General features: G+C 34.9%; 1 protein-coding gene across 2 annotated transcripts; it reads right to left on the minus strand.

Moving 5' to 3' along the window:
* Positions 1 to 49,342: 49,342 nt before the first annotated feature.
* On the minus strand, positions 49,343 to 112,610 carry LOC149567578 (BRAP2 RING ZnF UBP domain-containing protein 2-like). 2 transcript variants are annotated; one of them, XM_089820818.1, is made up of 13 exons: positions 112,399 to 112,610; positions 111,703 to 112,044; positions 60,884 to 60,999; positions 60,644 to 60,752; positions 60,314 to 60,428; positions 53,501 to 53,598; positions 53,173 to 53,279; positions 52,846 to 53,095; positions 52,550 to 52,603; positions 52,182 to 52,325; positions 51,983 to 52,047; positions 49,961 to 50,015; positions 49,343 to 49,877 (listed from the first exon to the last, which is right to left on the minus strand). In XM_089820818.1, the coding sequence occupies exons 2-13, from the start codon at positions 111,964 to 111,966 to the stop codon at positions 49,722 to 49,724; spliced, it is 1,533 nt and encodes a 510-aa protein (XP_089676944.1). In that variant the 5' UTR covers positions 111,967 to 112,044; positions 112,399 to 112,610; the 3' UTR covers positions 49,343 to 49,721. The 2 variants fall into 2 exon arrangements, with proteins under 2 accessions (XP_089676944.1, XP_089676943.1); XM_089820817.1 differs by having other exon boundaries at positions 112,305 to 112,440.
* Between the last annotated feature and the right edge of the window lie 31,569 nt (positions 112,611 to 144,179).

A 144,179-nucleotide genomic window follows, 5' to 3' on the forward strand; every position in this document is an offset into this window, starting at 1 on the left:
GAAATCCTTAGGTGGATCTACATTAGGAAGTGCTTTGAATGCACAAAGCAATGGTAGAACGACTGAGAGAGGAAGTAACTTTGGAAATCATGGGAAATCAAGAGGAAAGTAAAAGGGGAGGAGGTCTCAATCGAGAGGACCAAATGATTGTTGGTATTATGGGAAACTAGGGCACAAAAAGAAAGATTGTTGGAATTGAAAGAAAAATGAAGGAGATAAATTAGATGAAGACAAGGAGGCAAATGCGGTAAGTAAAAAATCTGAAGAGGATGCTTTGCTTCTGTCTTTAGAAAGTGTAGATGATTCATGGGTTTTAGATTTTGGTGCTTCATTTCATGCTACACATCATAGAGGTTATTTCATTGATAATGTCCAAGGGGATTTTGGGCTTGTTTATTTGAGGGATAATGAACCCTGTCAAATTGTTGGAAAGAAAAAAATTAAAATTAAGTTGCAGAATGGGAATCGTTGGCTACTACATGAGGTAAGACATGTTCCAAGGCTGAGTAGGAATTTAATTTTAGTAGGGAAACTCGGAGATGAGGCTTGTGTAGTTACTTTTAATGATAAAAATTGGAAGGTTTCAAAAGGTGTGAAAGTAGGCACCTTATATCTTTGTACAAGTCATATTGTTCCTTCTACTTTGATTGTTTTAGAGAAAAATGAATGTTCAGGAACAATTGTTGCAGTTGAGCAGGGAGAACAAATAGCTGTTGTAGATTTTGATACAACACTATGGCACAATAAACTTGGGCACATGAGTGAGAAAGGTATGAAATTACTTCATTCAAAGAAAGTTTTACCAAATCTAAAATGTGTTAATATGGATTTTTGTGAAAGTTGTGTGTATGGAAAATAAAAGAGAGTGAGTTTTGTAAAGACTAGGAAGGAAAACAAAAAGAAGAAATTAGAGCTTGTGCATACAGATGTATGGGGACTAGCTCATGTACCTTCCCTTCGTGGCTCTCATTATTATGTTACATTTATTGATGATGTAACTAGAAAAGTATGGGTTTATTTCCTTAGACAAAAATCTGATGTATTTCAAACTTTTAAGAAATGGAAATGCTTGGTTGAAAATGAGACTGGTAAGAAATAAAAATGTCTTAGATTTGATAATGATGGTGAGTATTGCAGTCATGAATTTGAAGATTATTGCTCCTCTAATGGTATTCATATACAGAAAACTATTCCAAGGACTCCACAGGAAAATGGAGTGGTTGAACACATGAATAGGACTATAATGAAGTGCGCAAGGGGCATGCGGTTGCATGCTAGGTTGCCCTTACACATGTTGGTGGAGGTTGTCAATACTGCAGTATATTTGATTAATAGAGGTCCCTCTACTCCTTTGGGTTGTGGTATTCTAGAGGAGGCATGGACTGGTAAGAAGGTGAGTTATTCTTTTCTCAAGACCTTCAATTGTGAAGCTTTTGCTCATATAGACTCTAAAAATAGAACCAAACTAGAAGCTAAATCAAAGAAATGTGTCTTTGTTGGATATGGCATTAATGAATTTGGTTATAGGCTTTGGGATTTTGAAAATCATAAAAATTTTAGAATTCGGGATGTCATATTCAATGAGAAAGTGTTGTACAAAGATCTATTGCAGCAACATGAGAAGAAAGAAGATGATTATGTAGTACTAGATGATATTCCAAAAGTTGTTGTTCTAGCCATTCCTCATGTTAGACAGTGAATGTTAGACAGTCAATAAGGCAAATTAGACCTCCACAAATATTTTCTCCCTCTTTGTATTCTATTTTACTTACTGATGCTAGTGAATTTGAAAGTTATGATGAAGTTGTGCAGGTGGATACTAAGATTCAGTGGGAGTCTGCAATGAAAGATGAAATGGACTCTTTGCTGAAGAATATGACATGGGATTTGTGCAAGTTGCCTGTAGGTAAAAAGGCTTTATAGAATAAGTGGGTTTACAAGTTGAAAGAAGAGGAAGGAGGTAAGAAAAGATTTAAGGCTAGGTTAGTTGTAAAAGGATTTGCACAGAAAAAGGGAATTGACTTTGATGAGATATTTTCTCCTGTTGTTAAAATGACTTCTATCTATACTATTTTAAGTCTTGTGGCTACTGAAGATTTTCATTTAGAGCAGCTAGATGTTAAAATAGCCTTCCTTCATGGTGATTTGGATGAAGAAATATATATGGCTCAGCTACAGGGATTTGAGGTCAAAGGTAAGGAGAACTTAGCATGCAAATTGAAGAAAAGTTTATATGGCTTGAAGCAAGCACCTCAGCAATGGTATCTGAAATTTGACAGGTTTATGCATGAGCATGGCTATAACAGGTGTCATTCAAATTATTGTGTTTATTTTAAGAGGTTGGATGATGATAGCTACATTATTTTATGTTTATATGTTGATGATATGCTTGTAGCTGGGTCTAACATGGATCATATTAAGGGGTTGAAATGCCAGTTAGCACTTGCATTTGCTATGAAGGATTTGGGAACAGCAAAATAAATCCTTGGTATGAAGATTTGTAGAGATAGGAAGAATAGAACATTGATGCTATCTTAGGTTGATTATGTTGAGAAGGTGTTGCAACATTTCTCTATGGAGAATGTTAAAGCTATCAGCACACCTTTACCTAGTCATTTGAAATTGACTAAGGAGATGTGTCCTAAGACACAGGAAGAGGAGGATAAGATGTCCAAGGTACCCTATGCTTCAGCTATAGGAAGCTTGATGTATGCTATGGTATGACTAGGCCCGATATTGCTCATGCAATGGGAGTCATTAGCAGGTATATGAGTCATCCAGGATTTGAGCATTGGAATGTTGTCAAGTGGATTCTCAGATATTTGAGAGGAACATCCAATAAGTGTTTACACTTTGGGGGCTCTACTACTAATTTACAGGGCTATGTTGACTCAAATTTGGCAGGGGATATTGATACCAGGCAGAGTACTACAGGTTATATCTTTATTGTTGGTGGGGTAGTTGTGAGTTGGGTTTCTAGGTTAGAAAAGATTAATCCTCTATCCACTACAAAGGCAGAGTATGTTGCTGCTACAGAGGTAGCCAAGGAGATGATATCACTTCAGTTCTTCTTGAAAGAATTGGGACATCCTCAGAAGGATAATTATTTTTTCACAGATAGTCAGAGTGTCATTCATCTTGCAAAGAATTCAGCTCTGCATTCTAAGACCAAACACATACAGTTGTGGTACCATTTCATTCGGTCAGTTTTGGAGGATGGATAGTTAAAGCTGGAGAAGATACATACCAATGAAAATCTAGCAGATATGTTGACAAAGGTTGTAACATAGGAGAAGTTGAACTCCTCTTCAGCTTCAATTGGTCTTTTAGACTGAACATGAATAAAAGAACAGTAGAGTCTAGGGTGGTTTGATCCAGTGGGAGCCCCATGTGCTAGTGGTATTGCTACAGGATCAGTCTCCAAGTGGGAGATTGTTCTTTAGTGTAGAGCTTGATCAGTCCCCAAGTGAGAGATTATTAGATTGTGGTGACTGATCAGGAAAGTACTTTACATACTTCATAATTAGTGGTACTATTTGCCATTCATAGAAATTTTTTGGTACTATTCACCATTCGTAGATTTGCCACTAAATTTATGGCTAATTATGGTCGACATGTTATAACCCTAAAGCGTTTAATACTTGTATAAAAGGGTTTAGGGTTGGGTATTTTTTTTTTAATGTTGTGATGTGAAATTGGTTCTTGTGGTGGTATTGAGCTGTAAGGGATTACGGATTGTAATTAGGTTGTAATCACTGGATTGTAATAAGATCAGACTTGTTGTTTGGTGGACGTAGCCCAGGGATTGGGTGAACCACGTTAAATCTTGGTGCCTTGTGTTCATTTCTATGTGATCTATTATTTTCTGTTATTGATTATATTTGCATGTAGTTTTTATTTTTGTCTGTGGTTTATCCTAACACCTATAGGAAAATTAGGGCTTGCATCCTCAAAAGGCAACTCAACTTCTTCAATTTCTTTGTTCAAATTAACACTCTCGTGGAAGAAAACTACCATATTCATCTCATTGTCTTCTTCTTTGATGCATGTAATTGAATTGGTGACTTGTTAATCAAGCCCACAACTTTGTGGTTTTTAGCTAACAAACTAATCTAAAAATAAAGGACTCATGAAGGTTCCTAGTTTGACAACATCCCTGGCAATGATGCTAAAAAATGTACGGTTTCATAATAGATGAAGATAATCACACCATTGTCTCTCAAAGATACTATATCTATTCCGAATACTACCTATTCCATCATGAAATACACTTGAATTGTCAACCTAGGGACGTAGGACTTGAAATGGGTCAGGACTATATGTGAACTAAGTTCTTTTAAGAGTCTTAACACCTATGCTATAGGAAAGTAAAATGCATGAAAAGAATCTATACTATTGTTACAAAATAGTAAACACACTTGGGCTAATAATAGATAACTGTAAAAAGATTTGGAAAATGAACCTAAACTAGTTAACAACTCAAAACATCTACCATGATCATTTTTGCAAGTGTTGCAAAAACTTTTACAGTAATAATGCCACAGGACTATTAAAATAAATCTATCTTGAAAATAGGTAATTGAAATGAATAAATCTACTCTACCTAAATCAATTCCACCTCCCAAGTGGGTCCCCTTGGTTGGTTTCAAATAACTATGAACACAAAAAGTATTCCAAAATCACTTTTTCATTAAAATCCTTCTTTGATTACATCAACTGAATAATTCATGAAGAACAAAAAAAGAGTAACTTCTGAATCTTAAACTAGCATTTCCTATTTTCTCCTCAGCTTACTAAGACAATTCAAATCCATTATATAGAGGATTGAATACTTATTAAAACATGACCTAAATTTTTTGAACAAACATCTCCAAAAAAAATGCGAAAGATTGACCATGGCATAGTACATTTATTACTAAGCAACAGAATAACAACTTGCTGGAAATATAGCAAGTTGTCACCTAGATTTTTTGGAATAGTAATTCCTCTACAGGCATAACTTATCCATAGGAATTGAACTACGCTTTCCTTGCCATGATCGGTCTCCATCATCCTCTTCCTTTAATGCAGTAATCACCACCCTTTGTGTTGCTCTTCATTTTCTTGAAAGTTAGAAACATTTGGAATATATATGTAAGATAACATTCCTACTCTTATTCAAATATTAGAACATAGCTTAAGATATTTATATGAAATATTGCATTCTATGTATAATATTAAGCAAAGTATGTCATACACACTACCCATAGGTTTAGTAAGTCCTAGCTATCTCTAGCATAAGTTCACAAAATATTTACACAAATGTTTTGGAAATGTTTTTGACAAAGCACAAAGAGTACGTCCAAACTATGAAAACTATATCAAAAATAAGACATTAATATGCCTCATCACTCATCTTGGCTTGAAGTGATGTAATATTCTTCTTTTTTCCATGTCTTGTTCATCTATATCTTCACCTTCTCATTACCAACCTTTTCTTTACCTTTTATGAATTCATTGCTTGGTGCAGGTGACCAAGTTGAACCATTTCTGCTCACATGATCGGTCTTAAGACAACTAAATCATACAACCTCATTTAACCATCTATTGTAATTACCTTTGAAATGTGTCCTTATGCAATTTTCAGGAACATAACCATATTCACCATAATAATGACAATTTTACCTTGTATTGTAATCCCAACCATAAGTGTTCCCATGATGATATACCTTGGTTTGCTTATTTTACCACTTAGGTTTAGATTTGCATTCATATCCCTTGTGTCCATGCTTCTGACAGTTGTAACAATATCTATCAAATCTCTGGGTGTTGATGGTCCTGGTCTTGCATTCATGTGATTGATGTCCTTCCTTTTTGCATTTATGGCAATGTCCCTTGAATTTCTACTTTGGATTTTGATTTCTCGTGTTGCTCCTATAGACATTTGTTGTTTGACCCAATTTTCCATAGTGATGACAAGTGAGCTTGATGTTCTTACCTTTGTAGTTCCTTTGTTCACCACTTCTAGCTAATTCTCCTTTCTTAGTAGTAGAATAGCCCAAACTAGCAATGTCATTGTTTGACCTTGGTGCTTCCATCATTTTTTCAAAATATTTTATGGCTTCACTAGGCTTGTTATCTTTATTAGTCTTTAATTAATTTTGTAGTAGAGAATTATATGTTCCAAAGTTGTAATCTTATTATCTTTCCTATTCAGTTCTTGATTTGTAATCATCAATTGATTCATTAGATCCAATTGAATGCTTGATAACTTTTGTACATCTAATGACTTCTCCTCAAGTCTATTAACGAGTAGTATTTTTTCTTCTTCAACCATGACTCTATCTTCTTCACCTTTATTTTTCAATTCAGTTGTCTCACATAAAAATATTGGCTGAGTTTCTTGTTCCCTCTTCAGATTCTTAACTTCTTTATTTAGGGAATTATTCTTTTCCATCAAATTTGCAATAGTTGCATCAAAATCTTCTGAGTTCCTATCCTCAAATAATCTAGTAGTATCTTCTTCTTGATATTGAGTGTCATTTTTTTGAATGGCCAATTCCATTCTTCTTTTTAATGAATGTTGCAATTCATCTATTTCCTCCTTGAGTTGATGTAGGGAAAATTGTATTTCAATCTTCTTGTTCTCAATAGTCTTTCCCAATTTGTAGACTTCCATCTTCAAGATCTTACCTCCAAAGCTGCCAAACTTTCCTTTCTAGAGAACTTGGCTCTAATACCAATTGTTGGAAATAATTATGGGAAATTAATTTATGAGAGGGGGGGTGAATCAACACTTAAAATTTTTTCCTCTAAAGCATATCACCTTCATCCATATCATAACTTAACATGTAAACTAAAATTAATAAGAATGCATCACATCAATAGCATAAATTAAATAACACATAACACAATACATTGATTACCTATAATCCCTCTAAGAAGAAGGTAAAACTAGGGTGGGGATGACACCCATAAATCTTTACTACTACAGTTGTAAAGTATGGCCTATTATGGAGTATGATCTACCCTATGAGAGGTCTACCCTATTAAAGGCTTACAAAAGACTACTAGGTCTCACCTTGCTAGAGGATTTAAACTCACAATAAAGTAAACACTCGGTTAAGAGATTTACAAAATCCTGTTAAGACTACTCTATTAAGAGATTTACTCTGTATCACCTATTAGAATTATCCCAAGACCTAATCCTTCAGTTAGCATCTTACTACTTGATGTCAAATCTCCTCTTTACTGGTTATCTCTTGATCATCTTGATCAAATATATCTTCTCTAAGCTTGTCTCTATTCCTCTCAGACTGATTCTTTATTGTAAAAATATGTCTTAGCCATCTTCTCCATGCTTCTTTCACATCAAATACTCTCCTTAGTTATCCTCATTCACAAAATTAGGTTACCCTTAGGGTTTCCTTCTTTTATAAATATCATGGAGACAAAATTAGGTTAGAATTAACAACTATGGTTAATCCATATTGCCACCTAATGCTTCCCTTAATTTATTTGGTTACATGCATTGCATAGGGATGCATAATATGACTCCCTCCTTATTCTTTATAATAAAAAATTCATGTTTATGTCTGCCAAAAATGGTTGACATAGAAGTTTGTTCCATTACAACCATTTATGACAAAAAAATGTTCACCCAACATCAATAGGCTCTGATTCCAGACGTTCATTGTGCTCTATTTACTAATACTTAGCTTCTGAATAGCTCAACACACTCTATTTTCTTGGAACCTAAATCACTCAGCACACTCTGACTACTTGACACCTAAGTGACTCAACACACTCTGTCTTCTCGACACATATTAGTTCTTGACACTACTTGTTATATTAATTAACATGTATTGTCTAGATACTTATTCTCAGCATGCTCTATTCACTCAGCTCACACTGCTTACTTGGCTTGCTCTTTTCACTTGACATGCACTATGTCTTCAACTTGTATTGTTTTTTTTGAATAATGACCAAGTGTTTTTTCATTGCCTTGTCAAAACCAAAATGAGATTAACAATCTATGCCAAATGTCTTCAATATCTTTTTTATGTACTTAGATTGAGTCACATATATACCACCTTGTGTTTGATAAACTTGTAAACTGATAAATTTTTTGATCCCACATAACATAGACATCTACAAAAAATTGCATTTGATCAACAAATGATTTGCACAATAAATCATTACCACCAAATATTATGTCATCAAAAAATATTTTAGCTATTAGGACCATTTTTAAAGCTTCACTTCTATAGTACAAGTTACTAGTTTCACTAATTCTAATAAATCCAATCTTGATCATATATGAATGTGACCTTTTATAACATGCTCTCGGTGCGTTCTTTAATCCATACAATGCTTTGTTTATTTTTCATATTAGGTGTTTCTAAGTTGGCTCTACAAATCTTTCAAATTGTTCAATGTATACCTCTTCTTCTAGTATTCCATGTAGAAATGTAGACTTAACATCCATTTGATAGACTTTAAATATTTTATAAATTGCATAAGCCAATAATGTTCTTACTCCTTCTAGTCTATCTATAGGTGTAAAGGTCTCACCATAATCATTTCCTTCTTCTTGGGTATAAACTTAACAAACAAGTATATCTTTATTCCTCACACCTTCTCATTTCTTATTCAATTTTTTCCTTAAGTATCCACTTTGTTCCTATTACACTCTTGTCTTTGGGTCTCAGTATAAGTATCCATGTATTTTTCTTCTTAGTTTGATCTATCTCCTCACTCATAGTATTGATACAATAATTATTATTAAGTGCAACTTTCATAGTTCTTGGTTCAAATTCAACAATCAAACATGTATTGTCCTCCACCATACTTCTTGTCAGAATTCCAAAACCCTTGTCTCCAATTATTTGATCTTGTGAATGATTCCTTCTAAAATAATTTGTTAAATTAGGTTCATCTCCATTATTTCCAACATTATATTCACTCAACTAGGGCTCAACATTTTTCTCAAGTTGTTCTTTCTCTGGCTCAGGTAATGTAGGCTATTTCTCGGTAGCTCTCTATTGTTTCTTGATGTACCATTGTAATGACTTAGTTTGGTGCTCGGGTATAGTAAGATATATTCCATCTTATATATACACAAAATTATTGTAATCCTTAGGTTCCTTACTACTATCTTCATCATTCTTATCTACAAACTCATCAATTCTAGTATTTACACTTTCAATCATTGTGTTAGTCACTTTGTTTAAACATTTGTAAGTGTTGCTCCTAGTAGAGTAACCTAGGAATATACCTTCATTACCTTTGGAATCAAACTTCCCATCCCTTGCATCTTTATGATTATAACACCTACTTCCAAATATTTTGAAATAACTTACATTTAGTGTATGTCCATACCAAAGTTCATATGGTTTCTTGTTTGTTCCTTTCTTCAACTAAAATTGATTGAGGATGTAAAAAATAGTGCTTGCAACCTCTCTTCAAAATATTTATAAAACTCCTTTTTTCAATTAGTAATGTACTTCTTCCATAATAAAAAATGGAGCAATTTATTCTGTCTGCAATCTCATTCTATTGTGGTCTCCTCGATGTAGATATTTATCTCTTAATTGCATGCTCAACACAAAATTTAGTGAATTCATCAAATATAAACTCACCGCCTCTATGAGATCTAAAACATTTCAATTTTTACTACTTTCTTTTTCAACTCTTTCCTTATAACACTTGAACATTTGAAAAGCATCAAATTTGACATTAAAAACATAACTATCATCATTCTAGAATAATCATTAACAAACGGTATGAAATACCTATCTCCAGAGTGATTCTCAGCCTTCATAGGACCACACAAATTAGTATGTCACAACTCTAGAATGTCATTAGATGAACATGTATTACTTGAAAAACTAGACTTAGTCACCTTACTGAGTTGACATTGCTTACACATAACATTTTCAGGTTTATGTAGGTGTAGTAAGCCTCTCATTTTCTTATTTTTGCTCACTTTGACCATATTCTCTAATTTACATGACACGATCTCTTATGCCACAATAATACATCTTCAACTTTAGTAAATAGGCATGTACTAATAGTAGGGTCTAGGTAAAAAAGGTTACATTTGGTTTTGTCTCCAGTAAAAATCATATTTCTATCATCATCATAGATATTTACCTTCCTACTATGAAATTCAAATTTTTGACAATTATTATTCCATTTTGCAAGTCTCAAAATTTTTTATTTTAGTCCTTGAACCCAATAAGCATCATCACATATGATTTTATCATCTATCATCAATGATCCTTTAACTTTGAGAGGATATGGAACACCATTTCCAAGTTTAAGAGTACCACCTTCACATTCTTCGAACTTATCATAATTAGTAATATCACCATTCATGTGATGGGAACATTAACTATCAATAATTAATGTATAACTTTTACTAACATGAGAGATAATAGATTTTACATCCTCACACATTTCTTCTTTTGGGTCTTCTTTAAAAACAATATATACTACTTCCTCACCTTCACTATCATCATCAAAATCTAACTTAGTGTGCTCTTCCTCAACAATATATAATGGATTCTTCCCTTTGTCCTTATAGTCCTTGTAATACTTTTTCTTTCTATATTTTTTATCCTTATATTTCTTATCACTCATGTTCTTTTAGGGCATGTAGCAGCAATATAACCAACTTCATTGCATTTAAAACATGTTAGAGCAAGTTTACCTTTGAATCTTCCTTTGCCAATGGTGCTTCAATCTCATCCATTTTGTTATCATCTTAATATAAATCATGATCATCCTTTCTACTCTTCTCCTTCTTTTAAATTCCAATGGTTATTGATGTCTTCAAATAATTTTGAATATTAGGCACTACTCGGGGGTAAAATGAAAGCACTCTAATGAGGCATTGAGCCATTTAAATATGTATGTGTGAGGGAAAGATAGAAATTTCCACATATGATTCCACTTCTAACCAAAATAAGATTAGATAGGACCTAAAGAAGAAGGCTATTAATACTAAATCTAGATTATAAAGAGGGATATAATATAAGGAAATGTACTCTCTTAGCCACTTGATAGGATAATGCAAATGTGATATTGAACTAATAATGTAAATATAGATGCTATGTGAGTATAATTATCCCAATTAAGATGTAAATCTAGGGTAAATATATGAAATGAAATAAAATATAAAGAAATCACCTCAAAATGCATAGAGGGAAATTCATTTTTTCTCCAAAACTTGTAGATATGAAATATACCTGAATATCTATTCGTGAATCTCAAAATGAAATGACAAAAGTAAAAAACAAAACCATAAATCTACCTAGAAGTTGAGATTGAAGGACTAGGTTGACTTGGAAAGAAGTCCTCAACCAAGTTAATGTATGCCAATGATCTACAAATGATGACTTTAGAAAGCTCACAAACTATAGGTTCTAGATCTACAATCCTTTTTGTTTCCACCCTACAAATCAAAATTGAAAGGAAATGTTTTATGGTTGGAGTTTTATGAGGTTTGCCTTGGTAAGGCCCTAGGTTAAGGAACTAATCATAATAGAGAAATGTAAATATAAATGACTATAAAATAAGATAAATGTTAGGATTCACCTTTCTTGAAACCCTTATTTGTAAGGATTTCATATCTAAATATATTGTAGATCTTGAATTAGGAATGTAAGGCATATCCACTCTTTGTAATAGATCTACCATATTTCCATCATGGTTCCATGGATATAAAAGTGCATCAATGAAGAATATAAATGCTTCAATGTAGATATTCTCCCTTGATGACCAAAAATAAGCTAGATCTTGAGGGTAAATGCTCACAAAGGATCCTTCAACAGAAATCTCCTTGCTTGAATGCTTGAAAGTATTGAATACTTGAACTCCTTGAATGCAATAGGAATAAGTATTCATTGGAGAGAAAGATCTTGAATTACTTGAGTGTGTTATTGAGATGAGATGTAAAAATGAAGCCTCCAAGTCACCTTATATATATTTTTTTGGGAAAAAAAATAATACAAGGCTGACTGGGTAACGTTAAGAAAATAAAAATAGATCAAAGATTCTCGCTCGATGGCCCCCGCTCCTCCTGTTCAAATTTATGGATCTCCTGTGCATGTTTCTCTCGCTCCTTCTAGAAATGATGCAGTCTCAGCTCCTGCCTGTCATCTGGGTGGAGGTGCTGATATTGGTGGATGTGATGCAGGTGTGGGTAGTGTGTCTGCCTCACATTTGGTTGCATCTGTAGGTGGGGGTAGGGATTCATCTACCCCTCGTGTAGTCTCTATGTCTCCTGCTCCTCGTCTTGGGTCTCTTGGTTTTGGATGTAGGTCTTTTGCAGAAGTGGCTGCCTTTGAAGCTAGTTTGCATGATGCTTCCATATCTGGTCCCTCTCACATTTTGCATGTAAGTGCTTTAAAGCCTATTAGAGTCTCTTTAGACCCAGAATCATTTGAAGACATTTTCCATATGGTAGAAGACCTTTCTTCTCTTGCTACCATTTTTTGCTTCCATGGCTATTGGCCCTCTCTTACCAATCTACATGGCTGGATCTCCAAGAACTGGATGCCACTTATAGATAATAAAGCCCACATATTCCCATGTGCTAAAGTTTTCTTTATAGTTAAGTTTCAAAGTTCCAATGACAGAAAGATTATTCTGTGTCAAAATAATTTTTCTTGGCAGGGCAGATTTCCACTCATGGCCAAACCGTGGCACATGGATTTTGATTCTCTCTCAAAATCCTTTAATAAGTTCCTTATCTGGGTCCAGCTCCCTAATCTTCTGTTACATCTTTGGCATGACTTAGTTTTTGAAACTATTGGGAATGCTATTGGGGATTTCTTATATGTGGATGCTGACACTTCAGATATTCTCCACTTGAAACGTGCTCGCTTTCTCGTAGGCTTGGATGTTTCTAAGGGCCTTCCTAAGGTGATTTTCTTGGATTCCCCGAGGGGTTCTTGGACACAATTGTTGGATTATGTGGGTATCCCTTTTCATTGCAGGAAATGTCACTTGACAAGTCATATTGATGCTCATTGTGCTACTGGAAAATCCAAATCTAGGCGACCACCTTCTTGGTGGTCAAAGGCCTCCTCTAAGCACTACATGGTGAAACTTCCCTTGGTTTCTCCTAAGGATTCTGAGGCTAAGGCTAGCTCCGAGCCAGTGACTGAGGAGGATGCTTTGGTGAAACCTTCCTTGGATGTGTCTAAGGATTTTGTGGCTGAGGTTTTCTTTCAATCTGAGCTGGTGGTGGAGGTGGATGCTTTGATCTCTACGCCTAGTTCGAATGTCCCTCCTAGGGGTCAAATGTCGTTTGATTCTCTCTCGAAGGTTTTTGTGACTTTTGCATCCCCTAGGTTCCTCGGGTCTTTGTCTTCTGAGGCTTGGGTCATTGAGGCTGCGAATATTGAGGATGCTTGGATCACAGTTAAATGAAAGAAGTCTAATTCTTCTAGCCTCCCTTTAGATAGGGTCCTTCGTTCGGGTAAGGGAAAATTCATATCTAAAGGAAATTCTTTTGTTTCCTTATGATGACCAATTTTTTGTGTTGGTGAACTGGTTGCTTTACTGGTTTTTTGGATACTGGTTTGGGAGGTTTTTCAAGTTGTTGTTCCAGTATATTGACCTTCCAAGGTCTAGTATTGTTTTGGTTGATTTTTCTGGTCACATATGTTGGTCTAAGGTCCCTGTATAACCTGATTTAGTTGTTTAGCTAGTTTCTGGTCTTTGTACCTGGTTGTGCTTAATGGTTTATCTTTCTCTTAGATGTTAAGGCTTTCAGGGCCCCTTCAAAGCCTACTTTTACCTTAATCTAAAATGTTAAGAAAAAAAGAAAAAAAAATTGTGAGGCCTTTTTGACCCTGATCTCCAAAATAACCAGGGACTAGGGCAACCTAGTCCTAGACATTAGGTCCCAGGTGCCACAAAAAGAAGGGGGTAGATACTAGAGAGCTAGGGTGGAAAGATGAAAGAGAAAAAGAGGAAATTAGGTCAAGCACATGCATATACATGGTCCAAAGAGGGAATTTATGGAGAGAGAGCTCAATAATCTTAAAATGAAAGAGCATCACTTTTTAGATGGTACATTAAGGTCCCACTTTAGTAAGAATATGAGTTTCCTCAAAATCATGATAAAGTAGATAAAGTGAAAATGAAAAATCTTATTAAGATTTAGGAGGAAAAGGAAGCATCAAGCCCTTAACAAACTTGAGTCTTTATCACATCCATAGATCACAATAGGAGAGATAAGCAGTACAAACAAAGGAGTGTAGTTACTTTCCCAATAAGGTTTGTGTGTCTTATTGTGAACCAAAAAAGAAAATAAAAAGAAAGAAGGAAAGGTCTCCACAAAAGGGGATAAAATTGAATAGTCTAGAAAGTGTGTGTGGCATACTAGTCAACCTATCAAAAGATTACCCAAAAGGTCTAGCAAGTGTGTGTGGCATGCTAGTTAGTCCATCAAGGGATTCAACTTCAAGGGAACTCCATGTCCCAAAAAGAAGAATCAAAAGAGGCCCAAGCATATGGATGTGTGATTCCTTAGAGGATCGAGACCAAGCTTCCCATAATTTTAGTATTAAAAAAAAGTTTCAACAAGGATTAGGCCTCCCAAATTGTCCATAGTTTAGAGAGAGATACAAAAAAAAAAAGAGACCAAGCCCCTACGAACCATTAATTCCTGGAAACAAAAAACAAAGAGAAGGGAAAGAATGAAATAGAAATGCACAGATTTAGGTATACCTTAGAAATTATACCAAACACTAAGGCTTGTACTCCAAGTTATACACAATCTGTATTTTTCGTCCATGGACAAAGGATAAGTGGAATGTATACCCCCACATTAAAGTTATTACAACCACATTAATAGGAGAAATGGATTTAATGGAAGTATACATATATCCACTAAATAACATTTCTACTATGACATGTCCCCAAGAAGAGAAACATATCAAGAGAAATGAGAACATGACAAAAATAAAGAACACAAAAGGTATCTACTAAATTTGGGGTTAGTAAGATCATATGATAACATGTAATATTATATCAAGTATGAAAATATATCATCATTCCCTAAAGGAAGTAAAAATATGACACAATGGAGGAGAAGACATGCAAGAGTTACAAAGAAGAGTCTCTTTGGGCTAATAACATGGAGACCAAAAAAAATCAATACTACCATATCATAAGAAACCAAGAAGAGTATACAAGATCACTAGTACATATAATAATACAAGAACAACATGTAATGACATATAGAAGAAAGATATACAAATAGAAGAATGTGTAAGATAGAGTGATCACTTTATCCTCTTGAGCTCAACAAAGAAAAAAAGATCATCTAAAGAAATCAAAAGACAAAACAAAAATGAGAAAACAACATAGGGGAAAACATAGTACAAGAACACAAAGTCTACCATGAAAAATGAAGTCCACACCAAGCATTCTACGTGTCCTGCCGCCATCTCAGTTTGAAATGATAGGGGAAGGATGTTGACTTCAAGAAGAACCACATTAATCATAGTAGGAATCAAGGATAATTCTAAGCAAGGACTTTGAGAGTCACTATGGTCATTACTACGAGTGATTTTAATCTTCATAGAAACCATGTTGGGAAAATAACTATCCATGTCAATTAATTCCCCATCACTACTAACATGTTCATCATTTAAATTATCTTCCATATCTATATTAATATAATCTAAAATATGAACAAAATCATCAAGTTTATCCATATGCAAAGTATTATTCTATTTAACCTCCTCCAAAGATTCACACATAGTTTGATCAAAGGAAGGTAAAGGTTGAGATGAAGATTTAGGTTAGGAAGCAAGAGAACAAGCTTTAGCCTTAGCTTTAGCTTGAAAATTCTTGTGATGCTAACAAGCATGTTGATTATGAATAGTTTTATGAAATACAGATGGATTAGGATCAACTACCATAGTTTCAAAAGAAGGAACATCAATGGGATCAAGTATAGTGCCTAAAGGAATAGATGTAGAGGGTAAAGTAGATTAAGAAGTGGAAGGAACAAATAAAGTTGAAAAGATAGGAACATGTACACAACTCTGAGGAAGACTAAGCTCTGTGATCTTGTCTATCTTATATTTCTAATAATTTCTATAGAGGCAATCAGGACAAGTAGGTTGTTTCTCAAGATGAGATGGAAAACAAAAATTAATCTCAACAAAATATTTAAGATGTGATGGTTATAAAGAGAGTGATTAATAGAAATAATGTCTCCATCATGAGGAAGTTCAAGACATTTGTGAATAGCAGAAGCTAAAACTTGCATAGAATAAAGTTATGGGATACAAAGATTAACTTGAAATTGATAGGAAGTAGGAATAACAAAAAAGGTAGTATACACAAGCTTCCTTAAAAATTCAATAGGTAGAGTCATAGAACATGACGTCGATAGAGAAAACCATTACAAGTATGTATCCACATAGGAGCTAAATCATAAATATCTCTATGAAATCATTTGTTAAAAAGGTGTTCTTCAATAATGAAATTTATATTAGATGAAGGATTAACCAAAGTACCATGAGAAGGAATACATGAAACTATAGAAGTAATTTAAAGAGGACCAATAAGTGCTTTAAACATATTAGACTGACTAAAGCTAATAATGGGTTTTTGTTTAGGTTTAGGTGAAGAAGAAATCAAAGTCTGAGATGCTAACTCAACATGATTAACTATGTGATTTTCTTCTTGAATCTTCTCATCATAATCAATATAATGAAAAGAAGAAGAAGGTTGATCAATAACATTTTCTGAGTGTGAAGGTAAAGGATTAGTGTAAATATAAAGATTTTCATAAGAAAATGCAATAGATTTATTCATGTTATTAACTTAAGCATCAATAGATAGCCTTAGAATCAATCAGGTCCTTAATAGAATTCTTCAAATCATAATTCTTTTGAGTATCATGACTTGGTTGATGGTGATATTGATAAAAAGAAATCGAATCAAAAGACCTAGGCAATGGCTTACTAGGATCAATTGGAAAAAATGGGAGGAAGGTTAAGGACATGAGCTTTAATTAATTTAATCATCACCTTATAAAAGGGTTCAGATAATTAAGTTTACTGACAATTAGGATGATATACAGAGGAAAAAGTAAGTGTACCTCTAGATGTAGTAGCCACTTGATCATCAATTGTGTTTGACTTGATTCTAACAAAAGGGTTCAATTTATAAGATTTCTTTGAATTTTTGAAGGCATCAATATTATTACTAGAAACTGGAGCCATTAGAGTAGATCTCTCAACTTGAATCACTTGTAATTGGTAATGGTGAAGCACTACATATAGGTGTGAAAAGGAGGTATAATCAATCAGGAGAATCATATCCCTAAGTTCTTTTTGTAAATTAGAAATAAAGATACATCGAATATCATGATCAGACACATGATAATATATTTGAGCATACAAATGTTTAAATCTAACAATAAATTCAGTAACTTTCTCTTTATAATGCATCAAATCAGTTAAAGAAATTTGTGGACCAATATTATTCTAATGCATCAAATCAGTTAAAGAAATTTGTGGACCAATATTATTCTAAAATTGTTAATGAAAGTATTAGAAAGAATTTTAAAAGAATCAATAGAATAAGGAGGTAGATAGAAATACCATTACAAGGCTCTATCCTTAAAATTATGTGGTAATAACTTATCCATAAGCCTATATTAGTGAGAAAAATCACTACATATAGTTTGGAAATTTTTAACATGAATTACAGGATCTCCCTTACCATTATAAGTCTCAAGACAAGGCACCTCAACATGTTGCAGAATAAAAACATGAAGAATATCTAAGGAAAGGGGATTAGCAACATCACATGTAGGAATATTGTACTTAGATTGAGTTAATTAAGTTGTTTTTATAAAGCAATGATGGTTTGAACCAATGTACTAATGGTAGGATTGAAAGAAACATTAGTAGGCATAGGTATGCCAGATGAATTAGCAAAGTTATAATAAGAGGAAGGCATATGTAAGGATGTTGATGAAGGATTAGAATGAATGGGAAAAGGGTTCGAATAGGTAAATGGAATTGCATTAGATGAAGGTAATGAAGAAAGAATGAAAGTGGGAGGAACACTCACAAGAAGTGAAAGACTAGGAAGACCAACACTTAAAGGAGTCGATACTTATGTAGAAGTAGTCATAAATGATAGAGCATATGTAGGTATGCTAGAAAGAATGGTATAAATCAGGAGAAGGTTCAACAATCATGAAAGGTGGAGGATATCCTAGCTCTTGAGCACATTTTGTCATAGATTTTACATGAGTATTAATAAGGTGAGATATATCACACAAGATATAAATATTATTATCATCATTGTTAACAAGATTTTTAAGAGCTTCAATAGAAACAACACTATCGAGATTCCTATTTTCTTGAGCAAGCCAACTTTCCAACATATCAAATTCATTATAAAGTTGACCGACTTGTGAAGGAGGAACTCTTAAAGATTCATCTCATCATGGGATGAGTGAGAATATGTATGCTCCACTATAGCATTAAGATCATGAGTAAATATGTGAGTATCATCATGAATCCTAGAATGGAATTAATGACCAAAGACACCCATGAGTCAATGGCTTCCCCTTACAAGAATTCTATAGGTTTGACTTCATGCAATTAAGCTCATAACAGAGGAGATCACAAATGGAAAAGCTATTGAGATATAACCAAAGTAAAGAACATCTATTATAAGAGGAAATTATATGCAAAATAATCAAACACCAAAAAGATAGGGGGTTCACGTCGAGTTCAGCAAAATGTTTGAGGATAAATTGGAAGCACTGTAATAGGATGTATTCCTCCACTTTATGGTGAAACAAGTCATTCAAATATGTATGTGTGAGGGAAATAGGGAAAATTCCAAATATGATTCCACTTCTAACCTAAATTAAATTAGCTAGAACCCAAAAAAGAAGGGTGCTAATACTAAATCCAAATTATAAAGAGGGATGCAATATTAGGAAATGTACTCTCTAAGGCCCTTGATAGGATAATGAAAAAGTGATATTGAACTATAATGTAAATCTAGATGCTATGTGAGTATAATTAGCCCAATTAATATGTAAATATAGGGTAAAGATGTGAGAGGATATAAACTATAAATAAATCACCTCTAAATGCATAGAGGAAAAGATATTTTTTCTCCAAAACATGTAGATCTAAACTGTATCTAAATATCCATCCACGAATGTTAGAATCAAATGACGAAAGGAACAAAACCAAAAAATATCCCTAGAATATGAGACTAAAGGACTAGGTTGACTTGTGAAGAAATCTTACAACCAAGTTGGCATAGTGTGACAATCTACGATTAATGATTCCAAAAATGTCATGAACTATAGGTTCTAGATCCACAATCCTTTTTGTTGCCACCCTATAAATCAACACTGAAAGGAAAGTTTTTATGGTTTGGGTTTTATAAGGGCTTTCCTTGGTCAAGACCTAGGTTAAGTAATTAACCAAAACTAATAAATGTAAATGTAAATGACTGTAAAAAAAGATAAATGTTAAGATTCACCTTCCTTGAAACCCTTATTTGTAAGGATTTTATATGTAAATGTATTGTAGGTCTTGAATTAGGAATGTAGGGTATCTCCACTCTTTACAATGGATCTACCATAATTCCATCGTGGTGCCATGGATATAGAAGTGCATCAGTGAAGAAGAAGAATGCTTCAATGTAGACCTCCTCCCTTGATGACCAACAATAAGCTAGATATTGAAGAGGAAATGCTCATAGAGGATCCATCAACAAAAATATCATTGCTTGAATGCTTGAAAGTCAAGTGAATACTTGAACTCCTTGAATGTAGCAAGTAGAAATATTCACTAGAGAATAAGAGCATGAATTACTTGAGTGTGTGATTGAGATAGATGTAAAAATAAAGCCTCCAAGTCACCTTATATATGCATTTTCAGGCAAGAAAACAATACAGGCTGATTGGGTAACAATAAAAAAACTAATTAAACCCCCGAGGCCTTTAGGGCACTCAACTTTGAAACTATCAGGTACTAGGTCGACCTAGTCCTTGAAATTAGGTCTCAGATGCCACAAAAAGAACGGGAAGATACTAGAGAGCTATGGTAGAAAGATGGAAGAGAACACTGAGGGAATAAGGTTGAGTGTAGGAATATATATGGTCCAAAGAGGGTATTTATGGAGAGGGATCTTATCAGTCTTAAAATGAAAATGCATCCATTTGAAGATAGTATAGGCAGACTATTATCAAAGATACTTAACTCAAATGAAATCAATCTAATGATCAAATCATCAAGAGGAAGATCATTACCAAGCATAGCTTTGAATTCTTTAATAAGAGATACTCTTATAACAGAAACATGCAATACTGTTATGAGAATCTTACTTACAACTTCTTCATTGTTGATGACACCTCCAAGAAATTTGATGGAACTCACAACTTCTCTTATTTGGTTGACATATTGAATACTATTTTCTCCTTCCTTCATCTACATCTCATCATAATTTCCTTATATACTTTCTTCTTTGGCTCTCAATACATTGTGATCTCCATTGTGCATAAGTATCAACTTGTCACACATCTCTTTAGCTATAAAATGATCTTTGACATCATCAAATGTAGCATCAATCAATGTATAAGGAATCTCAATCATTAGACTATCATGTTCTTTCTTTTGGTTCATTTCATCAACTTTCATAGGAGGGTTAGAAGGGGTGTATTAGTTGTCAAGAAAATTTAATAGGTTTTCGGTTAGCCTTAATAGAGACAACCTTATCCTACTTTTTCATGAAGTGAAGTTCTCCTTGTTCAGCTTTGACATATCTCCCTTATACATCTTTGAATATTTAGCTTAAGTACCATCATAATTTTCCTTCAATTACTCAACTTTGATACCAATTATTAGATAACTAAGAGGTGGGTGGGGGGTGAATAAGTTATAACCAGTTATCCTATAGGCATTATAAACAAATTTTCACCAACATAATCGATTTAATATTTCAAGTCATTAACTTGGTAAGAAGGTTTAACATCAAAATATAAACTAATATGAACTCTACAATATTCTATTAACATAACATACCAAGTTGCAACAATAAACTTTAAATATCAAATAAAGTTGCAACATCATAAGCATTCACATAATTTTGACACAATTATTTAATGTGGAAACCCCGTAAAGGGAAAAACCACTTAGGAACCAGTAACCCAAAATTTTCACTCTTTTCAAGTGATCTCTATTAGGAACCAACCTTGTGAAAGGTTGCATACACATTGTTAATGTGACCTTGTTAGAGGATTTTCACCAAAGATCATCTAGACCTTGTTAATTCTTTGAAACTTCTAGAGAATGGTGTGCTCTAAAGGACTTACAAAACATTCAACAGAATGGCACCACATATGATTTGAAAAGATTGTTAGGTACACTCAATTAAGATATTTTACTACTGCAATTATTTCAGACTAACAAAAAAATGATATGCTAGGTTTAGTACTACCTTAATTGTTTAGATCTCTATTTCACTCAGTCTTTGTCTTCTGATATCTTTCTAGATTATTCACATAGTTTATATCCACTTAGCACTTTCCTTGCATGATCTTCACAATACAGTTCTGCTTGATTCTCCTTTTGACTATCATTTTCTTCATCAATTGCATCAACAACAATGAACATCTTGTTCATCTATTAAATAGAAAAAAAAAAAATGTTCCTCTAGAATCTTCTAGGTTTCCTACTTAATCATAATTGTTAGATCTTTATCAAGTTCATATGCATTAAATATAGATGCTCTAGAAATATAATTCTACCTTGAACTTTGTGCTCCATTTCCACTTGTTAAATCTCATTTGCTAGGTCTTCTCTGAATTATTCCAATCATTGATCTCACAAAAAATTCATCCTTATCTTCAAAACTTCTCAAACAATCTTTATTTTTAATAAATGTTTTCCTTAGATTAAATCTCTTCTTAAATTCTTTTTCATTTTAATACTTAGTTAATATTACATCTTGTTCAATCAACACTAGACATAGTTAACACTAAAATTGCTCAGTTGACACTACACTTTCTTCATTTCTTCATTAGGCACTTAGTGATAATTGCAGTAACTTGGTTAAATCTATGGTTCTTCACTCACTGATCAAACTATTCTTCTTATGCATGATCTCAACACTTGATCAAATCATGTAAAAAATCAAAAAAATATTATACTCTTAGAGTCTATCTCATTTAAGTTCCCATTGGATACCATACACTTGTCAACTCTTACATCATCATACTTTCTTCAAATCCTCTTCATCAATAAAATGATATGGCACTCTACTGAATTAGCATAATGTCTAATCAACTAAGGATTGACATCAATGACAACATGAAAATTGATATGACTCTTTCACATACATTAACAACATTATCAACTGAGGCTATCCATACCATGCATTCAAGCCACTACAAGAAACCAAAATTCAAGGTACCGAGAGGATTCTAGACAAGTGAAACATTAATTTTTCCTGCACACAACAAGGGTAGAGCCAAAAATATCGGCCCCATGATGAACAAATTACTAAAACAAACAAAAAAAAAATATGGACAACAACCAATGAAAAGGTGGATTGTATTAATTTCGAGTGATGGGAAGTAGAGAGGGAGAGTATGGTATGGTAAGCAAGAAAGATGGATTCAAAAGTTTAGGAGGGATTGGGGCACGATCATCTGGCACTAGAGATCATGCAAGGATGACTTTGGACTCTAAAAAGGGGAAGGATCCTGATGAAGGTGGAACAATAGAGGATCCAGGGGAGGTCGGGCCTATTCCTTTTTTGGTGAAAAATTGGTCTAGTTTGTTTGGTATCAAGCCAGCAGGTAAGTCCTCCTTTCCACTAGTTAAGAATATTTCTTCTACTAATCAAGGTACATTAACACTAGAGATCTTAGATAAAATCATAGATAATAATATTTCTAGGATGGATTTGACTTTGGTGGGGAGGTTTTTAGGAGCCAGGCCTAATATCAAGGTTGTTTGTGCCATTGTTAGAAGGAAATGGGCTTTGAAAGGCCACGTGGACATTGTTGCTATGGCTAAAGGGTGTTTATCTTTTAGCATTTCCTATGAAGAGGAAAAATGTGAGATTCTATGAAATGGTCCATGGGTTGTAGGCAAACATACCTTGCTCTTGCATAAATGGTTACCAAATATGAACTCTCAAGATGAATCTATGATTCAAGCACCCATGTGGATTAGACTCCCAGGTTCGCCTCTAGAGTTTTGGATGGAGGATGTGTTCCAAGGTATTTCTAATGCTTTTAGTGAACTTTTTTCAATGGACCCAATTACAGTTTCTAGAAGAAGATTGATATATGTTAGAATTTGTGTGGAGATTTTTCAAGTAGTGGATATGCCAGAGGTTATTTCACTTAAATTTAAACTAGGAACTTGGCAGTAGAAGATAGAGTATGAATCCATCCCCTTTTCTTGTTTTCATTGCAAAAGATATGGTCATTGGGCGAAAAAATGCCCATCTTTGAACAAAGTCCAATTTTTTTTAAAGAAAATGTGGGTTTGCAAAGGAATGAATGATTTGGTAGAAGTTGTGCAATGCTACTCTAAGGAAGAGAATGCTGAAAAGGGAAGTGGTATTGAGAAGGGGACTTAGGTGTCTAAGGTTTCTAAGTAGGTAGATTCAATCCAGAGGGATGAGAAATCTGGAACAAAGAACCAGGAATGAGTACCTTTGGACTATAACAGGGAAGATGAGAATCCCACTTGGCACCAGAAGGGTTGTGGGAAGTCTCAAAAATGGGGTGAAGAAGTAGGTGGTGAGATTCAAATTGAAGATTTAATCAATGATGAATCAAATTCCCATGAGACACAGGATTGTATCATTTAAGGAAGGAATCTCAAAGTTTGGTTAGACCTATTTCAAATGTGACATCTATAGAGAGAAATCTTAAGTGGGTGGATGTTGTGGACATCTCTAAAGTTTTAATGGGGGAGGATGCTGACTATGGTGTAGACTGGATGACAATGGACATCTCTAAAATAAAAATTTGGATTCATCTTTTAAAAAGAATAAAGAGAATGCTCTGTTAAGCAAGAAAACTAGGAGCAATAAGATAGGGGATATCCTCAACATCCATCTAGAAAGAGAATTAAAAAGTTGATCTTAACAGTAACAAAGCTAGGGATTGTTGTTTACCTCTAACACCATCTGGGATAGGTATCAAATCTGGAGATGTTGTTCTAACTCCTATTTATGTAGGAAGACCCTCTAATGTGTAGAAAAGAATAGTGGAGACCAATAGGAGTATAGCAGATGGTAGTCAAAGAACTATCTTAGATTCAAAATCTTTCCATAAGAAATGACATTTATATCATGGAATATCACAGGATTAAATAATCCTCACAAGAAAGATATGGTGAAAAAAATGATTAGGGATAACAAGCCAGATATTATTCTTCTACAAGAAACTAAAATGTTAAAAGACAAAGTTGAAAGTCTCTTGGTTTTTTGGGGTGGTAAGGTTCTTGGGAGTGATTCTAATGGGGCCTTAGGTGGTATGGTAATTTATTGGAATGATAGATGTATTAATGGGGAATTTATCTCTCAGAATAGAAATATGATGAACATTAGATTCTCTAATACTAAGGATGGTTCTTCTTGGGTGCTTACTAATGTTTATGCCTCAATTCTAAATTGGGTAGAAAGTTTCTTTGGGAAACCCTTACTAATCAAAGAAAGAATTATGTGGATGAAAACTAGATCATTATGGGGTATTTCAATACTCCTCTAAAAGAGAACGAGAAGATGGGAGGCAGTCAAACTAAATTGAGCAACAAATTGGAGTTGATGGATTTTATTGATAGTCATCTCTTGCATTATAAGGATTTGCATGGGGTTGATTATACTTTGACTAATAGAAGATCTTGGAAGGACCTTATTCAAGTTAGATTGAATAGAGACCTTATTAGTAGTGACTGGTTTTTGAAATATAAATGTTTTGTTTCTGCTCATGTTTGAGTTAGATTGGATCACTACCCCATTTTTCTTCTGGTTAACCCCTTAACTATAAGAAGAATTATCCCTTTAGGTTTGAGAAAATGTGGACTCTTGATCCAGGGCTATAAAACCTTATCAAGGAATGTTGGAGTATCCAAGTTGAGGGTATAGCCATGTTTAAAGTTGCTAATAAGTTGAGATATATTAAAAAGAATATCAAAAGATGGAATAAGGATACCTTTGGGAACATTTTTGACAATAAGAGGAAGATTATTGAAGAACCTAAAGAGATTCAGGATAGTATTCAAGTAGAAGGTTATGGGATTATTTCAAGGGAGGAGGAGGACTTGAAGTTGATTGAGATGCATGATATTATAACCAAGGAGGAGATGTATTGGAGACATTGGTCTAGAAAAGTGTTTCTACAGGAAGAGGATCAGAACACTAATTATTTTCATATGACTATATTGAAGCATAGAATGGTTAATAAAATTTCCAACCTTATTATTCATGGGGTTCCTATTGATGATGATGAGATTATTAAAAGGGAAGCTATAGATTTTTTCAATAATCTACTAGAAGGTGATCCCAATCTAGATAAGGATAAGAAAAAATTGTTTCTTGATTGTATTCCAAAATGTATTTCAGATGATCAGAATAAATTCCTCACTGTTATTCCCTCTAATGATGAAATTACCAAGGTTGTCTTCTCCTTTGAAGGAGACAAGGTTCCTGGTCCCTATGGGTTCCCTTTCCTATTTTTTCATAGGTATTAGTTTATCATTCAAGAGGATGTTTTTAATAGAGTTAAGGAGTTCTTTGGATCTAAGAAAATTCTCAAGGAGTTGAATGGTACCTTCCTTGCTTTGATTCCTAAAATGCCTAGTGTTGATTTGCATGGATCAATTTAGACCAATCAGCTTATGTAAATCTTTTTATAAAGTTCTTTCAAAAATTCTAACTCTCATAATTTTATCTTTTCTTCCTAATTTGATTTCTAGACAGCAGAATGGGTTTGTTCCTGGTAGGAAGAGCTTGGATTCTATCATCTTGGTGCATGAGAATAGTCATTCCCTTACTATGTCCAAGAGAGAGGGGTTCCTTATTAAAATTTATTTATCGAAACCATATGATAGGGTGGATTGGAATTTTTTTTAAAGAGGGTTGGAAGCTTTTGGGTTTAATAAGAGATTTTGGAGTTGGTCCTTATGCTAGTTTCCTCTGCCACCTTCTCTATTCTTGTCAATGGATCTCCAACTCCTTTCTTCCAAGAATCTCATGGGTTGAGGGGGATCTGCTTTCGCCTATCCTCTTCATTCTCATGGTTGAATGCTTAGGTAGATTTGTGGAGAAAATAGTGTATATGGGGGATTTTGTGGGGCTCAAACCTTCATCTAAAGATCTCACTTGCTCGTATCAACAATTCATAGATGACTCTATTGTTATGGAAGAAGTTTCTATTAAGAATGCAAGGAACACCAAGAAAGCTCTTAAGGATTATGGGCATGCTTTTGACCAAATTATCAATTGGAATAAAAGTGTGATTTATTTTATCAATGTGAATGACGATAGAAAAAATAAAACTAAAAGAATTATTGTTTGTGAGATTGGTACCCTTCCAAGCTCTTATCTTGGTTTTCCCCTCTATCTTGACCCACCTAATATTTTCTAGAGTTTTCTGATTGATAAAATCCAGTTTAAGTTAGTAGGTTGGAAAGGATCCCTCCTTAGCCAAGCTAGTGAGGTTATTGTTCTCAAATCCACTGTACAAAATGTGTTGTTGTATGCTTTGAGTGTTTTTAAGATCCCTAGAAAGGTTTCTTTGGATATTGAGAAAATTTGGAAACTTTTCTTATGGATAGGTATGGAAAAGAAGAAAAGATCGACTTTGATTATGTTGGACAAAGTCTACATGCATATTAATAAAGGAGGCCTTGGTCTTAGATGGGTTGCTTCTATGAATGATTCATTACTTTTCAAGATTATTTGGAGATGACAGAAAGAGAAGGGAGAATGGAGAGACATTTGGAATGATAAATATAATAGGGAGAATCAAGATTTTAAACTATTCTTTACCAATGAGACTTTACAAGGGGGTTTAATGACTTGGAAACAAGCTCAGAAAAATAAGAAAATTATTAATAAAGGGGTAAGATGGAAGGTGGGAAATGGGAGAATTATTCAATTTTGGGATGATGTCTAGATTCTTGATCATAACCTATGTTCTAATCAGAGTTGGAATCTTTATGGAACAATGCAAGAACCTTTTTAGAATTTTTGTGGAGGATTATTGGGAGGAGGACTATTGAGTTTACCTCAATAGAGTGGATAATAAACTTAATGATCTTAAAAAGATTTTGAATGTTGTCTTTTTAGTTCAAGAGGAGGATGCCTTGAAATGGAAACATAATCCCAATGGGCTATTTTATGTGTCTTTGGTGTATGCTAATGCCTTTGAAGAGAATCAAGAGCCTTGATGGGCCAAAGCTTGGTTTAAAGGTATGACATCGAAGGTTAACATATTTTTTTGGATTCTTTTGCAGGATAAAATTCTTACCACTGACAATTTGTTGAAGGGAGGTTTTAACCTTGTCAACATTTGTTATCTTTATAAGGAAGTAGATGAATTAGTTAACCAGTTGAGTATTAATTGTTCTTATACTAGAAGATTACAGAAAAAGGTTTGTGGTTTATTGAATATCATTTGGGTCTTCCCCCCTAGCATTCAAGAGCTATTTAATGGTTGGAAGTCTCCCTCTAGTAATACTTTGGCTATGCTGTTGTGGGATTTCATCCTCCCATTTCTTTGCTGGGGTGTTTAGAAGGAATGGGTGATAGGGTGTTTAGGGGTAAAGAAACTAATTATGGTAAGTTGTTATATAAGATTAAGAATATGATGATGGAGAATATTAGATCTTGTGGAAAAGGTCACCAACCTCAAAATACTTTAGAAGAAAAAGTGATTTAGAACTAGAATTTGGATGGTCTTAGTCTTGGTCCTAACTTAAGGGATTTGGCTAGATGGGATTGTCCTCCTTAGGACTAGTGTAAGATTAATTTTGATGGGGCTTTAAAGGGAAACCCAAGAATGGTGGATAGTGGTGTCATTATTGAGAATATGAATGGGGATAGATTGGGTGGGATGGTCATTCCTATTGGGGAACAAACTAATCATGTGGCGGAAGCAAGTGCGGCTCTATATGGTCTTAGCTATGTCAAAAGTTTGAATTTGAAAAAGATTTGGCTTGAGGGGGACTCCCTTAATATTATAAATTGTCTTGATAAAGTTACTAATCCTTCTTGGACTATTCATAATATTATTGGCAAGGCCATTGATCTAATCAATTCTTTTGAAAATTGTGTTGTCACCCACAACTATAGAGAAACTAATCAAATTGCTGACTAGGCTACTAATGTGGCATGCAAAAGTTATGAAAATTTAATTTGGAATAAAGGTGATATTATTCCTATCAAGGGACTTTACTTGATTGGTTATGACAAATTTAGAAGCAAAAAAAAAAGTTTCATTAATGATGAATATGGGATCAAGGATTAATTATAATTTGGGCATGATTGGGAAATGCTAGGTGATTATGAGTGGGGCAATGTCTTGTCATTCATTGCCACATAGATTGTTGGTCTATTTTCTTATCAAAATCCTTCGATACGATTTCGACACTAGGTTTTTATTGCAATGTTTTATTTTGAGGACTAAGAGCACTTATTTTAGTTTGAAGAAAATGGGAGGAAGGAGAAAGAGAATTGAATTGACAATTTACAAAGAATGGAAGAAGAAGAGTGAGATTTGGGACATTCTGGAATAGGAGAATTTTATAGGATTTATGGAGAAGCTAAAAGATAGTAACCCTACTATTACCCACCAATTCATCAAAACATGGAAGGATGGGAGTATTTGGTGGATAAATGGTGGTTATTGAGGACATTATTGCTAAATCTAAAGGTCTTAACATTGAGGGTATCAACTTCTATTAGGATAGGAAGCTTTTAGATTGGGCTATAGAAGAGTTTGTGGATACAATTAAGGAGCACAATAGGTTGGTGAAATTTGGTAATTCATACTTTAGCCCTGGCTCCATTTCTTGCCCTTGGAGATTTTTTATGTTTGTGGTGATTGAATATCTTACTTTAGATGGTCGCTTTACAAAGATATATGGACACCATTTTATGTTGGTTAACCATTTTAGGCATAGGGTTAGGCTTAATCTCCCTTCTATGTTAGGCAATTTTTGGGTAACACTATTTTACCCATTTAAAATGATCCTAAGGGTGATCATACTACTTGTAATGAGGGTGTAATGGTTCTAGTTATGAACCTTCTAAGATCAAAAAAAGTGTATAGACCTCATCTGAGCAAGAAAAAATTAGATTGTGAGACAGAGGGAAGTGAACGAGAGGGGGTTTTCGATATGGATACAAAGGATGACGTTTCTCAAGTTGAGGTGAAGAAGAGGAAGAAATGTGATCCTAGGAGCTCATCTAAGAAGAAAAGGAAGAATAAGGAGATTAATTCTGAGCAAGACACTGATTATAAAGAGGAGCAAGAAGAGGGTATTAATAAGAAAGGTATCTCAAGCAAGGTTTCTGGAAACAACAGGAAGAATATAGAAAGGGGTTATGTTCCTTCTAATGATAAACTCTTAATTAAAAAGGATGGAGAGGAAAAGGAAAAATGTGTTTTCTCAATATTTAGATGCAAATAAAGGGTTTAAGGGGGCTAAGTTTGATAGGAACAAACAGGGAGGGAATAACGATTACCCAATGCATAATAAGGATGAGGAAGACTAGGAATTTTTTAAGTGAATCTTTGGTAACCCAAGGCTTATGAAGAAGGATATTAGCAATTTGAAGTAGCAGATGTAGGACATCTTGAGAGAATTTGATCATCTTAGTAGGATGGCTAGGGGGGAAGAGAACTCTGGGTCAACATATTGACAGACTTTGTGAGGTTATTGGCAATGTTGAAGAGGTAAAGAAATTGATGAAAAGTGTTCCACCACTTGAATCCAAGAACAAAAATCTAGATCATCTGAACAAATATTTTCCAAAAATATTGGATGGTCTAGACAACGAAGTGGGTAATTTGGAGAAAATGATTAAGCAATTGGCCGATTAGAATTGTATTGTCTTGAAGATAGTGGCTAACAACTTTAACACCCTATTGGACAAGCTCAAACAAGGTAAAGGCCAAGTCTCTAAGGATATGAAAGAGGACTAGGGTCCTAGAAAGAGTACAAGGGCTAATTCCAAAAAGAGTGAGGTTGTGGAAGCAAAAGAGTTGGATGATATAGAAGCCTCTGTAGAAAACATGAACATCCTGGCAAACCAAGCAACAGAACTTCTGAAGACATTGTATTTATCTTGGTGTTGTCTCTTTGCTTTCCTTTTGTTTTCTTTTTATGCATAGTTGTTTCCTGGTCTCTTGTTTTAGTTTTCTTATCCTACTCTTTTTTAGGTATTGATGCTTTGTGTCATTTGAGCTACTCTTCTCTTGTTTCTATGATACTTTGTACAAGGTTTCAAGTCCTTTAAAACCTATTTTTACGTAATAAAAACAACCAACAAAAAGGGTACTAGAGGGATGAAGAAAGGGAAAGGACAGATGAAGAAAATATAAAGAAAAACATTAGCCACAAAGAAGAAAGAATAGGGAAGTTCTAAACACCAACTTGCAAAGACAATGTGGTAATAGAACCCATCCTTATTTGAACACAGACTAAAACTAACTTAACCCACCAAAGCACTTGCAGAATTAAGAAATGATCACACTCAATGATGAAGGGTGCTTCACTTAACACCTTAAAAAATAACACAAACAAAAAAACAAATAACAATAATTTTCAAGAACAAAATATAGGCTTCTTATAATCACTGCAAATGCAGAATTACATAATTCAGAATTTAAAAATGCTAACCCACACGGGCACCTTCATAATAGTAATTTGCAAGACAAAGTTGCAAACTATCACCTAGAGCTCTCTTAGAAATTCTATGGGCATTTCTTAAATAAGCATTTGTATGCCACCCAAGAAGGTTCTAGACACTCAAACTTAATACATAAGGCTAACAATCCCTAATAGTACATATAGATTTGTCTAAATACACCTTTAACATTTATTTTGGTAGTTTTGGTTGGCCCAACTTTGGAATGCTATAAATTTTGAACCATTTCTATAATTGCGTATTTAAACCACTTTTCAAAATCCTCAACTTTTGAACTATGGGCTCAAATCAGCAAGCACCTATCCATCGAGTTTTTGAGCCTCATTTAGATATGTTTAGGCCTTCAAAGCTGAGCCCAAAATTTTTATACTGAATATTTATACCAAAAATCCATGATAGCTTTACCGATACTTATGATATGGCACTGAGCCTCAACTAGTAGGCTGAAATGATTGGGATGGACCTCCAACTTTTAAATTAGGATATTTTGATCTCGTATGACCAACTTACTGAATAGAAAACCTCCATAGAAAAAAAATCTACATTAAGACAACCCTTATTCAAACAACTAAAATAAAATATTTTTGGTTGATGCAAGATTGTTCTTACAGCCAGGATGCTCCTGCATCACCTAGGCAAGGTGGGAGCCGAAAATTAAATTTCTTTTTACAAAGAATAATTGTGATGATCTAAAAAAGTGATAGTTAACCCCTTTAGGCATCTTAAATAGCCTATCAATCATGGTAATTAAAGGGAGCATTAATTGTACTCATTCCTCATTAATAAACTTTTCCATGTATCAAACTCAAGAACATAGAAATCCTTTCCCACCATGAAAGACACAAGGGAAAGTGTTCTTGATAGGTCCAAAAAATAATTGTCTCATTGACCTTAGACCCTTGGCACAATGCTATGGATCTTTACTTCCTTCGTCCATAGAAGAGGAACCAACATTTCAGACAGAGATGAGGGAACCCAAAGCCAAATACCAAAATTGACCACAAAGGGATAGCCTCAAATTAGACAAGAAGGAAAAGGAGGGGACCCAAATTTTTTCTCTTAAAAAGTAGGTTCGAGTATGTAGAGCATAACACATCATTACTTAGCATCCTTAACAAGGCTCTTTCTTGTTGTGCTTGTGGTGATGTTGTCTTTTCTTCCTCCACTTGTGCTTGAGTTAAGTGTGGGGGATTCCTTGCAAGTTCAACTTGCATTCCTTTAGTACTCATTACTTTAAATGGTTCCTTCTTGGATGTTCTTGGATCTTGGATTCTTGCTATTCTTTGTAAGGCATTTTCCTCAAATTTCTTCTTCTCTATGAGAAGTCTATTCCTTACTTCAATGCAAGTACCAAACCTTGGTGGGATTGACCTTTCTTCCGTAGCCAATAACCATACTTTGTATGGATTTTCTTCTTCTCCCTTTACCTCATATATAAATGGTGTCAAGCAATGGGTTCTTGGTTGAACTACAAACACAATGCACTTATTGTTAGAAATAGGGATTACTGAGGGGGGGTCAATTAGTAATCTATAAACTTTTGTTGCCAACTAGATATTATTACTTACTTTAAACTATGCATAACCAAGCAATAAAGTAATGCTAATTAGTAATAATAACAATGCACAAAGATAACTCATAACACCATATTTTGTTAACTATGAAAACCTTGGCCTAACCTCGATGGGGATGATACCCACTAGATAATATATTGATATATGTGTTCCTTGTTAGAGGATGGACCCTGTTAGGAGTCAATGAGAAAATTAAATATAACTATCCCTATTAGGAGACTTTGAATCCATTTTAGGAGATTCCAACCCTGTTAGGAGTTGTAATGTAATGTATGCAAGAAGAGCCCACTTCCCAAACATGCAATTTCAACTACATGAAGAGCTCACTGCTCAATCAAGTAATCTACTATTATTTTCCTTCCTTCAATGATCTTTGATCTTTAGCTTAATCTCAAATCACTAGATAATTCATACAAAACTTCGCATATATCTCTTTCACAAAAGTTTTCTCACAAGTTTGCACACTTGATACAATAGAATAATCATGAGCACACACACTTCTTATCGCAAGAAGTCCTTTGCATAAGTATCATTCCTTTATGTAAAATACTACTAGGTTAGCTAATACCACAATTCACTTTTCCAACTTAGAGTAAACATCTAGGGTGTCGACCCTAATTGGAAAAGTAGTTATTTTGCAACCAAAACAATTATTTCCTTTAATTTTGTTGTCCTGCTTCATCAAAACATGATTAACTCTATTTTGTACAGTTTGTACAAACTTCCAAGGTTATACACATCATCACCAACATGTATACTATGTCCATGTAACTTTTCTTGTCATAATATGACGTCTGCAACATGTTATAAACAAAACAATACACTGTTGCAAACCAAATTCTATACTTAGACAATTTTCTAATAACTAAACACTAAGTATCTTTATTTCTAAGGTTTTCTATCAACATGTACATCATGTTTTTCCATTAATGAAAACAATTACATATCACAATTATCCAATTGTCAACACTTATTTGTGCTTGCATAAAAAATATATAGTTTTTGTAGTTTTCCAGTAGACTAGTCATAATCCTTTCTCATTGATACATCTCTTTCTGAAAATTATTGAAGTAATCCCATATCATGGTGTTACATTTACCTTTTATTCTTCTATAGAGATCACTTACTTGAGTGGTTACAGACTATTCTTCTCTCTACTAATGAATTGGAAACCCTGGAAACTATCCTCTAAGATAGAAAAATATGCATACTAGTATTGAACCAAATATTAGAATTTGATCTTTGTAATCATCCATGATCTTACCTATATTTTCCATCATTTTTCTATATAGGTATCCACATAATTTAATTAATAACTTGTTTTGAATGGCTTGAAATTCTCTATGGGCTATGTTTCTATGGATCTAACTCTCTTTACTTGTGTGGCACATTTTGTACCCCTTTACGATGGTTGTGAACCGTATCTTAGGATCTGGAATCTCTTTTTTTAATCATGTTCAATCCTAGGTTATCTTTATTTTGGTGATGGTGGCTTCATATTTATCCAATACGACATTCAAGGATAAATAAATTCTAGCCACATTGAATCTAGTTACTTTATGTACTAGTTACTTTGTGATCCTTAAGGGTTTATCTAACCACATGTATTGTTCATGGATTTAGCTTAAAACAAATCTTATTCATTTCTCATGAAAGAAATTATGTATGGACCTAGCACTCTTCTTAGCATAGAATTCTCTAGGTCTTAATGCCCCTCCTTCAAGACTCTTTATTAGAGGAATGAGCTATACAACTCACATATCTCTTTGTCACCCAGTTCCAATATTCCAACCTCCAAGTATCTTTGTACGCCATCTATAAGAAGAACATCATAATGCTCAGATGAAAATAAAGTTCCATCTTCCACATCCTTTCATATGACCTCATAGTCTGAATGATCATTTTTTCTATCATCAATTATACTAACCTTGCTAATCTCCTCAGTCATTATGCCCTTGTGTAGTTCTAGATTTTTTGTTAGTCTATATTATGTGAGTTTCCTCTTGCTATTTGTTCTTTCACCATTTCCCTTTGAGCTCTTAGGGTTCCACAAATTTGAAATCATGAATGGTTTCAATCTTTCAAAGTGACTAATGATTTGTAATGCCTCTATTTATGGCATGGAATTATAACATTAGGGTTACAAAAGTTAGAAAATACTTTACCTACTACAAGATATATGTCATTAATGCTCCTGGTTTTCCTAATAATGGTTACTATTAGATAACCAAGATGGGGGGGGGGGGGGGGGGGTGGTGAATCAGTTATGTCGAATTATCCTACAATCCTTTCAAACACTTTAATACCCAAAAAAATCATAAACATCATTATCAATCAATTGATGTATTTATTTAAATTCACAATTAAAACTTATAGCTCCTCCAATGTTCATCCAATGTTCCTATTATTACTAGCCATCAATAATAAAACTTGTTTCTACCGAGTTGTAGTAAAAAAGTAAATAACATGAAAATCAATTTGCAAAATAAAAATAGTCACACATATGACACCAAGTTTTTTAATGTGGAAACCCTATAAAGGGAAAACCTACTTGGGACCGACAACCCAAAATTTTCACTCTTCTGGAGTGAGCTCTTCTAGGAGCCAATCTTTTTAAAGGTTTACATACATAATGTTAGTGTGACTTTGTTAGAGGATATACACAAAAAGATCATCTAGACCTTATCACTCCTTGATCCTTTCTAAAGAGTGGCCTACTTTAAAAGACTTATAAACATTATTAAATGATGTTACCATATATAATTTCACAAATTTGTTAGGTCCAGTTAGTTAGCAATATTTTTCTACTATAGTGATTAGAAGGTAACAATATAAATTGATTTGTTAGATTTGGCGCTACCTTTCTTATTCAGATCTCCTTTCTGATTACTCTCTTTCTAGTCTCTTTACTTTGATATCTTTATTGGATCATTTACACCTTCACTCTTTCAGTTTTAAACTTAAATCTTCTTGATCATTTCTTTCTCTAGTTGGTTTACCCTAATTCTTTTAGCTTTAACAACTTTACACTTTGATGTCCTTCCTTAACATTCAATCAGGAACATAAGCATCATCAACAACCAAATTTTTTTTTCAACTACTCCTTAAATAGTAAGCTCTATGCTTTTGGATTCTTCCAATTATTGCCACTTAATCAAAATTGTTGATCTCAAATTCATACCAAATACAATGAATCTAGACACTTGGAAAATTAAAATTTCATAAAACTTTGTGATGATCCTTATCCTTCTTCAATCTTCATCATCAGATCTTCCTTCTATTTTTCTATTTGTAGATCTTGTAAAGAAAATTGACTCATGCCTTCGAACATCTCAAACATTCTTAATTTCAACCAAAAGTTGGCTTCAGATTCTATCTTTACAAACTTGGTCTTCTTCTTTTTACTCAGTGAACATAACATTTCACTTAGGTAATATATCACTTGGTCAAAATTTGAACCCACTTGAATAACATTGAACTTTGACTTTGGCCAAACACTCAATGAATGTCGAATTCACTTGGTGAACACAATCTTCCATCTTTAACCTTGTCACTCAATATATCTTGTATAGATCATTACACTATAATATTACATGATTGTGAAATAATCAAACCAACATTACATTATCACTGTCCAACTCATTCAAGTACCCATTGAATACCATACTTATCAACTCATCTTCATCAAACTTTCTTCAAATCCTCTTCATCAATCAACTTGATATGGAACTCTACTAAATTAGCATAATTTCTAATCAACTAATAATTGACATCAATGACAATATAACAACTTATATGACTGTATAACATACATTCATATCATTCTCAATCGCATCATCAGTTGGGGCTATCAATCTCCCCTTTTTCCATTGATGGTAACGCATAACATGTGATTTTAAATTACAAAATATTACATAATATAATCAAGTGTATTCATTAACAACAATACAACTCTTTAGTTCTATATCTTCATCATCAAGTTCTCTATAACAAATTTCCTCAACTAATGTACTCGATCTATCACTTCAACAGTAATAATCTTCAAAATTTCTCCCCCTTAGGATATGATCTTCTTCTATTCAGAAGAAACACCATTTACTTTGATGTCATCTTCTTCCTTTTACTTATTCTTCTCCCTTTACTAAATCTCATGTCCTTCTTTGGGCATAACTCCTTAGTCATATTCTTCGTTACAGATTCTCTTCACTAGTATACTACTAATACTCTTTCTTGGTATACTTCTCCTCTGATATACTTATGATATTCTCCACCTTTAATAGAAATACCAAAGGTCATTATAAGTTTCAATGTGAAACTTACAAAATCTTGTAGTTATTATTATACCTTGCATATACAGTTCACATAAGTTCCATCAGAGTCATCTTCACAACTTCAAAAATGTTCATAAAGTGTAAACTCTTGCATCAAATCCACAAATATATTATTGCTTTTCATCCATAAATTGGTGTAGCATGCATCTTCACCTAGTGAATTTTGGATAGGGACAGGACCCCCAACTTGCCTCTTAGATACTCAAAGAACTCCCTAGGCAATGACTTAGTAAATATGTCTGCAATTCGCTCTTTAGAATTTACATAATTAATCCTTACTTGTTTCTCTTAAACTTTCTCCCTCAAGTTAAGATACTTGATCAATATGTCCTTTGGTTTCGCATGCATCACCATATTCTTTGATATATTTATTGTACTAGTGTTATCACAATAAATAGTAATAAGCCTAGTTATCTCTTCTTGTACACCTTCCAACAATTGCTTAAACCCTACAATATTTAAACAACTTATTGTAGTAGCAACATACTCAACTTCAACAAGAGATTGTGAGATACAACTCTATTTCTTTATTATCCATGTAACCAATCTTTCTCCTAAAAAGAAAGCTTAACCACTTGTGGTTTTTTCTATCATCAACATTACCAACCTTATTAACATCCATGTAGACTTTAAGATTAAAGTCATCATCTTGCTTGTACCATGGGCCAAAATCTTTAGTTCCTTTCAAATATCTAAATATCCTCTTTACAATAGTCATGTGTGTATCCATAGGATTAGATAAAAACTTTGCAACTATACCAACACCATGTGCAAGATTTATTGGAGAAGCAATGGTGGGATCAGTGAGCAAGAATGGAAGAGTTCAAATTTCAAATGCCAAGGGAAGTGAGAAGGTACATGATGGTGTTGGATCATCTGGAAATGGAGGCCAAAAAGGAATGAGGTTGGATCTTGATGGTGTTGATGTTCTCGGTGACTCGAGGGGGACCCAGTTATCTAGTCTCTGATTTTTTTTAGATGATCGATGCAAAAAAGTGGTTAGGTTTTTCTGGCATCAAACTAGATGGTAAGTCCACTCTACCCCATGTGAAAAATATTTCGAATGTTGAGCTAGGTTCTTTTGGGTTAGAAATCCTGGACCAAATCATTGATTTGAATATCTCCTAAATGGATAATTCGCTCATTCGGGGTTCCTGAGAGCCAAACCTAATATTGATATTTTCAAGGCCTTTATAAAGAGAAAATAGGTTTTAAAAGGGCAAGTTGATGTGACTACAATTTCCAAAGGAAGTTTATCTTTTTGTTTCTCATGTGATGAAGATTGGAGAAATATTTTGTATAGTGGACCTTGGCTAATTGGGAAGAATACCATGATCTTGCATAAATGGCGACCCAATATAAAATTTTAGGATATAATGACAATTCAAGCACTGATTTGGTTGAAACTGCCAGATATGACCCTGGAATTCTGGGTGGAAGATGTTTTCCAAGGTATTGCAAACACTTTTGGAGAGCTTATGTCTATGGACCTAGTTACGGTGTCAAGGAAACAACTTACGTATGCAAGAATCTTTGTTGTTGTCATTCAAGGTGTGGATATGATTGAATGCACTATGCTACAGTCAAAATTAGGGACTTGGGTGCAGAAGATTGAATATGAGTCTATCCCTATTGCTTGTTTCCATTGCAAAAAAGCTAGACACTAGGCAAAGGAATTCCCTAGAAAAGCCATTATCCCTAAGAAATTCAAGAAAGAATGGGTCAAAAAGAGAATCAAAGATTCTAATCTTAAGGATCAAACTCTAACAAATAATGAGATGAGCAGTGATACTAGTAGTAATGATTAGAAGTTGGAAGAAAAAAAGAGATTATAGTAGTAATGACTGGAAGCTAGAAGAGCTGAAGAAAAATGATAATGTTAATGAAGACCCATCCTTAATAGATCCAGAACTTGGCTTAGATAGGGAGTCTTCTATGACAAAATATCAATTTGTGAAGGATAGCTATGACGAGGAAGCCCAAAGAACAATAGAAGATACATTAGTTGATGAAGGGATCTATGGCGTGAGTATTATTGAGAAAGAAATGTCAAGTGCTAGCAATGATAATCCTATCACTAGTAATGAGATGGACTTTTAGGATGCCCAAAAGTGTATTGTTCTTGGGGCTGGACTTTTTGAGTTCTCTCAAATTTATTCCATCATGGAAATGAGGTCACCTCAAAAGGTGGGAACACCAAATATAAATGGGGTTAGCACCCTAAGATAGGGAAATTTAAAAGATATTGTTTTGGCTTTGCAAGGAGAGGATGAAAGCAATGGAAATGACTGGACAGTAGTTGTAGACAATAAAAGAAATAAAAACAAGAAGAGAGAGGATAATTAGAAGAGAAACAAGGGGAATGTGGTGGCTGTTATAAATATTAGGAGTAATAAAATAGGAGATGTTGGTTATACTTACACCATGTTGGGAAGGCATTCAAATCAGAAAGAAAAGAAAAGAAAAGGAAAAAAAAATTGAGACAAAGGACCATCCTAGAGTCAAGATCATTCCAAAAGTAATGAAGATCATTTCATGGAATGAAACGGGGTTGATTAACCCTCACAAGAAAGATATGGCTACGAATATGATAAGAGACAATTAAATAGATATGGTGCTTCGTCAAGAAACTAAGATGCCTAAAGATAAGGTTGAGAAGCTTAGTTTGTCTGGTAATGGTAAAACCATAGGGGTTGACATTGATGGGACTTATGGAGGTATAGTTGTGATCTAGAATTGTAGTAATATCAAAGGGGAGATTATATCACATAGCAATAATAAGGTGAATGTCAGATGTTGGGATATCAAGGATTATACTTCATGGGTCCAAACTAATGTCTATACTCCTAATACAAAGTGGGGAAGAAAATATTTTTGGTCTAAAATGTCTAACCAAAGAAGGGTCTTTGTTGATGAGGGATGGATTATTATGGGAGATTTCAATACTCCATTGAAAGAAAATGAGAAGATGGGAGGAAGCCAGCCTAATCTGGACAACAAAATTGATCATATGGATTTTATTGATGAATACCATATTCATGATATTGATCTAAAAGGTATAAATTACACTTGTACAAATAGAAGATTGGGAAATGATATTGTACAAGTTAAACTTGATAGAGCTTTAACTAGAAATGCTTGGTTTCAAAATTACACTTGCTCTTTATCAACTTATGTGAGAGCAGGAGAATGAATGGAAAAATATCTTGATTCTCTATTTATAGGGATGGCTGGTCAGAAGCAAGAGTTGTCATGTGCAAGAACCTAAGAAAGATGAGGAGTCTAGGGTATTGCTTCATTTAGTGACCTAAGTGACAAGTTTGCATTGGCAAGTTAGAAATTTAGTTACAAACACATTTAGATTCAATGATAATGATTATTGTTATGTGTATGATTAGAGTTATGGAAATAGATAGAGTTAGGTTACAAATTAGGTTATAATTAGGGTTAAAAATATGATTACATCACTTAATTATTATAAATCTTATGATAAGTTCAATATTGAGATTGCAGTGTTTCCATTTTCATATCTTGTTTGAGGATACAATAATTTTTAGTATAAGTTATGGTTCTCTTTTGGCTACATTTGGTTTTGTTAAGATTATTTTTATTGGTATGGTTATGTTTAATCATATTCCTAAGGTGAAGGTTATAGTTAGCGGTGGTTCTTGTATTATAATCAAATTTAACTTGTTATTGTTACACTTAATGTTTTTGATAAAGGAGGTAGGGAGAGGGCCCCAAACCAAAGTTACAAATAAAGTTAGTGTTAGAGTTGTGTTTAGGTTTATGGTTAGAATTAGAGTTAGAGTTAGAGTTAGGGTTAGGGTTAGAGTTAGAGTGAGGGTTACAATAAAGTTTAGGGCTAGAGTTAGGGTTAGAATTAGAAATAAGGTTAGGGTTAAAATTAGGATTTGTATTTGGGTTAGAATTAGGGTTAGGGTTAAGGTTAGGAGTAGAATGAGTTAGAGTTAGGATTAGAGTTAGACTTATAGTTATGGTTAGGGTTAGGATTAGGGTTAGAATAATGGTAACGGTTAGGGTTAGAATAATGGTTAGTGTTAGAGTTAGGTCTAAGGTTTAAGGTTAAAGATATGCTTACATTTAGGGATAGAGTTAGAGTTAGGATTAGGGTTAGGGTTAGGGTTATAGATGGGCTTTGGATTAGGGTTAGGAATACAAGGTCAATGTTTAACTTATGATTAGATATAGGGTTAAAAATTTAGTTACAAACACATCTAGATTCAATGATAATGATTATTATTATGTGTATGATTAGAGTTAGGGTTAGGGTTATAGATGGGCTTTGGATTAGGGTTAGGAATACAAGGTCAATGTTTAACTTATGATTAGATATAGGGTTAGAAATTTAGTTGCAAACACATATAGATTCAATGATAATGATTATTGTTATGTGTATGATTAGAGTTATGGAAATGGATAGAGTTAGGTTATAATTAGGGTTAAAAATATGATTACATTACTTAATTATTAGAAACCTTATGGTAAGTTCAATATGGAGACTGCAATGTTTCCATTGTCATATCTTGTTTCAGGATACAATATTTTTAGTATAAGTTATGGTTCTCTTTTGACTACATTTGGTTTTGTTAGGATTTTTTTTATTGGTATGGTTAAGTTTAATCATATTTGTAAGGTGAAGGTTATGGTTAGGGGTATTTCTCGTATTATAATCAAATTTAACTTGTTATTGTTACATATAATCTTTTTTATAAAGGAGGTAGGGATAGGGCCCCAAACCAAAGTTACAAAGAATGTCAATGTTAGGACTATGAATACAGTTACACTTAGTATTAGTGTAACTCTATGTTATACATTGTAATTATTATTTGGGTTACATTTTAAAATTATATTAGCATTTATTTTATGCTTAATATGGTTTTGGCCAATAGTTCCATGCAACCTTATGTAAAATTAGGATTAAGGTTTAATTTATCTTTATTATAATTATTGTAATCTAAGTGGTCTTTATGATTTGCATTAATCTTACTACAACATTAATTTAAGGACCCAAATAATGATCATACTAAAATTTATAAATTAGAGAATTAGTATAATGAATTTTTAGCTCAATGAATATTGCAACCATAAAAAATTAAAATAATAAGGTTGTCATGTTACATTGAGCATATGTAATTTTATTCGTCATTAATCTTAAATTTAAATTTATCTAAGCACTTTTAAATTTGAGAAATGACATGAAATTTAAAAATATAGAAACATCTTTTTAATATGTTTTTTTCTTTAATTTATAAATAGATTTATACAGATATTTATTAAAATAAGATATTTAAAAATAACAATTTATTTTCAATACAAAGATATTTTTCTAATATTTTTCTTAGAATGTTTCTAATTACTTACTTTAAGATGATTATATTTTATCTTTATTCAAGTTTTTGATTGAATATAGTAAGGTGTTTCTAAAAATAATATAAGAGAACATAAATATTACTATTGTCAATAATCATATGTTTCTAATTTACTTGAGAGGCATTTATTTTCAATTTAAAAAGTAGAATGGTTCTATTTTATCTTTATTATTTTGTGATTGAAAAGAAAAAAGATGCTTCTAAAATAATGCAAGAGAATATAGAAACATTACTATAGTCAATTAGAAAAACATCTTGTTGCAGTTATGCTCACTAGTTCATATTTTTTACAACTTTTGATAATTTGGAGTTATCATCATTAGTTCATATTAGTCCATTAGAAACAAATGCTCAAGAAACCCAATGGATAATGGAAATTAATCTCTTTGAGAAATATGATTCTATAAAATTAAGGTGAAGGAATTAATTCAGTAAACAAAATTAAAATTTGTGAAAGCATACAAATAGTGGATTGTTAATGAATGAAGATTTTTTTCTCACCTGTGAAAAAAAAAATCAAAAAATTGGAAATCATCCTCTTTCAAAAATGTGTGTTTGTAAATTTATGTAACCAAAATTGGAGATTGGGAAAGCAAGCAAATAGTAGATTATTAATGGAGATTCCTTCGGAAAAATTGGAATGGAAAAAAGTAGTGATTTTGGAGAATAGGAGGAGCAACTAAGTTTGAATTGAAGTTGGTTTCAGGACTACCATTTCATTGTCATGGCCATTAAGAATCACAATTAAAATTACCTCCCAAATTTTTATATGAGTGATTTGGATGAGGGTCAATATCTTCATGTGGACATTCACCATGATGATGTTCTTGCTCTATCTCACTCCTTTAATGGCATCATTGAAAACATAATTATTTACTGAAACATTTCATATTATTTGAAACATTTCAAACAATACAATCATTTATGTAAACAATAAATAAGGAAGCACTTTAGTTATAATTGAATGCAAGACAACATTTTATAATAGAAATTAAGATGCTACAACAAGAATCACAAAATCAAAACTCTCTTTTACCATTAAAGCACTAACCAAACATAAGGAAAATGAGAACAAATCAATTTGAAAAGCTAAGAAAAGTCAAATTCCTAGGCTAAAATATATGCTTAGCAAGAGCGTTAAGCTAAGATCCATTTAGCATATCTAAATCTTCACCATTTTCCTCAATTATTTCATGCATCATTTGAGACCGAGATTGAGCACTTGTGTTGTGGGTACTGGGTATAGGGTAAGGTTTGACATCATGCACTCCATTATTTGGTGCTACAAAAATGTTCTCACTTCAACAACCACCACGTTGGATCCCTAACCCTAATTTAGAGGATCACATAAAAAATATTAGAGGAAACATTTTAATTGTGCAACTAGGGCTCACCATCCAAATATCTATGAGTATGACCATAATGATAGACAATAAAAAAAACCAGGCATACCCCATGGTGAAGAGAACATAACGCCAAATGTATGGGCCAACAAAATACTTGAGCCTAGCAGCCACCATGCCCAACATTAGCAGCAACAAGATCGAGTAAAACACCCACATTTTTGTGATGTCTTGCTCAACTTCAAGGCATTAATTTCTCCTTCCCTATAATTTACCTCAATCAAACTCAATGAGTTTTTATCACACCTACCTTTTGAAAATTGCTAATAGCAAATGTAAAATGACACAGTTCCAAAAGTTATTCCTAATTTTTCCCATCGAACACCATCGACAAAAAAAATAAAGATAAATTTGCACCCAAAAATTCATCCTCATAGTACCCCTTGTTGGCTTCATCCTTCTTTAATATGTTTGTATGCCAAGCATAACTTCAAATCAAATCTTGAGAACGATTGAGGAAGAAATTGTTTCATCTTTCTGGCATCGCCCGTGTTTATTTGAATTCATCTTGTATTCGTATCATTTCATATTCCTATGGTCGTGTCCTTTTTGTGAGGATATAATCAATTGGCCATGGTATAAAAAGAAAGGTTTTTTTTTTCTCATACAGTTGCATTCGTTGGCCTCTCTCTATAAGTTTGTTGTCATGTGTCATCTTATTATTTCCAGATGGTCATGTCTCATCAATTACTTGGAGAATACATTTCTATTTTGTTATTTTATAAATTATTTTTTAATTAAATTAGTTTGTAATTGCTTATATTTCCTTTTTATTGATGGAGAATCTTTGTTGGCATATTCCTGTGCTTGAATTTGGATTTGTGTTCCCATTGTATAGAACACCTCTTGGTGTAATAAATATAGGAAATCTCCATAAATGCAATGGATCTAGTCAATACCAAATCAAAGAGTCTTGTATGTAGATGTGCACAATAGAAGAAGACAATAAATGCCAATGTAGATCTCCTCCCTTGATGGCCAACAAAATGCAAGATCTTGAAAAGTAAATGCTCACAATGGATCCTTGAATCTTGAGGAGAACTTGACAATTCTTTGAAAACTTGACGATTGTCTTGAATATGATTCTTGAATGTCTTTCATGCATGTGTAAGTAAGTTGTGATTATGAAAATGAAGTTCCCAAGATTCATTATATGCTAGTTTCCAAGATTTTTTTATTTAAAAAAAAAAAAAAAAACAAGCCAACAAGGTCACCATTTAAAAATTTGAACACTCGAGAAACTAATTTAAAAAATAAAATAATCCAACAAGTTATATCAATCAAAAAATAATAATTTAGATTATGGGAAATCCAACTCTTATTGTATGGTTCTTTATTGATTCTTTATTTTTTTAAATCAATTAATTTTAAGTGCAAGCTTACATTGAGAATTTCTATATTTTGAAAAATCTTTTAGTTTATGATTTCCCATTAATCCTTTGAATTCCAAATCATTTCTTATGCAAACCATATTACTTTTCAGAAAGATAAAGCCTCTTATCAACTCAAAATTGGATCTTAAAAAATGAACAACTACTAGTTTTTTATGTTATATGATTTTCATTGACTCGCACAATGTGGCTAAAACATCATGAAAATTTATTGAGGGGGAGGGGCTTCCCTTGGTAAAGCCTCATTTAGGAACTAGCAGTTTCGCGATTTATGTTGCAACAAATAGCCGATAGGAGTGATTTGTTTAATTGAATATAAGTGAAAGAATTGATTTTAGGTAGAAAAGGTGTTCAGTTGATATATTAGTAAAAGTAAATAAAGATAAGAAAGATTAGAAGTAAACAAAGATGCTCCTTCAAAAAGCAACAACCTAAAACAATCTCTATAAGATATTATAAAAAATGAGATTAAATATGAGAAGAAATATGAAACAATATTAATAGAAGGTAATGTAGAATGTGATAACCATACAAAATATAAATGCATCCTCATTATTCCAATAGTCCCTTAATTTAGGTGAAAGTTCTTTTAATACAATATTAAATTTATTTTTTGTTGTAGAAATATACATATGTACAACTGAAACATAAATTTTATATATAACTAATTATTTAAAAATAATTTTAGTAAAAGAAGAAGATTGTGAGTGGATATCTTTTACATAAAAATTAGAAACTTGTCTTAAATGAGAACGATAAAAGGATTTAAGTTTCATTATTGAAGAAGAATAAAGTCTAGTTTTTAGAAATTAGTAAAAATAAGCTTTAAATGCATTCAAAAAAAAATGGGAAAACACAACATTAATTACCAAATGAATATTGTCTATTCAAAAGAATAAATTTATATTAGATTTATTTTTTATTACATATATATTTTAATATAGTAATTGCATACTAATTTTAGTAAGATTGAGAAAAATAATAATAATAAATAAATGTATCAATTAGCCTTCTCACAATTCTAACAACAATAACAAATTTGATGACTTCAAATTAAATCGGCTTGAAAAAATTGATATGTTTGTTTATTCACTAATTTAAATAGATTTAAAGTTGTGCTTTAGTTTTCCCTTTTTGCATTTGAATTATTTATAAATATCAGAATATAATCAAATTTATAAATGTATAAAATTTTGATTTTTTAAAAATCAAATTTAAGAAAGTTGAATTATGTCTAAGCATTATTATAATAAAATACTTTCAACAAGATATTTTATTTTTTAAATACTTATTAAACTTTATTAGTATGATATGGAAGCAAACACAAAAAAACACATGCTATTGAAAGTACTATAAACACTTTTGAATCATTAAAACCAATATTTTCATCTCAATCTGTATCTAATAAAATCCTTTAAAAAAAGTAAAATGATGGGTGTAACTATCAACTCAAATTGAATGAGTACAATGTATTATGTCTTCAAATAAGAAAAAACTAACATTCCATTTGAATTAAATCCTAAATTTATTTAAAACATGCATTATTGTCATCAACCTCTTGGAATCAAATCGATTGATCTTGTCAAACAAGTGGGTATTTTTTGGATCCACTGCTTGTGGATGAAACTTTTCCTACACTGTTTAAGCCTAATCCAAAATATTTGTATTGCTCATATGTTAGTGTTATACAAACTAATAAAACTAAATTAAATATTGATGTCACATTAACAATGAAGAATGAAAAACTAAAAATGAGTTTCTTCATTCTTTTGATTTACAATGAATTTATTTTTGAGTTTGAAGACACTTACTTTTGTCTACAATATGAAAGAAGATGATATTATCAATATAAGTAAAATCAAATATAACTATGGAATAAGCTCCCCATGCTTTGCCTAGAAATATTAATCCACCTCCCTGAAACATGTAATTTAAGAAAACACACCTTGTTTCTTCTATTGCAAAGAGCATTTTCTACACTATAATGGCTCCATTTAACAAAGAAAGAAAAAGTGTATGCAAATGGCAGTGTAACTCAAAATATTACATCAAAATCAATGATCACAAAAAGTTTCCTAGTTTTACTCACCATTTTAATATTAACCATCTAAATATTTTATAGCACTAGTGGCAACTTAGAAATTTAAATTTTAGAAAGTCTCTAAATAATGATTATTTTTTAACATCATCGAAAAGGAAATGAATTTTGTGTTTGATCAGAAAATCATTAAATCGCAAAGTCTTACAAAATTTTCGGCACAAAATAAAAATCTAGGAGCAAAGCTCCCACGATAAGTCTATCGCCTTAATTAACCCTTTAAAGGTACAAGAATTAAAAATCATGTAATGAAGTAGACAAATGCAATGCTTTGCCTTAATGAAACCCTCGTTATGAAGAGTTTCATCATGTTAGATATTGTCGATGTTGAGTTTTCAATAGAAATATAGGAAATCTCCATAAACACAATGGATCTAGTCAATACCAAATTATATAGTCTTGTATGTAGATCTGCACAATGGAAGAAGACAATAGATGCCACAATGTAGATCTCCTCCCTTGATGGCCGACAAAAAGCTAGATCTTGAAAAGTAAATGCTCAGAATGGAATCTTGAGAACTTGACAATTCTTTGAAAACTAGACGATTGTCTTGAATATGTTTCTTCAATGTCTTTCATGCATGTGCAAGTAAGTTGTGATTATGAAAATAAAGTTCCCAAGATTTATTATAACTAGTTTCCAAGATAAGAAAACAAAACAAGCCAATAGGATCACCATTAAAAAATTTAACACGTGAGAAACTAATTTTAAAAATAAAATAATCAAACAAGCTACATGAATCAAATAAAATAATCAAACAAGCTACATGAATCAAAAAATAATAATTTAGACTTAGGAAATCAAACTCATTATATGGGTCTTTATTCCAACTCTTATTATATTGTTCTTTATTGATTCTTTATGTTTTTTTAAATCAATTAATTTAAACTGCAAGGTTACATTGAGAATTTTTATATTTTGAAAAAGCTTGTATTGGTACATGAATAAAATATTTTAGTTATGATTTCCCAGTCATCCTTCAAATTTCAAATCATTTTTTATGCAAACCTTTTGTACTTTTAAAAAAGATAAAACCCTTCCATAGACTCACCGTTGGATACGAAAAAGGGAACAACTACCAGCTTGTAGTTTATTATGTTATATGATTTTCATTGACTCACACAACGTGACTAAGACATCATATTGTGCCATTACATGTATTGGTTTGTCAAACATGTATTAACAAAATGAGAGAAAATCAAACCAATCTCGAACAAACATGTCACAAATACCTCATATTAAATCAGATTAAATAGAAAACAAGTCACAGGTAAACATGAATCATTGAATCATATATGGCGTCAACCATTTTCTCCTTTTCACAAGAAAACAAAGTATTATATTACAAATCCTTATATTGGGCCACCAAAAGAATTTATGACTAGAAATCCTTATATTACAAATCAGTCATGTTGACAAAAGTAATCATTTATGGATTAAAAAATATGGTAATATTGCCTCTAAAAAGCCTCGACTTAAAACTATAACTATAACATATAGTTTACCACACAATTATGATTAGAATTTCCAAGCTTTTGTGCTTGCAACGATCAGCCGATAGAATTTTACTAATTTTTTTAAAACTATAATTCAATGTGCATAAATTAAATTAAAATTAATTTCTTATTAATCAATTAAAATTAATTTTAATATAAAAATAAAATTTAATTCTTTCAATAAACTAAATAATTTTTATTTTTTTTTATTCATCATATACTAATAAATTAAATTATCATCTTAAAATAATCTCCACTAAAAAAAGTATTATGAAAAATTAATATGAGAAATATAATATTTAAAAAATAAAAATAAAAATAAAACTCTTATATCATATTAGCTAAACTAATTTAAAAAATAAATTAAATAAATTTAAAAACTAAAACTTCAATCAATTTAAAAAATAAGCAACCAATAATAATGAATAAGTTAAATAAATTTTAAAATAATAGTTAACGGTAGAGATAATAGCTTATTAAGCTAAATAAATAAGGAAAAAAAAAATTAAAATGTTGATGATAACAAATGAAATTAAATAAATAAATAAAAACAAGAGTTAAAAATAGAATGAAATGAGATAAAACAAGAGTTAAAAGTGGAATGAAATGAAAATCGGTTGGAAAATTATTAACAATAATTTTACGGCCAAAAAATAAATTTTCCCAGCCTATCGGCTAAATAAACAAAGGATAAATAAAGCAAATAATAAAAGTAGCCCTCAAGACTGTACATTTAAGAGGTAACGATAAAATTCTTGGAGTATATAACATTATCTTAAAATACATAATTGGTATAATTTGTAAAGCACTCCTCGGAAAATTGGTTACAAATATTAATTCCTACCCTCCGTATTTACATCTCTTGAGCAGATATATTTTTTTTTATACACCCCAAGAAATTTATTTCTGAAAAACGAAAATCCAATAAGCATGCATCATGTGAAGCTGGCATCCTCGATATCATCATTCCGAGTCTTGTGCCACCTGCCAAGGCATATCTAGCCCCTAAATATTTTTCTTCAAAGCGTGAGGCATAGCAGAGAAATGATGATCTATATGTTGAGATATGGTGTGCATGCATCCCTAGCGTTTCTTCCTGCTTGACTTTCCTAAGCGTCGGTTTATCTTTGTAGTTGCTTCAGAATTCATGGGCAAAACGGTGCCATCCTTAATTTCGTCTGAATTGGAACAATTCTCTAGAGTCTTCTTTCCTTCGATATACACCATAAGATCCCTCACCTGTCATTAAGAATAAAAAATGTAGCGACCAGAATTTCATGGACAAAAAAGTTTATACGAATTGCATAGCACCAAGAATTTACCTGTTCCTCCAGATCTGCAATTTTCTCATCTCGCATTTTTGAGGCCATTTCATCCCTATAAAAGAATAAAAAGCATTAAACCATGGTGAATTCGACAGTGTATAGAAAATAGATATTTTTTCAGTGCCTCTCTCTCCTCATTTGCTTAGCACATATAATAGAGGACCAAAACCTTTTCAGACAGCCCAAATTCACCTCATGATTCTACAGAATTACATTGATTGGATATTTACCAGTATGGCACTATTATCTTTGGTGTAGGGGCACCTTAGGGGAAAGGCAAACCCTAATAGACATTTTTGGCTTGTAAATGGCTTAGCCAACCATTGACCAAATAAGGACAAGGTATGAAGTCCGAAGGTGTGTTGGTGAAGGTGTTAGAGGGTTGAGTGTAAGTGTTGGTCATGTTGTAGTTAAGACCTAGTTAGTGCCACAAAATCCTAATAGGGTCAACTATGGCCAAAGTTGCCAAATGTCTCAAAATTGAGAAATTGTGGTTAAAATGAGGACCACAGATGTATTTGGATCAATTTGGATGGTTTTGAATCCAGCTAGATAGGTTTGAGGGATTGCAAGGTCATTTTTGCAAAAATTGCAACAGTTGTTCATGACAACTCTGCAGTGTCATGACAACTTTTCCTCAAATTTAGGAATTGGCACTGAAGGGGTCTGCAATTCGAACCAAGGTTGAGGACGGTTAGAAATAAGCTATAAAAGGACAGATCAATCATTTTTGAATGGTTGGAAGTTGTATTGTACGGACTTCATATAAGTGGGAAGATAATACACAGAAAACGTGTTTTTGACTTGAAGACTTATGTTTTGGATTGATTGTCCTGCTGTTTTGCATGGATTACTTGCTTCATACCATGTGACTGATCTCTGTGTACTTGTTGGAGAAGTCTGGATACATTTTAATAGGTTTTGCTAATTATCTTGTTCTGTGTTTCCTGCTGGTCTGTAAATAGCAGTCTAGAATAAAATGGCTATAACTTGAATGCCCATGGTTAAAACCTAATGGCCTTTGGGATTCAAGAAGCGGCCTCTGTATATATTGTAAATATGGATTTTGGAGATTGGGAGAGCAAGTTTGCCAATTTTGCAAGCAAGCCTAAGTTGTTTGGCTAGGGAACAAGAAGCTTGCAAGGAGTGTTAAACGGGTTTGCTCGATTCAAGAAGCGGCCTCTGTATATATTGTAAATATGGATTTTGGAGATTGGGAGAGCAAGTTTGCCAATTTTGCAAGCAAGCCTAAGTTGTTTGGCTAGGGAACAAGAAGCTTGCAAGGAGTGTTAAACGGGTTTGCTCGATTAGGATGAGCAAAACTTGGTTGGGGCAATGTAGTAGGAAGAGTCGAGGGTTCATAGGCCAAAGGAGAAGGCTTGCTTGAGAAAGAAAACTCAGCATATGGTGAAGTAATTGCTAGCATTGCCCTAGAAACCCTCAAAAATAGGGTCTTCTACAAAAGCATTGTACGGATGCCATGAGGGTTTGAAACCTAGAAAATCTTTGAGCCTAGGTTGTTGTGAAACAAAGTCAAGAAGACACCAACAGGGTTTTAAGGATTTTTTGAAGTTAAATCAGTTTCCTTGTTTGTAGGAGGCCTAATTGTGGCTCATAGGGCTACAAGGCCTTATAGAGCAATTTGGTGATTTTGAAGAGTTGGGTTTGGAAGATGGTGCAGAAAGGTTGGAAAAAGATCAAGAACAACATGGGGATGATCAAAAGATGCATTTGCCATGCTGGGGTCCTTGGTGAGTTTGTCAGCGTGTTAAGCATAAAGTTGCTCAGTTGGGGTTAGAGAGTGAGGAGTGTAATTTGAATTGATAGGTGAGTTTCTAGGTTGAAGAGGATTAGGAAAAGATGCTCTAGTGTAGGGTATCAAAGAAGAACCCTAGGAAGGCTGAGAGGAAGCCTTGGATAGAGCAAGAAAGCTCTAAGTTTGAGAAACTCCCCATGAATCTTGCTCTCTCAGCATTATTTTACCTTGAAAAATGTTTAAAACTGGATCATAGTACATACCTTTTCTCAAGCTCTGCAACTTTTTTCTTCCATAACTCCTGGTTGGCAATCAAGTTCTTGTTCACCTGGATGCAAACTCTGACAAAATTAGTAACCTATCATATCAATCATATAGAAAGGAAATCCCAGCAAAACAATCATAATTTATTTTTGCTGTTGTTTTCTGTCCTCAGTTGCTGGGTTAATCAATCATATATACCTCACTGAGGAATTCATTTTCTTCGGTGCATTTTTCAAGCTTCGCTTGCAATTTCTGCACTTTCATATTTGTAGTTTTCTCTATAGCTTCAGAAATGGCTGCATCCCTCTGCTCCTTGGCCTCAGCAAGTAAAGAATCATAATACTGACAAATGAACAGCAAAAGTTGAAATGAATTCCAATAATGATTTCTTCAATTGCACAATAAGAACCTGAATTGTTAAGGGATTTCACTAAAACCAAGGATAACAAAAATAAATGCTGAAAGCTAATAAGTTTACCACAAAAAGAATTTTATCCATATGTTCAATGACAAACTACAATTAAAAACTAAAAGAGAAACCTGCTTTGGGCCAGTGCAAATTATACCTGACGTTGATTCTCTAACTGGCTTGTCAAAAGCTTATTATACTCATCAGCTATCTGTTTCCATAGAAAGGTGGTTATTTTCAAAACAAATTGTTTCCACACGAGTAATGCATTCCCATGTAGCAACTTGGCATTTGCATTCAGTTAACAGGTGATATGCAATGCAATATAGTTTCAAACAAGTAGCACTTATCCAAGTAACTACACATGATTTCCTACTAGTAAAGCTAGTTCACTTTTTAATCAAAAATGAACATTTCAATTATATTATTGGCATTCTTCAAAAGTAAGCTCACCGCTTCCATTTTGCTCTCATACAGGACACTCTCAAAACCAGAATCATGACTGCATTCACACCTTCCACATTCATCACCAACATCTCTACAATGAGTATTTAATTCAACCAGTTTTCCGTCAGTCTTTGACTGAATAAGCCGATGAACATAGTTATCCCCAACATAATCCCAGACACGTTGAGTCTCCAACTCAAGTGAATAGCAATGTTGGGTTTCTTTCCAGTGATTAATTGCATGAGCTGATTTGTACCTGTAAACCACAATTACATCAACACCTCTGCTAAGGAAATGAAAATCAAGTCCTGATTGCAAAGGGAAAAGGGCTACCTTCCACATCCCACAAATCCACAGATGACACAGATCCATAGATTTTCTGATGTTGAACAAACAGAACATGTTGATTTCTCAAGCTGCTGTTGACAATATCTACAGACCTGCAAATGTCAGAGAAAATCAGTACTTATTGGGTTTAAACAGAGCTTATTTAAAGATTCTTCAAGTTCAAACTATGGACCAAGTGTTCTTTTCCTCTGCTTCAGACATGTTTCATGATGAATCCATCAGACCAGACTGACTGTTTCTAGAAAGCTAATGTTCAGTCCCCAAAAACTAGAAGATAATTATAACAACAAAAAGCATATTTTGAAATGCTTACCGGGCACGACGAATCTGTCCATTTTGACATACAGCTAGAATGGAAAGAATGATTGCATACTGTGGTCAGAATCCCACTGATGTGTTGGTCAAGTCTCTCTGTAAGTATAATCAGGGATAAGGTATTAAAACCAGGTCAATGTTTTTTCCTCCATAGCAAACAACAAAAACCAGACCAAAACAAGCACAGTGCCAACATGGAGAGCATCCATTTTCCCTTGACAAATGCAGTCTCCTCCATGCCAAACAATAGAAACCAGACAAACACCATGCCAACATGGGTAAAGCACGTTTTTACTCAAGATACTTGACTCGTACATAAAAACAACAAAAATACTACTAAAATTTGCAATAAAAAAAGATAGCAAAAAGACGGATCATCTTTATGGCAATGAAATGTTGTTTCAAAAGAAATGTCAGAATGCTTCTCCAGAAATTTTCACTATTAAAAAGATGCTGGAATTTATCAAAACTTAGCCACCTTGAAGGGTAAATAATCTCAATTTCAAATAACAATACCTTGGAGGCTTGTTAAATATTTCACCTAACTTAAAACAACAATATGTAATTGCTTGCAACAAATGAATTATTGATCTGTGCTTCATCTACTTACAGAATGTAAAGCGAAGGTTGTTATTGTCAGTGGAAAAAATTAGACAATACAAAATAATCATCTTACTCGGGAGACAGGGGTCAATCATCTTCTTCACTCTATAAAGATCCATTCAAGGCTTCTATAAATATTTTATAGAAGATCCCAAAACCCTCATAGAACATGTGAACAACACAGAGAAATATTTCTAATGAACTGTTGCCAAATGTTCAGAAGAATTTTTACAGGCGAATTAGGCCTTGGAAATGACAAAAGAATGAAATTTACAGTAGAGTGCAGGATATACCGGAATTCTTACCAGGCACGGTATTCTTAGAATCTATTTATTGCCGTGGACACTTACACCTAGAAAGATTTGTCATCACCCAATTCACCCCAGATCCAGGTATCCATGAAGCCGATTTCATCTCCATCAAAAGTGAGCCATACTTTTCAATCTACTGGCTCCAGAAGTTTTGGATATCCTGAAGATGTCTTTTGATTTGCCTGGAGAGAAGAGTTAGATGTATTAAAAAGGCTAATAAAAGTTATTTTTCCATTAAAACCTGGGACCCCCACTCAGATAGAGGTGACAGGAGCAATCAGATTCCAAAAGTGGCCACTAAGAAGCTTTGAAGGAAAAAGGATTCAACACAAAAAAATAGAAAGAAACCTGTGTGTCGGTCAAGTATCCGTGTTGAGAAAAATGTCTAGAAAAGAAAAATAATATTCAAATCCTTACATGTGAAGACTCCTAAATACCTAATTTCACGGGCTAGCAACAAATGACAGAACATTAATTAATAACAAGTTTGAAGAAAGCTGATTCCTAAAGCACTCAGGTTACCCATTATGCCATACAGCTGAAGAGACTTGAATAGCTATTTATCTTGCAACTTTTGTCATCACATATCATTCAAATCCATTCACCTGAACTAGGAATAGATTTCCTTAGCTCTACTCTAAACTGTTTGGAATTGGCTAGCCAGCTAAATGCTACTAGGAAATTGGAAAGATCAATGATTTGGGGAATGTTCCACATGTTTTAAAAAAGAGCCACAACAAAACCAAGATCATTCCCCAAATCACTTTTTATCATTCCAAATTCCATGTAGCATCTAACTGGCTAGATTTAAGGGATTTCTTAAAGATTCCAAACAGTTTAAAATAAAGTTTATCATTCAGAATTCAAATGAATCCACGGATTTGAATGATATGTGATGACAAAAGTAGCAAGACAAATAGTTATTCGAGTCTCTTCAGCTAGTCATATATTAATACTCTGTCATTCATTGCTAGCCAAGGATTTGAATATTATTTTCCATCTCTGGATGGTTTTCTAAACACAGACACTTGACCAATGTAGAGGTTCCTTTCTATATTTTGAGTTGAAGCCTTTTTTTTTCAAAGCTTCTAAATGAGTAGTTCTCGAACGGGATTGCTCCTACTACCTATATCTAAGTGAAGCTCCCAGGATTTAATCGAAAATTTACTTTTCCTAGCCTTTTTTAACTCTAACTCTTCTCAATCCAAGCAAATCAAAAGACATCTTTAAGATAAACAAAACCATAGGGGAGAGGACCTAGTAATTGAGCACCCTAACTTTGTGTTTATCAAAATCCTACGCAGAAATTTCAAAAAAATCTTAATTTTTTACAGCAGCTTACTTGACAAGTCATTTGCTAATAACTGAAGTTTCAAGTTCACATCATCAACTATGATGCCACGTCAGCATGTTTTTTTGCAAGACGTCTAAAACAGCCCAAATAAAAAGTGAGACAAATGGTCATGCAAAAAGGGTACCCATACTTGCACAATTGATGTGGCATCACATCATTGGTTGCTATTTACAACTAAGGGTACATTTCATTCAATTATGGGTAGTCATCATTGTACTAACAACTTTTAAGTCACACTTATTGATGTAACATTGTTAGGAAAAAATGGACATTAAGATAATAAGTATTGATATTAGTGTGGATATCAAATGAACAACTCCTGTCACAACCACTGGAGCGCATTCGAGTACCAAATCCTTTCCCCTAGTTCAAAATATCATTATCGGCAAGTAATTGCCAAGGGCAAATAAATATTAGAGATAAATCAGCAACTTATTGAGGAAATATTGAAAACTTAAAAAATTGTTTACATTTAATTAGAAATGTATCTATTTGCGAAATTCAGTGAGGAGATGCATCTAATGAGTCAGTAAATGAGTAAACCAACCAAACAAGCTGAGTCTAGATATATATAAATGCAATAGGGTACAAAATCGCATCCTTGTGTGGAATTTTGATGGTTGGTAGCCATAGTTTAATAGTCTGAACTTTAACACAAACTAAAAATAGCAAATTGTCCTTACAAAACTATAAGCTAATACAAGTACACTATCATACTAGTCTACATCTTCCTCTTCCCCTTACTAGAAGCTATAGTAAAAACTACTGGAATGGTAGGAGGTCTAGCCCTAGAAGTCCGTTGTGGTTGTGCCTCCTCCCTTTGCACAATTGGATGTGAGTCAATCTCCATCTTGGATGTAGATGGTGCTGATGGCAGCAATGACTCATCATCTGAATAATCCTCAATGTCCTCATCCTCATGAATGTCATCCAATCCCACTAAGAATCCACCCTCCTCCATAGCTTGACTCTCCATATCATAGATGTCATTTGAATTTGCTTGGAAAATATCTTCAAATCCACAACAAATTGCTCTAAAACACTGCAATCATGTTCTTTTTCCTCTGAACCCTTTTTTCCCCTCTAAATATTAAATTTTTTTCAAAAAATGTGAAATGCTTCTTTTTGGGCCTTGTGGTTGTGTTTGTGGTCGTGCTTCCTCCCTCTACACAACTGGATGTGAGTCAATCTCCATCTTGGATGTAGATGGTGCTGATGGCAGCAATGACTCATCATCTGAATCCTCCTCAATGTCCTCATCCTCCTAAATGTCATCCAATCCCACTAAGAATCCACTCTCCTCCATAGCTTGACTCTCCAAATCATAGATGTCATCCAAATTTGCTTGGAAAATATCTTCAAATCCGCAACAAGTTCTTCTAAAACACTACAAACCACATAATTTTTCCTCTAAACCCTTTTTTCCTCTCCAAATACCAATTTGCAACCAAAACATGTGAAATCCTTCTTTTTGGGCCATCACTCCATATAAGCAGACTGCAGCCAATAAGTTTTGAAAATATTGCCAACATTTTGGCGATAAGTACAAAATTTATCTGCGATAAATTCCAAAATTTTCAGTGATATGTAAATGGTGATAAAGTTACTTATTTATGGTGTGGCACTGAACTGACTGTTGTAAGTTTACTTATCGGTGATATATTGGCACTATTTTAATTATGGCCAAAACTTCTGAAGCCAGTGCATCAAAAACTCTGGCTCACTTCTGCTGAAGATGAAATTCTGCTTCCTGGATAATTAGATTTAAGGTGAATTGGGTGATGATAAATCTTTCTAGATCCAAGTGTCCCAGGCAAAAAATTGATGCTAAGAATACTGTGATACCAAAAGTCAGGAGTTGGATCTAGGACCTCCCACTGCTGCTAGGGTGCTCTACCACTGAGCTACCAGGCCTCTTGATGACCAGTCAATTTTTGGTTCAGATGTAGCTCATTTTTTAACACTGCCACTTGAGCAACACTACAGGTGCTTGGGGATTTTAGCTTGGCCTGGCACTGCTGACCTTGCCTCTGCTACTATAGTGAAAAGTACAGAAAAAGAATTGTGAAATAAGTGAACCCATAACGTGCACTGAAAATATATATAAAGATAAATTTATTAAACATTTGGTAAAAAGGAAGTTTGGTGCAAAGGCTATATATGACCATTGCATTCTCATACCTTCCCCAAACGACTCCAAATTACCTAGTGGAAACTAACTCTTTACTAATGAAAAAAGTTGCATGATAGATAGTTATTCAAGTCCCTTCAGCTGTGTGGCATAATGGGTAATCTGAGAGCTTTAGGAATCAACTTTCTTCAAGCTAGTTATATAATTAATATTCTGTCATTTGTTGGTAGCCAGTGAAATTAGGGATTCTGGAGTCTTTCCTTGAAAGTATTTGACTATAATTTTCCTTCTAAATCCTTTCATGGGAAGACTCCTAAATCCCCAATTTCACTGGCTACTAGCTTGAAGAAAGCTGATTCCTGAAGCACACAAGTTACCCATTATGCCACACAGCTGAATAGACTTGAGTAACTATTTATCTTGCAACATTTGTCATCATAGATCATTCAAATGAATGAATTCACTTAAACTAGAAATAAAATTTCCTTGGCTCTATTCTCAACTGTTTGGAATCTTCAAGAAATCCCCCCTTTGAGTGTAGCCAGCTAAATGCTAGTGGGAAATTGGAATGATGAAAATGACTTGGGGAATGCTCCACAGGGGAACGCTCCACATTAATACAAAAAATATCTTTCACCAAAATTCTAACGATGTTGATTTTGTTCACTGGGCTTTCAGAGATTGTAGTACAATACCTCTGGTGCTACTTTTATGGGAAAGGACTAACGAGAGCCAGATTAGAGGTTAGAGGCACTAGAGGTTGAAGGATTCTTATCCACCCTACATATTAGAATTATAGGAAGATTTCTCAAGGAGCAGCAATAAATGAGGACAGGCTTAAATTTTGAAAGGACACGCAATCACAACCCGGTGAGACAGATTGCTTACTCTGTCGAGAAACTGCCCTAGTTTTGAATGGATTTATAATTTTTTCGACAGAACAGCTCATCAATGCCTGGCCAAGCTAAAATCTCTAAGCACCAGTTGTGTGGACCTGTGGGCAGTGATTAAAATTGAGCCACACCTGAACCAAAAAATGGACTTGTCACCAAGAGGATTGGTAGCTCAGTAGTAGAGCACCCCGGCAACAAATAGTTCCTAGATTCAACTCCTGACTGGTCCATGAAAAGCTTTATGAACACTAGGGTGGAACATGGTCCAGGATCAAGGTTGTAAATAAAGGGGCAGTGGGAGCAACAGTTAAGCAAATATACTGTTAATTTTCCTCAATGTATAAAGTCTGAAATGCAATGGCTTAAGGTCTGTTTTAGTATTAATGTCTGTGGTACTTAGAATGGAATAAATGATGTTTCCGCAATTTTAAACTCTAAAGAACTTCAACCTCAATCATGGTAAAAATCAGAAATTCTTCTTGAGTTAAATGACTTCGCTGAAACTAAAAATTAGCCAACCTTCAATTACTTCAAACAGAAAAAAAACTAGTGCCTACATATGATGAGATAACTGTTATCTTCCACAGCATAAAATATATGCCTGTGAATATTTGGATAGAAAAAGCAACATATGGTGTATTAAATGCATATCCATTAATTATTTGTGTCCATCTCTGTATCTGGTGCATAGATACAGATATTACAGGTGTAACCCCAAAGCGTCTAATAACCAAGTTGACCACTTTATACAAATGCCACACTTGTGACAAGGACAGGCAAACCATAAGTCTGTCACATAGCACCCTTAGTTGGTACATATCTGGCCCACAAACAGAAATTAAAGAATATTTGAAGACTTGATTTTTAAATTTAAGGTCTGTCCAGGGCTATTTATGCCTATTACCACCTACAATACTAGCCCAATTGCCAAAATGGGATCAATCTCGGTATCTTTTCCTGAAAATGGGGATTCACAACTGAATTTTATATGTTATTTTTCTGATTGACAATCTTATTTGAACCATATTTCAATGGATGAAGGAAACTGATTCTTGAAAGAAAATTGCATTAATCTAATGAGTTAAAGATTCAACTTAAATCTTTAAAATTTCAGAAGCATCACAAATAAATAGTAATACACATTACTCAACAATAGAACAACGCATTCACACATGAAACACCAGATTTACCAGCAAAGCCTAAAATCGTGGGGAATAAACCAACAAAATAGTACTCACTGTACTAACTAGACTGTTCACAATAAAAAAAGAAATATCTTGCCCATCATAACCCTAGTCCATGTGCAATTACTTGTAGGCACATCACTATAGGCAACCAATGTGGCATTATAAAATTATGGGTATAAAACCATGTGTCAAGAAACCATTTCATAGTAGGGCCAAAAAGACTTTTTGGTATATGATAAATCTACAACACAGCATCAATTCTTTGACTCGCAAAATGCAAAATACAGCATTGAAGAATGAGAACAAAATTATAGATCAGCAATAAATCTCACCAAGGCAAACTGGGCATGTAGGGAGTTCGGTTAATCCAGTTGGTGGAGTGGCTGCATGTTCAATCGATCCGATATATTGTACATCAGCAGTAAACAGAACATGACATATTTCAGCCTAAACAATGACAAAAAGCATATATCAGTATAGCAATAGAATTGAAGCAAATGCTGCCTGCAGTCTAAAACATAATCCAAGCATAAGAAACTGTATCCATCAAAGAAAGAGAAACCAGAGTGTGCACTCTTATTCAACTTGTCTATGAAATTATTTTAATTCTCTCTGTTTCTAATTTCCATCTACTAGAAAATGGATAACATCCTTTATTTGACCTCCAATGATGAAAAAGGTCTTCGATTACAATGGCGATAGAAATCGTCTGCTGACTTCTGATTTTCAAATTTCATAAGGATGCTATAGCGATCAGTGAGTCCATCATTCCTGAAATTCAAAAATTCAAGTTTCAGAGAGAAATCCAATTCAAAAATTCAAGTTTCAAAGAGAAATCATTTTCATTAAGGTTCATAACTCAAGAAGTCAAACATTACTTCCAGATAGGAAAAATGACTTGCCTGACAACACGCATTTCCAATATATTCTGGAGAAATGAACCAGTAAATTGACAAAAATCTGCGTAAGTCATATAATTTGGAACAGCAAGCACACAAACAAGGATGCTCCGGCCAGCCTGTTTACAAACATTATTAGATAATCAGAACCCAGACTTCATACACAATTATACAGCAGCTTTAAAAAAAGATTTTAAATTAGTTAAAGAACAACAAATTCAAACTAAGCCAACATTGTGAACAAGAAAATATTTAGGTCTTGTAAACAAGCTCAGCAACTACACTAAAAAGTTAAAATAGCCTAATCCAGCAATTCAAACTATTTTTCAAGAAAATATTTCAGTAATTTACTTTGTATTCAATTTTGCCTTTTTAAAATGTTCAGTTACAATTTGCTACTATTATGTCCCCAATTTTAAAATGGGCAATTTGTGCACAATTGGCCTGGTTTCGAAGTTCCATTGGAGGTTAATTGGTGTGCTTGGGGCAACTCCAAAATTCTTGGGAGGGCATAGGTTCAGTGTTGCATTTTTTTTGTTCATGGCAATAAGCATGGTACCTAGAATGGATCATTATGTCACTTTCAGGGTCATTTTGGTCATTTGGTGTGTTAGTAAAATTACATGTAATCTGACTGCAGGTTTCCAAAACAAATCTATCTCATTTTATTTATGAGAAAGGATTATATCTCTAAGACTACCTATGTTTTGATATTTGCTTCACTGGGATTTCTGAATTTAGGGCAAAGTATGAGGTGGTCCAAGAAGGGGACATTACATTATTCCTTAGCATTTGGAGGGCGCCTTGCTTATAAAAGATGTTTCTGAATCTTAGTATGGTAGAAAATGAGAGCATACGTTACATTATTCCTTAGCATTTGGAGGGCGCCTTGCTTATAAAAGATGTTTCTGAATCTTGGTATGGTAGAAAATGAGAGCATGTGGATTTGTATACAATATATCCTTTCTGTCTTGGGCACATTAGTACCAAATAGTCAAATACTGACACTTTACAGACATGAAATTAATGTGCTTACCATTTCAGCCTTGCCAAGACTCATCTTGACATGTTCAAGTGTGTATCTTAACTTCCCCAAGTTCCAGGATGAGACGGTAGGGCACGACAGAAAGTGTTTCTGACATATGTGTACTTGTGGTCATTTTTTAGGGGACAGCTATTATAAAAATGGGAATTTATAAAATATAAGGAAATTTCAAATTTTCATATGATAGCATCATTATAGCATTCTTCATAGATATTACATAAGCCTTCTGACATGAGCAATTGAATAGGAATTGTGTCTTTATATTTACATATGAGCGTGAGTTAACAGCCGACAAAGGAATCACTAACAGCCAATTAACAGAAAAACCCAAAAACACAGAAGCCCAAAGGAGATACCACCACTAGTTGTGGTTAATCTGGCTAAGGCCACCAGGGACCCTCCTAATGACTCTTTCTCAATCCTGTCTCAGAAATTTGAAAAGCTCCATGTCGCTTGTCCTGCCAAATGTCTGTTGCAGGGGGAGCAGGGCAGTGGCCTACCTGTGCAGAACTCTCCACTATAGTGAGCGGCACTCCTTGATCTCTTCATCATGTCCTCAGCCGGGGACTTGAGTTGACGCACCTCTTCTTCCAGGGCTTCAACCTCCATTGTCAGTTTAGCATAGCCATGACAAGTGAAACCCTTTCTCTAGACTCCATCAATGCCCTTATCTAAAGACTATCAAAAATGTGAGTAATTGAATTGTTGTCTTGATCTCCTCCAAAAAGTTGTTGGCGCCTGACCAAACACTTGTCCCAGCTCACTCTCCTGGTATCTATTTTGTAACAGGTAGGCAACCCATTTCACAGCCTGTCATTATTTAAATGGTACTCCTTTTTCGCCCTATCAAACCTGGGCCCCTTTTGACCCTTCTGAAATAAATCTTCAAGAATCGTACCCCTAAAAAAACTCTAATTTAATCATATTCCTAACCTATCCCGTCACTTTATTGTCTATTGTTCCAGCAAGGTGTGGTAGGGTATAGACCTACATTACCACGTTCAAACCCTGGACCCTTGAACCGGGTCTGGGTTTGTGGAATGGTCTGGGCAGTGTCCGTGCCCAGCTCTGTGGGTCCTCACAGGTCCAAAGTCAAATAAATAAATAAAAATTATAATTTTTTTTTTTTGGTTCCAACCACACCTTTTTTCACATTTGCTCTCTGATTTTGTAATTCAGTACTTCAATTTGATGATTTTCTTTAGAATCATGAACACAGATCAATGATCAAGCATCATAGATTCATACTATGAAATGATTTAGTGACAATTATGTATATTTCTCTTATTGTTTTGTATATATAATGCACATACATATATACATATGTATATGTATATGCATACACACATATACATATATACAACATATATATATATATATATACAAATATGCATTATATGCATATGCATATATATATGTGTGTGTGTGTGTGTGTGTGTGTGTGTATCACGCACACAAACCTATATGAACCATAATGAAAAAAAAAACACTAACTGGGTTCTCGTGCCTGGATCCCTCCCTGAACCTTAACTGGTAACTTGGGTATAGACTTTTCAAAAATGAGGTGGGCTTATTTGAAAGCTAACCCAATTCAGTATAAAAGGGGTAACAAAGGTCATTGGGGATATCAATTTTTTAAAAAGCTCTTGATGTCTGCATTTTCGAACTTCAAATTGTCTGCTATTTGTACAAAAACCCCTGCCTCAGCATACTGAGAGATTTGGATGAAACCCCAAATATTTCTTTTGGGCAATTTCACTTCTGGAATAGGTTGGGCCAATAAACTACATTTGTGTTTCCGACAGAATGTTAAAAGAAATCATAAGTAAACAGCACAGAGATGACAGCCATTGGGATGTAACAGCAGCAAGCAGGCAACATAAAAGTAACTATATTACACAAATATCATTTCAACAACATTATTAAGCATAGTATTTACTATGGAGTATGTATAATAAATCAAAATAATATTAAACAAAAGCTCCTTTTACAGATTTACAAATACAATGTTTCTAAACAAAACAATTGTAAACTAAAGGCAAAAATAGAAACAACCTAAGATGACTAAGATGACCATTAAAAATAGATTACATTATTTTAATACCCTCCCTTAGTGGTCATCGTCCTACCTATCCTACGGAAGACATTTGTAGATCTTTTGGTCACAAATGCATAGAAAGCTGCTCCCTCCTGGTCACGGATGGATAGAAGGCTTCCCCTTCTGGTCATCAAAATGAGCCTGCTACTGAGACTCCCCCTGGTTTTGCAAAACTTATGCAAATGACCAAGATAACCAAAATTCATCCAACCTAATGTTGGGAAACAAAGGTATCACTCATTGTAGCTAGAGACCGATATGAAACTGAAATCACAATTTTGAGGAAAATTGCCATACCCTTTTGCAGATCTGGACTATAGCACAAAACAAACTGCAAGATACCATGATTCGCCAAGAACTTTAGCAGATGAGCACAACCCAAAACCTTAGTTACGGATTCGTGAATCAGACCTTGGATTCGGATTCGGGTCCGATCCGGATCCGGATTCGCAAGTGGATCCATGAGGATCCGGGCAAAGGTCCGTGATCCTGCCTATGGATCCGTCAGGATCCGTGGCCCAAGGATCCTGATGGATCCATAGGCAGAATCAAGGATCCTGCTCGTATCCTCAAGGATCCAAGCACGAATCTTAAGGATCCAGCACGAATCCATGGCAATACAAGGTCAGGAACAAAACCCAAAGGAAACCAACCTAAGGGTTAAAGGTGGAACAATGCTGATTATATCATTGTATTTCCTTGTATCTTTCTGCTGTGTAGTTCTGGTTACAAGATGGATCTCAGTAATCCTGTCGTGAACCCAGTTGCAGTTAGCTATTGGTGCAAAACTTGGGTTGAAAGTTGAAACCCTATGTCTGAAAATTGACAAAACTGTATGAGAAAACTTCCTCTATTAATTTTATATCTGAAAATTTCAAAAGATGAACACAAAATCTATGTAGCAGGATTTGGCAGGTTCCAAGGATGAACCTGCTTTTAAGAATTTTCATATGGGTCATATCTCAGGTATGTCTGACTCAATCTCTTTTGTCTCCTGTGACTATGGATAGGATTTGGGAGAGGTCTCCTATCCACCCAAGGGCCGGTAGCCATAGGCCAATGAAGTTGTTTGATTACATACATAACATGAGATGAATGTTGCAAATTGTTTAGAGTAAGGTGTACCACTAGATGGATGACACAGTTCCCCAACTCTACCCTAATATTCTTAAGGTGTAGCCATTATCTTAGGGTCTCACCCTAGATATTAGCAAGGCAAACAAAAATATATTCAAAATAAAAAATTTCAGCACCCAAAGAAAAATCTTCTGTGCTGAAAGTGATGTTAAGTTCCATAGATTTTCTATCCATAAATGTTTGCAATTTCACATTCTCATTACTATTTCCTAGGATATAGGCAAAATGTAATTAGAAAAGAAAAAAATGACATTTTTCAACTTCTTCAAATGTGTACCCATCACCTTTGCCTATGTAAAATTGACAATAAATAAAAAGGATGATAATATTCGTAAAATAAAGCTTTGATCTTGATTTCTAAATACAAAGAATGAATGCATGTAATAATTATTGATAAATTATGAAAACATAAAATCATGAATGTGAATGTTCTGATTTTCTTTATAATCATGAAAATAGATCAATTATCAAGTATACTAGATTCATAGATGCATACTAGAATCATAGATTCATACTATGAAATAATTTCTCTTAGTTATATATATATTCACAAATCCTCTACAAATCATTATTGGAAAAAAAAAAATCCCAAATTCATGGATCCGATTCGCGTGCCCGAATCGGATTCGTTTCACAAATTGGCAACTAAGCCCAAAACTATCAACAAGAAGACACATTTTTTGAGGAGAAAACTAACAAATGATCAAAAGCACCATTTTTTCCGAAAAAAACAATAAAAACCATAAAACAGGAACACCTTACAATAATTATTTTTGGACAAATTATAACCCCAGAATTATTTTTTATGGACAAAATTATTGAACCCTCTCAAAAAAATTGAAGGAAAAAATTATAAACCCACCAGTAATTTCTCAAGGGACAAAATTATAAACAAACAAGGCATGGATTTCATGGTGAACAGCAAACATCTGCTAGTTCAATGACCTAAAAACCGAAAACCAAAGTCATGTTTAACTAAAGCACCAAATCGCATGGATAATAGAAGCCCTTATCATGGAAGAAGAAAAACAAGCTCGGCATCAAAAGATGCATGGAGAATGGCTACTTGTGGGTTCAAAATATGCATTCGTAGGCTCAAAAAACATAGTTGTGGACATTAGCAAACGTGTAAAAATAGTTGAAACAAACATCGGGAGTTTATTATATTCCTGCTTCTGGGTAAGATTGTGTGAGTTTTGCATCAACCTTTCGGATCATACTCAATGATCCCTCATCAGTATGAGAGTGCTAAAAATGTGACAAAATATGTTGCAGACCCAGACTTAATAAAGAGAAAAGAAAAGGGGTCAGGGAGAAGCACACAAACCCAAAGAAAAAAAGAAAAAGAAAAAGGAGAAGGCAAAACATAAGAAATGATTAAAGAAGACAAGACAAGGGAAGACAAATCAAACAAGCTAAAAGTGAAAGAAACAAGAGACCACCCCCCCCTCCCCCCCCACACACACACACACATAAATATGTATATATAAAAATATAAAACTGTATATGTGTGTGTGTGTGTTTATATATATATATATTAGAAGATAAGTACAAAATATATATATGTGATATCTATATCATAAACAAATATATAGGAAAATATAATATAGAGTATATAGTTTGCGCCATATATATATGTATGTGTGTGTGTGTCCTAATGATGGATTGTTGAATATGATCCAAAATGTTGATGCAAAAACTCACACACAATCTTACCAAGAAGCATGAATATAATATCATGGATTATGGAAATCTGTTATCGTTAATTAGGGGTTTGCCAAAAAATGAAATCGTTGTAAAACCCTTTTCTATTGATGACGCACTAAACAGAATCACAAGGCACACATGAGCACACAGACAAAGACCCTTTTCAGTTTGCAAAAAATGGGCACTAAATCTGAATATGTTGATAGAAGAATGGATCAAGTCGCGAGCAAGCACAAACTTGTTTATAAGCGAGCCAAGAAAACCGTGCAAAAATTAACTTCCAGATACTTGCAGCTTGGGATAGTTCACAATTTCTCCACTACAATTTTCAAATGCAAACCTTACACGTGATTGTAAATACTAAAAAATGTGATTTTTCATATCTCAAAAACAGTGCCCACAAACAAATTAGCTACCAAAAACCCTTGAATTTTTTACCAACTATTTTGAACAAAAACCTTCAACGATTAATCAAATATCCTAGGCTCTCCCAAGAGAGAGTCATACCTAGACTAGCTTCGACTCTAATACTATTTTCGAGTAAATCAAAGTTATATTAATTGAGGAGGCAAAAGCTCCTAAGGTTTACAAAGACGTTTCTAAAATAACATTGTGTACTGAAGACAAAAATGAAAACTACCTAAGACTACTAAGATAACCATTAAGAAAACATTACATTATTTTGATAGAGATATCAGGCTGTCTTACTCAATTTAGAGTTCTCCCATCATTTCCTTTTGTCAAGCAATATTTGGGAGGGTATTTTTGAACAAAATGATAATGCAATGCCCCCTTTTTGAAATAGGATTTAATAACAAATAATAAAGTTAAAATATAAAAGAATGAAAATAAAGTTTAAATTAAAAATATAAAATAACAAAATTAAATTACAACAAAGTTAAATTTAGTTATGTTAATGAAAGGAAGAAATGAAAAGTTGTGACTACTTGTAACAAGAGATTAGAAGGGGGAAGAGAACTTCATTTGAAAGGGAAAAAGGGAAGAAAGAGAAAAAGGGAGGTGTGAAGCACAGAAGAATTAATAGAAGAGAGAGAAAAAAGAGAAGAGAGAAAAAGGGAGGTGTGAAGCACAGAAGAATTAATAGAAGAGAGAGAAAAAAGAGAAGAAAATATAGAAGTTAATCCTTCAAAGGGCAAAAGTTATGAAGGATTGTGACTCTTCAATAAGGTGCTAAGTATGAAGGGTTGTGACTCTTCAGAAAGGTGCCATGTATGAAGGGTTGTGACTCTTCAAAAGGGCATGAATGACTAATCCAAAGAGTGCCAATTATGAAAGGTTGTGACCTTTGTTGGAAGCATGAATGTTGATGATACTTCTGTGGGGGAGTATTGTAGAAACATGATTAGATCATTATCATGATGATATGTTGCATTCATGACTGTGCTTGTCATTGATGTCAACATAGCAATTTTCTATGGTATCTAACAAAAGAACAGCAGAAAGATCAAGTTGGTACTGACAGATCGTTGAGTACTTTCACTAGTGAGTTTAAAAGGAGATAATACTAAGTGTCTAGTACATGCAGCTAACCTCGGAAGCATAAGATATTAGGTCTGGAAGAAGTTATGCAAGATTCAATGAAGACTGTTCTGAGATAGAGTTTACAAAAGCATGTTTTGATAAACTTGTTATATCTCTTAACAAAGTTGTTATTCTGAAAAGTTGAAGTTACAGATGTGTAAAAGACTTGTTGGAGATGACATAGCTAAGCTCGCTCATCATAATGTTACACATACAGAAAGTTATTCAAGTTACAAGGTGAAAGATTAATGTTATCGCTAAGTGTAACATGTTCTTAATGAGGTCCTATAATAATTAATTGAGAAAGTGTAATAGTCGACTCAGGGAATTGTTTATGGGTGCAAGTGAATGATTGTAAGCAACACGAAGAGCGGAATGCAAAGATAAGTAGAGCAAAGAAAAGTTGGAAAGAACTTCATTTCCGAAGTTTTATTGTGAGATCCGAGGTTTGATATTTAGATCCGAGGTTCATGACCTGGTCTACAAGGTCTAACAGTGATTGGTCTAGTTTACAGGATAGAGGAAAGAAGTTAAAGTACAGTACAGACAATTATTCTGCAAGGAATAGTTGAGAGATCTGTTGGACAATGAGTTCAGTGGTCTTGCCCCAAATTTGGATAGTGGGTCCCTCTGTCTTCCACAACTACTAACAGGGTTGGAATCTCCTAACAGGGATACAAAGTCTCCTAATAGGGACTCATATGTACTAAATGTTGTAATAGACTCCTAACAAGATCCATTCTCTAACAAAGAAAAGGAATATTTATATTAGTACATCATCTTGTGGGCATCACTCCCATCGGGGCTTTCCCTCTGATCAAGGGTTTTCGTAGTTAACATATCTAGTGTAATTGTGTATGTGCATCTTGTTATGGTTGTTGTTTACTTTGGTTTAATGATTAAGATTATTTAAGGTTGATAAATATTTTAATTATTGAATAACTGATTCACCCCCCCTCCCAAGTTTTCTTGGTGGATTATTGTTTCTAACAATTGGTATCATAGCATTAGGTCATTGAAGATAAAGCTTAACACCTTTGGGATATCCATGGCAAACATATTCAGAAAGGATAGTCTAAAGTTCAATGGAACAAATTATGACAGTTGGAAGGAAAAGATGAAGACACATCTATTGTGTATGGGTCCAAGATATTGGATTTTAACGAAATCAGAAAAGACAATTATTGTTGAAATTTCATTGGAGACTTGTAGCGAGGATGAGAGAGAACGTTTCATGTGCAACATGAGAGCTCGAGAAGCACTATTGTCTGCACTTCCTAAAATTAAGTACAACCAGGTAAAGTCACTTGATACTTCTCATAAGATTTGGAAAGCATTGGAAAATAGTTTTGAAGGTGATGAACATTCTAAGAAATTGAGACTACAAAGTTGGATTTGTGCATTTCAAGATGCTAAAATGATGGAAGATGAATCTATAAGAACATATGTAGGCAGACTATCAGAAATTACTGCAAGTATCAGATCTCAAGGAGGAACCAAGGAAGATGATGAGGTGATATGGAAGATAATGAAGAGCTTAACGCCACCATTTAAGCAAGCAGTTCAAATGCTATAGTTGTTGATCTCTTGTACCAAAGATCTAACAAAGGAAACATTACGTGGGAGACTTCAAACAATTGAGAATGAGCTTAGAGAGTCCGGAGAGTTAACCAGAACAGAAACAGCTTTTAGTGCCCTAAATATTCGACCTAGTTTATCAAAGAGCACAAGTGCTAGAAGAGACTTTGCTAGTAGTAGTAGATCTGATGAGGACAAAAAAATAGGAGTAGCGCTTCTGGTAAGAAAAGAAAAAGATGGTAAGAAAAATTTTAATTGTTGGACTTGTAATGAGTTTGGTCATTATACATCTAAGTGTCCTAAAAGAGAGAAAAAGTATAAAGGAAAGTTCAAACCTAGAAGAGATAGAGAGTGTTCGTATGCAAATGAAGAAGATGATTCTAATGAACAAGGAGTAAGTGCTAGTGATGATGAAATATGATTTGTAGACATTAAAGAAGAAAGTCCAGAGAAAATGGCTTTGGTATCACAGGTTGAAAAGAAATCTGATTGGATAATTGACAGTGGTTGTTCATATCATATGACTGGTGATATGAACAAGTTTGTTGACTTCAAAATTCATGGAGGCATTATCAGAGTTGTAAACAATGCAACGTCTCATGTTAAAGGTATTGGATCTATAACTCTTGATGGTAAAACTAACACTGAGGATGTACATTTTGTTGATGGTTTGAAGCACAATCTTCTAAGTGTTGGACAACTAGTGGATAAAGGTTATTAGTTATAGTTCACAGAGAAGACATGCATGATTAGAGACAAAGATGGAAAAGTAATTGGAACAAGAACCACATCTAATCTAATTTATTTCAGCTGAATCCAACTGAAATGACATATTTGGTTGCTAAGGTAGATGGCAGTTGGTTATGGCATAAGAGATTTTGTCATAAAAACTTTGGCAGCATTGTAAAAACTAGTAGTATATTTGCAATTAAAGATTTGCCTAAGATTGTTAAGCCTACTAACACAATTTGCAAGGAGCATACCAGTACTTCTTTTCCCAACAAGAAGTTTATTACTACAGCAAAATTGGAGATTGTACATACAAATCTCAGTGGTCTTACGAAGACTAAAGGATTCTATGGTGAAAGGTATTTCATAATTTTAGTTGATAAATTTTCTAGAATGATGTGGGTTGCATTTCTTAAAGAAAAATCAGAAACATTTGATAAGTTCAAGATATTCAAGAATAGAGTTGAGAATAAATCAAGTATGAAGATTAAATGTCTAAGATCGGATAGAGAAGGAGAGTTTACTTCAAATGAGTTTAACGTCTTTTGTGAAGCTAATGGACTCAAAAGACAGTTATCAACTCCGAGAACCCCTAAACAAAATGGCATTGCAGAGAGAAGAAACGGGTCAGTAATAGAAGTAGCAAGAGCTATGTTAGCTGAGAATGATGTATCCAAGATGTTTTGGAGAGAAGTTGTGAATACAGTAGTCTACACTATGAGCAAAGTGCAAGTCAGGAAAGACACAAGCAAGACCCCTTATGAATTGTGGTTTGGTCACTCACCTACAGTTAAGTATTTCAGAATTTTTGGTAACAAATGTTATATCAAAAGAGATGATGATGTTGGTAAGTTTGATACTAGAAGTGATGAAGGTATGTTTCTTGATTATTCATTGGAAAGTAGAGCTTACACATGTTATAATCTAAGAACTAAGACTATCGTTGAGAGTGCAAATGTAAGAGTTGATAAGAAATTCAGGATACATGAAAGAGTAGTTGACTACAATTCTGATGATGAGAATGTTGTTACTAAACCAAGGAATGATGAAGTATTCTTTGAGACTAACAATGATTTGCTAAATGAAGGAGATTAAAGGCATGAACAAAGCTCAGAACCTTCAACAGAGCTAAGAGTTGAGATAACAACTCGTACTTATGGTAAGAATATGATAGAATCATTCGCCAGAGAAAATCGTCGGAAGCAGAGATAAAGGTGTGATGATAAGAAGCAAAATCAATGAAGAACTATGTCTGATATCTCAAGTTGAACCAAAGAATGCAGATGAAGCATGTAAAGATGACTATTAGAAGCAAGTTATGAAAGAAGAATTGGATTAGATGGTAAAGAATGGGACATGGGAATTGGTCTTCAGGCTAGCAGACAAGAATGTGATAGGAACAAAATGGGTATTCACAAACAAGATGAATGAACAAGGTGTAGTTGTAAGGAACAAAAAAAGATTGGTATGTAAAGATTACTCATAGCAAGAAGGAATAGACTATGATGAAACCTATGCTCCTGTGGCAAAAATAGAACCAGTAAAGTTATTCTTAGCCTATGCAGCACATAAAAAATTCAAAGTGTATCAAATGGATGTTAAGTCGGCATTTCTGAATGGAGAATTTGAAGAAGAGGTATACATAGAACAGCTTGAAGGTTTTCCTTTAACAGATGACAAGGACATAGTATGCAGATTGAAGAAAGTATTATATGGCTTGAAGCAAGCACCCAGAACTTGGTATGCAAGGTTGGACAAGCATTTAACAAAGCTTGGATTTATAAAGCAAAGGTATGGCAGCCAGTACTCTATATTGGAAAGAAATAGATGATGGATTGATGATTTTGGTAATATTTGTTGATGATATCATATTTGGAGGAAACGATGATGAAAGTGACAAGTTTGCAGAAGAAATGAAGGAATTTGAAATGAGTATGATAGGAGAGATGAAATACTTCCTAGGATTACAGATTGTACAAGACAATGAAGGAATCTTTATTTCTCAGACTAAGTATTTGAAAGATCTACTGAAAAGGTTTGGTTTGGAAACATGTAAACTAGTTGAAACACCTATGGTAACTGGAGGGTTGCAACATTTGACTCACACAAGGCGGATATAGCAAATGCAGTTGGAATTGTTGCAAGATTTCAAGTTGATCCCAAAGAAGCACATTATGCAACTCAAAAGGATATTAAGATACCTTAAAGGAAGACTAGAGTTCGGATTGTGGTATGACAGATCTAATGATTTCACTTTATATGTTTATACTGATGCTAATTGGGCAGGCAATATGGAAGACGAAAAGAGCACCAATGGTGGAGCCTTCTTTCTTGGAGGATTATTGGTTTCTTGGTTAAGCAAGAAGCAGGATTGTATCTCACGAAGTACAGCAAAGGTAGAATATGTTGCAGCAGCAAACAATTGTAATCAAGTTGTTTGGATGAAGCAGATGTTGACGGATATAAGGATAGAATTCAAAGAACCTATTGTCGTACGTTGTGATAACATAAGTACAGTGAATATGCCAAAGAATCCAGTGTTGCATTCTAAGACTAGGCACATTTCTATCAAGTAGCACATGTTGAGAGAGAAAGTTGCACAAAAAGAAATCAGATTGGAGTATGTAAGCACCAAAGAGCAGTTTGCAAATATTTTCACCAAGCCTCTTCCCAAAGAGACTTTTCAGTATTTGTGAGGTATGCTAGGGGTTATGTCCCTTCCTACATTAGTGTAGATGATGCAAGAGTGCATCACCCCAGTGTAACAGAGCACTATTGTTTGTCTAAACTGAATGTTGATGCTTCCTGTATGAGGGAGTATCTGTGATGGACAGAGCCACCTAGGACTCTTGTTGGATGTTATTTTGAACAGTTTCTTTGGACACTTGAGCAAGTCATAGACAGTTGTTGTAGAGATTGATGGTTGTTGAAACCTTTGACATTGATGTCAATAAGGGAGAGATTACAGCATGAAAAATAGTTTGATATAGAGTACATTGAAAGGAGAGATTGCAGTTTAATATAGAGCACATTGAGGTATATCAATGGGGGAGAATGATTTATGAAGAGGATTTGAAAAGACAAGTTATTAGTATTTTACAATTGGTATAATGCCAAAAGAGGAGATTGTTGGAAGCATGAATGTTGATGATACTTCTATGGGGGAGTATCGTAGAAACATGATTAGATCATTATCATGATGATATGTTGCATTTATGACTGTGTTTGTCATTAATGTCAACATAGCAATTTTATGTGGTATTTGACAAAAGAACAGCGGAAAGATCAAGTTGGTACGGACAGATCGTTGAGTACTTTCACTAGCAAGGTTAAAAGGAGATAATACTAAGTGTCTAGTACATGCAGCTAGCCTCAGAAGCATAAGATATTAAGTCTGGAAGAAGTTATGCAAGATTCAATGTAGACTGTTTTGAGATAGAATTTACAGAAGCATGTTTTGGTAAACTTGTTATATCTCTTAGCAGAGTTGTTATTCTGAGAAGCCGAAGTTACAGATGTGTAGAAGACTTGTTGGAGATGACGTAGCTAAGCTCACTCGTCATAATGTTCCACGTACGGAAAGTTATTCAAGTTACAAGGAAAAAGATTAATGTTATTGCTAAGTGTAACGTGTTCTTAATGAGGTCCTATAATAATTAATTGAGAAGGTGTAACAACTGACTTGGGGAATTGTTTTATGGATTTGGTATAAAGGAAGGACATTTTCATTTATCATGTATGGATGCAAGTAAGTGATTGTAAGTAGCACGAAGAGCAGAATGCAAAGATAAGCAAAGCAGAGCGAAGTTGGAAAGAACTTCGTTGCCGAGGCTTTATTGTGAGATCTGAGGTTTGATATTTGGATCCAAGGTTCGTGACCTGGTCTACAAGGTTTGACAATGATTGGTCCAGTTGATAAGACAGAGGAAAGAAGTTAAAGTATAGTATAGACAATTATTCTGCAAGGAATAGTTGAGAAATCAGTTGGACAGTGAGTTCAATGGTCTTGCCCTAGAAGCTGTTTGGACAGTGGGTTCTTCTGTCTTCCACAACTCCTAATAGGGTTACAAGGTTGAAATCTCCTAACAAGGATTCAAAGTCTCCTAAAAAGGACTCATGTACTAAATGTTGTAATAGACTCCTAATAGGGTCCATCCTCTAATAAGGAATATTTATATTAGTACATCATCTTGTGGGCATCATTCTCACCGAGGTTTTCCCTCTGATCAAGGGTTTCCCTAGTTAACATGTCTAATATAATTGTGTATGTGCATCTTGTTATGGTTGTTGTTGACTTTGGTGAATGGTTAAGATTATTTAAGGTTGATAAATGTTTTAATTATTGGATAACTAATTCACCCTTCCCCCCCCCCCCCCACGTCAGTTATCTTGGTGAACTATTGTTTCTAACAACCTTTGCAAAAGGCAGTCATGATGAAGAGGTGTTACTCTCCCCTGCATTGGAAGATTTAATGGGAGAATCTTTCATTTGAGGGGGGCATCCAAGGGAGTGCAATTTGGGGAATAATGTATTATTCTAAGATGCAACAATGAAATGTGGTGACTCAATTTCAACAAAATGTAGCGACCCTTTCACCAATAACGTATAAAGGAGATCTCATTCCAAGCAAAAAAGGAAGAGCAACAATAATAGTATTATTGGGATTTTGAAAGCAAACTGAGCAGAAGAATTCCATTTGATAAAAGACATCAACCTGATAAAACAAATCAGATTTCAGATATTTATACAGCTTATTTCATCTCATTTGAGTAAGAATTACATCTCTAACAACTTTTTTTCTCCTCTTTCAATTTGAATTTGTGAATCTAGGGCAAAGCATAAGGCAATCCAGAAAGGACAGTATAGACAACCATTAAAAGTGTCTTGTAGACCTAATCGCACCTCTACAATCAGCAGTGAGTACACTCAGGTTTGTATTATCCCAGGCTTCTGACAATGATATCAGATTTGCTAGCTTGTTGGGAAAGTTATGCATCTACCTCTGTCTGCACATATTTGATTACTAGGTGTGCTTATCATTGTTATAGTATCACTCTTCATGGGAACTGAGTACAAATGTTTTTGGAGATGTATCACTATTCATGGGAATCTAAATAATATTTAATTTTTGGTGATGTCAGTTCAGTATATTTATTTGATTATCTCTAGTCCATCTGCTTTGCAATTATAACTGAAACTCTTGTTTGTAAATCAACCATATGTGCATCTGTTAATATTGAAACATTAATACTTCAGAATCAATAGGGCTTGAACTTTGAACTATTTAGAACTTAGGTTTCTTACATTGGTATCAGGACCAAAATGGAAGAAGGGGCTATTTTAAATTGAGGCATTTAGGATAGTTGGATGGTATAACAAATATCAAAAGTTTATGACCCCACTTATATTCCATGAAAAGTTTGACAGGAAATAGTATACACCAGTGAATGAGGAGATTATCAGAGTTTTTGGTGAATACTCTGATGAACCTAAGGATGTCAAAGCCACTGAATCTTTTGACAGGTACTACATAAGAAAAAGGAAAAAATAAATGTCTGCTAAATTAAAATCTCAGCCAAAATCAGGTCAAATTGTGTCTAGTCAAGTGGAAGTTGATGCTTGTGAATATGGATCCAGTGTTATTCAAAAACACGATTCCACCTGAAATGCCAAAGTACCAGAAACACAAACTGTTTCGGGGACTGGATGGCTGAAACGTTTCCAAGCCAGCTCCTGTCATTCAAAAAATTCAGAAACTATCCAGAAAACTCGGAAATAGACAACATAGTTTTTGAAAACCATTGACCATCCCCAAGACAGCTGAGGACAGCCAAAAATATCCCCAGCTGTCCCAGAGACTCTCAATCGTTTCCAGCAGCAACAAGCAAAAAAATATAATTTTAATTTGCAATTTTTTTTATTCATGTGTAGACCTCAAATCAAACTTAAAATGTTTAACTATTATTAAAATATGTGTTCATGTTGTTATTTTCCTTGACTAAACTATGATTGCATTATCCCATGAAAACTAATTTCTTCTCTATTGACCTTGTTTGTTGTCACATGAGTGGGCATTTCATTTTTGGGTTTGCACTTTGCAAGGTTGCGTGTATACTAGCCATATTAATAGTTGTAGTGTTTCATTGTTTGGCCTGAGTGATCAATCTTTATTAATGATTGACCTGAAAAGCCATTTCTAGCACAGCAAACACTCTTTTCATTAATCAAATTTCCACATATAGAAGACCTAGTAGATTTCCTGATATCCATGCTGAATGTTGTAGAGCAATTGTTTAGTACCGAAAAAATGAACTTTTTTAAGTTTTAATCAGAGATATGCCCAAGTGTGCTGGTTAGAAAATAGAATGTGAAGTCGTGAACAGATTAAGACCCAGCTGTTGCTGTTGTTTGGAAGTCATTAGTTGTTTAATGTATTATATCCATGAAATCTGAACTCTCATTTGATTCATTTAATGTTATATTCTATGATCGCTCTATGACTGATCATTGATTTAATGATTTTAGTTTAATAAATGTTATTAAGTTGCTATGATGACTGTTGCAATGTTATATAATCCATGACTACATTTGAAATTTCAGATCTCTGTGTATATGTATATGTGTATATATATATATATAGCCATCCCCTGCTACGAATAATAAAAAAGATGTCCTGGAAACCTGTTTCCCCATCCCCTGCTCTGGATTAAAAAAGACATCCTGGAAACCTGTTTTCCCATCCCCTCGTTCTGGAAACTCAGGGTAACAATGGATGACTCTAAATATTGTCTTTAAAACAAGTTGGATGGAGAAACTGAAATGAATGAGAAGAGTAAAGAGCTGAACCCAGAAGGAGAATTCTTGAAAGAAGAAAACTCAAGAGTTATTAATGAAGAAAAGATAGAAAAGAAATCAGATGCTGGTATCTTGCAGCCTACTAATGATTATGGGATGATAAAGGAATCACAATTTCAAGATGTTAAAGAAGATTCCTCAACAACAGCAGATGGTGATGTCAAAGACACATCAACCCAATTTTTAGGTATTGAAGTAATTGAACCACTTAATGATGATTCAAAATGCATGGAGGTAACTAGACCATGTGATGATGATTAAATCTACTAAGATTGCCCCAGTGAGGAGGAATCCGAAATTTATCATGGAATCCCTAGCAAAATTGGGGAGATGAAGATTATATACTATAATTGAGGCATAAGGATCCCTTTATTCAAGTTCAAGGACATTCACATACAATGGTTTGGGATCCTGGTGACATTAATAGGAAGCAAACTGCTGCAATCTTGAAGAAACGAGTCAATCACTCGTTTGAGATTAAAACTCTTCATAAGTCGGATAAAGTTCTTAGGAAGAAATACATCAACAAGGTGAAAGCTATAAGGCAGGTTCAAAGTTTATTGTCAGTAGAAGCCGCTAAATGTTAAAAGGAGGCTATCGAAACACAGAAATATTATTGTGTCTCCAATAAAATTTACAGCAGAGTTACCAAGGAAGGGTAACGCATCAAAGCAACACCAATTTGACCATGTTCTTGATGCTAGACCACACAAGAGGAAGCTTTTCAAGGACATAATGTTTGCATACTTACATATCGGCAAATTGGCTCAGGTGAAACTCTCTCTGTTTATGGTTCAGATAGAAACCCAGTTCTCACCCCAAGGGCAGCTTGGGGGTTATTTAATATTCTGAGAAGCAACAGTAATAGATCAACTTTTTTAAAGGTGTATAGGGTGGAACTTTCTCAGCACACACTAATAGATCTGCTTTTGCAAAAAATTACAAAGCAAATCAAACTTGAAAGCGGGAAATGCATGAATGAGATGGTAATTTGGAGAATAAAGGTGTTATATTTTCAAATGAAGAGCTCGATGCTATAGTGTCTAAAACTTAAAAGAACAGAAAGGAAACACTCTTTTAGGGAATAAAAGAGGTGCAAAGTATCGGTTAGTCTTTTTCAGTTTTGGTTGATATGAATAGTGCACTAGCTTCTGAAGAGCTACCTTACAGGAATCAATAGCTGACTACATCTATCACAGCTCAGTCGAGGGAAATGCAAAGACCTTGATGTCTGTAAACATACCCCAATTAGAGTCAAATTTGGATAAGACATGCCCACCTCTACCTTTTACAATCATTGATTGTTCAGAGGAGGATATATATCTTGCATCAGTGCACCTGTCAGAGTATGATTTTGAAAGCAATCACCAAGAATGGCTAAGGAATTTAAATGACAGTAATGCCAAAAGAAAAAGCTTGTCACAATTGCCTGAAAATAAGTTTGAGGAGAATGATAGAAAATTTTGGAAAGGAACCTGCCAAAGTTTCAGCAGGTTGATGTTTTAATGGTCCTGTGGTAGATTCAATGGTAATTTTGATGGATAAACAAAACCAAAAGACAATTAAAAAATCAGATTTCTGTATGTGCTTTCTAAAGCACCTCAAACATCAGATTGCCGTATGTGCAGTGTCAATGAAGATTCAATTTCAGATTCAAAATACAGATGTAAGAGTTATGGAATTTATGTCCATGGCCAGCAAAATTCTGATCAAGTGAACCATTTGCTTTGCAGAAAATATGGAGCTTTTGGTGGTACTATTGCTGCTGCACATGGATTAGATAAAGGAATTTGGTTCTGCCTTCTCAAAAGATGGAAAACCGTGATGATGCAACTCCCTGTAAAGTGCTAAAGTAAAGAGGCATATAATTTCAGAAAGTGGAAAAAAGTTGCAGTTAAGGACAAGCAATGGAGTCACAGGCCCTTCTCCGTCTTTTGAAAGACACAAATGTGCAGCTAATATTTGGACTGGCAAAAGAAATGCCAAAACCCACAGCAACTTTAAAGCAGAAGTGGGTTATAATGAAATTCAGTATTTAGTTATCCAAACTTGAGTCTGCAGATCAATTGAAGGTCAAGGAATCCACTATTTTAATTGGCATCTCTAGGTTCTTTGATGGAACAGTAACCACTGAACCAAAGGTTTCATTGCAAAAGATTACAGCCTTCTTATATCAGGCTACTGTGCAGCTTGATCCAGAGGAACTGCAGTAGTACAGAGCAAAAATAAAAATGGCAGCTCATCTTTATCAAGCTTCAGAGAGGAAGGGTATTTGTACGGTTGTACCCATGGTCTATTGCAAGAAGCAGTTGATCCTCTTGCTGCATGCAACACACAAGGAGTTTTGAACCAAAACTCCAGATATTGCATTGATTGCAAACACAATGTTGATACCACCAGAACACAATATTTTATCTTATCTGGCATGGATTCTATTACAGGAAGAAATTGGTGAAAATACTTGCTTAATATTAACAGAGATCAATGGACCAATATTGTCACTGTTAAAAAATTATATATAAATGAATAAACCATGTTTCTGTAATGATCCCATCTTTTGGCCTTCACATTCTCCAAAGTCTAAGTGGAGGATAAGAAAAAATTAGGGCCAAAATGAAGTTGATTTACTCAATTACAGGCATACTTACTATTTTTAGTAAGTCGGCAGGACACAATGCAGGTCAATTTTGGTGATTGGATTTGATACTCCTCAGTGAGAGCTTTCCGATGAGCTATCACTCGAATTATTCGGAGTCCGATTGCTAATACATTTTAATGCCTGAAGTTTTATTAAAGTAACGTCTAATTTAATTGTAAAATTTTAAAGTGTTACTTTAATATTTATTTTATGGTGATGTGTACCCAAGGGAGACATAAGGGGTATTTTAATATATGTTTTATATATTACACATCTTTTATCCCACATTGCCCATATGAGTTGAGCGGACCCTTGGAAATAGAATAAAAGGAAGCATCTGTGGCTTCATTAGGCAGGTTGAATATGAGAAGAAATTGGTGTGTGAGTTGCAGCTTTGTTCTTGGCATTTGAGGACGTCTATCCTCTCTTGTAACATTCTAGACGTCATTCCCTTGGGGTTTGGCCTTTGGAATTCTTTCTTATTGGCTTCATTATCAGGCAGTTTAGTTGCATTTCCGGCTACAGGCAGATTTGATATTTTGCTCATATCTTCTTCACTACTTGTCCGACGCTTATGCCGCTTGGAGGGAATGGTATTATGAAGGTAGTGGACTGATTGGAGGACAAAGTATATTAGCAGCAAGTTCGTAAGCATGGGCTGGAGTATTATGACAGTATTGCTGAAGTAATTAGTGAGTTGATAAATCTGCCATGTATTTGGTTTTATGAATTCTGAAAATAACATTTTATTAGCAGCAGTTCATTTCCACTTTGCATATTGTTGTAGTTTCTTCCTTGTTTATGTTGTATGATACCAATTCCATGCACGAAACACAACAAACAAATAAATGTTTGATTTCCAGAGTTATAAGGGGTTTTAAGTAGTTGAATGCAAACTGTTTGACATAATTCCTTTCAGCAATTTGGTTTAGTTTTATGGGACATCCAGGGGTGTCCATTACAGTTTCCTTAGGAAACGGTCATCAAGAATAGAAACATTCTATTCTAGCTAAAAGATAACTAATAGCTAACTAAATATTAGAAAGATTATAATATTTACAATAGCTTAATAACATTAAATAGAAATAAAAACCATCGATTATCTTAATACCCTCTCTTAATGGTTAATCTATCCACTACACCAAACTGTCCTCTGAATTTGACAAAGTTATCTAGAGCAAGAGGCTTGGTGAAAATGTCTACAATCTGATCTATTGTAAGAACATACTGCAAGTCTATTGTCTCATCTTCAACCAGCTGCCGCATGTAGTGACAGTAAACATCCGCATGCTTGGTGCATTCATGGAAGATTGGATTTCATGCTACTTGATAACACTTTCGTTATCAACAAACAAAGTGGTCGGTCCTACTATGACATCTACATATCCCCGAGCATCCGATGAAGCCAAATAGCTTCACAACCTGCCTTGACTGCCCCTATGTATTCAGCCTTTGTAGAGAAGAGAGAAGTTGCCTACTGCATCTTGCTGGTCTATGTGACGGCATCGGATCCCAAACTAAACACATCTAAAAGTTGACTTTATCATCAACGGGACCTGCCTAATCTAAATCTGTGAACCCCCTGAGTTTAGGATTAGAACTTCAAGAGTAAAGAAGTCCATAATCCCCTTCACATAAAGAAGCACGCACTTTGTTGCCATCCAATGATCAACCTTGGGAGCTATCATGAAGCATAAGATGTAGCTGACTATGAAGCTAATATCAAGTCTAGTAGCAAAGAGGTAGATAAGGTTGCCTACTAGTTGCCTTTATGTAGTGCCAACAACTAGAGGAGAGTCAGACTTAGTTGATAACTTTAGACTTTTCTCCATGGAAGTAGATGTAAGCTTGCAATCTTGCATACGAAACTTATCTAACAGAGCCCTAGCATATTTGGACTGAAAGGAATATACCATAAGACTGTTGTCAAACTTCAACACCTAGGCAATAATGCATGAGCCCACGGTCAATCATATTTAAAAGACTAGCATAAACTCTGTTTGATTCCTTGAATCAAAGATGTTGAATTGCCAGAAAATATCAAATCATTCACATATGACTATAAGGATAATGTCACTATCAATAGTCTTGATGTACAAATTTGAATCTGAAGAACTCCTCTAGAAGCCTTGATCACTAAGGTACTTATCAATTTTCACATACCATGCCCTCAAACCATAGAGAGCATTCACTAGTCTAAGAACCTAATGTTCTTTACCAGCAACCTTAAAATGAGGAGACTACGTCATGTAGACCTCTTTTTGTAAGTCACCATTCAAGAAAGCACTCTTGACACCCATCCGATGGACCTTCTAGCCAAATTGTGTTGCTAAAAGATCCCTGATGGATGCCCTTGCTGATCTGCTGTAGTTTTTAAATTAATAAACTATATTTTCCTGTGACTTCTTTGATGGTCTTTGAGAATAGATAGAAGTTGCAGAAGGTTTTTTTGTTTTTGTTTTGTGTTTTTTGATAATTTTCACAATAGTAATGAATAATGAACAATAAACATGAAAGGAGACTGAAAATAAATAAGAGCATAGAACCAAATCAGAATTGCTATAAATCGTACCAGGCGGATTTCTGATTTATAAAGCCCAATAATAAATCCAATGCAGTTCCATGGAGCTTACATCTAACAATGATGCCAAACTGGTTGGTGAATAATGAACATGAATCAAGGATACATCTGAAGCTGAATACAAACATTCCCTATATTCCACGTGGGGTGTAACTGCTGCAAATGGCAACCCTAAGACTGCAAGGATCACGTCCTAGCTGAAAGAATCAATCTACAATGCTGAAACCATAAATCTACAATCTGAATCCACAATAAAAAATGGCGTACTCTATCCCTGATAGCAACTGATACCACTGAAAAATCCAATGCCAATAACTGTTGAGAGCTACGTCCCAGCCAATCCAGAACCTGGGGTTTGCGTCCCAGATGAAGAATTGCTCTCTCAGAGTCAATTCACAAAAACAAGTTTTCCAATATGCCAAAAGACGATCTTAGAATGAAGCTTCCATCTCCTTATAACCCCCCTCTCAATTGCAAATCGAACCCTAAGTGTCTCCAAGTGGCATTTTGTAGTGAAAGTGTTATAATTTCTTATTTTAAAGTGGTCATGTTACTGGAAAATGACCTTTTTCCTCATAGATAGAATTTCATTCATTGAAATGCCCTGAGACCAAAGAGAAAGATTTAGAGAATTTCGAGACCTTTCCAATGAGCTATCACACCATAGGATGCGCATCCAGATGAGGCCAAAAAACCCCTTAGTACTCCAAAATGGCTAAAACTTAACCTTATTTAATTATTAAACACTAACTTAGGAAATATTAAAAATATAATCCAAATAGCCACAAAATGCCCAACTGACATCACAAACCATAAAATCATCCTGTCACCTATTTGTAACTGAAGTCGGAAATCAAGGATCCACTGACAGTCTCATCCCTAAAATCTAGGGATGATCCTAAAATTTAGGAAACAAGCCCTATCCCTCTGAAACTGAACCCAAAGAATAATCTCATGGAGACCCAACCCTGGGCAAGAACATACCTCCTAAAAAGTAGAAACTGCCTCCTGAAAACAAGGAACATCTCCCAACTGATCAATAACTGCCAGAACATCAAGTCCCCAACACTGAATAACCATACTGAGTCTTTATCCAACCCTGTCAACCTACAAAACCCCATAATAAGCTGACTCACATGTCTCTGCTAGATTGAGCTAGAGTGGGGACATGACAGCTGCCATGGCTAGGACTAATCTAATAATGCTCATCTTTGTTGTAGGAGCAAAAGTCTCCTCATAATCAATGCCTTGACGTTGAGAAAAGCCCTTCACAACTAAACGAGCTTCGTATTTATCCAAAGTACCATCAAGCTTATATTTTATTTTGTAGACCCATTTGCAACCAATGGGTTTCTCCCCAAGGGAAAGATCAAAAAGGACCTAGGTCTTATTCTTCAACAGGCTCTAGTGTTCAGACTTCATAGCATGTTCCCACTCTGGAATCCCTTTAGCCTTGGAATATGTATGAGGTTCAAACACACTGTAAATGTTGGCCATGAGAGAAAAATTAACTATCTCTATAGGTTTGCTCTTTTTCCAAGCAGTTCTCCTGTCAATGAGCTCATCATCTCAAAGATCAACAAGTGTCTTAGCCCACCACTTAGGTCAATGAGGAGAAAGACCAACATTAGTATCAAGAGGTGCTCTATGACTAGGTTCCTCATCAAAAGAATATGGATCAAAATCAAGTGAAGCATCTACAAATCTGGGTGATCCCTGTAGGAGAAGCCGAAGGTGTCTATATAGGACTGATATAACTAGAGCTACTAGAGACTTGGAGCCCTCCCATCAGGTGGACCTAATGGAAGCTAAACTTCCAAATCATGAGCCTTCATAACCTGATCTGTTGGATCAAGAACAAGAGAAACATGCATGAATGGTCCTTGCTATTCATCAAAGACTACGTCACGACTGTATAGGAGATAAGATGTCTCATTGTTGATCAGGTGGTAGGCTTTGTGAAGACTATTGTATCTAACAAGCATGAGTTTATGACTCTTAGCATCCAACTTCGTTAGTGATGAATCAAGGATCCAAACATAGGCAAGAGAGCCAAAAACTTTTGGGTGATTGATTTTGGGCTTGCAACCTAACCAGACCTCTTTTGGAATCTTACCTTTGACCACTACAATGGATAATCAGTTCAAAAGGTAAGATACAGTGTTAATTGCTTCAGCCCAAAACTTCTTTAGAACATGTATGTGATCGAGCATGGATCGAAACATCTCAGTGATTGTTATGTTCCGACATGCAACTATATTATTTTGTTGTGGTGTGTGGGTGGGGTTAACAGATGCTCGATGCCATTAATATCATAGAAACTAGAGAATTCATTAGAGAAAAATTCCCCTCCATTATTTGACTTAAGAGTAATAATAGATTTCCCAAGCTCTTTTTCAATTAGAGGTTTAAACTTCTAAAATATAGTAAACGCTTCTAATTTCTTTTTAAGAAAATAGACCCACAATTTTCTATTGAAATCATCAACAAACAACTAGAAAATACTTGTACCTAACAACAGGAGTGGCCATAAGGCCGCATATATCAACATGAACAAGCTGAAGTACTTAAGAAGCCCACCATAAATCACTGCTTTTGAAAGGTGTGCAATGTTGCTTCCCATCCTGGCATGCATCACAAACTCCAAGTTGTTGAGTCTGAATCTCTGGCAATCTGAGGACAAGCTCTTCCCGAGCACGCTGAGAGAGATAATGCACATTAAAATGCCTATACCTCTAATGCCAAAGTACGCTGACAAAAGATCGCTGAGCAGCCATAACCAAGTCTCGAAAATCACCAGAATCAGCAAGTCTAAAAAACCATGATCCTCAAGACCAACTGCAACAACAGACTAGGTCTCCTTATCAGTAATGGTGCACTGATGTGGACTAAAGGTGACATCCAACCATGGAGAGTGTTGCAGCAACCGACTAACTAAGAGTAGATTTTGTTCCTTACCTGGAACATAGTACACATTGAAGAAAATGAGATTCCTCCCAGTAGACTTAATCTAAATGTTGCCTTTGCCGACAACAATGTACTCTTCCCCATTGCCAGAAATAATTGAACCTAAAAAAGGTTGGTACTCTGTGAACCAATCTCTGCAGTGGGTGAAATGACAAGAGGCACCTAAACCAATGTACTAGGCAAACGACTTGACATGATCTACAGGTCTTTTAGCCATGAAGGCAAAAAGATTCTATCTGCTAATGTGCTCTGCATTGATCGCTTTTGACTGAGAATCAGATTGCTTAGATAGGACAGCTAAGTGTTTCCAACATTCAACATTCATGTGACCATACTTGTGGTAATAGTTGCACTAAATGTTTCTTTTTCTTGGAACCTTCAGATGCTGGTGCAAAGGACTTCTACTGAGAAGATTGTTGTGAATGAGACTTGCCCTTATCCTTCTGAAAGGATTTAGTAACAAAGGCTTGCTCTATGGAGGTGGAGCTAGAACTACTACCGAATTGTTGTTTCCACTAATCTTGCTGAAACAAAAGTGTGCAAAGATCTGTAAACTTTAGATCAAAACCAGTAGAATGTTGAGAGTCCCAATAAAATGCTCATAAGACTTGGGTAAACTTTTGAGAGTTATTACCACAATGTGTCCAATTGCAAGCAACTGATCACAGATTTCCTTAATCTGATTCAAGTGTTACTAGAACGATTTCGGCTCATCCATGACAATAGAAAACAGAGTGTTCTTGAGATTCTTGAGAAAAAAGGCCTTGCTTTTGTCTAAGGTATCATGAAGTTTCTTGAGATGCTCCCATATCTCACCAACTACCTTGCTGAATGGAATCTGAGGGAGCTCATCATCAGCTACATATAATTTGAGAAGCGTCACCACCTCTCAATTATTCTGATTATATGTATCCCGATTAGTACCAGCCGCATTTGAACACCATGTAACACCCAGAACAATCTGATCAATATTTCGATATTCAAAGATTGTTAGCATCCGCTACTTCCACATGCCATAGATTTGACCATTGAATTTTTGTTTTCCCTCAAACATAATATTTGTAACTGATGCCATGTCACATTTTTCAATGAAAATGTGAAAATCTATGAAGGCGTGTACTTCGAGGAAAAATGTCAGAAGACCCAAAAAATGAAGAGGTACTCAAAAGAGAGCTTGAAAAATCCAAAAGGAATATGTTGTCAGATTTTGAATCTGTTGGCTCATAAATCGACGCACACATAGAAACGGAACAACCTAGTTGAGCTCTTGAAAAACCCACCAAGAATCTATAGAAAATATTTGGATCTAGTACAGAAATTTTAAGTTTCAAAAAAAAAAAAAAAGTCGGCTCCAAGAAAGCTTTAGAAAAATGGCAGATTTTTGCAGAAAACCAGTCTAGATAGAGCTCAAAAAATCCCGAAAGAGATTGGAAAGGCAGGAGGAACCCTAACCAACCAGATTCGAGGCAAAATGAAAGTGCAAAAGACTTTAAAAAACTCTTTAAATGGATGCCATTTTTCCAGCATGATATGAAGAAAGCTCATGCGATTTTTAAGCAAAAAAAAAATTGTGATTTCCACACATGAATTGCAGACCAAAACGACCAGGAATGGTCGGGATTTATCGAGAAAAACAACACTTAGAAACCCTATTCAGATTCTGTAACAGTCCATTTTTCCTGCCCACAAGGTATCCTGAAAACTTAATTTCAAAAAAAAATAGGGCAAATAATTTCAAAAAAGAAATTATAAACTTTTTCGAAGAAAAATATAACCTTTCCATATTACGTGAATTAATTGGTAAAATACTCAATATTAACAGAGACCAACAGATCAATATATACAAGTGAATAAACAATGTTTCCTTAAAAAACGATCATCAAGAATAAAAACATTTTGTTATAGCTAACAAATAATTAATCACTAACTGAATATTAGAAAGATTATAATATTTAAAGTAGATAACCATTAAATAGAAATAGAAACTATCCATTATCACAATACACTCCATATATTTGTAATACCACAAGTTAGTATGGCAGATATTTTGGATTGGTTAGCTAATCAGCAGTTGCACTATGGGCTTTGAAGAATGTAGATTTTGTATCTGTTTTCAGCAACAGGATCACAAGTTGTTACTAATTTTGCAATTAGTGATGTAGTTATTGATAAAGGCATTTGGAATGGAGCTCCAAGCTTGGCTAAAATGAAAAGAACGAAGATGTGTGTTTGAGAATACTCGACCCCACGAGGTGTGGAGCTGATCAAGGATTCCCTTCAAGGTAAGACTCTCCACCATGATAGTATTCAGTCCATTTTGGACATGATTAGGAAAGAACACAAAAGTGGGCACTCAATGGGCTATTGGCAGAAAAGGACCTTGTGGGAAGGAATCCTCAACTTGATTGGATTGACTGGACTCTTGGTGTAAAAAATTATCCTATATGGATCATTTTGAGAGATGTTTTACATCTCCATATTGCTGACTGAAACGTCTGTCTTTCCTACACACTGGGAATAGCCAACAAGGGAAGTTTGACTTCATGGAAAATTCAATTTCTTTTGTGTCTTCAAAGAGGTGCTTGATTTTTATACATGGAGGTTTATAGGTATTGCAACTATATCTGTAAGCAATGTAATGCATGAGGGTGACAAAATGATAGAGCCAATTGCATCATGTTTGTATAGTGTTAAACTGGCAAGAGTTGAAGAATTTCCTAGGTTGAATGTAGTGACATTAGGGGAAATCATGATCAGAAAATGTAAACGGCCCACAATTGATGAACCTCAATCTATGATATGCTAACTTGACATGAAGGGAGCAGTGGTTCAGCTGGATATGCTAACTTGGGAGGAGAGGAGTGTCATTTACCCTCTGTCAAGGATTAATGATATATTTTAACCATAAAATACTATAACTAATAATATAATACTAAAATAATATTAAAAAGTTTAGTTTAAAAAATTATAATAAAATAATCATAAGCACCTCAGCGCCAAAGGAGTTTCAAAAATAAGATTGGCTTTTTGAAAATTAACCCATGGGTTGCTCAAGGTCATTAGAAATATCGGAAAGAAACGGGTTATAATATCTGAGATTTTGAACTTCACATTGTGTGCCGTTGGGCTGAAAACCACTGCATCAGCTCACTGAGATATTTGAACAAAACCCCAAACATTTTTCCTGGTTGATTTCACTTCTGAAGTAGGTTGGGCTAATAAACTGGTTTTGTGTTTTCAAGTGAATGTTAAAAGAACTCAGTAAGTGCAGCATAAAGATTGGGATCTAGCAGCAGATGCAGGAAAAAGAAAAGTGGCTAAATTACATAAATATCATTTCATCAACATTATAATCAGAATTCTCTCTGTGGAGCAATCAGACTGTATTTACTCATTCACAGCTCTACAATCATTCCCTATCATCAGGCAATATTGGGAAGGGTATATTTGAAAAACATGAAAACCATTATAATTCTGCTACACCTAAATGCACTTCTACAATCAGCAGTTAGCACACTCAGGTCTGCATTATCCCAGGCTTCTGACAGTGATATCAGATCTGCTACCCTTTTCCGAAAATTACGTATTTATCTCAGGTCTGCACACATTTGATTACCAGTTGTGCTTGTTTCTGTTAGAGTATCACTGTTAATTAGAATCTGAGTATTTTTGGGGAGATGCGAGATGAGTATATTATTTGATTGTCTTTAGTCAATCTGAATCCTGATTTGGTTTCATTATTAAAACTCTACTGTATTTACATTAATCATCTGTGCTCTTTTAATATTGAATCAATTAATACTTCAGAATCAACAGGGTTTGAACTTCAAAGAACATAGAACTCAAATTTCTTAGATTTTGGCATTTTTAAAACGTAGCATTAATCTATTCTTCTGTTGTTGGAGTTCATTGACAGCCCTTGCTCATTGCCCAGGCACTAGAAAGAGTGTGTCTAACCTCCCAAAGGTCATACCATGGACAAGGTTGGGTGTACCATCAAGAACTGTGGCATGGTAACCAAGGAGAACAGTACTCAGGTTTGAGGGTGTAATTTCCCTTCTTGGGATGTCCCAATTTATAACCTAGGGTAACAATTCCATCTTAGGTCTAAGGATACAATTGTTAAGAATATTAACCAAGATAAACCTACAGGTCTGACAGTACAGACCGTACTTCCTCTTAATAGTAATATATCTCTAATGTTGGCATTTAATGATATATATATCTCTCCTATAGGTGCCAAGTTAGGAAAGGTTATGTCCCTTGAGGGACATACCCTTTAGAAAGGATATATAAGTAGGTTGTAAATGCAGATTACAGTACACACAGTTACAGCAGTCTACTCCTATAAGCATTTTATATCCTGAGATTTATATCTGAGATTCTATATCACAATAAAAGGTTAAATATTCAGTATTGTGTCTGCATTATAATAAGCACTAATTTCATCAATATTCATACTACTTAAAAGATCATTCTCAGCATATAAGACTGGATTAAAAGTCTGATTAAAAGATAAGGATTTAGCAGAAACTTTACATGGTATCAGAGCTCTGGTAATCAAACCTAGGCTATGCTAAATATCAATAATCAGACTTTGTACACATCAAGCAACAATCTTCTATCTTCCATGTCTTACACAATCAGACTCGAGGATAGGTTTGATGGGAAAGAGCACTTTGAAGCCTGGAAGTTCGGAATCATGATGATTCTTGAAGAGAACAATGTAAAACAATTCACTGACGGAGCATCCAAACAATCCCCAGTTGAACCTCACAAATCTATCTGGAGCAGAGGAAATAGAAAAGCTATCCAAATCATCTTGGATGGAGTTAAAAATGATATTGTACCTATGCTTACAAAACATCAAACTGTCTTTGATATGATGAATGCATTACGAAATGCCTATGAAGTAAACAATGCAACTAGGGTTCTTGCACTAAAAAGGCAACTAAATCACATTCAGATAAAAAAAAGGAGAATCGATAAGTTCTTACTTCTTAAGAGTTGCCGGTATTAGAGATGAACTATCAAGCATAGGAACCATCATTAGTGACACAGAATTAACACTTATGGCTATAGATGGATTGCTAGATTCATGGGAGACATTCAAACAAGGAATAAGTGCCAGAGATCAACTCTCGGACTTTAACAGACTCAAGAATGATTGTCTTCAAGAGGAATCCAGAAAACTAAAGAAAGGAAGGAAACCAAAAGTAGAAGATGAAGAACTTCACGTTCTTAATACAAACTCCTATAAAGGCAAGAAGAAGCATTTCAAGAAGAAAAAGGGAAATCAAAAGAATGGAAAGCCCAAGAAAGATCTATCTAAAATAAAGTGTTTCAAATGTGAAAAATTTGGACACTGTAGATCTAATTGTTTTGAAAATTCCAAACAACAAGCAAATTGTACAAATGTCATTAAAGAAGGAAAGCCCAAGAAAGATCTATCTAAAATAAAGTGTTTCAAATGTGAAAAATTTGGACACTGTAGATCTAATTGTTTTGAAAATTCCAAACAACAAGCAAATTGTACAAATGTCATTAAAGAAGAAGATACTTATGATCCTGAGAACCATGTTTTGTATGCCTCTCTATCAAATGAAATTTCAAATAAAGCATGGGTAATTGATAGTGGATCTTCTAGACATATAACAGGATACAAAGAAACTCTAGATTCTTTATCAGAGAAGGTTAACGATGAAGTTACCATTGGTGATAACTCAGCACACTCCGCTGAAGGAATTGGAAATTATACTTTGAAACTAAAATCAAGAAACTCTCTTCTTTTTAAAGGTGTACTCTACATACCAAGGATTAAAAGAAACCTAATCTCAATTACAGCACTTGAAGATGATGGACACAATGTTGCATTCGTGGATTGCAAAGTATTAACTTGGGCTAAGAAGTCCTCCATCAAGAAAGCAAAGTTCATTGATCAAAGAAAGGGATATTTGTAAGAATTGAATACAGAATCTAGTTGATCCATTCAAGCCCTAGTCCACGAAGCTGAAGATTCAAATGAAATATGGCACAGAAGATTAGGGCATCTAAATTTTAAAACTTTATCAACTATGGAAAAGATGGTTACTGGATTACCCAAATTAAATAAAGACCACCCTAGTATTTGCAAAGGGTGTACTCTGGGTAAAAGCACCAGAAGTCTCTTTCATGATAGTACTAGGAAAACAAATAATGTACTAGAATTAATTCATTCAGATTTTGTGGACCTAAGTTTGTTCCTTCTCTTAGAGGATTCTAGTATTATATCGTGTTCATAGATGACTTCTCTAAGAAAACATGGATTTACTTTGTAAAATGCAAGGAATCAGAAAAAATCCTACAAACATTTAAAGAGTTCAAGGTATTAACTGAAAAAATTTCAGGACATAAAATTAAAGCCCTTAGAACTGATAACAGAGGAGAATATACCTCAGACTTGTTTAAAAGGTTTTGTAAAGAATCAGGGATTAAGAGGGAGTACACTATGCCTTATAACCTAGAGCAAAACGAGGTAGCAGAAAGAAAGAATAGGACAATTATAGAAGCTGCTAGGGCTATGATTTTTGACCAAAACCTAGAATATTATCTTTGGGCAAAAGCCTCTTGTACTACTGTATATATTCAAAACAGGAGTCCTCAAACCTATCTTAAAGATAAAACCCCTGAAGAAGTATTTACTAAAGTAAAACACAATATGTCATCTTAGAATTTTTGGATGTCCTGTATATATCCATGTTCCAAAAGAAAAGAGCACCAAGTTAGAACCCTCTGGGAGGAAAGGTATTTTTGTAGGGTATAGTGAAACTTCTAAAGCATATAGGATTTTCATACCTGGACAGAAAACTATTGAACTTAGCAGAGATGTAATCTTTGAAGAAGATCTTGCATTCAAAAGAGCCATAAGTTCTGATGAACCTTCTCCTTTCTCTAGTTCTGAAAGAAATAGTGAATCTGGGTCCTAGAGTGAGAACTTAGAAGAAATCAACAATGAAATTCAAAATATGAACCTTGAAAAAAATTCAAAGAAAAGACCACTTCGGGCCATTAAAACAGTTGAAGCAACTCAAGACTTTGCTGCACCTTCTAAAACAGTCAGAGAAAGCAAAAGACCTAAAAGATTCTCTGGTTATACAGCTAACATAAGTGATTTATCCAAAACAGAGCCAACCAATCCCTTTGATGGTATTAAACATACAACTTGGAAAGAAGCTATGACAGAAGAATACCAATCTATCATGAAAAATGATGTTTGAGAAATTGTTCCAAGACCTAAAGGAAAATCTGTTGTTTCTTCCAAGTGGATACTTAAAATAAAGCATGCTATTGACAGTAGTATTGAGAAGTATAAACCCAGATTTGTAGTCAGAGGATTTTCTCAGAAAGAAGGGATTGATTATGAAGAAACCTTTGCTCTTGTTGCCAGATATATCTCTGTAAGAGCAGTCTTTTGCCACATCAAAGGGATGGAAGGTACATCAAATGGATATGAAACAGCATTCCTAAATGGAAAGATTTCAGAAGAAGTATATTTGGAGCAACCTGAAGGATTTGAAACTCATGATCCTAACGCTTTTGTTTGCAGGCTCAAGAAAGCTCTCTATGGGCTTAAACAAGCTCGCAGGGCCTGGTACAAAAGAGTTGATAAGTATCTCACCAACTTAGGATTCTCCAAGAATGAAGCTGATCCAAATTTATATTATAAAAGAGATAAAGATATGGTAATTCTCATACTGTATGTTGATGATCTACTAATAGCAGGTGATGATCATCTCATAGATCAGTGCAAGAAAGATCTAACTAGAGAATTTGAGATGAAAGACTTGAAACTCCTTCATTACTTCCTACGACTAGAAGTACGGCAGAATTCTAACAGTATCATACTAAATCAAGAGAAGTATACATCAAATATTTATAAGAAATTTGGAATGTGGAATTGCAAACCTATGTCTTCTCCAATGGAGACTAATCTACATAAACTTAAGGAAACAGTTGTAGAATCACCATCCATAGATTCTACTCTCTACAGACAAATGATTAGGTCTCTTATGTACTTAGTAAATACAAGACCAGATATTTCCTATGCAATTAATGCCTTAAGTCAGTTTATGTGTGAACTGAAGGATATTCACCTAGTCGCAGTTAAACACATTATGAGATACTTACAAGTCACTCTTAATCTCGGACTCAAATATGAGAAAGTTGCTTTAGACTTACATGGATTCACTGATTCAGATTTGGGTGGAAGTGTTAAAGACAAGAAAAGTACTTCAGGATGTTGTTTCAGTTTAGGATCAGCAATGATATCTTGGATATGTAGAAAGCAGTCTTCGGTAGCACAGAGTTCCATAGAAGTCAAATACATTGCAATAGCGATTGCCTCCCGAGAAGCAGTATTGCTGAGGAAGTTACTTGTGGGATTATTTGGGCAAGCTATGAATCCCACGATTATTCATTGTGATAATCAGAGTTCCATCAAGCTCTCAATGAATCTAGTTTTCCATAACAAGTCCAAGCATATTAAAATTTCTTACCATTATCTAAGAGATATGGTAGACAGTGTTAGCACTTGATATGGACACGATTTTAAAACTTGTAATTCATAGCCTCGAACCACTTTGAACCTCGGTTCAAAGTAGTTCAAAGTGGTTCCATTGTTCAGTTGACTCGGGTTGCAGGTTCAATGCAAGCTAAGTTCAGATTCTAGGTTCAAAATGCAGAAGTGTTAATCCAGGAAGGTTCAAAGCTCAGCCTCAGTCAAAGAATAAAATGCCATCATAATGGATCTTTAGAGTTCTTTTCAATTGTTCAGAGTTGGTTCAATTTGTTTGAAGTCACAGGTTCAGAATTCAATTCGGGCCTTTGGTGTTACTATTGTCAGATTATAAATGTGGTGGTATTTAATTAAAGAAGGACCATCCATCAAAAAGAAGAAGAACAAATTGGCACCTCTCTTGAAGACAACAGAATTTGCTCTTGAGTTTGGCAGATGTATGGCCATTGAATCACATTAAATTAATTGTTACACATGTTGATTCTCATCAGCTATTGATTTATGGTAAGGTTTATGTGTAATCTCCTTGCACTGTCATATAAGAATCTCATAAAGGAGACCTGTGGGCATGAACTATAGAGCTTATCATTAAGAGGAACCAATGCTGAAACGAATTGCACCAGAGGCACAACTTGTTCCATGCAAATTGGAGATTCTTGATTGGACTCAATGGAAACAGGAACAGGTTTAACATGTGCTTTAATGGCAATAATTGAGAACAAATGTGATCTTATTAACATGAGTTATGAATTCTTGTCGAAGACATTGTTTCTGATCCACGGGCTCACCATCGAAGGTAGAGAGGATGCTGTGATAAGATTGACCAAACTCTATCAAGTTCAACATGTTGGAACTCATCACCATAGCCGCGGGTTCTCCCACTGTAGAGATTAATAATTGCAGAGAAGACACTGGATTCCGCAACATCTGATACAGCAGTGAGCGCAATGTAGCTTTCTCAAGTCTAGGAGTATGTGGAATTCATCAGAAAGACACATATATGATAGGAACTTGTCGTGGCAATGTTAAACAATCTTGCCCTGCACCTCTATCATCTCTAAGTGTTCTTGGAAGGCCATTACATGAAGGGGATGTTGCAATAACCATCCAAAGATGTAGCTCAGGACGGGAAAAAGCTCTTCATTTTTTTTATAATAAGCCTTCACATACTATGCCTTCTCCTGATTGATGGAAACAGACTCGCGGCCCTCTCTTGTAACAGCAATTTCTTGTCATAATATCGACCAGAATGCCAAAGTTGTCTTATCATCAAAGAAGGAGGCCCAATGATAATTGGTGATCCATTTGAACCATAAATTGAGTATATTCTTTGCAAGGTAGCAACTTCAATGAATGCACCAGTAACATCGACATTTGGGACTAGGATTCATAATACAATCACTAAATTTGATTCCATAAGTGAGCAACCATGTCAATATGCTGATATTCTGGTCCAGCTTGATGAAAGTGATCCGCAAGTGACAATTGAATTATTTTGTGTACATCTTCGCATGATTGAGTACCACCAACTATAGAATGCAGTTATAGCCGTACGTATTGCTCTTTGCCTTTGTAGCCAAGGTTGGAGAATTTCTATGAACTCAATTCGTGTTTTTCTAGAGAATGCAATTTTATATGGAAGATGCCAGTTTTAACTCCTAAGCAACTTGAGATGCTTGGTATCAGTGATGCTACAATTGTTTTTGACGAAGCACACACAGAAGCGCTTGCCAAAGCTTTGGCAACCACGACTAGGATGATACAATGATCAATGGTAGAGATGCTCATGGAAGACTAGATGAGCCCCTTCCAGAACTCTATCCCAATGAAGAAGATCAACTCTAGCACAAGCAGGCTGTGGGCAGAGCAATTACACTGTTTGATAGAATGCTAAGATGATAAAAGGTTGAACACATTGATAATAGGCGGCAGTTCTATAGAGCATGCTTTTGCTCAATACCCGCAAGGATGGAACCCACGCACTAATGTTGAAAGCCGTGAGTCTCCCATGGAAAGCCACGAGCCAATCATCTCATATCAATATGGAGATATGATCGAAGGAAAGACTTCAGCATTAATATATGATATGCTATTAGGTGAAGACATCAAGTTAAAGAGAAATTGAAACTTCACGATCTAAGGTAATGGGGTCTACGTAAATAAGACTCAGGCTCAAGCTCGGCTCTAATGGAGAACAGTGCAGTGTGTATCATTCGAAAACCCATATGGTCTCAGACTCAATACGTGTGGCAATCATTGGATATAGCGTTGGGCATGAAGATGACCTTCAAGTTGAAGATAATCGGGTATGAACTGCAAAAATATAAAGGATACGTGCTCAATGTTAAGTACAGGGTGAGGATTCCATAATAGAATCTGATGCATCTGTCACCATTACACTATTAAAGAAACATTTCCAAGTCATTCTTTACTCATGCCTACACATGTGTATAAATCCAAAGCTGTCAGCACAATCAGTTGCTTAAGATGGAGATAGAAGTGTGTCCAAATAGCTCCAAAGCTAAGCATGCTCAAGAGAGGGTTGTAAGCCGACAACCTTCTCACAGTCACTTTAGTGAATGACATATAGAAGACCTGTGCAAAGATACCCCAACCCGCAGCATGAGCAAAAGAAGGGTGAGCTAATGATGTTTGAAATCCCTTGCAATCATTTTGATCAAATGCTCAAAGGATGTAGGCGAACTGTTTGACACAATGGTCAATACAAAGCATACAATATTCCTCCTCGAGCCCAAACACAATCATTATAATAGCTGGTGCAGATAGTTTGAATCTTCTATAAGAGGAGGTTGCGTCTTTCTCAAATACAAATGCTCAAACACATCCACAGTATTTGATACCCGAGATCATGATGGCTGAGTCAATTTGAGCTTCCAAATTAATGCAAAATACAAAACACGTGGCAACAGACGATGGGCATATCAGTTTAAATAAACCAAAAGTCACTTTACCTTAGGAAGTGATTGTTAACTCAGAGAATTGATAATCTTAAAGAAAAGATTTGATGAGTCATCAGCCATATGTCACTTGCCAAGGAGCAGTGTATATCTTTTGTAATCCTTAATTAAAATGAGATACAAGGTAAAGAGAGGGAGAATTTTAAAATAACGTAAGGACTAAAAAGATGGGAATAGAAGCAACCGAAAAGGGGATAGTTGCAAGAATCAGTTATGAAACTGAAAAGTCACGGGAAGGAGAAAGTTTAAATAAGCTAGTGGCAGAGAGAACAAGGGTTCCAGTTTTCTGAATTTTGGCTGGGAGACTTTGAGCTACAGCAAAACAGAGGCTGTGAATACAGTGATAAGGAGGTGACACAGATCTTTCTCTCTGGAACTGTAGACTTTGTGCTTCAGCAAAGGGGGAAAACTTTTCTAGATTTTTCAAGCATTAGCTCATTTTCTTGTGCACGTCGTGGGAAGCAGAGCTAGGGTTTTCTTTCTTTTCTTTCTGAACTGTGTGTCAAGAGAGTTGTATTTTGTTTAAAATGCAAAGAAAACCTCATGATTTTATTAATGGTGATTGTAATAGTGATGCATTTTATGCTTTCAGAGGAGGGAGACTTGAGAGTTAATTGTTTATCAAAACTTTGAGTTTGAGCAATCTACTTTCCACTAATTGTGATCTTTGTGTCACTTTAGTTTTCTTTGAAATATGCTGTTATATCTCCATATCTTCATTTCTGCACTTTTTCAAGAAGATGGATAATGTGTTTCTTGACTCCGTCTTTTGTAGCATGTCAGGGTGAATGGACTTTGTGTCATTTACCGTTTAATTTCTTGTAGTTGTGTAGTTTTTCCCGCATCTACACTGTATTTATAGGTAGATTTTTGTTATCCTTTTATGCTTTCTGATAAAAGCATTCACATTTGATTCATTGAATATTTCACACGGGGAGCTGTACCTGATAAAATTCAGAGGATGGTTATCAATCCATGATAACCTATCCAACTGTTGGTGTTAGTTTGTCCTCTCACTTGGGCATTTAGGGTCAGAATTGCATACATTTTCTCGAAGGACAATTTGTTCACTAACAGACAGGAATTCTGTAAAATTAGAATACATTTGCACTGCAGATCAGACAGCGAACATACTCACCAAAGCTCTATCTAGAGTGAAGATAGAACACTTCAGGAGGAGACTTGGTATAGTTGAGTTGTAATCCATCTGTACTCTCTTGATTATTAATAAAATTATTTTATTTTGTCAGGCTATTGACTATTATGGGCTCCACCATTTGTATTCATTTGTATTCATTATTTTAAGAGGTGACGATATCTGAAAATAATGAACACTTGTATAAAACATTATGAAAGGTGACGATCTCTTAGATAATGTGCTAAACAGTAGAGTTCTACTGTAAGATCTAGATGAGTTCAAGATCATATTGTGATGTCGACATTGCTATGTTCATGGGTCACAAATTGGATAAAGGAAGAATCTTAGTATTCTCCAGGTTTATCATGTATTATGGTAGATCTTAAAACTCAGGATCATGTTGTGATATGGAAATACTAGTTTTTATGAAATCATAACTTGGATAAATGAAGAGATTACTCTTCAGATTTATCTTGTATAATATCACTAGTGGCAGTGATTTGTCATATCACAGGTCTAGTAATATGACTTTGTATCATGTGTTCTATGACACCACATACTAAGAAGAAACAGACAGATATAGAGTATTAATTCTTGCTTATTCATCTGTATTGGTGTTGCTAGATATAATATCTCTCAGTAGGATTATCAGGTTAAGAGGGAGTGTTAAGAATATTAACCAAGATAAACCTACAGATATGACAGTATAGACCGTACTTCCTCTTAATAGTAATATACCTCTAATGTTGGCATATATATATATATATATATATATATATATATATATATATATATATATATATATATAGGTGCCAAGTTAGGAAGTGTTATGTCCCTTGAGGGACATACCCTTTAGAAAGGATATATATAAGTAGGTTGTAAATGCAGATTATAGGACACACAGTTACAGCAGTCTGCTCCTATTAGCATTTTATATCCTGCGATTTATATCTGAGATTCTCTATCACAACAAAAGGTTAAATATTCAGTATTGTATTTGCATTATAATAAGCACTAATTTCATCAATATTCATACTACTTAGAAGACCATTCTCAGCATATAAGACTGGATTAAAAGTCTGATTAAGAGATAAGGATTTAGCAGAAACTTTACAACAATTCATTGGTTGTACAATAATATTGTCAACTACATAAGACAATCCTGGTTTAGGTCCTAAGAAAAGTATTTAATAGAGATTGATATTGAAAATCATTAAATATTAAAAATTCATGATAATATCTAGATCCATTGAGTGTTTTCATTATATATTAAGAAATCACATGTTTACGGGAGACCCGTCTCACCCATTAAAGACACGTCTCGGAGACAAAGACGTGCCTCAAAGACTTTTCGAATCTCGGAAGACCTCTAAAAAGGTTGGAGACTTCATGACAAAGTATCCTAAAGTCTCCCAGCCTCCAAATCAAAAAAATGAAGTCTCCCTAAAGTCCCCTGATAAAAAGTAAATGTAGAACATAATATTAAATTATTTTATGTATTTTAGCCCTCATTTTAATGTTTTTTAATGCAAAAATTAAGACCAATGACAATTTAAATGATTAAATCACAACCTTGTGGAGTAGATGATAGTAACATCAACATACTAGCACTAGATAGATTTCTGGTTTTTGACTGTACTAAATTTGTTCATTTTTGTTTGCATATCGGCAATTTAGCATCAAACTATACTTTTTTGAATTTAAAATTTGAATATGTAATGATATTTTCAGTGATTATCAATCTGATATGATGATGATCATATGAAATATTTGGAAAACTAGTATGAATATGAGATACAGTAATGTGATTCTATGAGCTTTGAAATATTTAACTCTATTAATCTGACATTACTATTATTATTTACTTTAGTCTTTTAGTTTTACAGTCTCCAAGCTCCTATTTTTGAAAAATTGTCATGCCAATACCAATACCAGTACTGGAGACCTCCCCCGTCTCCCCCGTCTCCCAATGGCCTTGAGAAATCATAATTATATAAACATAATTCATATTTTTGTCAAAATGCATCAATAGCATTAATGATTATATCAAGGCATATTCCTAGAGTAAACATATTTGGAATTCACTGAAAATGTTTGCAAACTATAATCTCAAGGAAGGTTCTTCTTGTATTGTGAGAGAATGAGTGGATCCCTCTCAAAACACCTCAGGTTGATGTACTTAAGAAGACTCTCAAGCCCAAGTGCATTCATATGCCTCCTAGATTACAAGCATACATCTCCAAGTGGCATATTTGACAATTCCCTCAAGCCAAGGAACACAAATTCATCTCTTGGCCCACAAACATGGTAATGTCTCAAGTCCACTCCATCCCTTAGACCACCTTGGATGCACACCTTCCTCCTTGATCGAGCCTATGAGGACTCATTCATCTCTTACCACACAAGCATTTCAGAACTTCCAATCCATCCATCTTGAGGGTGTGTACTTGATAGGACACATGCTGCCTTCCACAACAAACCTAGGAGCACTAATATGCCTCCCCATCCACAAGCCTCCATGGGTTGGCATGCTTGATGATGGTGAGATCAGTACTTTACGTCTTGTGAACTCAAAAGGCTAGTCGTCCTCCCTAATTGCAAGTCATTTCTAATTAATTCAAAACTGATTAGCTATATGAATTTGCAATTAAATACTCTTCAAAGGAAATGCAATTAAATTACTTACAATGAGAAATCACTTGATTTCTGCAAGTTACATTTATGCATCTTTTTACTCATAATCTACTAAAATTACTCTGAAACTTATCTAACAAATTATTATTGCTGAAGGCAGCATTTATTTCTGCCCTTTATGACTATATTCCTTTTAATTTTCCCATTTCTGATTGATGTCTTATTCATTCGTTTATACCATTTTTTTAGGCTGCACGAATTAAGCATAGCATCTGCTATAACCTGTGTTAAGATTACGGAGATAGAAATAACAATTACATGCAAATATATCCAATATCATAAACATAATAAATCACACATATAATAACACAAGACACAAAGATTTAACGTGGCTCACCCAATCCTTGGGCTACATCCACCAAATAGCGAGTCCAATATCCTTATTATCCAATGATTACAACCTAATTACAACCTGTAATCCCTTACAGCTCAATGCCGCCACAAGAAGCTACAATCTCATCATACATTATGAGATCGCTAACCCTAAGCCATTTTATACAAGCTTTTTGTCGCTTACAAATTAGGGCTAGAATAAGCCAACCAATAGAAAAATATAACTTTTGACCCCAAGACCCCACAAAGGTCACTGCTCCTTGACCTTACCTAAGGCGTTGCCCCAAGACCACGCAAGGGACGTTGCCCCCAACCCCTAGAGCATGGGGGCGCTGCCCCCAAACCCCCGTAGTAAAATATGGATGGAAACCACACTGAATGAAGTGGGTGAAAAATTAACCTACAAGTCTAAGTAGGCCCCACATCACAATAATATCTCACTTGGAGACTGGTCAGACTCCACAACAATAACCTCCCACTTGGAGACTAATCATAGCACCACTCCTTGTAGCTCCCATTGGAATGTAAAACCACCCCAGACTTTATTGTTTTCTCATTCAGTTCAATCTAGAAGACTAACTGAAGCTGAAGAGGAGTTCAGTTTCTCCCTTGTCACTACCTTTGTAAACATATATGCAGAATTATCATCTATATGGATCTTCTCCACCTTTAACTATTCATCATCCAAACCTGACTGAATGAAATGGTACTCAAATTGTATGCGTTTTGTCTTTGAATGTAGAGCAGAAATATTTTCATGATGAATGGCACTCTGGCAATCTATAAACAAATAATTGTTCATCTATGGGTGCCCCAACTCTTCCATGAAGATTTGAAGCCATATCATCTCCTTAGTTGCCTCTATAGCAGCAACATACTATGCGTCTGTAGTAGATAAAGCATTCACCTTCTGTAACCAAGAAATTCAACTCACTATTGCCACCAACAATAAATACATATCTTATAGAGCTCCGCCTGGTATCTAGATCCCCTACCAAATCTAAGTCAACATAGCCTTGTAAATCAATAGTAGAGCCCCCAAAATATAAACAATTACTAGATGTTCCTCTCAAATATCTGAGAATCCATTTGACTGCATTCCAATGTTCAATCCCAAGATGACTCATATACCTACTAACAACTCTCACTGCATGTGCAATATCTAGCCTAGTACATACCATGGCATACATCAAGCTCCCTACAGCTGAAGCATAATATACCTTGGATACCTTCTCCTTCTCTTCTTATGTCTTTGGACGCATCTCCTTGGTTAATTTCAAATGACCAGCCAAAGGTATGCTGACAACTTTGGCATCCTCCATAAAGAAACGTTGCAACACCTTCTCAATATAATCAACCCGAGATAATGTCATTTTTTTGTTCTTTCTATCTCTGCAAATTTTCATACCAAGGATTTGTTTTGTTGCACCCAAATCCTTCAGAAAAAATGAATGTGCTAACTGATGTTTTAACCCCTTAATGTGATCCATGTTAGACCCAGCTACAAGCATATCATCAACATATAAAAATGAAATAATGTAGTTATCATCATCCAACCTCTTAAAATAAACACAATGATTTGAATGACACCTAATGTATCAATGCTCATGCATAAAATCATCAAATTTAAGATACCACTATTGAGGTGTTTGCTTAAAGCCATATAAACATTTCTTCAATCTGCACACTAAATTCTCCTTGTCTTTAACCTCAAATCCCTGTGGTTGTATTTTATATATTTCTTCATCCAAATCACCATGAAGAAAAGTTGTTTTAACATCAAGTTACTCTAAATGCAAATCTTCAGTAGCCACAATACTTAACACAATGCAAATAGGAGTCATTTTAACAACATGAGAAAATATCTCATCAAAATCAATGCCCTTTTCTATGCAAATCCTTTTACAACTAACCTAACTTTAAATCTTTTCTTGCCTCCATCCTCTTCTTTAAAAATATAAACCCATTTATTCTGTAAAACTCTTTTACCTGCAAGCAACTTACATTAATCCCAAGTCTGATTTTTCATCAAGGAATCCATTTCATTTGTCATTGAAGACTCCTACTGAAGCTTTGTATCCACCTGCACAGCTTCATCATACATTCAGGTTCACCAACATCTGTTAATAAAATAGAAAACAGAGAGGGAGAAAATATTTTTGGATGTCTACTTAGCCTTGTTGATCGTCTAACTTCACTGGGGTGTGTTGTATTTGTTGTTGTGGTTGTCGTAGAACATGAGGGACTATTGGAACATCATCCTGTTGAGCATCATCCAGCACAATATTATCATTTTCTTTTTTCTCATATTGTTGCGATAGATCTTTGTACAACACTTTCTCATTGAATATGACATCCTTGCTTCTTACAATTTTATGATTTTCAAAATCCCAAAGCTTATAATCAAATTCATCAATGTCATATCTAACAAATACACATTTCTTTGACTTAGCTTCCAGCTTGGTTCTATTTTTAGAATCTATATGTGCAAATGCTTCACAACCAAAGTATCTGAGAAAAGAATAACTTATCTTCTTACTAGTTCATGCTTCCTTTGGAACACCACAGCCCAAAGGAGTAGAGGGGCCTCTATTGATCAAATATATAGCAGTATTAACAGCCTCCACCCACGTATTAAAAGGCAGCCCAACATATAACCTCATGCTCCTTGCATGCTCCATTATTGTCTTATTGATGCATTCAGCCACTTCATTTTCTTGTGGAGTCCTTGGAAATGTTTTCTACCTACGAATACCATTAATCGAACAATAATCTTCAACTTCATTGTTGCAATACTCACCATCATTATCAAATCTGAGACATTTTAATATTTTACTAGTCTCATTCTCAACCAAGCATTTCCATTTCTTCTAAGTTTGAAATACATTAATTTTTTGTCCAAGGAAATAAACCCATACCTTTCTAGTTGCATCATCAGTGAATGTAACATAATAATGAGAGCCACCAATTGAAGATACCTAAGTTGGTCCTGATACATCTGTATGCACAAGCTCTAATTTCTCATTTTTTTTCCTTCCCACTCTTCACAAAATTTACTCTCTTTTGTTTTCCATACACACAACTTTCACATAAATCCATATTGACACATATCACACCAAGTAAAACTTTCTTTGAATGAAATAACTTAACACCTTTCTCGCTCATGTGCCCAAGTCTATCATGCCATAATGTTGTTTCAAAATCTACGGCAAATATTTTTTCTCCCTGCTCAACTGCAGCAATTGTCCCTGAACATTCATTTTTCTCTAAAACAATTAAAATAGAAGGAATAGTATAATCTATACAAAGATATAAGGTGCCTACTTTCACACCTTTTGCTACTACCAAGGAACCTTTTAAAACCTTCCAATTTTTATCATTAAAAGTAATTGTGCAACCCTCATTGCCCATTTGCCCTGCTGAAATTTAATTCATACTCAGCCTTGGAACAAGTCTTACCTCTTATAGTAGCCAATGATTCTCATTCTACAACTTAATCTTAATTTTTCCCTTTCCAACAATTTAACACGATTCATTATCCTCCAAATAAACAAGCCCAAAATCCCCTTGGACATAATCAAGAAAATAACCTCTATGGGGAGTAGCATGAAATAAAGCTCCTAAATCTAAAACCCATGAATCATCAACACTTGCTAAAGAAAAAAGCAAAACATCCTCTTCGGATTTGTCACTTACCACATATGCCTCCTTGTTCCCTTCTTGTTTGTCTCGTTCAATGTTCTTTCAAGTCCAAGAATCTTTCTTCTTATGCCCTGGTCTCCCACAGTATCAACAATCTCTTGGTCCTCTGGATTGAGACCTCTTCCCCTTTGATTTTTCTCTTGATTTCTCACAATTTCCAAAATTGTTTCCTCTCTCATTTGTTTTGCCTCTACTTTCTGCATTCAAAACACTTCTTGATGTAAATCCACCTAAGCTTTTCCTACGAGTTTCCTCACTCAGAATAACACCAATCACTTCATCAAATTTTAGAGTATTAGATCCAGAAACATAATTACTCACAAACATTACCAAGCCATTCTAGCTTTCATGCAACAAACACAAAATCAAGATAGCCCTAATTTCTTCATTAAAATTAACATTTACATAAGATAATTGGTTGGTAGCCATATTGAACTCAATTAAATGATCAGCAACAGATCAACCTACTGCCATCTTCATATTAAATAAACACTTAATAAGAAATATCTTGTTTAAAGCAGAGGGCTTTTCATACAACTTCGCTAGGGTTTGCATCAACTCTTCCATTGTCGTAGCTTTCATAATATTAAATGCCACCAAATTGAACCAGGCATAATTGAATACTTCCAAGTGCCTCTATATACAAAACATCTCATTCCTCATCCTCCACTGTTGTCGGTTTCTTGGATTTTTCTTGCAATAGCCACCATAAGTCCTTCTAATAAAGATAGTCCTCCTTTTGCATTTTCCATAACTAAAAGTTGTGCGCATTAAACTTCTCTACCTTCAGCTTACCCTCGTCTACCATCACTCCTACTCAACCATGAGACCTTCCTGTAGAGGATAACTGAAAACAACCTTGCTCTGATGCCACTTTTTACAATTAACAAGACAGAAATAACAATTACAAGTAAATATAACCAATATCATAAAAATAATAAATCACATAAAAGAGAACACGAGACAAAGATTTAACGTGGTTCACCCAATCCCTCGGCTACATCCACCAAATAGCAAGTCCAATATTCTTATTATCCAGTGATTACAACTTGATTACAATTTGAAATCCCTTACAACTCAATACCGCTACAAGAAGCTACGATCTCATCATACACTATGAAATCCCTAACCCTAAGCCATTTTATACAATTTTTTTGTCGCTTACAAATTAGGGCTAGAATAAGTCGACAAATAGAAAAATATAACTTTCCACGCCTTTTACAATAGTAAATTTATTTTTGGCTTCGGGGGCAGACCCCATCCTGTACTGCAACAGGGAGCGTGCCTAGGGCCGCTAGCCCATGGGCCCTGCAAGGGAAATTGTCCCAAGACCCCACAAGGGGCATTGCCCCTTGACCCCTCGAGCATGGGGGCGCTACCCCCAAACCCCCATTGTAAAATCTAGGGGGAAACTTCACCAAATGAAGTGGGGAAAAAATTAACCTCCAAGTCTAATTAGGCTCCACATCACAACAACCTGCAGTATGCCTGGTAAACTTCTTAACATGACCAGTGAACTCGGTGCGACACATCCTCTATCTACCACATGGTTGGGGGAAGACTAAACCTCATGACCTCATGTTTAAACACAGGAAATTATTGCCAATCAAGCTAGGCTCCTAGCCCTCCTCTTTCTATACCTTCAATTGGGATGGAATTGCGCACTTTCTTTTGCAAGGGATAACTCTATTCATGGGCGTCGCTGAAACATGGTTAAATCATTTCATATTCTCTTAATCGGAGTCCATTGGGATTTGCGATCTTAGAATTATTTTATAACTAACCTAGTCAGCCTCCTTTGGAATTCGCTCCTTGGGCATTATTTCATATTAATCCTAGTCAGCCTCGTCTGGAATGTTATTTTTAATATGAGTTGGTGCCGAAGTTTATTTATTTATTAAGACACTGATTTTGTATTAATTAAGGGCTGCTAACCCTAGTTTGGCAGGGGCATGCCAAAGGGCTAATTCTTTAGCTCTGGAGGTGCATTACTCCTAATAGATGTTTCTATGTCTTGGTCTGTTGGACAATTGAGATCATGTTGATTTCTATTCAATATATCCCTGCTGTCCTTGGCACACTAGTAACAAATAAAAGAAGTTTACAGACCTGTACTTGATTTTCTTATCATTCAGTTTTACCAGAATTCATCATATGTTTGGGGTGTGTGTTAAAGGGTGTTAAAGTGTTTGTAGTTGATGATTGGGTGTTTTCCAAGCGCTGCATTCACATTTTGTAATAAGCTCCAGATGTTTTCAGACCTGCTCTGGCTTGTTAGTGTTGAATTCTTGATAGCTGTGAGATAGATCTTACCTATGTTGTTTGACTCTGCATTTTCGGTTCCATTTGATGTCCTCTGTTCTCATATTCGATTTCCTTATGATGATGCTGAGTGAAGTCTCTGTTCTTTTGCTCCTGTTTACAATTGGAGACCTGTGCATTTTCCTTTATTTCTGAATGAGCATTGTGAATGTGGCATTGTGTGATAACGGCTTCATGCTCTGTTGGCATTGGGTTCCACTTTATTATTTTGTTTGTATTCTACCTACTTGGACTCCACAAGAATGCTGATATGGTGTCATTGCTGCTGGTATTGCTTTATTTTCTACCATTTTGTATCGCGACAAAATGATTAATGGTTGCTTTAATATTGTCAATGGTTTCCTTTCTCCACCATTTCATATCTTCAACGGCAACTTTGTTTATGTCAGTTCAATTATGAGACGACCGTTCACACTTGTAACTACATTTTTGTATAATCTTGTATTATCCATTTGGTTGTATCTGCTACATTCACATAAGAGAATTCATTTTCTTATTTTGGTTCTTTGTATTACAGAGACATATGTGAAGTTAAAGATTTTTCTGAAATTTGAAGAATATCATTGTATTGTGAATATTTCTCTATTCTGTGTATGAGCAGCTATTGTGCTCTATCCAAGTCCCATACACGTATAGCAATGTCACAATATATGTATGTGTATCATGATTTCTTAGCAGTGATACACTGTTGTTTATTATCAACTCTGACCAATGAGTGATCATTGAGTATTGAAGACATTGAAAGGGGTGGAGATTTTGTTATTTGTTTTGCAATTCTAATAAAGGATCTGTCTTTCAGTGGGCTGGGTTGTTGTCCTCGGTGAGGAGGGTTTTTCCCAGGATAACTACTTGCATTATCTGATTGTTTTTAAATTGTGATTTTCATTTTTTTATTATATTATATTCCCGGTTCATAAAATTTAACAGTGCGAAGCCAATAACAATGTCTACAGGCCTGCAATTCTGATTATTGTTAACATATCTGATGAACTCTTCTTTCAGAGTGATTTAGTACAGTTTGAGCATGCTTATGAAAAGATATTCCGGCCTATTATATTTGGGGTGTGTTGAGTGTGTTTAGAACTTTGGGGTGCCTAATTTCAGGGATTTGAGAGCTTCTTTGGCAGTGTTTTGACTAGTTAATCAACAGAACAGTAGCAAGAAATTGTAATCAGATCTACACCAGCTTGTCCTTCATCCTTTATATAAGGTATATGGTGGTTGCTTCATATATAGGACCTTGTTCATGCCATTTGGTATTACTCTGAAATGTTTCAGCAGATCCATTTACATCAGCACGTATATTCAGCTGCTAACCTTCTTATTTGAGGTTTACGATGCATCTGTGCTAACATAATGCTTTGGATGGTCATACTGCCGAAAGCTATTATTTTCATGCATTCTAAATTATAACACTACATGCTAGTACTGCCTGTGAGTTGTTCCTAATTATTGCTAACATATTTGCCCCATTATATGAGTGGTATTATTGTTATCACTACCATTGCACAAGTAGAATAGTTGTTGTTCATGTTTGTACTTGTTCATCATTAGATAAGTTGGAGGTATTTTTAATTTTCAGAACCGTGTCAGATTTCCCACTGAATAAATCAATGTTCACTTATTTTAGAACTGCAAATGTATCCACTGAAGAAGTGGTATGGGTTGGCTTGCCAACTGATGCTTTTCCTTCAGTTGCTACCTTTGGTTTAATTGTAGTCCTAAACAACATATGCACTCACCTTGCCTATTCTAGGATTTGGATGATCAAAAGGTGCAAGGGAAATTAATTTAAATCTCTATTTCAGTTGATAATACTTTCAAAATAAAATTAGGGGCATATATTACAGCTCCCTTGTTCTTTAACATAACGAATTTTGATTAAATCTTTGCACACAGGGTCTCTTCAAATATTCTCTTGATTTTTCCCTTTTTTAGCCCGTGTTAGGTTCTCTCTTTAAAACACACACACGCTTATACATGGGGGTGTGTGTCACATTTCTTCTTTGTAAACTACACCTTATTTGTACGAAGTCATGTTGCATGGCATTTCTAGGTCTGGGATACATAATCAATCTGGGACAGCATGGAGCAGATCTTAAAAATTCAAAGTTCCGAACACATAAACTTTAATCATTCTAAAATATTTCATGTAAAATAAATAAATCAAGAATATCTCTCCACAAAAGTGCATGGTATGTTTATAATGAATAGTTAAGGAGATAAAAGAACGCAATCATGTAGACTTAGTAACTACAGAGGTTCCTGATATTGGCAGAAGAAATAGAAGAATTCAACTATGATGTTCACAATCAATATAATAATATCGTTACTCTTTACAACTAAAAAAATCCCGACCAGTATTCCAACTTGTTATCTTGATGAACTAGGATCAGCACCTTTCCAAGTCCAGACCACAATGAGAATAAAAGTGTAAGAGTATATGGTCCCTTCCAGTAATAAATTGTTTGGAAAGCATCAAAACATGTCAAATAAACAGTTGTATACAACTCCCTGATGTGCCTTTGGGGCTAATTATAGATTTTGTAGAAAACCATTGTATTCAGCATCAAGCAGGGTGATCTGAATTTTCTGTTGTCAAGCCATGAGTTTCATTAGTGTGAGCAATGTATTTATTCAAGGGTGACTTGTCATAAACTATACAAGCTCCTTTCTTTCTCTTTCCTTCCTCTTAAAGTTCGCAGCTATAAATGAAGAGATGGTTGTAAAAATTATGGGTGGCTGTGCAAATGATTGAATAGGATAATTATAGGGTGTATTTAGCATTTCATAAAGGAAGCAAGAGGGATTGTATATACCATATGTCACCTGCCATCCCCATGTCATGGAAATATGGCTAGGGATGGAGACACATCCCTGTGTTATCTCTGGCATGAACAGAAACCTGTCAATTATTTAAGTTGCCTTTCTTCTAAACTGTATTCACAATGCATACAACTGACAACAGGGAAGAAAAGGGAATCTCATCATGAAATGCTTACTTTACAGTTTTATCCAGACCAGGAATGCCAGAATATTAGCGGGTAAGTCTACAATCACTAAAACAATCTGCAATTTCTATTTATATCAAATGCAAAAGCAAAACCATCAAAAAGGACTGGACAGTGTGTTAGTCTACTCTTTTTATTTTCAGTGTAACACAAGGACTTGCACCCCCCTCCCAAATCCCGAGACGTCCCCGCACCGGGCACTTGCATACCCAAGTACCCCCACCTCCATCATTCCACAACCATGCTGCTGCTGGAATAGGTACTTAAATTTCTATTTGAACTTTGGTTTTGATTGTTATTATTGGGTCTATAATATGTTACTATGTTGAATGTTCAATGGTTCTAGTTCATGTTGCAATTTTGCTATGTTCAAGTATTTTAATTTGGTATGTTCTATTGAAACTTCATTTCATAACATGCATTTCAAGTTCTATATATATACTATACAACACCCCTCCCTGCTCTGTCCTCCCTTTGCTGCCATCCCCTGGCAGTCCCAAAAATAAGGTCCATTTTCCCGTCCCAGAAACTCGTCCCAACATACCCCAGTTGGTGTAATATTGCTATTTTTCACTTTCGTAAATATGTGAAATGCCTCCTTGGGGATGCAGCTTTACAACCATGGGTCCCCCGCACAAATTAATCTTGTAGGTTTAATTAAAACATATTCATTTCATTTCAACTTTTCTAATTCAAACTTCAATCTAGAAAAGCTTCCATGAGGTTGGGAAAGTAATTGCTATAAGTCCACCCAAGCTGGAACAGCCTATTGAAATATGATTTTGAGAATTTCGCCAAAGATCTTTATATGAACGTTTTAATATACATTTCTCCGTCAAAAAATGGAAATAAAAGAGTTAAAATTGCGAATGATAGCACAATATGTGATACCAGTTATCCAATGACTGCCTCGAAAGAAAGAGATAAAAAAAATTAAATACGAAAGCCATATTAACACTAAATTCTCGTATAAACATTCATGGCAAAACCAACAAATTACAGATTTTTTAATTTGACCCTAAGAGTTTAAGGCTTTAAAAAGCCAATTAAAAAACTTGGACAAGAAGATGTCAAACTTTGGTGTAGCCATGGGAGATGCAAATCCCAGGCAACAACAAAATTTATTGTCCATGAATGATGACTAACAAGACGAATTTAAATAAATGAATCTATCAAGCAGAAAGATAAAAAGAAAAGGCAAGCTGTGTGTACCGGAAGGCTTTCGAGCGCACCGGGAGGCTCGCAGACGTTACGAAAAAGATGCATGACTCCTCTGATTTCTTCAACCCTAGGGTTTCCTGATGAAAAATTCACCGCCTTGGTTGCCCCTGACGCTTTCAATTCTTCCCTGCGACTCACATTCAGCCCTCCGAGAATATCCTCAATTGCACTATTGCTCGTCGATTCCGTCATCGTGTCCCTGCCGCCTCTACAAACAAGATCCTCTTCTGCTGTATATATTTTTACACTGAACATATTCCTGCTCCTGCTTCTGCTTTTGCAGTGTCTCTTTCCACGTCTTTCCTCCTCTCTCCTTCCTCTTCAAGTCTGCAGCTGCATAGGTATACATGGTTTTAATAATTACGTGTTTCTGAATTCAACTGCGTAGAAATTTTTATTTGCATCAAATTTGCTCAAATTCCATGATCAATTATCAGCCGGATAAGAGAGCTCTAGAAAGAAAATAAAACAAATAACAGGTTCTCGATTGCAAATGAAAACAAGTTAAAAAGGGAAGAGGGGTGGATATGAGAACGGATAAATTTCAATTTCAATCTGAAAACATGAACGCACAGAAAGGGCAAAGCAAAGACCTCTTTTGAACAGGTTAAAGGCCAAATGATCTAAGTGGACATTGATAGCGAGATTGCTTTCCAAAGAAGAATTGATTTGGGAAAGTGGTGATACCTGGGATGGAAGCGAAGGAGAGGAGCCGTAGCTAAGTGAACGTCTGCAATGGCTGACTGTCAAGTCGCCTGGACGAGGTACTATCATCTCAGCATTTACTGCCAAAAAATATTATGGACAGAAGAACGTACAGAGCAAAAGACCCGTATAAAAATCTTCGTTTAAGGGCGGTGCTTGTTTTTTTTTTTCCAAATTTGTCTCCGCCGTTTTTTTCTTTATGTATGGATTGTGGAAATTTACTTATCTTAATTCTTTTCTAAAAGCGGTGTGATGATAGGTACTTGATTTGAAAGTACAATTGAACAAGGTAGTTTATAAAAATGTATGTCTACAAATATGTATCATTATAAAAAGTAGTTTATTAATAGTACTATCAAATAGAATTTGTCATAGATTTTTGTAGGCACACTAAAAGTATTTCAATTTTTAAAACTTTTAAATCGCCACTAATGATAAACTTTCACTAATGCATTCCTTGATTCTAAAAAAGTCTCTCTAAAGAATTGAATTGTTACTGAATTCAGATATGCAAATGTGAAAGCAAATGGAAATCAAAATTCATTTTTCCGCCATGGAGAAGCACTTCTTAAATTTTTCGCAATGGAGTAGTCAACTTGGGATTTTCCACCAAAGGGAAAAGCATAGTGGAAAACCCATTTTCCGTTGCGCCTTTCGTAGTCATTTTCAGATTTTTCATTAGAGAAGCAAATGTTTCATTTTCCACCAACGGGAAAAGCGTAGTGGAAAACTCATTTTTTGCTACCCCTTTCGCAGTCATTTTCAGATTTTCCATTGGAGAAGCAAATGTTTCATTTTCCGCTACACCTTTCGCAGTCAAAGTTCAATTTTCCATATGAGGAGAAAAAAGGCAAATCTCAATCCAAAATGAAGATATATGAGGTCCAGTATCAAGATCACTTCAGAAAAGTAATTTATGAATCAATCTTTGTCAAAATTGTGCCCACTACATGGAAGTGGAAAATTGAAGATTGGGTGCGTTTTTCGCACTCAAAAATGGAATTTCCACCAAGCATCAAATCCACATTAGAGAGATGGAAAAGAGCTCTTAATTGATTAAACAAAGAATGGTAATCTCATAATGATTTATTGCTTGAAGATTTGGACATCAACATGACATTAAATATGAAGTGGAAAAGTCATTTTCTGTTATGCCTTTCGTAGTCAGTTTGGAGTTTTCCACAAAGGGAGAAGACAAAAGCCAAATTTTCACAAAGGATGAATTAGAGTGTTTCATAACCACTGACCTAATATCAAAGAAGAAGTATTGCTTGTTAATTATTTTCAAAGTGTAGCTGTTACAAGAATGTATGAATTTCACCTACAATAGAGAAGTGGAAAACTGAGAACTTGGTACGCTTTTCAACTTTCATTTGAGATTTTTTGCCATAAGCATTCTAGAGAATCACTTCCAAAATTCAGCAAGGAATAAACATGGTAAGCATGGAAGATAACATAGTGGCAAATTGAAGACATCTAGGTTACATAGAATGTGAAAAAAGAATGGCTGGAAATTTTATTTTATCAAATTCTGATTTTGTAACAATCATATAAAGCAAAATTCAGTAGCTCATATCTTTTGACTTAGTGATTATTTTTCTGATCGCTCCGGTCAGAATGAAGATAATTAAGTTTGGAAAAACATATCCAAAGATGAGCTCGATCCAATGGTGGAATCAAAAGATATGCCCCTTGAAACATGACCCATTTTTACCTGGCAGCAGTATTTATTTTGTTGTCCGCTCAACAAAGGAAATATTTTGATATTGATTTAACATATTTAAATGTCAATTGTTAAAATATAATTTGAATATGTTAATATATATCATTATTAACTTTAAAAGTTAATAAGCATATCAGTTTTCAAAAGGAAAAATATGAGAAGTCAAAGAGACAAGATCGGTTACAGAACTAAAAAGTCACTGGAAGAAACCAAATGGTTGCTGGAGAATTTATTTATTGTAAAACCTTTTTGTTATGAAGGGTTCTTCTTTTTTGCAAGAGTAGGTATTGTTGTAGTAGAAGGGAGACAATAGTTTATTTTATGCATTTCATTTCATGCATTGATTTCTATAAAAGATTTGGCTAGAGTTGCAAGCAAATAAAAATCAGAGTATTGTATTTGTTGTGTTCAAAACAAAGAAGAGTTTTGCTTCAAATCAAAGGATTTGGGTTTTTTTTTTTATTTTTTTTTTAATATATTCAATCAGAGCATTATTGTATTCAGTTTTGGACATTATCTTGCATCTTATGTCAAATAATGAATGTGTTGTAGATCAGAACATTTGCACGTATTCCTATTGCAGAAATCTGAATATTAAGTCTTCATTTCTTCATTGCATTCACATAATCTACATTCATTGCATTACCAATGTCAAGAAGTCATAGGAATTGTGGGTTCTTGGTATTGGCTAGGTGTAGAACTAAAGTCTACATGAATTATTTCTATTTAGGACTGGCTTGGTTTTCCTCTTCTGTTCTCGGGTTAAGAACGTACCCAATTAGTTTAGGAACAAACAAATTCATTGAATATCATTGATAAGGGAGTTGTACCTTTCAATTCAGAGGAAATCTATCAACCTCATGATAGATTATCCAATTGTTGGTATCAAATTGTTTCTCACAGGTTCAGGCATTTAAGAGTTATATTGAAAAGAACAATCTGTTTATCAACAATCTTTAAAAAGCATAGCACTAAAATGTAGGAAGGACAAGATATTATATTATTTCTATTTATAAATCTTCTCTATTTCTTTAGAAGGTGAAATGTTTTTGAAATATAAAGCGACCTAAACAAGGGGGTCAACCTTTACAAAAAGAAAGCTAGTAACCAGTAGACTACCAGCGAACACCTATAGAAGAAATAGAAGGCAACATAGCCACAAACTATACTAACCAAAAAATTCCAGCAAGAAGTAAGCAAGACTAGCAAAAGCTTATAACAATCAAAGCATCTAAGATTGTTCAGAATAACCAGTATTGGCAAAAATAATCCAACCCAATCCAAAAATAGCACATAACCAATAACAGCAACATCTAAACTATAGTACTAAACATACTATAAAGTTCTAAATAAAAAATTGTTGGCTCAAATAAGCCAACCCAAGTCTTAGTAACGATTGTAAACCAACAAACTATATAGTAGCAGAAAACAAAAGAACTAGGATCCCCCAAGAAACAAACAAATTATTTCTCATATTTTTCTTTTCCTTTCCTAGCCAGAAGAACCCAAGCCTAGTCATCAGCAAGAAACTTATAGAGAAGCTTATTTGCTTCCATGTCTATCCCTGAATCATCATTTTCTTGTGCCAACAAGTGGAGGGTGGTAACGGCTGCATGAGTGACCTTCAGTGCAAATTTAGAGAATGTGTAGTATCCCTCCTCCAAGGTTTTGACTCTTGTTTCTAGCTGTGCAGTCTTTTCATTTTGCTCCTCTTCTTTTTATTTACTTTCTTTATCAACCTTTCCAGTCCCCTCCTTAGCCTTTATCAATTGTTTTTAATCCTACAAAACTTGAGGTTAGTAAAAACATTGCATTTCTCCTTTATTGGAGAGGAAATTGTGATGGGGGAGGTGTCCACTTTGTTACTGTCTTTGCAGAAAGTAATAGGTTGGAGAGTGATGCTAGCTGACACATGAGTCTTGGTGGTAATGTCTTTACCAGCCAACACCTAGATATTACCAACAAACACCTGGGTATTATCCACCAAGTTCTCACTTTTTTTCTTTTTTCCCTTCCTCTTTTTCTCTCTTGGAGTCAGAGAAATTCTCCTCCTCCAACTCCCTTTCATTATTCTCTGAACTCTCCTCTTCCTCCTCTTCCACCCTATATCTTTGAGACTTTTGTTTATACCTAGCGTAGGTTTTAGCAAGTCTTCTTGACCTTCTCCTACCCTTTCCTCCTCCCTCCTTTGCCAAATCCTCAACTTCCACCTCCATAGGTTTTTCAACCTTAATTTTTTTACAACCCTTTTGTTCAATTGCCAACTATGATTTTTTCCTTTTTCTTATTATCTCCACTAGCGGAGGGGCGTGGAGTGTAGATTTTGGTACTTGTGCTAGTACTCAAGGGGGGAATTCTAATGGTGGCACCGGTTATCAACCACTATAACCCTAGGGGTGCAAAGGGCAAGGTGGAACTGATATAGTTTAAAAATAAGGCCTTGGTGGATAATGGTAAAATTTTGACCCTTACTCCTTTTTTCCTTAACATCACTAACCATATCCTCCAGAGAATGTAAAAGAAAAAATAGAATAAAAATGAAATCCCTCTTTGTAAAATGATTTAGCAAGGGAAAGTGATAGTAGTAGTAAACTCTAAACTTGCCTTCAAGCATAAGGTATTTCATGAGCACTAGGCAGACGTCATCCCACAAAGCCGGTAGCTTATCCCTCCTAAATCCTCCCCTATAATGCATTGGTTCTTCATCTTCTATGAAAAACTAATCATACTAGCCTTGTCCACCATTTTCATGACCTTCCTCCATTTTTTTCCATTCATGGACAGCCCAATGGCCATTGCAATTACTTCCTCATTAACTTGAAAAGTAATGTCATTTATAGTAACCTTACGATCATTCCACCCATTCACAAATTGGAGTGCACAATTTTCGTCATATCCCACCATCACCTGCATGTAGGGTAGAAATCCCCCCTCCTTTAACAAAAACCAAGTTGCCATTTTGTCTTTTAAATTTTCAACCTTTGATGGTTCCAGTCTATTCAAGTCTCCACCCATTTCTTCCCCTCTAATTTTCAACTCTTTAGCCTCAGTAATTCGTATTTGAACTTCCCTACCATCAAGCCTCTTATGAATATTAATCACCAGCAGCACAACAATGATACAAATAACACCTACAGGGATTTTAATTATCTCCCAAACTAGTTTTCGGGACACTTTGAAATCCCAATCAATTTTATGATGGGATTTGCACGTACTTAGCATCATTATTCTAACACCCCTAAATTCATTGGCAGCCTTAGTACTAAATTTTTTCGTACTTTTGAAAAGAAAGTAATTCAAATTTTGCTTTATGTTACCATAATAGTGAAATAATTGCCACCTCAAATCACCTCCATTTATAATCTAATCAGTATGGTGCTATCTTATCGACTTCCCCTTCAACTTTTTTATTCAATTTAGCAAATTTTGTCTCCCTAGGTATAATGTTGTCAAAATTGGCACTGACCTTTATTTGCCTAACCTTATTTAACTTTTGTTCTCCTCCTTTTCCTTGTCGATCAAGGCCTTAATTTCCTCCTTCAGACTTTCTATGTTTCTCCAACATGTCAATTCCTTTAATTCAAATCTCATGGCGGTAGCAGCATCTGCCACTCTATTTCCTTCTCTATAAATATGTTGCAACTGGACTTTCTCCATCTCATCTATGATATGTCTTATATCTATGATAACATTTTGGATATTCCAACCTATTTTGGAAACTCCCTTCACCAAATCAAGGATTAATTTGGAGTTACTTTCTATAGTTATTTCCTTTAACTGCATTTCTCTTATCAAGACCCCAAAGCAAAGCCATTGCTTCAGCCAGATTATTACTTCCTCTGCCAACATTCCCAAAATAGACTAGCAGTCCTTTGCCATTTTCATTCCTTAGCACTCCATCGCCGCTCCTCTACCCCCTTTTGCAACACCATCAAAATTTAACTTGAAGTATGTTAAAGTTGGTGGTTTCCATCTTATTTGTTGTCTCTTTAAAACCTTAGAGTTATCAAAATGGTCAAAGCCCCCTTGGATACCCCATCTTTCTGCTATTTGGCTTTCTTTTCTACTTGGTTCTTCCTTTGGAAGCTTACATTTGACAATCATTATATTTTCCTTCAACAGTTTCTGCATAATTCCCAAAACTACCTCCTCTATTTTTTCCTCCTCCTGAAAGATTCTATTATTTCTTTCTTTCCAAATATGCCAGCAAATATATGGTGGGACACTTTTCCATGGGAGTATTAGCGTCGGGTGATAGAAGAGGCAGTCCCAGTTCTCCACAAATTGACATAAATTATCTTTCAACACCCAGCATAGTCTTAATTTCTCCCAAACTAGCTCCCAAATCTTTAAAACATAAGGGCATTTTAGGAACAGGTGGGGGATATTCTCCTCTTCTTCTTTGCAAAGATAACATCTATTTGGTATAAAAAAAACCCCTTTTTTTTTTTTTTTTTTTTCAGATTGTCAAATGTTAGAATGCTACCATTATGAATAGTCCATCAAAAAAAATTGATTTTGGGAAGGAGATTACTTATCCAAAATTTACTCCATATTACGGAGTGCAAGTCTTTTCTCCATAGATGTTTGTAGGCTGATTTGACTGTAAAATTGCCACTAGGAGTTAAGTCCCAAAACACTTTATCCTCCTATATTAGGATTGGAATTCTTTGTGATTCCATCAATTCTTCCAGTTCTTCAAGAAGTTGAATATCCTCCTGGGAATACGTATCATTTTGCAATTTCTTCCACCTTCTTCCCAGATCAATATAATCCACCACTCTTGGTCCCATATCCTCCTTCGATTTCTCCATTAGTCCTTTAAGTTTACTGTAAACCAATGGTTTCCCTCCCATCTAGTTATCCTCCCAAAACCTGATGTTATGCCCATTTCCCATAATCCATCTTATCCCTTCCTTCAACAGACCTCTACTCCTAACAATATTCATCCAAATTTTGGAGCCTCCCTGGAGGTCATTATTAAAGAGATTATGGGTGAAAAGGGAGTTGGAGAGATATTTAGCTTTCATGATATTGCTCCAATCAGTATTGTCTTCTCCCAGTCTCCATCCAACTTTCGCAAGGAGAATCTTATTAAGGTCTCGAAGTCTTCTAACTCCCAATCCCTCCCTCTCCTTTGGTTTACAAACCTCCTCCCAATTAACCAAGTTTAATTTGTGCTTGTCTTTCGTTCTTGACCAAAGGAAGTTCCTTTCTATTCTCTGTATTCTATCAGCCATGTTCTGGTTAATTTTAGAAAAGGAAAAGAAATATATTGGAATGCCTTGGAGAGCGGTAAAGAGTAACCATAATTTACCAGCATTACTTAGAATCTTCCCTTTCCATCCTGCCAGCTTCTTTTGGATTCTTTCAACAATAGTATTCCAAAATTCATTGGTCACCTCCTTAGTGGTTAATGGTAGTCCAAGATAGTTGTCCAGGAGGTTGGTCGATTGATAGCTTAATATGTTTCTTATCCTCCTCTGCACAACAACCTCTATGTTAAAAAAACAAAGCTTACTTTTAGAGTGATTTATTTGTTGTCCTGAACTATCTTCATAATTTCTAAGTATATTCTTCTATGCCTCAACTTCCATTATAGAGGATTTGCCAAATAGAAATGTGTCATCCACAAGTTTTTGTAACACTTCAATATCAGTAGTAGTTGTTGGTTTTATTCCTTTAACACATCTTGAATTAACCAATTTAGAAAATGATCTCCCCAACACCTTCGTCACCATAATAAAAAGGTAAGGAGATAGTGGGTCACCCTATCTTAGTCCTCTTTCTGCAGCAAAATTGCCCCAAGGAGAGCCATTTAGAAGGACCGCATACTGGACCATCCCCACCATCATCTTGATAAGATTTATGACTTTACCATCAAACCCCACTCTTTCAAGCACTTCATACAGGAAGTCCCACTTTACCTTATTATATGCCTTAGAGATATCCAGTTTGAAAGTCATGCTAGGTTTTTTATTCCTTACCATAGAATGTATGATTTCATGAGTAGTAATCATTGCATCTAGGATTTTCCTACCCAACACAAACCCCTTTTGTGGTGTTCTTATGATGCTCTCAAGGAAAAGCTTAATCCTGTTGACCAACACTTTTGCAAATATCTTATACACTATGTTATAGAGGCTTATAGGTCTAAAATCCAAGAGACTCATGGGTGACGGAGTCTTAGGGACCAAGGCAATAAAGGTTTTATTTATCCTTTTTAGCAGCTTTCCTATTTTGAAGAAGTCTTTGGTGGCCATATCAGTTCACCTTTAATGACCTCCCAAAATTGCTAGAAGAATGTTGGGGGGAAACCATCAAGTCCTAGGGCCTTATAGGCTTTCATGAAAAATACAACCCTTTTTACTTCCTCTTCCATGATGTTTCCTAGGATGTTATTATTTTCCACATCTCCCATCACCTGTGGGATTGTATTTATCAAACTTCTTCTGATAACTTGATTTCTTATAATATTGTCCTTTTTATAGGCCTTGTAGAAATACTCTACCGCATGTCTTCCCATCTCCTCTTGATCCTTGTATTCTCTTCCCCCTTCTCCTTCCAACCTGTTGATTTTGTTTCTTCTTTTATGATTGAAGGCTGGCCTATGGAAGAATGTGGTGTTCTTGTCTCTCTCAATTATCCATTGAACCCTCAATCTTTGCTTCCAAAAAATTTCCTCCCTTTATATGATGTCCTTCCATTTTTTTCTATATTCTTCCTCTTCCTGAGTAGCAATATCTAGATTATTACGCTCAGTAATCTCTTTTTGCAACTTTTTAAGTTTTTTCTCCACCTCCCCTTTGATTTTGAACAAATCTCCAAAGGAACATTTAGCCCAACCCTTAATGTTCCTCCTTATATTATCCAACTTTTGCATTAGTCTATACATAGCAGTACCATCTATCCTTATATTCCACCATTCTTGAATTTGATCTTTGAATTTTGGGTGGGATTGCCACATAATTCCATATCTGAAAGGTTTTGGTCCTCTTCTTAAACCATCCTCCCAATGAAAAATTAAAGGGTAGTGGTCAGAGGCAGTTTTTGTGAGATTCTCGAAGAGGGAATTACCCAACCGATTCAAATTTCCTGACACCATCAGTCTATCCAGTCTTACTTGGATGAGATCTTTTCCTTTTCTATTATTAGTCCACATGAATGGGTTCCCTCTTAAATCAACATCAATTAAATCCATTCTTTTGATAAAATCATGAAGATCTTGCAAGCTTTCAGGGTTGTCTCTACTTCCCCCTAATTTTTTCGAGAACTAGAGGGGGGTATTAAAATCTCCCATGGACATTAATTGTTTATCCTTCATGTTTTCTATAATCCTTTCCAACTTTCCATAAGTTTCCTTCCTCCTTACCTTGTTATTAGAAGCATAAATGTTTATAGGCCCCCATTTTTTATTACTAGTTTGGAACTCAGTTATTATAAAAAATTTGTCCTTCCATATCTCAATCCTAGTCAAAGAGCACGGGTTCCACATGGTAGCAATACCCCCTGAGGCTCCATCAACATCCATATGTATGAAGGGCCAGACATGACTTACTAGTCTAACAAAATTAGCACTAGACATTTTTGTTTCTTGAACTAACATACAATCAACCTTTTCTTGAAATATACACTACTTTAGAACATGTTGCTTCTGGGGGTTATTTAGCCCCCTTAGATTCCAAGAGAGGAATTCCATTTCTTACCTCTTGTGATAGTCTCTAGTGTAAGTTGCTTACCACTGGCCACGTCCCTTGCTGCTTGTTTTGTCTTGGTTGCTCTGCTAGTCGATCTTCCAACTGTCCCACAAGTTCCTACATCTGGTTTCTCCCCCCCCCGCCCCCGCCCTTTTCTTCCTTTTCTGAACTTCCCATTCCCCATTATCATCCTCTTGTGGTGAAGTGGGACTTAGTTCCTTTTCTACTTTCTCTAGATTTGCCATCACTTTAGTAGCAATCTCTGTTGGGGAGGCCTTTATCATTCTTAGAGGAGTGTGAACCCATTCCTGGGCAACACAGTCTACCTCTGTATGTTCCTGCAAGTGCATGTCACCCCTACTTGCTAGAAAACTAGGAAGGGAGTGGTGTGCCACTATTTCACCTTCCTCCATCATTTCTCTTTCCTTAAGTCCCCCTAGGGTGAAATTATTAATTCCTCTATCCCACATCTGAAAGGGTATTCTTCCATTTTCCTATTATCCTCTAGAGCTTCCCTTACTTCAGCTTCTCTCTACCCCCCAAGTTCCTTAGCAGGGGTATCTTGAATCATGTCATCCATATTTTGAACATTAGCAACCCCTTCCTCCAGCCTTGGGGCTTTCGAAGGTTCCCCAGCAACATATTTTACTATTCCTGGGGATCCTTCTTTTTGTTTCTCTTTCTACAGTTGGGCTTTACAGTCAACAATAAGGTGTCCAAATTGTCCACACTTCTGACTAAAAAGCCTTGCATTCTCATACTCTATGGGTTGGTATCTCTCTCCCCATTTAGTTTTTAGAGTAACCACAGTCGGTAGAGCCCAGTTTAATGCCACATTCACACATAATCTGGCATACACTAGTCTAGATTTTTGCATTGTCACCTTGTCCACAGTCACAAAGTGACCAAAGGAATTCCCTACCCACCTTAGGATCTTATCATCCCAAAATTCCAGTGGTAATCTAGGTAGCCTTACCCAGATAGGAGCTAACTTATTAAGTTCTATGCTAGCATCAATTCTCGGGTGCCACCTTGTTAGTGCAAGACAATGCTTCCCATAATACCAAGTTCCTGAGAGTATTAAATTGAAATCCTCCTTCACAGATAATTTAAAATAGAAGAGACCACTTGGCATAGCAGAGATATCAACACTACCCAAGTAATCTTTCATTTTTGGCTGACCCACTTACGAACCATCACTATCGTGGTCTGAAGGCCACAAATCTCCCTACTACAGAAAATTTTAGGCCAAAGGTAATGCAGTCCACCCAAGTATCTAGGAGGGAGATCACCGGCCTGTTAGCATTGTGAGCAATCTTTGGTTCCTCCTTCAAAACATTAACCACCTGGGAACCCACAAGTGTGTTCTTCCAACCTCCGAAAGTCTTGTTTGTCGACTTATGACCACTTTCCACTAGGAAACCAACAGTTTCACCTATTCCCAAAAGAGTAGGGTTAGATAGATTCTTCCCCTCCACCATCTCGATCCCACACCAATCTGTCATGACCTCCAAATCTTTGTGTAAGGTTAACACCATTTGTAGATCAGAGCAGGGTGGAGGGTTCAGAGGCTTAAGGTCCGCCATGAACAAATTCAAATTCAAATTTTAAAAGAGCGGTAACAAGTTGTAGATTGAAGGTGAAATATTATAATTCATAAATGACAATAATTATCATGAATTGAGAAAATAGAGTAATTTACCAATTAGTACTTTAAATGTAGGTGTATAGCTTATTCTCTTGGTGTGACAAAAGCATTTCAAATATAAAATACAAAATCAGTATAGGAACACAAGATCAATACTAAATCCATACAATGCATACCAAAATTGATCATATAAACTTGCAAAACATAAATTAAGCCCATAAGAAATAGCTTTCAAGAGTTAAAAGATAATATCATTTATTTTATTAAAATGAATGTTAATAATTAAAAAATAAAATCTCAATGAACTTTTGGCAAATGAACTATTAGCACCTGTGTACTCTAGATGGCCTTGGAGTTTGTAAAATTTTTATCCAAAAAAGAAAGAAAAGGACAAGTGAGGAAAACTTGGTTGAGTCAATGTAGGATCAACCTAGTAGATTGGATGGTCTTGTGGATGCCCTTGCACAAAGTTGTCCACATTTGTCCTAAGGAGGAAAATTGATTCTTAGACCAACCCCAACTTGATGTGGGTTTAATGGCTCCAAGAGAGATGTCATTGGGAATGGTAGCAAGGACACCTCCCTTGATATTTGAGGGTCAAGTGATACAACTACCATTGATAGAGCGAAGAGTTCTAGGGTACTCATGTTTCCTTGGTGCTATGTTTATTGTTTTGTCTAATAGAATTTGAATAAGATCATACCAACATAGATTTATGAAACTTACAACAACATGCAATGAGTGGAGTTGAATTTGGTTGAACTATAAAATTTAATGCAATTGTTGAATCACATATTAGGACTCAAATGAAAAAATCTACTAGGAAAGAGTTTATAGTGTTAGAGTAATTAAATATTTCCTAATAAACTCTAGTTGCTAAACTTTAGGCATCTAATAATTATTATTTTTATTAATTATATTGATGCAACCTAGGTTAGACCTTTTTAGGGTTTTAATCTCCTTTATCATGACAGTCTCTCATTGTAAACAATTGAGAATTGAGACTCTTTTCTTTTGATTATAACAATCTTCTTTTTTGCTCATCAAGAATGTCTCGTTTATGTATTTAGCAAATTTTGCCTCCATAGCTTTTTGCTACTCTCTTTTGTAATAGGTGTTTGCATGCAAGTGATTCTTGGGAGCTATGGGGTTGATTTTTCATCAACTTCAACATGGTATCAGAGCTCCAAAACTTGATGCCCTTGTTCTGTTTGTGAGAGATTTGGCATCAATTTTTAGATCTGAGCTGGGGGTATTTTTCGGGGCACTTTGAGCACAAATAGACATCACCATTGAGGTCAGAGCACTCGAAAACCCCCATTTCCATATAAAATACATCTCATTTGGACGTTGTTGAAATGTGAGGCAAAAAAATATTGCACCTAAGTCATTTTGATTTGGGCACGCAAAATGAGGCGATGATTTTTTTGTTTATTTCTTTATCAAAAATTTGCATGTGAAGGAGGGCTTCTTTTTTGAATTACATTTGTTGTTCGAATGATACACTTTGGTAATGGTTTTTTTTGGAAGGGTTATTTGTAATTTTTTGGTGGCGATTTGGGTTCCAAATCACTCTGACAAGTGCATTTTATTGGAGGACTCCTTTATTTGGAAGTCATATCTCAGTACTTTGTATGTGGGCTCTTTAAAAGTTTTCCCACGTGTCCTTTTGGGTGGCCTCCTTGGAAGTCATTTTATGGCTGCTTATTTTTTTGAGGTTTGTCCAACACTGAGAACATACTTGTTTTTTGGTTTGCCGCACCAAATACTTCCCTCACGCCATCAAGAACCACTTCAACTCCCTCCTTGAGTGGTGGACCTTTATGGTGTTGCACTCATGAAGAAGTTGGAGTTGGTAGGAACCTCTCCATTTTGATTGGCAATTTTTTATTGGAGAAGGTGGCTTTCTTGGACTCCTACGCAAATCCAAAGGTGATTGCATAATTTTGTGGGGTTCTTCTGGCTTCTCACATAGTTAGCATTCTTTTCACACCATCCAATCCCTCCAAAATAGTGATTTTATCGACATTTTCCCTTGTTTGGTGATCATCATTGTGAGTTTTTGTGAGCTTTCACAAATGGTGCACTTTGTTCATGCATGGGTCATTTAGTTTGAGCAGTTTCCATGATAATTCCACTTAAGACATCAATTTTTGGAAGGTGAGAAATTTGTGGGATTACATGGACTCCAACTCTTTTAGTTGGCCCATGATTTTTGGTGCACTCTTTGCATTTCAATCAACCAGTCTTTCACGCCTCTTTTGACGTCCACCTCTGCGCTTCTCTCACTTGGTCAATGGTGGGTCCAACGCCATGTTCACTAGCTCTCTCAATGGTAAGGTAGATCTGAGCAGGGAGGGGGTATTTTTCCAGGCACTTTGAGTGCAAATAGACATCACCAATGAGGTTAAAGCACTCAAAAACCCCCATTTCCATATAAAATACATCCCATTTGGACATTGTTGAAATGTGAGGCAAAAAAAATTTGCACCCAAGTCATTTTGATCTAGGCACACAAAATGAGGCGATGATTTTTTTGTTTACTTTTTTATCAAAAATTTTCATGTGAAGGAGGGCTTCTTTTTTGAATTACATTTGTTGTTCAAATGATACGCTTTGGTAATGGTTTTTTTTGGAAGGGTTATTTGCAATTTTTTGGTGGCAGTTTGGGTTCCAAATCACTCTGACAAGTGCATTTTATTGGAGGACTCCTTTATTTGGAAGTTATATCTCAGTACTTTGTATGCGAGCTTTGTAAAAGTTTTCCCACACATCCTTTTGGGCGGCCTCCTTGGAAGTCATTTTATGCCTGCTTATTTTTTTGGGGTTTGTCCAACACTAAGAGCATACTTGTTTTTTGGTTTGCCACACCAAATACTTCCCTCACGCCATCATGAACCACTTCAACTCCCTCTTTGAGTGGTGGACCTTTATGGTGTTGCACTCATGAAGAAGTTGGAGTTGGCAAGAACCTCTCCATTTTGATTGGCAATTTTTTATTGGAGAAGGTAGCTTTCTTAGACTCCTACGCAAATCCAAAGGTGATTGCATAATTTTATGGGGTTCTTCTGGCTTCTCACAAAGCTAGCATTCTTTCACACCATCCAATCCCTCCAAAATAGTGGTCTTATCAACATTTTCCCTTGTTTGGTGATCATCATTGTGAGTGTTTGTGAGCTTTCACAAATGGTGCACTTTGTTCATGCATGGGTCATTTAGTTTGAGCAGTTTCCATGATAATTCCACTTAAGACATCAATTTTTGGAAGGTGAGGAATTTGTGGGACTACATGGACTCCAACTCTTTTAGTTGGCCCATGATTTTTGGTGCACTCTCTACATTTCAATCAACCAGTCTTTCATGCCTCTTTTGACGTCCACCTCTGCACTTCTCTCACTTGGTCAATGGTGGGTCCAATGCCATGTTCACTAGCTCTCTTAATGGTAAGGCAGATCTGAGTGGGAGGGGTATTTTTTGGGGCACTTTGAGCGCAAATAGACATCACCATTGATGTCATAGCACTCAAAAACCCCCATTTCCATATAAAATACATCCCATTTGGACGTTGTTGAAATGTGAGGCAAAAAAAATTTGCACCCAAGTCATTTTGATCTGGGCACGCAAAATGAGGCAATGATTTTTTTGTTTATTTCTTTATCAAAAAATTTCATGTGAAGGAGGGCTTCTTTTTTGAATTACATTTGTTGTCGAATGATACACTTTGGTAATGGTTTTTTTTTGGAAGGGTTATCTGCAATTTTCTGGTGGCAGTTTGGGTTCCAAATCACTTTGACAAGTGCATTTTATTGGAGGACTCCTTTACTTGGAAGTCATATCTCAGTACTCTATATGCGGGCTCTATAAAAGTTTTCCCACAAGTCCTTTTGGGCAGCTTCCTTGGAAGTCATTTTATGGCTACTTATTTTTTTGGGTTTTGTCCAACACTGAGAGCATACTTGTTTTATGGTTTGCCACACCAAATACTTCCCTCACGCCATCAAGAACCACTTCAACTCCCTCCTTGAGTGGTGGACCTTTATGGTGTTGCACTCATGAAGAAGTTGGAGTTGGCTAGAACCTCTCCATTTTGATTGGCGGTTTTTTATTGGAGAAGGTGGCTTTCTTGGACTCCTACGCAAATTCAAAGGCGATTGCATAATTTTGTGGGGTTGTTCTAGCTTCTCAAAAAGCTAGGATTCTTTTCACGCCATCCAATCCCTCCAAAATAGTGGTCTTATCAACATTTTCCCTTGTTTGGTGATCATCATTGCGAGTGTTTGTGAGATTTCACAAATGGTGCACTTTGTCCATGCATGGGTCATTTAGTTTGGGCGGTTTCCATGATAATTCCACTTAAGAAATCGATTTTTGGAAGGTGAGGAATTTGTGGGACTACATGGACTCCAACTCTTTTAGTTGGCCCATGATTTTTGGTGCACTCTTTGCATTTCAATCAACCAGTCTTTCACGCCTCTTTTGATGTCCACCTCCGTGCTTCTCTCACTTGGTCAATGATGGGTCCAACACCATGTTCACTAGCTCTCTCAATGGTAAGGTAGATTTGAAGACTTTCATTGTGTATGGTGATTGTTTTTGTTTTGGCCTAGTGTTGAACAACCTTCATTAGCCAACTCCTTCAAAGGACCAGTATCTACCCCTGATATGCTCTTGGCACTGGTCATTTGCCACATTTTTTGGTAATCACATGGATTGCAATGCCTACCTTTGTAATCAACAATTTGGTTGGTTTACTTTAAAAACAACGGGAAATATGTTGAGCGGGTTGGTGCAGGTGCTCCTATATATCTTGTAATTGTTCTTGAGTATCTTGTTGCCAAGGTGCTTGAGCTAGACGGTAACACTACATGGGACAAGACTTCCATGAGGAATTCCTTGTCCAATAAGGGACTATGGTTTGCAAGGCATTTTACCACTAGGCCTATGTTGCTGAAGAGTTTCAAGAACATGACTTTGTTGCATGAGTTTGACATCAATAATAATAGGTTTGTTGGGCTTTTTTTAACAATCGTGCTTTCCATGCCCAAATTGAAGTATTTGGACATTAGATACAATGAATTCAAAGGTACCATGCTCACAGTGTTGTTTGATAAAGATCTAGATGTCGTCTTTGTCAATAACAATAGATGGTATTGGTGGATTTGCTTGGCATTTGGCAGGCAGTATCAACATCATCTTTCATGGGTGGCTCCTAGTACAATGTGCCTCCTCCAATGATTGTGTGCTCATGTTCTTCCACTCACATTCTCCAGTTTAGTTTGGTTATTTTAATTGGAGTTCGAAGGTGACCTTAGGAACTCAAAGTGGGATTTCTTTTTTTTGGATATGCACAATTGGCCACATTTAAACCCACTTTGTTCACTATACCGACCTTTCTTTATAGTTGTTATGGATTTGTGAATGATTTTATGGTAACATTTATTGGTTTATCGTGTTATGTGGTTAATTGTGTGATTCTAGTATTTTTTTAAAAACACATGCATATTTCATGCCATTATTGGTCACCAGTTTTTAAATCTGACATTGGCCCTTTGCCCGACATAGTGTTTTCGACAATTAGATTTTTTTCTAATAGGCATCATTTTCAGGCATTTTTTGCCTCGATAGTCATTTGATCCTCAGCTTTGGGCTTGTCACTTGCTGACATTGACGTCATGTCAGCATTGCATCAGCATTCCTGTCACCTCTTCAAGCTCTGTTTGGACCTACCTTCACATTTTTGCTCATATCTTGAGCATACAGACTCTGTTTTCTAAAAACAAGATATCATCGAAAAGTTGATTCTAAGCTTGTCACATTATTATAGGTCATTTTCAATTTTGATTCTTTTTTTATGGCTTTTTAAATTGTCAAAGTCAGGAGTTCCTTTTTGCACTCCTGGAGACATACCTTGAGCATTTGATCTCTGATTTGGGAATTCTTTATATCATTGGAAAGGTCCTTTTGAGATCTTTTAAGAAATGCTGGCTATTTTTCCAAATTATGCTCTAAGAACATTTTCTTCGATCTTTTGTACTTTTGCATTCTGGTGGATATCTTGGTTATTTCAGGTCTGAGGATCGATTTAGTTGCTTCAGATGATTCATCATGACTTGTACTATCTTTTCTATTAGTCTTATGTCTCTTCTGGTATATTTAGACATTATTTGTATGCATTCTTGCAAATGCAATGATATAAAGTGCCATACTACATTTGTATTTTTTTTTTTGCCTTCTAATTCGAGCTATGTCATCTGAGGACACTCATGTAGATTACTGTATTTTTGGGATTCATTATGTCATGTGTCTTATTATACATGCACTACTTTGATAAAGTGTCATGGGGGTTGATATTTTTCCTTTGTTTGTCATCTTCCTTTGTCCAGTGAGTGTCCCTTCCATGACATTAACCTCATGGCATGTCTGAGATTGATCACCTTAGTACAGACATATGTACTCTTTTTTGCATCTTGATCATGGTTCCTTGACATATATTTCTTTTGGCCCACTTTTCTAGTTGCATGTCACCTCGCCCTTGTCTGCATTAGGTAGGGTTCTATTTTTTTCTCATGCTTCCTTCTTTGATTGATCAACTCTTTAGGCTTTGGTGTTTCATGCCATCTGTATCTTCGAGTTTAGTTGTTTGCCTTTGTGTGCCTTCTAATTCAATGTAGATTACAGTCTTCTTTACCTGGTCAGGTTCTATTTCAGTAGAGGTTCTTCATATTAGTAGTTACTTTTGACAAAGTTTTGTAGCTTCTACATGCTTCGGTGGTGTTCTCCATGATCGTCTTTTGTTCCTTGTTAAGTTTCAAGATTTGCACCCAGTATTGAACTGAAAGAGTTCAGTAATCCTTACTTAACATGGGAATCACTTCACTTCGTGAGACATGCAAATGAAATGAGACCTCCAGATTCTAGGCTGGCTCCTATTGGATATTCAGTGATATTTCCAAGATCCTAACCTAAACTTGTAGGGAAAAGGAGAGAAATTGCTGAAAATAAACCCAAACCTACAACCTAAACTAGGAAATGGTGATACACCAAAATGACATGGAAAAATCAAACACACTTAACAAAGAAGGATTATACATCTACTTGATGTACAACAAAACACATCTTTCTGTAAAGATCTGCATAAGTGATTTGTAATAAGGTTTGAAGAATAGATTAACAAAAGGAGGGAAACAGATGCCTCTCATTTACTAATTTCACCTTTAAAAATACATATTACAACTTGCAAATAAACTCACTTTCCTACAACCAGGTGCTGAAATGAGACAAACTAACTAGGAACAATAATAGCTCACAAATTACTTCATCAAATCATTCTGGTACACACACAAAACTGCAGGAAGAAAGAAGGCTTAAATTTGACACCAAATAGCATAATCACAATTTTGTCACTTGTATTGAATTTCCCAAGATGAATTACAAATCTTGCAAAAAAGAACAAGGACTCAAAACATAAGTCACATCCACTTCTCTACATCATCAGAATCCCCTTAAAAATGAGTTGCAAAACTCATTAAGTACAAACCTAGCCTTGGGTCAAATGCTGAATAAAAGCCTCAAAATCAGGGCCTAGAAACTTCCAAAAATGAAGTTTCATAACTCTTAAGACTTTACTAATCCATAATGAGGCCTATGACTCATCAAAAATTATCCCCAAACACTCCAACTAATCACAAATATCTTTAAATTGTCAAGGTAAAAGCAAATCCAACCTCAGAAAGCCTATATTCCCTCTAGATGTTCCCAGCGAATTTGTAAATTAAAGACCATTACATAGGGATATAATGGCTCTCTTCTTTTACATGACAAATAGGAAAAAACATTAAATGATTTATAAGGATATCATTTAAATGCTTTTCCTTTATAATAGTATATTCATGCAAAAGAAAATAATTAAACAATACCTCTTTTTTGCATTTTAACAAGAAAATAATATTAAATGATTTATTTGTATCATTTAATATTATTTTTTCTACATTCACAATATGTAAAAAACACAAATAACATGCCTATCACGAAATTCCTAAGGCAAAACACTAACCCCCCCCCCCCCCCCCCTTCACAATTAAAACAAAGGTTTTAAAGGAATTGAAATCCCTTTAATTAGCCCGCGGACTCCAAATTTTATTTGAAAATGAAAAGGGCATAAAAAAAAGGTTGAAAACAAAACCTAAACTCATTTCATTCTCATGTTCTGGAGACTTCAAATGGTGAACAGGAGGAATAAGGGTTTGTAGAAATTTCATGGCTGCCATTTTGCATCTGGGTTTACTATTGTTTGATGGACTTTACCTTTTTCTCCTCCATATGCATTTGCTGAAGCTCACTCTATGACAACCGCTCATATTACTAGAAGGTATATTTTTAAAAACACTTACTGAATATTTATTGTTTTTCAAAAAACATCATGGAGAACTTTACTTGCTACTATACTTGAGTTTTGATTTTCAATGAACTTGCAAGTTGTTTTTCTAAAAAAACTCGAATAGGGTTTATTGCTTGCCGCCATGTAATCATTTTATTTTCTTGGGTTCTTTTCTTGAATATGCCATAAAATGTTTCTACCAGGTTAATACTATGAGATTTGAAGCCATCATAAAGGATTTAAAAAAAAATGTTGTCTTTGCTTATATGATTCGACCACTTGAGTAGCTCCATAGAATCATAAAGTAAATAAATCCCAAACTGCTAGGTTTTCTTTATTAGTTGTATTCTCATTGTAATGATTCGGCTAACTGATTATTCTACTCACAAGTTTAATGGTTTCTTTAAAACTAGAACAAATTGCTTTTAAGACATTTCCTCTGTCAAGTGTTTTTTCTATATTGCTTGTCCTTGATAAAAGGCTGGGTTTTATTATGACAGCACCACGAGATCCCCATCCGACCTATGTATCTTGCTGGGCTTTCAAAACAAAGTTTTTGATATCTGTATTTTGGATTTTTGGTGCATTTTTTAATCTTTTCACCATCCAAATCTAGAGATTTGATGATATTATCTGCCAAGTCCTTAATATATTTTCCTCCCACCATGCAAGACACACAATTGTCTTAGATTTTCATCACCACATCTCCACTAACACATTCACATGTACTTTCTTTGGGAATGGTTTGTTGTCCAACATTACTGGTTACCTTTAAATCTTTGGTTCTCCTACGATCCTTTTGGTTTAAACTGTTCGTCTTGCAAAAGCAAAGATATCAAAATGAAAGGAAAAGAATGCATAGAGAATGCAAAGGCTTTCTTCTTGGTATGAGACAAAATCTGTTCATAACAACCATCATCTCTATACTTGCAATTTAAGCAGGAGCCATGTTATTTTCTTTTTTCTATCCTTTTCGCCTCTGAGACTTTGGAAATGTCATAGGATGCATGCAGTCCTAAGAAAAATTAGTGCACCAAAATTATCCCTATCCAAACAACAAACCTGATGAATGAAGCATTGTCTATGGAGCTCAAAAGAAAAAACAATTGATAGCAATAGACAAAGTAAGTATCCATGGCAGCAGTGGTACTCCCCACAATTTTGGAGCTCTAGCTTGAGGAATAGGAAAATTTAACCCCAACGTCCCCAAGAACAATATGGAAACTATAATAACATAACCTATCCACCCATCACTTCTAACCCAATATAACAGTCCCAATGGAGGAACCAACAATAATGACTATGAACATGAAGAATAATGATTGATCCTTCCTGTTTGTTTCACCTGTTACATAATATCTTCTAACTAATAGCCCTATGGCTACTAAGCTGAATATGACCAAAGTGTTGATGGAAAGGAGATTTGAAAGAATATCTAACTCTATGGAAAATGCAATGATTGCAATGGCTAGAACCATTATAACAGTTGCATTAATAGGAGTTCCTATCTTTTTGTGTTGTAGTTGTACATCCTTTTAAAATACATTTTCATTTTGAGGTTTTTTTTTCTTTACTTTTGAAGACATTCTCGTGTAGCATGCTTTACATTTGCAATGAAAACTTCTTAACTCTTAGCATTACTTGAAGTATTTCATGTTGATTATCTTTCATGCTTTCCTGTAGTAAGCATACACTTGCAATCTGTGATGTCAATCATTATTTATTTGTTGTAATCCTGTAGCATATTATTATGTGAGGTTCGAGCACAGGCTCGTGACACTCACAAATGACTTTTATTTCTTTCAACTTACTTACTTTCATAATGAAATGCATCAACAGAGAATATGTGTAGTTGTAGAGATATGCAGTCATTGCTTAGATCCTTCGGGATATAATATCATTTTCCTTTTTTTTTTTATAGCTGTTGGAGAACGTGAAGCTTGGAGCTAGACGAGCATGCCAAGGAATTTATAACCAGTCAAAGCAAAAGGCAATGACTGGTTATCTCTATTCTCATTTATCTTTTAAACAAATGTTATCTATTTATGTGTTCCTCTATGAAAGTAGGTTAGCTATTTTAAGCTATACTTATAGCTTGTGTGAGATCTTTTTCTTTCAGCATATCAATTCATTTCATTTTTTTGAAAACATTGATTGTATATTTGAAAATGAATATTACAAGGACACTTCTATTTTTAAATGAAAATGAATGGCATTTATGTAATTTCTCTATATGAATACTTAAATTTTACACATGCAAAATTTCAGTAACATTCCTATCTTCTAGGACATTCCCTAGTTTGGAGGCTTCTTCAATCCTTCACTAGTTCATTCAACATTATTTCCATCTCTTTTTGGAGTAGGGTTTTTCCATGTGGTTTTCTCTATTTCTTCTCTTTTCAAAGATTTGATTATGCTTGGGTACCTCATTAGGCCTTGTTGTTGAGACCCAAATCTACTTTCTGTAGTAGTTTCTAGGTTTTTAGCTACTCCCTAAGTTTATCTTTGGGGGCTAATTAGATATTTTCTAATTAACTCTAGTTGCTTAAGCTAAACTTTAGGCATCTAATAATTAATTATATTTTATTAATTATTTTGATGCAACCTAGATTAGACCATTTTAGGGTTTTGATCTCCTTTATAAGATGATCTCCCATTGTAAATAATTAAGAATTGAGACTATTTTCTTTTGATTATAGCAATCTTCTTTTTTGTTCATCAATAATGTCTCATTTATGGATCTAGAAATTTCTGCCTCCATAGCTTTTTGCTACTCTCTTCTAGTAACAAGTGTTTGCATACAAGTGATTCTTGGGAGTTGTGGGGTTGATCATTCATCAACTTCAATATATAGCACTTGCAAATATCTAGTTGAAATCTCATACTATACATTTTTCAAAGACTCTAGATGTGAGAACCAAGAAAATTTCTAATATGTATGCTCCAATTTTGTGTACTATGCTTTGAACTTATTAGCAAACTCTACAGAAAATCCAACCTTGCAAATTCAACTGCAATAGTAATCTCATATGATTGAAAATAACTATTGAAATGGCCTAATAATAATCATGTCATGAAAGGTTGGGACATTATTATCCCATATATAATGAAGTTTTGAAAGGGCTCTTTTTAGTCAAGAAAACTCCATTCCTTAATCAAACTAAAATTGTCTCAACAACATGTTCGACATGCTTGAAAAGTAATCGTTTTTGTTTTATTTAGTAATTGTGTGCCAAAGCAAGATCACATGTTTATTACATCAATCCCACAAGTATTTGGGTTGATTTGTATTTTAATAATAAATAATATTGATTTGTTTCTAGTATCTACACACAATCTACTTCTTTTAACACATATAATTGCTAGCAGACATGTATATATAGCTCCAAAGGTGAGTCAAAAAGAATCTTTTAGGTGGATCTAAAAGAGATTAAACAATATGATATCCAAGGTAAAACATCTACAAGCATGAATTTTCACCTATATTTTTTCCAAATATCATTTGAGATAATGTAGATTCATTGTCATATGTACGGAGCAAATTATTATTATTTTAATCAATTTTAGATTTAGTCTATATATTTGAAGTAAAGTTTTACAATCTAAATAATCTATTCTAGGTTCCTTCTTATTTATCAAATTAAAGTGTTATAATTTCAAAGGGTACACCTTAGATTCATTTGTATATGTTTAGAATAAGATTTCACCCTTTCAAATAATGCATCATAGATTCATTCTCATATATTTGGACTTACATTTTACACTTCTAAATTATCCATTATATAAAGTCAGTCTCACATGCTTGGAATAAGATATTACAATTCTAAATATTATTGGATGATTCCAGCTTGGAGAAGAGGATGAAGTAGAGGAGCGAACTTTGAGAAGGGTTGGTAGTCGAGGCTTGGGAAACAAGGAGATTGCTTGGTGGGCTTGCGAGCACAAGTTTAGATCTTCCTTGGAGGTTTCTACCAAAGTGTGGATTTGGACTAGCTAGGGTTTGGGTTGGATCTTAAGGAATCTTGTCGAACTATTTCTGTAATTGCTATTGTATTTGGCTAAAACTTGGAAGGCCTTATAGCCGAGCACATTGCATTTAAATAGTTATTTTATGGAAAAAAAAGTTTTATTTGGTATCAGATCTTATTTCTTGTGTGGTTACTTGTTGGGGGCTAGGACATCTCCTTTGGGGATACTCCTACCTTGCACTGCATCACATTGGCATACAAATCCCTCTTTATAAAACTTGACATAAAATCCTCAGATCCCATGGATATTATATTTGCCACTAGATTTGAAAACCCTAACACCAAAACTTCCATTGCATCACACAAAAATTGAAAAAAAAAACTTGGTGAACATTTGGAAATGGAAGCAACGAAGGACATAGAAATGACAATGACAACTATACACAAGCCTCTCTAAACAAAACAAATACTAAAAAACCAAAGCTGATTTTAATCCAAAAAAGGTTAAAATTGAATATGAAATCATGTCAGCTATGAAAAATATATATGAAAATGCATAATACCAATAGACATATGGAGGCTAGAAATGACATCAATGGGTGACAATGGCATCAAGACAAACATAAACAATGCTCTTGGCATAGTCTCCTCCATAGGGAGACTGGGTTCTTTTCTCCATTATCCCTCTTTCTTCTCCTCTATGATCATTCAATAAGGTTCTTTCACTATGTAGGATTCCACATCTTTTCTCTCTTTCATGTTCCCTGGTTTTTTTCTTGTGCTCTTTTCTCACTGGATAGAGGTATGCTCTGAAACACAAGATTTGTTTGTATATGAGAGGAAAGGAAAAGTAAACATTTGCAAGGAACATGTGGCAAAGATAAGAAGATGATTTTCAATCAAGCATTAACGCTAACATTATCTTGTATGTACACATCTGACATGGTAAGAGGTTTTTTGTTTGGCATAAGCGAAGTGAAATTATTGAACTTAGTGTGCCTCTAAGAAATCTTTGTAGATTGACACGATTGCAAAATGTGTGCAAATGTATTTTGACAATTTGTTGCACTACATGAATTTAAGAAATATCTGGATAATAGGTGGTTGCAACTCAATGGTGGTGAAGGGATGCACAAAACAAAGGAAAGTGTATAATTTAGAATGCAAAATTAAGAGGGCATTAAAGGGCTATATGTAAATGGGTTGTAGATGTTTGGAAAGGAGGGAGTATTGTTTACATGTTTTTTGAGTTATATTTGTGATTTGATAAAATTATTTAATCATTATAAAGTGATTTAAATGTTTTAATTATTTTCATATGTGCTCTAGATTATTCTTATTACTTGAGTCTTGACAAGACCCCTTACTTATACCCAACTAAACCACAGGTTGGCCTAGTATGTTACAAATTAAAAAAACCCTTACATTAAATACACATATAAGCCACAAGTCATCTTACAACATAAATTAAATACATACAACTAAATTAAATGCCAAGGTTGACTCACACTAGAAACCACACATAGATAACTCGAGCAAAGCCAGAACTAAGACATGACCGAGCATCAAAAAACCACTTTTGAGTATCAGCAACTATCATGTTCACCCGACACATGAACACTCGGTTAACACTGAAACTCAGTTAACATTGTTGGTTAACACTGAACTCGGTTAAAATTGCAACTCGGCTAACACTAAAAGTTAACACTGTAATCAACTAAAAATGGTCATATAGACTATTAGCCCCCTTCTCAGCATTTTGGCTAAATTAATTAATCATTTGCCTAGGCCAAATTGCTAAAATTTAATTAATTTTATTTTAACCTATAGTTTGATTATATTATCCTAAATTCATATTTGATTAAAAGAACATGTCCGCTTTTTAATTATATAAAAGATCTCATTCTAACCCACACAATGTGCATACATAAAGTCCTTTTTCAATTTATAAATTAAAAGAAAAGGCTTTTGTCTCACATAAAAATTCAATTCCTTTTCATTGGTTGACTTGCTCTCTTACGTATGGATCATACCAAAGTCAACCCCCACCCTTGATCATCCATCCCTTGATCTTGATCTTGATCAGCTATACACATTTAAAAGAAAGGATCCATCTTCTTGAATATTGTTATGTTGCAAGTTTCTTGATTGATTTATTGGAGCCTTACAGAGAACTTCTACTTCTTGTTTAAATTCTCTCATTTACATTTCATATTAGCTTAGATTCATATTGCAAGTAGCTTAGTTCATCTTGTAATAGCGTAAATCACATTGTTTAACTAGTTTGGCTACTGTAACACTCTTATTTTCATTAATCTAGTTGCATTGCGTATATCATTCTAGCTTAGTTTCATTATTGCATTACATGATTGAGAGTTCTTTTGGACACTTGCATTCTTGCTCTTATCTCAAAAACCTTCCATTGAATGGTTTACTAGCAAGGAATGTGCCTCTAAGGCTCAATTGAGAGCTATTCATATTGCTCAAAACACTTCCTTGCACTCCATGGATAGGGAGATCTAGGCCTCCATTCAAGCATTACAAATCATGGAATCACTTGGATAGAAGGGTTTAGAGTGTTGCACATTTCTAGTGTACATTTTTTGCACCCATTGTGGGGCAAAACACTCTGGTTTTGCTCCTAATTTGCATTTTTCTTTGCATTTTCAGATTGTTGTCTGCTCTTTTTTTTTTCTTTTTTCTTTTTATAGTTGCAAATATTGGGCGATACTTTCTCAGTATCATATGATATTTGTCAGCACTGTCGGGTGATACTTTTCTGGTAAAAGTATCACACACCCATACTAAACTATATTGAACTAGTATAGTAAGTTGTATCGCAGGGTTCTAGGAAAAACTATCGCATGAGGAAAAAGTATCATACCACTATACTATAAAGTATCATATGATACTCTTCCAGCATAAAATGTCACCCAACCTAAAACTACTTGTTGTTTGGGTTCTTTGATCAATTTTTTAGTCTATCGTTGTCTATTTGTTAGGTTTTTCAAGTCCATTACAGTCTAATAGAGGTCTGGTTGCAATTTTTCATATTATTTTTTTTGGGACTAACTCATGTTGGACTAATGGTTGTGCTTGTAGATTTTTGCATTAAATGCTCAAATACTTACCTTAAAAGAACACATGTCAGAGCTTCAAATGTAAAAAGGCTACTAACGATTATTTGTAGGGCTGCCTAAAAGCATAAAAACCAAACAAGTGCGCTTTATTTCTCTTTTTTTGTCTGTGGAAACCCTAATAATTGTTCATTTTCATAGGCACATAAGACTTTTGATTGTGGTCATTTGATGGTAGGAAAGTATGCTCTTCATCCTTGTGGTGAGTCAGAAATCTTGACCTGCCTTTAGATTCCAAAAGCAAGAGGGTTAATTGAACTTGTTTGGCATGTTTGGGGAAAACAATTGGGATAGGAGAGTATACTCTTCTCGTAGTGAATCAAAAATCTTGACTTTCAAGAGTGGAGCCAATTTGTCTTAGTCTAGAATCCTTTAGAGGGCCCGGTCTTGAGCAATCAAGAGGAATGACCCAAGTGGGGACAAGCAAACCTGAGTATTCCAACCCACTATAACCTCAAAGCTACCAAGGACAAAAAATCTTGGTAGACATAGTATTTTTCTTCCCTTAGTATAAGTACTTGTGGGATTGGGACCATGATGAAAATGCTAGGCAAGAACACTTAGGTGCTCTTGTGGTCATTAGGTTTATTACTTGCTGCAAGATGGGGTATCTTGTAATTGGGTGCAAGAGGAACATTAAAAATGGAAGCCATTTCTAAACACTCTAGGTTAGTAACTACCTTATTTTTCCACTCAACTTCTTGGTGCAAGGATCGATCCTAGTGCATTATGTGGATCACCCCGAGATTTTACACTCACCATCTGTGTCCCCTTGGTTATGCTTATGACATCTCCATGACAAAGCCATCTCTTGTGAGCAACCACTTGGTGTGAAGAAAAGGGGCAGTTAGTGTGGGCCAAGTTGTTGAGTAATGAACCTTGACTCTTAGATATATCTGCATGGAAAGTATTTTTGAATGTATTGGACCTATGTAAACATTCTTGCAAATCAAACATCTTGTTAGCATCGGTAAAAATATGTTCTGGTATCACAAGTGTGTGTTGGCAAGGTTGCTTTGTCCCTTGGTCAATTGTTTGAGACACGTGAAATACCCTTACTATTTGCAAACTATGTCATTCTTTGACAAAAACTAAGGTCCTATTATGTCCACATTACATTCTAGTTTGAAAACATCCAACAGTCAACTTGAAATATAAGATTTTTTGGTCAAAATTGCTCTTTTTCACAGTTCACTAGCACACTATCATACGATTGTTGGAGAAATATTGTACTACATTATTTTCATGAAATTGTATCCTATGACTACTATAAGTTCTATCATCTAGCTATAGTGAATTGTATTGCCCTCCTTAAGGAAAAGTATCACCTGATAAAAAAATGTCACCTGGTTACTGTCAACTCTATTGTATGATACTTTTTTTTGTCTTAATATCTCCAGGATCTTTAAGAAGTATTGCTAGGTTTTTGTCGATTCCTAAATAGAGTCTAAACTATGTCTTAGTTGATCTAGGGGTGTCATCACTTCATTCTGCCTAAAATTGGTAAAAAAATCTCCATGTTATGTATTGTTCTAAGTTGAAAAGATGGGTTTAGTCTATCAAGTGTAACCTAAAAATGATCACTAATGGTCACTTGTCAAAATTCAGTTACCTTTCTATGCTAGTTAATTGCTATCGAGCTTCTTGCTCACTCTCAGCTCGAGTCACTAGTCTTGTAAATGCTTGAGCACTCTTGACAAGCCACTGGCTTACTCTATCTTTACAAGTGATCATTCTTTACCCTACAAGCTTCAAATATGAAACACTTCTCTTTTCCCATTAAATAAAGACATTTCCTTACATGTTGGTTGCGACTAGGTTCCAAGTTGGTAAAGGTAGTCATCCTTCTTTCACCTTTGGACAATTGGAAACTCCAACTAGGTGCCCTCATGGACAACCTTGTGTGGAGGATCTCATTTCTGATAAGTAGCAAGAAGCTAATATCTAGCATAACCTGCTCTATAGCTTTGAGAATCCATTTGGTACACCCTTTGATACACCTAGGTGTGAAAACAATGTCTTGCTCACCATGCATCCCGAGGAGAGGAAACACCAACTAGAAGAACAAGCCCTCATGAAAAAAGAAACATTCAAAGAGGCCATACTCATGACCACTAGAGAAAGAGCCTATCATCAAGTTGAGTTTGATACTCATGCACGTGATGACAAAAATAGGCAAGCCTACTATAGTAACCTATTTGATAACATCCCTCTTCATGACAATGATGGAAACAACATGCCTCCTAGGACTCCTAGAGTAAACACATGAGCACACCCATCACTACCAAGAAATTCACAATCACACCATGAAAGTCGAACCAATAATGAAATTACTAGTGAAGACTTGATGATATTTCAACAATATGATGTTGCCCAAAGGCTAATGCTCAAAGCCTTGGGACAAAATGGGGACCAATACTTTTGATACATGACAACAAAGGGATGGAAAATTCCTTAAGACTTTGATGTGCAAAGGATAATAAAAAAAAGAGAACCCACTGAGGCTGAAATTTTGAGAGAAGAAATGTAAGAACTTAGAAATCAACTTGCACACTACAAGTCTCCAAAGAAAACCTGAAACCTCCTTTGTTGAGTTGATATATGCTCTTCCCTTTGATAGGAATCTTTACATGTTTCCATTTCCTAGGGATATAGAGGTTCCCATATATGAAAAATATGATGGAAATGGTGACCTTCATGATCGTGTGAGGCCCTTCTACACTATTAGCATGGATTTTATGCATGAAGACACTTACCTCTTGAGGTTGTTTCCTAGGAGTTTAAGAGGACAAGCTATGGAATGGTTTACAAAACTGGCACCTCCTCTCAAAACATTTAATGAGCTTTCACAAGGTTTCATCCAACAATATTCCTACAACATTCAACATCATGTTACTATGTTAGATTTGTGCAACATCAAACAAAAACAAGGAGAACCCTTTGCAACGTATCTCCATCGATGGAGATCTTTACATTCTAGATACCCTCAACAAGTTTCTAAGACTGAGAAGATTGACATCTTTGTGAATATACTTGTACCATAACTCTATTTTGACCTTAGAAAATAATTGTTCACATCCTTCAATGCCATGGTTGAAAGTGCATACCACATTGAGGATGTTTCTATTAGAAAAGGTGGCATTATCTTGAATAAGGACAAATATGGCAAAGAAAATGGCAAAGACAAGAACAACCCTTGGAATGAAAACAAATACGTTGTCAATGAGGGAGTAATGGATACTCCAAGACTAAGGAGCTTGTCTTTAACCTTTCCAATGTTATTTACACCATGAAACAACAAGATACTTCAAAGTCTCAAACATCTGACAAAAACAACAAATTTGCTAAGAAAAGACATGTTTACACACCTATGGTCGAATCGTATGAAGTGGTCTTGAAGACCTTACTTGCAAAAAAACTAGTCACACTTCCAGACAATTCCTTGCCCTATGACCCACCCATTAGACCTACTTGGTAGAGAGAGGACCATGTATGCAGTTATCACAAAAACAAAGGCCACAACACTGAAAACTACTTTAAGCTCAAAGATGTCATCCAAGATCTCATTGATGCTGGAAAAGTTGTAACAGATGGCCTAGTCAAAAAATTTGATCACAAAGCCTTCAAACAACTATTAATGAAGTATTAAAAAGGAAAATCATCCAAAGCTAACAAGAAAAACCATGATGCAAAGATTAACTATGCATACACTGACACTAACAACATCATAAACATGATAGAACTTATTGAATATCTTTGCATGATGGGTCCTAACTTTGGCAAGGAACCCAATTATGATACAGATGATGAAAGGCCCAAGGTTGTCCTAAAAATGAAAAATTCTTAACAACAACAACATAGGGACACTTGACCTAAGGTAGTTCTTAGAGTGGAAAAATATTCCTCCTCGAATGGTGAGATGATTAATATTGTCACTAGGAGGCAATCAAAAGTTGTCCTTAAAGTTGCAAATGATCCTAAAAATGCCTCATCATCTAAACAAGTAGTTGCCTCAATAATCTCTAGTTATGACCTTTTCAATCAGCTACAATGAACCTCAACATAAATATCCACCTTTGAATTGTTAGAGTTATCTCCTTTGCATAAGGATATTCTTGAAAAATCCTTACGCTCAACCAACATCCCCATAGATATTAACGTAGAGAGGTTCCAAACTATGGTGAATCACATTTCTTCACCACATTACCTCACATTCTCCAAAGAAATGATAGATCTCTCAATCATCCCTATAATCTCAACCTCCACATATGATGAAAATAATGGGTGTAAATCACTAGGATATCCTAATATACTTCCTTAGGACCTACTAAAGACTAGAGTGGTGGTGATTGGTTTCCTCAACAACCCAACTTCACCTCACAATACCATCTCTATCTTTGAAGTAGCCTCAAGCCTTTAAAAGGAAACCAAAACTTCTCCACACCTCACTCCCTTGTGTAAGGAAACTCAAGTGCGGAAACAGCTTCCTACACTAATCTCTTAAGAGAAGTATGGTGCAAATCCTATTAAAATATTTTACACTTACAGATTCAATATCGTGTAAACAACAATATTACAACAAACCAAGCATAAAGAAAATAAACAAAGAAAGAAACACATAACACAAAGATTTGTTGGCAGGGAAAAACCTTTCGGTAAAACAACCCCACCCCTCCAAAACCTGCACAATGTATTATCTTCAACACAAGGTTACAATAAACTTGCAATGCAAGTTCAACAGGAACAACTGAAGACTCCAGTAGCAACTCACAGTACCAACAATACACTTTCTCGCATCCTTCCTCTTTGCAACCCTAAAAATGCTTATATCATGTGCTTCACTTTAGGGCCACTCCCAAAGGTAACCGTATTAGGGTTTTACCATTCTCTATGAAAATAGGAACCCTAAAAAAAAATTTGGGCCGATGCCTCGAACCCCACTATTGGGGTAGAGTGTATAGTACTCAAATTTATTAGGTGCCACATGTCTTCACCTGTCATTGAATCTTCCTAACATAGCTCTTATGTGTCATAGGAATCCATCATAACCATTTTAGCGATGATCTCCTTATACACAATTCAAGATGCCGACACATCAACATTATTTGCAAGAAATACATTTTACAAAACAAATAATAAGAATAGGAATTATCCAAGGTTGAGACACCTTATTCCTAACACCTTGCACTCTCTAGGATCTTAGACTCCACTAC

This window comes from Cupressus sempervirens, chromosome 3 (genome assembly GCF_028749045.1).
Source record: "Cupressus sempervirens isolate cs-2001-9-10 chromosome 3, ASM2874904v1, whole genome shotgun sequence".
NCBI lineage: Eukaryota > Viridiplantae > Streptophyta > Pinopsida > Cupressales > Cupressaceae > Cupressus > Cupressus sempervirens.

Coding starts and splice junctions, on each gene's coding strand:
- LOC149567578 (XM_089820818.1), bottom strand. CDS start 111,966: ATGTTCAGTGTAAAAATATATACAGCAGAAGAGGATCTTGTTTGTAGA. Junction 53,096..53,172: donor GGATTTGTGGGATGTGGAAG/GTAGCCCTTTTC, acceptor TGTGGTTTACAG/GTACAAATCAGCTCATGCAA. Junction 49,878..49,960: donor TTGCAGATCTGGAGGAACAG/GTAAATTCTTGG, acceptor TCTTAATGACAG/GTGAGGGATCTTATGGTGTA.